The sequence below is a fragment of the Giraffa tippelskirchi genome, chromosome 8 (assembly GCF_054371585.1).
Source record: "Giraffa tippelskirchi isolate mGirTip1 chromosome 8, T2T-mGirTip1v1.2.pri, whole genome shotgun sequence".
Classification (NCBI taxonomy): domain Eukaryota; kingdom Metazoa; phylum Chordata; class Mammalia; order Artiodactyla; family Giraffidae; genus Giraffa; species Giraffa tippelskirchi.
This window is the reverse complement of record NC_137282.1, coordinates 128,103,657-128,219,791: the sequence shown is the minus strand read 5'-3', so window position 1 is coordinate 128,219,791 and position 116,135 is coordinate 128,103,657. Positions and strand designations below refer to the sequence as shown.

The 116,135-nt window shown below is 50.7% G+C and overlaps 1 protein-coding gene and 1 non-coding gene across 4 annotated transcripts; both read left to right on the top strand.

Moving 5' to 3' along the window:
- Positions 1-50,520: 50,520 nt before the first annotated feature.
- MDGA1 (MAM domain containing glycosylphosphatidylinositol anchor 1) lies at positions 50,521-115,840 on the top strand. 3 transcript variants are annotated; one of them, XM_081517716.1, is made up of 18 exons: positions 50,521-51,816; positions 87,384-87,523; positions 91,419-91,593; positions 92,006-92,144; positions 92,669-92,865; positions 93,618-93,750; positions 93,979-94,248; positions 96,240-96,569; positions 99,551-99,847; positions 100,881-101,165; positions 102,769-102,920; positions 103,938-104,115; positions 104,363-104,386; positions 105,387-105,539; positions 109,093-109,227; positions 114,212-114,342; positions 114,498-114,606; positions 115,487-115,840. In XM_081517716.1, exons 3-18 carry the CDS (start codon positions 91,480-91,482, stop codon positions 115,576-115,578), a joined length of 2,739 nt encoding a protein of 912 aa, XP_081373842.1. In that variant the 5' UTR covers positions 50,521-51,816; positions 87,384-87,523; positions 91,419-91,479; the 3' UTR covers positions 115,579-115,840. The 3 variants fall into 3 exon arrangements, with proteins under 3 accessions (XP_081373842.1, XP_081373840.1, XP_081373841.1); XM_081517714.1 differs by lacking the exon at positions 92,006-92,144 and having other exon boundaries at positions 50,614-51,816; XM_081517715.1 differs by lacking the exons at positions 92,006-92,144; positions 104,363-104,386 and having other exon boundaries at positions 50,614-51,816.
- On the top strand, positions 81,904-81,976 carry TRNAG-CCC (transfer RNA glycine (anticodon CCC)). Its single transcript has one exon. It is a non-coding gene; the product is annotated as a tRNA-Gly (tRNA).
- Positions 115,841-116,135: the final 295 nt, after the last annotated feature.

The following is a 116,135-nucleotide window of genomic DNA, read 5'->3' as shown; positions in this document are numbered from 1 at the left end:
GGTTCCCTGATTTCTTCTCCTTCCTTTGCTCCAGAATGCAACCATACCTGGACGCTCCACCATGAAATGGGAAGCAGGAAGTCCTGGGCTAGGGACAAAGCAGAACCCAAACACCTTTGAAATTTCAGTCTGAGTGAAAAGAGCGGCTCCACCAGGGAAGGGGGCAGGAGAAGACACAAGAGAGCGGCTGTCTGGATTCGGTGTGGGAGCAGCAAGCCGACCTCCCAACACCCGGGGCACCATGTGCTCACATTCTAGACTATCATGTTCCTATCTGAGTCTGGAATCTTCCCTCCCAAAGCTGCTTCTCCTGATGTCTTCCCATCTCAGCAAATCCTTCCACTTGTTCAGGCCCAAAACCTTGGAATGATCCACAGTTCCCTTCTTCCAGCATCCAATCCATCAGCAAACCCTGTTGGCTGTACTTTAACATATACCTAGAGTGTGGCTGTTTCTCACCACTCCCACTGCTCCCACCCTGCTCTAAGCCACCACGGCCTCTTGCCTCAATAGTTATTCTTATGGGCTCTTGACCATTACAATCCCCTGAGTGGTCGATCTCCCATTCCACTATGGTCTATTCTCAGGACAGCCAGTGGAGTGACCCTTTGAAACCGTCTGTCTGATCAATTCACTTCACAGCTCTGAATGCTGGAAAGGTCCCTGTTTTGTTCAGAGTAAAAGCTGAAATCCTTAAAATGTTGACCAAACTGTAGCTGACCTGGACCCCTGCCTCCCCTCTGACTTGTCTCTACTGCTCTCCCTCTTGCTCACTCTGCTCCAGCCACGGAGATGCCAAGCACAGTCCTGTTTCTGGTTTTTGCGCTTGCTGTTCTTGTGCCTGGAAAACTCTCCTCCCAGATACCCACAAGGCGTGTTCCCTTGTTTCCTTTGGACCTCTGCTCAAATGTCACCTTGTTACTGAAACCACCTTTGTCCATCAGGTCCCAGCAGAAAACAGATGGCACATTCAAATTCAGATCTTTTAAAGAGAGTTTACAAAGAGGTGGGCAGGGTATTTGGAAGTCATAAAGGATAGTGCAGAATCCCTAGGCTCTTAACAGTGAGGGGCTGTGACATCCCGAGGACAGACAACAGGTGGGGAGGTCTGGTTGGAGGGAGACAGCTGTTACATTAATAAATTCTAGGATGCAAAAAGGATTGAGTGGAAGGGCCACCTGCTAGGGGCTGAGACCCTTGGTGGAGGAATGCAGCCAGCCTGGGTACTCTCCCCTTCCCTCTGATCTGTGGGGCTCCCCATCAGCCAGACTTAACAGAAGCTAGAGAGCAAGGGGGTCCAGGTGATGCAGAACCAGGTAGAGAAGGGTGGTGACTGAGTCTGGAGAGGCAAAGGGAAGGTGGTCAGGTCATCACTCATGACTACACTATTTAAATATCACTCCAAGGGACTTCATGGATGGTCTAGTGGCCAAGACTCCATGCTCCCAATACAAGGGGCCCGGGTTCCATCCCTGGTCAGAGAACTAGATCCCACATGCCGCAGCTAAGAGCTCGCATGGCAAATGAAGAATGAAGATACTGTGCGCTGCAAGTAGACCTGGTACAGCCAAAAAAAATTTTTAAAATATAAACATATATAGGCTTCCCATAAATATATATGGTTCAGATGGTAAAGAATCTGCCAGCAATGAAGGAGACCTGGGTTCGATCCCTGGGTTAAGAGAAGGAAATGGCCACCAACTCCAGTATTCTTGCCTGGAGAATCCCATGGACAGAGGAGCCTGGCGGGCTACAGTCCATAGGGTCTCAAAGAGATGGACATGACTTAGCGACTAATGCTTTCATATATAATAAATATCCCTCCCAGCACTCCATACCTCGTCCCTGCTTATTTTTCTATATGCCATTTGTCACCTTCTAAAATACAGATTGTAAGCTCCGTGAGGACAGGAATTTTGTCTGTTTTTGTCCCCTGATGCATCCCTGCCATGTCATAAATGCTCAATAAATATGTAATGAACTGTGGTGCTGGAGAAGACTCTCGAGAGTCCCTTGGAGTGCAAGGAGATCCAACCAGTCAATCCTAAAGGAAATCAACTCTGAATATTTATTGGAAGGACTGATGCTGAAGCTGAAGCTCCAATACTTCGGCCACCTGATGTGAAGAGCTGACTCACTGGAAAAGACCTTGATGCTGAGAAAGATTGAAGGCGGAAAAAGAAGGGGGCAACAGAGGATGAGATGGTTGGATGGCATCACCGACTCAATGAACATGAGTTTGAGCAAGCTGCAGGAGTTGGTGATGGACAGGAAAGCCTGGCGTAGTGCAGTTCGTGGGGTCTCAAAGAGTCTGACATGACTGAGTGATTGAACTGAACTGAAATACGTAATGAAGGAGCAAATGAAAGAATAAAAGAGGGAAGCAGTGTGGGAAGGGCCAGGTGAGATCTAAAGGGGCCTGAGCTCCCTAAATCTCATCCTGGGAATTGCCATCCATAATGGAGAAAGAATGCATTCGTTGTTCGAGTAATTGGTAGTAACTGATGGTAATTTCAAGTAATTAAACACTAATTAATTCAATGAGTCAGTAATGTATTTATTTATGGTATCGGTGTTTGTTCCCTTATAAATATTGGTATTACTTTTGTCAGGCAATTAAAACCCACTGAGGAAGTCACTGGGGTCCTCGGAGGTTACAGAATGAATGGTGGGCCCCAAGCTGGACGAGGGCTGAGGTTGAAGGGCATGGACGTGGGCATGGCTGGAACAGGCACTGTGAGATGAGGGGTTCTGTATATGTTTGGCTGATGTTGGCTTGAGGTTGGGAATTAAGAAACGCACTCACAAAACCCTTTCCAACTTCCTGACTTCCTCTTTTACTCTGTTCTCCCCCATATAACTATTCTTTCTAGATTGGGATACACGAGGTCCCTGGGGGGTCACTACGTAAGAGAACAGCAGTGTCCTGAGCTCCTGGACTTTGACCTGAACCCTGATCTCCTAGGCGTGAGCACAGCTAATTCTGGGCTGGATAGAAGATGGAGGAGAGGAAAGGGGGATACCCCAGCCTATAGAACCCAAAGGACCCAGAGCAGGACCTGAAGGGCTGAGAGGAGTTGTGTGGGGGTGGAGACTGCTGGGGGAGAGTCCGAGGCTCTGGGCGTGAGGAGGGTGGGTGTCTCAGTGACTGTGGGTCAGGCAGGTGCAATCCTCATCTCATGGATGGACTTGCCTGGAAGGACAGAGTGACGGCACCCAGAGAAAACATCCTTCTAGACTCCCAACCTGCCTACCCCCAGCACCCTCAATCGAGGGGTCTCCAGCCTTTCCTCCCCTACCATACTTTGATTTTTAGATCTTCCATGGCCAGCTGGCAAATTAAAGTTATTATAGGTTAGGAAAAAAAAGTACCAAATGGACACAGAGAAAGCAGAGAAAGAAGTCAATGCAGGACTGGGTGTATCAGAGGTTACAGTATGTAAGAGATCTACTCTCTCTTCATGAGCCTCCATAATGCCTGTCCCCTTTCCCTGTGCTTCCAAAGTGGCAGCAGGCCCTGGAGTCAGATGACACTTTTTTGACCTGTGATGTGTTGGGCAAGTTACTTAACACTGCTGAGCCTCAGTTTCCTCATCTTGTGAGGGATATTAAGAGTACCTATCTTGTGTGTGTTAATCGCTCTGTCATGTCGAACTCTTTGTGACTCCATGGACTGTAGCCCACCAGTCTCCTCTGTTTATGAAATTCTCCAGGCAAGAATACTGGAGTGGGTTGTCATGCCCTCCTCCAGGGAATCTTCCCAACCCAGGGATCCAACCCAGGTCTCCAGCAATGCAGGCATATTCTTTACTGTCTGAGCCACTAGGGAAGCCAAACTATCTAAGAGTTGTTATAATGTTTAAATGCACTTAGGTACATAAAGCCCATAGCCCGTGAAGCCTGGTAGGCAGGAAGTGCTTCTTCTGCCTGAGTTATTACAATAACTAACACAGGTGACCAGCCACCTGTGACTCAGTTTCTGCATTCCAGTTGGGCCTCATCCCTAATCACAAAGAATCTCAGATCCCCGGTGGTTCTGACCAGTCTGAAGGATTCTCCCTCCAAGTCTCAAATGAAAGAGATCTGTCCTTCTAGATCTACAACATCTTTGTTCAGTTCAGTTCAGTCTCTCAGTCGTGTCTGACTCTTTGCAACCCCATGGCCTGAAGCACGCCAGGCTTCCCTGTTCATCACCAACTCAGGAAGCTGGCTCAGACTCATGTCCATTGAGTCGGTTATGCCATCCAACCATCTCATCCTCTGTCGTCCACCTCTCCTCCTGCCTTCAATCTTTCCCAGCTTCAGAGTCTTTTCTAATGAGTCAGTTCTTTGCATCAGGTGGCCAAAGTATTGGAGCTTCAACTTCAGCATCAGTCCTTCCAATGAATATTCAGGACTGATTTCTTTTAGGATTGACTGGTTGGATCTCCTTGCAGTCCAAGGGACTCTCAAGAGTCTTCTCCGACACCACAGTTCAAAAGCATCAGTTCTTTGGTGCTCAGCTTTCTTTCTCAAGAAAGCTGAACATCATCTTCGTAGCAGCCCCCAACATCAGTCAATGGGGACTTCCCTGGTGGCCAGTGGTTAAGATGCAGTGCTTCCACAGCAGGAAGCACAGGTTCAATCCTTGGTTTGGGAACCAAGATCCCCATGTCACAACTTAAAAGATTCCACATGCTGCAACTAAGACCTGGCACAGCCAAATAAATAAATAAATTTTTTTATAAAAAAGAATTGTCTGGAGAAGGAAATGGCAACCCACTCCAGTATTCTTGCCTGGAAAAGTCCATGGACAGAGAAGCCTGGTGGGCTGCAGTCCATGGGGTTACATGACTGAGCACGCGTGCATGAGGGTGGAGGGAGATGGGTTGGTAGCAATAAACTGGTAGAACTAAAAAAAAAAAAAAAAGAATTATCTTTGCTCTGCTTCTGCATCGCCCCTGCAGCCCGGCTCTGGAGTGGCCCCAGCTGCTGAGTGACCTCCAGCTTCAGATTCCTCTCTGTCTCTGTGATTCACCACCACTGCAGTTTGGCTCTGTCTCCCTGCCTCTGTCTCTCTGTCTCTGTCCTGCTGTCTCTGACCCTGTCCCTGTCTCTCATTTCTCCTCCTCCCTCCTCCTTTGTTCTCTGTTTGTCTCCCTTAATTAGCCATATTTTGGAACCGAAGTGTTTTCATTATGTATTATTTATCGAATGGTGGAACATTTCCTGTTCTTAATTTAAAAGGCAGATCGATAAAATGCTTTATGTTCCTTGCTTAAAACAAAACAGAGCTAAGTTAAGTTGTTCTCGGTTCATGTGGCTCTTTCTTGCTTCTTTTTTCATTGGAAGAGAAAGTTCCTTATCCTCATTTGCTTAATTGACAAGAACACTTAATTCACTCACTGCCTCATTCATTCAATTAATTATTCAGAAAACAGCTATTGAGTCCCACTAGTGTCCCAGTTGTGAGTCTCAGGTGACATAAAGATAATACAAAGCAGTGTTCCTGTCCTCGAGAGGTTCCTATTTATCTGGGGAAACTTGTCTGGGGGGGTGATATGTGGCAGAAAATGTTAGAGGTACTTTGTCAGTGGCTAAAAGTGTTGGATGAGGCACAGGGAGGAAGTGGGAAAGGCTTCCTGGGTGGAGAGCAAGTTGGGCTGAGAATCCAAGGATAAGTAGATGTCTTGATTTGAGCTCACCCAGAAGCAGACCCTAAGGCAAGGAAAAGAGGATGCAAGCATGCTTGCATGCTAAGTCACTTCAGTCATGTCTGATTCTGTGTGACCCTATGGACCCACCAGGCCCACCAGGGTCCTCTGTCCACAGGATTCTCTAGACAAGAATACTGGAGTGGGTTGCCATTAGGAAAAGAGTGCAAGGAGTTAATTTGGAAGGATCCCAGGGTGCACTGGGCTTCCCTGGTGGCTCAGTGGTAAAGAATCTGCCTGCCAATTCAGGAGCCACAGGTTTGATCCCCGGCCCGGGAAGATCCTCTAGAGAAGGAAATGGAAACCCACTCTGGTATTCTTGCCTGGAAAATTCCATGGACAAAGGAGCCTGGCGGACTACAGTCCATGGGTTGCAAAGAGTCGGACATGACTTAGTGACTGAACAACAGTAACCGGATACACTAGTAGGGGAGTGGGCAAGAGAGACCTGGAAGGAAGAGTCAATATAGGGGATATCAGTGAGCAATTTTATGCTGCGGGCAAATGGGCTCAATTCCCATCAGCCATTGGTGAGAGCCACCCTGGGAGGATTAATTCCTCAGCACTTCTGGCCTCCTGCCCAGTTGGCAAAGTGGGCTCTGGTGACCAGAGACAGCCTTCAAGCAAAAAAATGCAGGTTCTAGGGACTTCCCTGGTGGTCCCATGGCTAAGACTGCAGAGGGCCCAGGTTCAATCCCTGGTCTGGGAACCAGATCCTACATGCCACACTAAAAGATTTGTCATGCTACAATGAAGATCGAAGATCCCGAGTGCTGTAATTAAGACCCAGTACAGCAAAAAAAAAAAAAAAAAGAATGCAGGTTTTGGCCTTTGGGAGTCAAGTTGGTTATTTTATTTCCACAGGTGGAAATATGACCAGTGGCAAAGGGTGGAGTGACCCCAGGAGCCCACACACAGTTTGGGATGGTTTCAAGATTCAAGCTGGGGAAGCTCAGCTTTGCATCCCCTGGGCCTCAGCTACAAAAAGGGGATGGAAATCCGTTCCCTACCCATCTGTGGTGATTTGCACAGAATGCCCTCCCCCAACTTGGACCCCGAGGAGCAGAGCTAAGTTCAGCCCTTCCGTTGAATTTCCCCACCATGCCTCCTGCCAGCCTCCAAGGCCCTGGATATGCGAAGCTCTTTATGATGCCCTGTCGATATCTGTCTTGGTGGAGGAGCATGGCTGGGGATGGATGGAGCCGGGGGTCCTATCCATCAGTCACTTGGCTGCAATCTCTAAAGAGATTTTAATTGTGAGTTAAGATTTACTCTGGTCATCAATAGCACCTGCCCGCCTCTTTAACTGGCCGAGAGCGGGGCCTGGAGGCCTGCTGGGCTTTGCCAAATGGACGTCTTGAAGCAATGCTGAGGAAATATTTGCTGCGGTGAAACAATGAGCCTGGTAGAAAGCAATCGTCCTAAATCGTGTCCTGACAGCTCTGCCCGGGGAAAGGGTAGGGGGCTCCCCCCTATTAAATGCACAATTTTATTTCGAGAGCTGCACCCCTGCTACCTGTCCAGGGAACAAAGATGATGGCCTCAAACCTGAACTGGTGGGAAACTGAGGCAGGGAGCACCACCCTCTCTCTTCCGGGCCATGTGGAAGAGAAGACAGTGCAAGAATAAGGTGGTGGCTGTGAAGGTGGCAGGGGTCAGGGAGCCCTGAGTTAGGAAGACGTGTGCCAGGCCCACCCTGAGCAAAATGTACAGTAAATTTTAGCCCCATTTTCAGCTGAAGACCCATGCAGAGGCTAAGGGAAGTGGGAGGTTAGCCCAAGATCACTCAGCAAGTTATTTTTTTTTTAATTAATTAGGCTGCCCAGGGTCTTAGTTGTGGTGTGTGGTATCTAGTTCCCTGCATTGGGACCATGGAGTCTTAGCCACTGGACCACCAGGGCAGTCCCCCACACAGCAAGTTATGATGGAAGGGACTGGAAACCTTGGGCTTTGGTATTCTGGCTTTCTGCATAAGGTTTTATCTTTGGACTCCTCAGTATCCCTTTCTGAACTCCCTTTCCTGTGCCTCAAGCCTTCTTCATTTCCTCTTTAGGGGACCAGGGCCCCTTCACTCTCAGGGTTTTCTCTGAGGAAATGACCTTGTTTCCAAGGGCTGGTGTCTCTGCTGCTGCTGCTGCTAAGTCACTTCAGTCGTGTCCAACTCTGTGCGACCCCATAGACGGCAGCCCACCAGGCTCCTCCGTCCCTGGGATTCTCCAGGCAAGAACACTGGAGTGGGTTGCCATTTCCTCCTCCAGTGCATGAAAGTGAAAGTGAAAAGTGCAAGTGAAGTCGCTCAGTCGTGTCTGACTCTTCGCGACCCCATGGGCTGCAGCCTACCAGGCTCCTCCGTCCATGGGGTTTCCCAGGCAAGAGTACTGGAGTGGGGTGCCATTGCCTTCTCTGCTGGTGCCTCTAAGTGAGTTTAAATGGTTCCTCTCTGAGGTTCCTCTCTACCTGTGGTATAAAACTACTTATATCCTGATAAAAGGAGAACCTTGGGGAGAGGAGGAGGAGGTGAGGGGGGAGGAAAAGAAGAGATCCTTCCTACATTGGGAAGCCACCCAGATAAGGCCTCTCATTCTGCCTTCAAGGCTCAGGACTCAGGAGCAGGTCTGGCCTCAGTACACTTCCTCATTGGCCCAAGCCTATTTTTTAAATTTTTGCAGAATTTATCCAACAGAAACAAAACAAAATCATAGCCCACAAGAATTTTATTCTTGATATCTACTGCCACATTGCTGATGACAGCAAAAAAAAAAAAAACACGGGAAAGCTGAATGTCTATTAATAGGAGAATCATTGGATACATTATGGTCCAGTTTTGGAATATCACACAGCTGACAGCTGTTAAAAAAGAGGCTGACCTAATTGTTGACTTAGAAAGTTGCACATGAGGGACTTCCCTGGTGGTCCAGAGGTTAAGAATCTGCCTTGCAATACAGGGGATGCAAAGTTGATCCCTGGTTGGGGAACTAAGGTCCTACATGCCAAGGGGTAACCAAGCCTGGGTGCCGCAACTAGAGGGCTCACGTGCCACAGCTACTGAAGCCTGAACACTCTGGAGCCTGTCTGTGCCGCAACAACTAAGCCTAGGAATCATAACTGCAGAGTGTGTATGCAGCAATGAAAGATCCTCACGACTCAGTGAAGATCCTGTGTGCTGAAAGTAACACCCAATGCAGCCAAATACAAAAATTAAAAAAAAATTTTTAAGTTGCTCATGAGAAAAATCAAGTTGCAGAGTGATATGTGCATTTGGGTACCATTTTTTTAAAAATCTTTGTGTGTTTATACTTTGGGGGGGAGAAAAGGAAAAGCGCATTGAGGGGTCAGATTAGGATCAGCTTCAATGATGAGTGACAGAAAAAGAGACCACAAATCAACAGTGTGTTAAACAGGATAGCTTCCTTCTCTCTCACTTAAAGTCTGGAGGCAAATGGTTCAGGGCTTGTGTGGTGATTCTACTCCATGAGGTCATCTAGGTTCCTTCTATCCACCATGACTGATTTCCATTCCCAAGGTTACCTCATGTCCCAAGATGGCTGCTTTAGCTTCAGCCATTACTTCAACGTCCTAACCAACAGGAAGGAGGAAGGCATCCAGAGTAGCATGCCCTCTTCCCTTAAAAGGTCATTTCCTCAAAGTCTCATATAAATTTTGGTTACACCCCATTTGCCAGAGCCTAGTTCCATAGCCATACCTAGCTGCAAGGGAGGCTGGGAAATGTATTCTCATTCCAGGTAGCCATGTTTCCAGCTAGAATCTTTTAGGAAGAAGAATATGGGTATGGGGGACAACTAATTGACTCAGACGAGGGGAAGGAGACAAACTTTAAATTGATTACTTTAGGAAGGGAGTTTGGGAAGAGGCATAGGGAGTAGTCAAATATTAATTTTTTTACATCCTATGCTTACTACTTTACCTTTTTGAATTATTTTAAAATGAGTTAGGGAATTTCCTGCAGTCCAGTGGTTAGGGTGCCATACTTCCACTGCAGGGGGTGTGGGTTCAATCTCTGATAGGGAAATTAGACTTGTGAACTAAGATCCCACAAGCCATGCAGTACAGACACACTTTTTTGTGTAAAAGTGACTTTGTTACTTTTGTGATAAAAAATCCCAATAATGTATTTCTTAAAAACCTCTCTGATGGCTCTTGTAATTCTAGCATAAACTCTAAATCTCTCAGCATGGCATTCAGAGCCCTCTCACATCACCTGGGCCACACAGAGCAGCCTCCTTTCTCCTCCCTGCACATTGCTACAGCCACACTGACTGTCCACTGCCCCCAAGAACTCCCCACATCTGTGACTTTGTGCATTCTGGTTCCTCTTCCTAAATGCCCTTCCTGCTCCTCATTTCATCTTTACAGCTGCTACTCAAAAGTCATTTCCTAGAAACTTTCCCTCCTTGCCCTGGGTGGTAACCCCTCTCCCTGCACCCTTGCTCCCTCCAGGCCTCTTTTAGAGAAGGCCCTGTGCCTCCGGTGGTTTATCTCATCTGTATTCACTTTTCCCTTTAGACCAGGCGCTCCCAAGGGCAGGGACTGTCGCTCGTTGGTTCATGTCCTCTGCACTCATGCTAGCACTTGCTACATAGTAGGTATGTACATAGTAGGAATGTGCCAGATGCTCTCTATAAGTATCTTATTTAATGTCTTATTTAATTCACATCAGCCTATCAACAACCTCAGATATGCAGATGATACCACTCTAATGGCAGAAAGTGAAGAGGAACTAAAGAATCTCTTGATGAGGGTGAAGGAGGAGAGTGAAAAAGCTGACTTAAAACTCAACATTCAAAAAACTCAAATCATGACATCTGGTCCCCATCATGGTGAACAGATGGGGGGAAAGTGGAAACAGTGACAGATCTTATTTTCTTGGGCTCCAAAATCACTATAGATGGTGACTGCAGCCACAAAATTGAAAGACGCTTGCTCCTTAGAAGAAAAGCTATGGCAAACCTAGACAGCGTATTAAAAAGCAGAGACATCACTTTGCTGACAAAGGTCTGATAGTCAAAGCTATGGTTTTTCCAGCAGTCATGTATGGATGTGAGAACTGAACCATAAAGGAGGCTGAGCAATGAAGAATTGATGCTTTCAAACCGTGGTGTTGGAGAAGACTCTTGAGAGTCCCTTGGACAGCAAAGAGATCAAACCAGTCAATGCTAAGGAAATCAGTCCTGAATATTCATTGGAAAGATTGATGCTGAAGCTGAAGCTTCAATACTCTGGCCCCATGATGCGAAGAGCGGACTCATTGGAAAAGACCCTGATGCTGGGAAAGATTGAAAGAAGGAGGAGAAGGGGATGACTGAAGATGATGTTACCACTGACTCAATGGATATGAGTTTGAGCAAACTCTAGGAGATAGCGGAGGACTGGGAAGCCTGGTGTGCTGCAGTCCATGGGGTCAGAAAAAGTCAGATACAACTCAGTGACTGAACAACCCTGTCAGATCAGTACCATCAGTCCCCATTTTACAGGAGTGGGTGGAATGCTGTGTTGTGGTCATAGACCAGGAGACTGCCTGGATGCAAATAATAACAATGAAGCAAATTTCTTTTTTTTTTTTTATTTTTAAAATGTATTTATTTGACTGCGCTGGGTCTCAGTTGCAGCATGTGAGATTTTTGATCTTTGTTTCAGCGCACAGGATCTTTAGTTGCGGCATGTGGAATCTAGTTCCCTGACCAGGGATTAAACCTGGAATCTCTGCCTTAGGAGTGCCATGTCTTAATCACTGAACCATCAGGAAACTCCTGCAAATTTCTTTCTAAAGCCTGAGTTCCACATCTTTAAATTGGAGTTCATGATACATGGTGGCACTCAACAAATGGTGGTGATTATTGACTGTCAGATGTCTGAGGCCACAATCTTTGTCTCCTCCTCCCTTCCTCTCTTTAGCCCTTGTCTAGTCGGGAGGAGTCATGCTGCTCACACCCTTTGCCCAGCTCTGCGACCAGGTCCAGGACAGGTCAGGTCAGCCCCAGTCTAATCTCCCACCAGCCCCGATGTGGAAGCTGGAGGAACCAGGGGAGAAGGAGGAGGACCGAAGTGTGATGTCCCTTGAGTGATCTCAATCTCTTACAGCTCTTCTCAGAGCACAACTCTCTGGGCAGAGCATCTTTGCTGCTGCCTTTGGCTCCCTTCTACCTCTGGGACCTTGAGTCACCCTCCTGGGGGTGGGGTGAGGCACTGGGGCACTGCAGTTCTCCAGGACCCCGAAGAGAACAGATATCCGAGACTCTTACCCTGTGACCCCCAGTGCCAGCCAATGCCCACCTTGGCAGCTAACCCCTACAGCCTCTGACCTGGCTGCCCTCACCCCCATCCTTGGGCACCCATTTCCTGCTCTGCCACCCCAGGAGGAGAAATCATCTGAACTCTAGGGAAGAACTTCCCCAGTGGCTCAGACGGTAAAGTGTCTGCCTACAATACGGGAGACCCGGGTTTGACTCCTGGGTCGGAAAGATCCTCTGGAGAAGGCAATGGCAACCCACTCTGGTATTCTTGCCTGGAAAATCCCATGGATGGAGGAGCCTGGTAGGCTACAGTCCGTGGGATTGCAAAGAGTTGGACACGACTGAGTGACTTCACTTTCACTTTCTAGGGACGGGACACACAGAGGCTTCCCATTTGTTGTTCAGTTGCCAAGTCGTGTCTGTCTCTTTGCGACCCCATGGACTGCAGCACGCCAGGCCTCCCTGTCCCTCACCATCTCCTGGAGTTTGCCCAAGTTCATGTCCATTGAATCAGTGATGCCATCCAACCATCTCAGCCTCTATCACTTTCCATGCAGAGGAACAAGGTTCTAGTCTACTCTTGGGAACCCTAGGAATCCAGCCTGTAGATGACCCTAACTGAGCTTCACACACACACACACACACACACACACACACACACACACATCAGCAGTGACCTCCCTGGGGACCCTACAGCTCCTCCACAGTGTTCCGTGATCAGAGGGCATCAAGCCTCTCACCCCCTCCCCATAATTAGAAGCCTTGAGGAGAAAATGTCTGCCCCTCCTTGTCCTCTGGCTTCTGCTGTGTCTAGAATCAGCGTCTCATTCAGTGAGACCTTCTGGACTGAGTCAGGTGGCAGTCGGGAATCTGTTGAACCAGACCCCAACTTTAGTCACCACCCCCCACGCCCACACCCACACCCCAAACCTGAGCGGAAGTATTTGGGAGGCAGGAGGTCAGGGAGCGAGTGCAGGGGGCTCTGGAAAGATTCTCCATGCATCTCCTTGGGCGCCTACTGGGCTCTGAGGCTGAGTCCTGGGAGGGCAGGAAGGGGTTCCTTCTCCTCTCAGGGTTTTGGGAGCGGAGTCACTGGGCAGGTGACCCTTTTCCAGGCTGACCAGAACACTTCAGAATTCCGTGTTCCAAAGCTCTTGCTGCCATGCATCACCCTGTTTTGCCGTTCATTTACCTGCTTCTGAGACTGCCTATTTTTTTTCTTTTTGGCCACACTGGGAATCTTGTCGGAGAAGGCAAAGGCACCCCACTCCAGTACTCTTGCCTGGAAAATCCTATGGACGGAGGAGCCTGGTGGGCTGCCGTCTATGAGGTCGCACAGAGTCGGACACAACTGAAGTGACTTAGCAGCAGCAGCAGCAGCAGCAGGGAGTTTTGTGGGATCTCAGTTCCCTGACCAGGAATTGAACCTGTGGCCCTTGCAGTGGAAGCACAAAGTCCTAACCAATGGACCTCCAGGGAAGTCCCCCTGAGACTGTGTCTAAAGGGCCAGCTCCTGATTGTCCTTTAGTCTCCTCCCTCAGAAGGGCGGGGTGAAGTAGACATAGAAACCTCAGCCTCTTTTACCAGAAAGGGGCCTCCTGAAGGCCAGAACTGTGTCCTCCAGCAGATGGGGAACTGGCAAAGGCTGGGAGAGGACACGCCTCCTGCCACAGCGGCTCAGTCCCGGAGGTTGAACTCCGGCCTCAGGACCACTCAGCTGGGGAGGTGGCTGGGTGAGAGGAGGCAGGCGGAGCCCACGGGTCTCTGCCCTCTGCCTCCCTCCCCACACTGCCTCCTTCACCTTTCCCAGGTTGTGTTTACCTTGGCCTCCTCCTCTGCCCTGTTCTCCCAGCCGATCTGATTGCTGTAATTAGTTAATCAGTAACTGGCATAATTTCCCCCTGATTAATGCAGGAATAATCACCCTCCAGGGCTGCCAGCAATTTGCTTATCAGAGTCACTTTGAAACAGCTTTGAAAATGAACGATTGGCACCTTCCTCGGGGTTAAAATTAGAGCCAGAGGAGGCCGCCCTCAGCCTTGGGCGTCTGGGATGTTGGGAGGGGCCAGCAGGGGAGCCCCCACCCCGCTCCCTGTGTCCAGGCCTCAGATGGCCTGTAGAGCAGACTTGGGGTCCCCCGGGTCTCCTGGCCTCCCCGGACCCTGAGCAGTCACGGCCGCTTCCCAGGCTCAGGTTGGCATTGGGCTCCGCCGCGCCCCAGGCAGCCCGCGGCCTCCGGAGCCGGCTGCCGGTTCCCACGGCGTCTGGCTCCACAAATGTTTGCTGAATGAATGGAGGAGAGATGCGGTTCCTGTCTCCCGTGTGCCAGCTACATGGGGCTCCCGGGGACACCCGGAGACAGGACACATGTACTCACACCATTTACAGCCAGGCGGTCGTTTCAAGGGCGACGGCAGTGCTGTGGAACTCTCTGGGATGGAGCTGGTGTGTGGAGGCCAGGACTGGAATGCTGTCCAGAAGTAGGAGGCTGTGGATCAGGGCGGCAGGAGGGGCCTGCTCTAGGTAATAGTAATAATAGTAGCAGTAGCAAACCACAGTCATCCCACCCTCTTCTAGAGTACAGGAATTGTATTAGGTTCTTTACATCCATTATCTCATTTAATCCTATGCGATAATAATAAACACGTAAAGCCCTTAATGAACATGTACTATGTGCCCTGTCTGCTTCTTTATAATTTTACTTTTAATTATGGCAATTTCCAAACAAATATAAAGAGAGAGTTGCAATGATAAACTTTTTTGTACACAGTATCCAGGTTCTACAACTTACTGTTTTTCTAAATTTGCTCTATTTATTCTACCCTCCCTTCTTGCACTTGTTTGAGTATCTTAGAAGCAATCCCAGACGTTTATCATTTCACCTGCAAAATGAGATGCAGATTGTAAGAGAATAATCCTCACAGGGTTGTTGAAGGATTTAAGGACACCATGGTCTTAGGACACATATCACTCGAGAGATATTGGTAATTATTATTACAGAAGTGGGAGATTTATTATTACAAACCTTGTCTAAATCTGCAGGGTCTAGAGGAGAAACAAAAGGCGGAGCTAGGTGTGTGAGAGCCTTCAGATGCTGGGAAGGGGTCTCTCGACAGGTGTTGGGGGTGTGGGGCAGGAGAGGCTGGAGTAATTGTTAATAACATTTCCCATGAGGGACTTCCCTGGTGGTCCACGCTCCCAATGCATAGGGCCCAGGTCCCATCCTTGGTCAGGGAACTCGGTCTCACATGCCACAACTAAAGATCCCACATGCTGCATGTAAGACCCGGCATAGCCAAATAAATAAATTATATAAATAAATATTAAAAACATTTCCCATGAGTATGAGTTTCCTATGGAGCTGTGACTGGGAACTGAGATCGTAGGGGATGCTGTGGCCTTGTAGCTGAGCCAGGGTCCCTGCACGTTCCACTTGGCTCATCCAATACACACTTCTCTCTCCAGCTCTCCTTTAGTGGCTGAAAGAGCTGAGGGAAAGAGACAGGCAGGTAACCAGGGGCTCTGGAGGACCGGCTCTAACTGTCTCAGAGGTGAGCATTGTAGCATCCAGTCAGGGGAACTCTGAGGGGTCCCTTGAGGACCTCTGTGTGCTGGGGGCTGTGGATGCTCTGTAGTTGGATTTGCTCCTAGGTGCACCACTGGGTAATGAGGGGCATGGGAAAGAGGTGGTGGACACCGCTGCCCCTGGTCACTAGGAGCCTGCAGGCTGGCTGGAGCACAGCGAGTTAAGCCACGATCTCTAACAAGACACACATATCACATGGTGAGGCATGATTGTCCAAATCAGTTCCCAGGCCTGGCCTCCTGGGGCCCTGACCCCACGCAGGGGGATGTCCATGTATGCACAGACTGGACTCAAACTCCTGACGCATAAATGCCCTGTCCTGCACGCACATAGTCAAGGCACACCTGTCCCAGAAACTTTTGTCAGGGTGAGAAATAACATGTTCATTTAGAAACATTTCTCTGCCAAATAGGTGAGACTGTATGATAAGTTGCATTAGGAAAACAATTTAAACTCCACAAAATAATTCAAAAACAGGCTTTATTTTTAAAGAACCAAGCTATTTTCCATGCTAGGGCAGCTGCCTTCGGCCAGTCTGCAGAGAGTGCAGGAAATAAGCTTGATGGATTACGCATGGCAGGGGGTGTTTGTATTTCTCAAGGTGAGACTGCTCCCCTCCCTTCCCCCTCATCCCACAATGTTACCATGGGTAGGTCCCACTTTCTGCCAGCAGGGCTTCCTACTCCCTTTGCACAACATTGATGCTTGGTATCCATCTACTTCCTTCTTTGAACTCTCACTCTCTCCATTTTGCTGACACTGAACTCATTCATTCACTTCCCCTCCTACTTCTTCGGCAGCTCCTCCTTCTCCTCCACTCATCCTCCCTCTGTCTTCCCCTTAAGCACAAGCAGCTGCTCTGAGAGGTCATCCCCAGTGGAGATCACTTCTAGCACCACGACCCCCTGACCCTGCCCTGATCTCGTCAATCCTCTTGTCTTCGACTCTTATCGCCACCAACAAGACTCCCCAGTATATCCCTACCCCTCGTCCTGATATTTCTCCAAGGACGCCTGGCCGGCAGTTCCTCCTGTGTCCTGGACACTTCCACTAGACGCTCATTCTGGAACCTCAAATTCAATTTGTCTGTATCAATTTGTCAGAATCTTCGTCTGCAAATTAAATTATCCCCTGCAAACCCCAAACCTTCAACCGGCACTGCAGCCCCTTCAGTCCCTTTATCTAGAAACTTGGGAGCCACACCTAGACCATAACTATGTGGATCCAGGTGGTTCCACCCTGAAAATCTCTTCCTTTTACCTTCTCCTCATCATCCCCACTGCCCGCCCCTTGGGCTGAGCCTCCTCCCTCTCACAAGGGTCTTTTATCTTGCTCTATCTCCCACCCACCCTCTAAACGATAACCAGAGTATAAAGACGACTCAGGAAGGCATACGTGAGCTCTCCATGGTTGCTCCCAACCAACTCCTTCCCCTTCTCCTCCCTGTGCTCACTTCCCTTCCCTGAACCCTTTGTGCAAACATCACCCTGGGTGTGACAGCTTTCTCAGAAGATACCAGGCACTTGCATACATTTGTCCCTCACCCAGGAAGGCCCTTCCCTGCCCATTTCCGATTTTTACTCATTCTCTTCTTACTCACTTTTCCTGTAGGATCTTAATTCCGTCTCCAGGGATTGAACCCATGCCCTTGGCAGTGAAAACATTGAGTCCTAATCACTGGACCACCAGGGAATTCCCCTTATTTTATTGGTTAGCATTAGGCTTAGCTTCAAATCACAGGTGTGTGCTCAGTCACTCCTGAACTAATAATAGTGACTTAAACAAGATAGATGTTATTTCTCTTTCCTGTAGAAGTTCAGGCGGAGCTCTGCTCCACAAAGTTCTCAGGGACCCAGACTCATTCCAGTTTACTGATTTGTCAGAATCTTTGCAAGTTAGATTTTTGCTGTTCAGTCACTCAATCATGCCCAACTCTTTGTGACTCCATGTGCTGCAGCATGCCAGGCTTTCCTGTCCTCCACTATCTCCTGAAGTTTACTCAAACTCATGTCCATTGAGTTGATGAAGCCATCCGACCATCTCATCCTTTGTCGCCCCCTTCTCAGCCTGCCCTCAATCTTTCCCAGCATCAGGGTCTTTTCCAATGAGTCGGCTCTTCACATCAGGTGGCCAAAATTCTGGAGCTTCAGCTATAGCATCAGTCCTTCCAATGAATATTCAGGCTTTATTTCCTTTAGGATTGACTGGTTTGACCTCCTTGCTGTCCAAGGGACTCGTAAGAGTATTCTCCAACACCACAGTTCGAAAGCATCAGTCTTTTGATGTTCAGCCTTCTTTATGGTTGAACTCTCACATCTGAACATGACTACTGGAAAAACCATAGCTTTGACTATACGAATCTTTGTCAGCAAAGGGATGTCTCTGCTTTTTAATACACTGTCTAGGTTTGTCATATCTTTTCTTCCAAAGAGCAAGCATCTTTTAATTTCATGGCTGCAATCACTGTATGCAGTGATTTTGAAGCCCAAGAAAATCTGCAGATCCTAAACCTTCAACCTGTGCCACAGCCCCTTCAGTCACTTTATCCAGAAACTTGGGAGCCACACCCAGCCCAAGACTATGATCCCCATCCTCATGATCTGAGATGACAGCTAGAGCTCCAGCCATCACCTCTGTGTTCTAGGCAGCAAAGAGGGCAAAAGATATGTGTGACTGCTTCTAAGGAAGACTTCTAGAGTACATCTCCACTCATCTCCCATTGGCCAGCTGCAAGGGAGGATAGGAAATTTAGTCTTGATTTTGAATCGTGTGCCTGGCTAAAAATCTAGTCCCAAAGAAAGAGAGAGGATGTTGGAGAACAGCTAGAAGTCTCTGATGCCATCGGACAGAGACCCATTTAAATGCCTCTCCCTTCAAGTGCCCTCTCAGAGCCCCGGATGGAATTAACCACTCTGTTCCTGGCCCCCTGCCTATAGTACTTACCAGAAATTCCCGCTGCCATCTCTTACAGTTAGCTCTGGAGTTACCTTCCCTCCCAGGCTGTGAGCCCCTGGGGGCAGGGGCAGAGTGTTCTAACAACCTTGAGCCTGCTATGGCCAGAGTCAAGTAGGACAGAGAAGGTGCTTGCTGAGTATGTTTCGAACAAATTAAGCCCTTGAGCATCGCGGGTCCTTTCTCCCTGGGGACTCGGGCCTTTGGAGGTGTCTAGTCGCTGTTGGGATCACTGTCTATAGCTGGTGCACTTGTGGAACTACCTTGTAGCTGTGATGGGTTTGCTTTAATGTAACAGGGCTTTATTGAGGTCTGTACACCATATAGAGGTCTATATACCATAAGTGCCCTAATCTTAAGTCTCAGTCAATAACTTCGAGTCATGATGTATCACCACTCAGAGCAAGGGAGAGAATGCTAATACATCTCACTTTACCTCCTGTAAAGGGGCCTTGTCTTATCCTCTAGTGTGGCTATCCTTGTCTGCTAATAATAGAGTTTCCCAAATTTTCTTTGTTTAAAATGTATTCATTTTTTAATTGATGGATAATTGCTTTATAGAATTGTGTTGGTTTCTGTCAAACATCGACATGAATCAGAAACTTTCTTGACTCATGGTATCCTTAATGTCTTAATATTTTTCATGATTCCCCTAAATCAAAAGAAACATTAACACTTCCATTTATTAAGTAGTTATATCCAAACAACTTAATAAGTATCAATGTCCTAACAACTTAGCAGCCGTTAGAAGAAATAACACACATACATTAGAAAAAAGAAAAATTTCACTTTACTCTTAGCCACAATTTCTTACTTGTGGAATGTGTATACCTGTTGGGCCCTGCACAACTTCTCAGACCTTGAAATCAGATTGGACAACACCACCCTCTTCCTTGGTTCCTGTTCCACTCTGATTTTCACATGGAGGAAAACCTAGCTTCACAAAGATATGACATTGTCGAAAGAATTGTAGCACAATCTAGTGTTTAGTTGAATGAGAACTATTCGAACTAGTAGCTTGTATGTTATACAACGGATGTTGTTGTGTTTTCTTTGAAAATTGTAAATACCCCACAGCGCCTCTGTGAGTTCACCGAGGTATCCCAGGGCACCTTGGCTCACAGTGTAGGAACCACGAGCCTGATACGTGGAAGGGACTCAGCAAATAGTCATTAACTGAGTAACTGGCTGCCTGGGTGAATGAATGAACCGTGACGGGAAGACCCCAGGGAGCTCTGAGTGGAAAGGCCCCTTTCTTCTCCCCCAGCTCAGTGGCTCCAGAAGGCTAACAGAGTCCAAACAGGAAAGCAGAAGCCACTTTCAAACAGGAGGAACTCAATACAGGGGATTGGTTTTACAACTGGTGGAAGAATAGAGAAGCTGAACAAAAGATGGTGAGGTGACTCAGAGGTTAGTGAGAGCAAGACCTGCTATTACCCCTGGTTTATAAAGATGAAGGGAGGAAGCTATTCTCAGGCTTCAGGGGAAACACAGTTGCCCTGTTGAGCAGGACTTGCTGCCTGGAAAGAGATGTGAAAGCTGCTAAAGATGTCAACAGAGGCACAGAAGGAAGGGGCAAAAATTCCCTGGCGTTTCCCTTCTTCTTGCCTTCCAGTCTCTCACCAATGCTTTCTATCAGTCCCAAAGAGCAGGAAACTGGTTGGCCTAGAGCCTGATAAATATACCCTGCAGGGTCAGTCCCTGTCATAGAAAAGAGTTGGGGGAAGGATGGGTTGAAAAACAGACCCAGGATATGCTCAAGACGGGTCAAAAGAATTGCTTACCTATGAAACAGAGACTGGGCTGGGAGGAGAGTCACTTCACCCAGGCCCTTACCCTGACTTGGGAGCAAAACAGCATGTCTAGGACTGGGAAAAGTGGACATCCTGTGTTCCCCCAGACACTGGGGGGACTCTTCCTCATCAAACTGGAACTGAGACCAAGCCCATAGAGCTTTGGAGACAGAGTGACAGTGATTTCCATCAGATCACTCAACCACTCTGAATTCTGTCTCCTCACTGTAAAACAAGGGCTTGGGCAAGATGATCTATTGTTTTCCTCCTATCGTCAGCATCTTTCAATGAGTGAGTAAGCCAGACTTTGAAGGGGGAAGATGTCCCAAAGGGCAGCCTGAAGATGGAAGGGTGGGTGGGCAAGAAGGTGGAGACAGATTCTATCCATTTATCCATTTAAAGCAGGGGCTGGAGACAAGTCACCAGCAGACTGCATGCATCTGAGCCTACTGGCAGGATCTGGGGAGTTGTCTTCTCCCTGGAGGCACTGCCCAGGCCCAGGAGTTTTCTTTAGAGGGATAAGAGTCTCAGAACAGTCTACACCTGACCTCACCTCTTAAAGGGTAGAGAGAGCTTGGCATCTGGGAGAAGGGATCATCTAACTCTGGAGGCACCTGCAGTGATCCCAGGGAGGGAAATAGAGTTTGCAAGAAAGATTCAAGGGACCCTGAAAAGCTGGAAAAGGGATGGGGAGGAGAGAACTGGACCTGAAGTTTTCAAATGGCTCATAGACCTGGAGAAGTTCAGAAATAGAATATACCCGACGTATTACCTACTGCAGTCCTCTCATTTTACCCGTGAGGAAACTGAGGCCTGGAGAGAGAAAGTAACTTGCCCAAGACTCCTCGTGTGTTCCAGCCAGTCTCCCAAATCTCAGCCTGGTTCTTTTCTGAACCACAGCTGTCTCCCTCATCACCAAGAACAAAACCGACTGGATCCGTGTCCTATTAACTAAGGGCTCCGCTCTGGGCTTCCTGTTGCTCCAGAAAGTGAACTGAGTGGTGAATTCTTATTAAAACATGAGTTTGATATGTGGTCCTACTAGAATATCAGCCCCAAAGACAGAGATGTTTGCTTTGTTTCCCACCGTATCCCCAGCACTTAGAACAGTGTCTAACAGTGAACACACTTATAAAATAGATAACTAATAAGAACCTACTGTCTAGCACAGGGAACTCTACTCAACACTTTGTAATGGCCTATATGGGAAAAGAATCTAAAAGAGTGGGTACATACACACATATATATGATTCACTTTGTTGTACACTTGAAACTAACACAATATTGTAAATCAACTATACTCCCTGAAAATTTGTAAAAAGAACAGTGTCTGGCGTGTTATAGGAACTATTTTAAAAATCCTACTCTGAAATTACAGTCTGTTGGGGATGATATTCTAGGTACAAAGAGCCCCAGACGGTGGACTTTTCAGGCTTTGGTTGGGGGGAGCCATATGAGATTTTTTTTCCTCCCTGAACACCCACCCCATTGGCCCCTAGGGGGACAGTTCTGTCCTTCCTCAGTCTCCCCCACCCCCTCAATATTCCCATCTTAGAATTTCTTTCATTGGATCTATCACAAAGTCTCTCCCCTCTCTTTCACTTTCCTCTTCAAAACCTCTTGTGGAACTTCATGTAGGAGGTTAGGAGGACAGCACATAAGACCCTCCCTCCCTCTTGGCCCCAGCCGGGAAGATGTCAGTTCCAAGCTCCAAGCCCCCATTCTCAAACTCTCACTAGGTCTCTCCTCCTGGACGGTTGTTGTAGGTGGAATTGTGTTCCCTAAAAAGATATACTGAGGATACCCATGAATATGATCTTATACAGAAATAAGGTCTCTGCAGATATGATCAATGCTAGGCCCTAAATCCAATGACTGGTATCCTTATAGAGGGAAATTTGGATGCAAACACAGAGAGGATGCCATATGGGGAACCTAGTAGCTATGCCTGGCCACCTGCTTTGATGGCAGATGAGTCCACGTTTGTGGGGGCAAAGGATGCAGAGAATTTCCCATGGAGCATCTGGGAGCCAACTGGGATTGGTCTGTAGTCTTTCCAAAGGAATGGGCCAGCAGATGCCCAGAGATTGATGGCAGATGAAATGGCAGCTGGAGACTGCCACACCCACATCAGGCAACGATGTCAGGTGAGAAAGCCCAGCAGTGAGCTAGCAGGGGGGTGTCTTTAAAGAACCTATGAAGGTCTCCTTGCAAGGAGGAGGCAGCTGAGCCCTAGGAGACCTCCACTAGAGTGTAAGACAGTACCAGGCAAGTAACACCTTTCCTGCTCCCCTTATCCCCAGACTTTGGAGGGGCAAGTGGACTGGTGATTGGGGGAAGGAAGTGGGGCTCTCATGGGGAAAGAGACTAGAAGCAAGTGAAACACGTCCATCCCCTTCTTACAGTAGGGGGCTGGCCACTTGGGGTGGGCACTTAGGAAGAACCTTCCAGTTTGTATGAATGTGCCTCTCTGGAAAGACGTAAACTGGACTTTAAAAAGACTTTATCATGGAAAAATTTAAACATATCCTCAAGTGGAGAGAATTCTGAAATGGACTCCTATGGTCCATTGCTCAAGTTCAGCTATTCTCAGCCCATGGCCAGTCTTGTTTCATCTGCACTCCCACCCCCTTTTTTCCCCCTTAATGGACTGGACATTTTAATTACCAAATGAGACACTTTTTGTTACACAGCAAAATGAGAACTTTTCACTGCCTAAGAGTTGTTTCTGCAAGGAGATCAAACCAGTCAATCCACAGGAAATCAGTCCTGAATATTCATTGGAAGGACTGAGGCTGAAGCTGAAGCTCCAATACTTTGGCCACCTGATGCAAAGAGGTGACTCATTTGAAAAGACCCTGATGCTGGGAAAGATTGAGGGCAGGAGGAGAAGGGGACGACTGAGGATCAGATGGTTGGATGGCATCACCGATTCAATGGACATGGGTTTGGGTGGACTCCGGGAATTGGTGATGGACAGGGAGGCCTGGCGTGCTGCGGTTCGTGGGGTCGCAAAGAGTTGGACACTACTGAGCGACTGAACTGGAACTGGAACTGGGCTTGGGATTAACGTCTCCCCTGTCTGTGCTGTAATTATTGCAAGGTCATGATCCCTGTCTTCTGACCTCATGTAAGATGCTGGACAATGGAGGACCTCTGGGAATGATCACTGGGTAGATGGGAGATGGTGATGATGGCGATGAGGATTAGCAGGATCAGAAAGTAAGTGGATGGTAGGACTTTCCTGGTGGTCCATGGCCAAGACTCCCAATGCAGGGGCCCTGGGTTCCATCCCTGATCAGGGAACTAGATCCCATGTGCCCTAACTAAAAAATTCCACACGCTGCAACTAAAAGAACATGAGTGCTGCAACTAAGACCCAGTACAGCCAAGTAAATAAAATAAATATTAAAGAAAAAAAAGAAAGTAGAGGGCATGCATGTGGCTGGAGTATGGGTGACGTGCAATTGGCACTTAGTGGCATGTGGTGGTATGTGGGTGGAATGTATGACATGCGTGAACGGTGTGGTTGGCCTGTGCGTGGTACCTAGGTGGGATAGTGGGTGATGTATGGTTGGCATGCAGCCAGGGAGTGAGGTGTGGGTGTTGGCTGGTTCACTCCGGGCTCAGAGCGTGTAATGATTTATCTGATTCGCCCTCCCTTGTGCCTCCCCTCCCGGCGGCTGACGGCATCTCATACATACCAAGGTTCTTATCACATCAAGAATTCATAATCATCCCAAAATATTCAATGGGGATATGAAATATTTACACACAAGGCGCCAGACGATGAAATGAATTGAGCCCATCCCCAGACTCCAGCAGAAACCTCTCTCCTGCAGCGGCAGCAAAGGGGCTGAGAAGTGGGTGTGTCTCCATGGGTCCCATCCCACCTCCCAGAGCTCTGGGGCCCCCAGGGCACATGCTATGAGTCCTTGTTTGATGGAGGAGGAGCAGATCTCCAGACTCTTCCTTGCTGTCTGTGTAGGCACCCCTCCCCAACTCTCCCTAGGAAGGCAAGGGCCTTGTCCTATATCCTAGGAGCCCAAATCTTGAAAATGGAAGCAATCACAGAATTCATTCATTCTTCTCTCCATCAGATGCAGCAGGAAACCTTACTTATCTGTTTGCTTGACTCCACCATCAGGGAGCTCATTACCCTTATTTAATAGCCGATAACTTGTGGTTAGAAAGCTCTTGCGGAGAAGGCAATGGCAACCCACTCCAGTACTCTTGCCTGGAAAACCCCATGGACGGAGGAGCCTCGTAGGCTGCAGTCCATGGGGTCGCTAACTGAGTGACTTCATTATCACTTTTCACTTTCATGCATTGGAGAAGGAAATGGCAACCCACTCCAATGTTCTTGCCTGGAGAATCCCAGGGACGGGGGAGCCCTGAGGGCTGCCGTCTATGGGGTCTCACAGAGTCGGACACTACTGAAGCGACTTAGCAGCAGCAGAAAGCTCTTGTATTGAAACGCCTGCCAGTTCCACTCACTAGCTCTCTTCAGCCTAATGACCTTTCAGCTCCCTCTGAAGGTCACTTCGTTCATCCCCCTGCAGTATGGATCCTCAGTGTCTTGAGGCCCCTAGCCTTGCCAGCCGCCAGGGGATACCCCCGAGCACAGATGGGCCCCTGAGCAGCCATAATGGCCTTGTCTGTTTAATTAGCATGCGATTAGCCTAATGCATATTTTAACATCACATCAGAACTGCTCATCAATCACCCGCATCTGGGGACAGACAGACAGAGAGTCAACCTGTAAACCAGAAGGAAGAAGGTCTTCTCAGCGACTTTTCAGGGACACAGCATCCGCAGGGGGTTACAGGGCAGCCCGGAGGGCTGTGTCATGTTAAAAGGCTCAAAGTCCTTCTCTCCAGCTTCCAGGGCAGGAAGATGATGCCCAGGCCTCAGTTTCCCCAGTTGCAGCTCTACCCCTACCTGGGCCAGCAGAATCTACTGCAGCTTCCTGCTCGTATTGTTGATTCCTCAAGGACACTGTCTCCCCCATCAGGCTGGAAATCCTCTGAGGACAAGAGCCCTGTCTTCTCTCTTCTTGCCTGTCTTCTCACTCCATCTGGAATTCCCAGACAAGAACTAGGATCTGGAACAGAAAGAGCCCAGGACTGGGACTCACTGAATGCACGTGTTATGTTGCCCTAGCTGTGTCTTCTGTCACAATCTGTCTTCTGGCAGAGTCTGTTTTCATCATGGTGGAGACGAGAGAACAGAGGCTTGCAAGGCAGATCAGTGTTACATTTCAGCTCTGCCAGAGGCTAGCTGGGTGAACTCAGGAAAATGTGTTAACCTCTCTGAGGCTCCATTTCCTCAAATGCAAATGAACTGTAATAATACCTACCTTATAGGGTTGGAGGGAGAATTAAATGAGTAAACACAGAACCGACACTTATAGATACTTAATACATAATGCCTTCTTCCCTTCCCCACTCCCCACCCCTTCCCTCTTCTCTTCCATCTCAGACTGAATTCACTGCTCCCTCTGTGGACTGATGACTTTGCTGGTGGTGAGGTGATACAGCAGATCCCTGGGGGACAAAAGAAGCTTTAATGTCAGTGCTGGGTGGAGCCCTGAGTGCGGAGAGCTGTGGTTTGTGCTGAGCCGGGTGTAGCCCTGGGTGTATGAGACAGGGCATTCCTGATACATCTTCCATGAGGATAAACCAGAAAGTGACACTGTTACTGTCAGACCCTGAGCAGCAGAACACGGAGGAGCCTAAATATTTCATGGTCAAATTCATCAATAATGGAGACAGAGACTAAATTACATAACTGTCACCTTTCTGTTAAATAATATTTTCTGCGGGGGGCTGGGAGGGGCAGTGGAGGCCTTTATTACAAGTCATGAATGATTTAGGCCAGGAAATAAAATGGATCAGGAAGAGAGGAAGGGAGTGGGATTTTCTAGGATCACCCAACTCATCATCAGGGATGGCTGGAGGGAATTGAAAAGCATGAGGGTTTGGGGGGAGAGGGTGCTGGGTGTACCTACGGGAAGGCTTTGGGGGCTGAGGCATGACTTCCACAGCAGGACAGGGTGATTAGCATGCTAACCTCAGTCTCACTGTCAAATTGTTCCTTGTGTATGGAGTTGGACAGACAGAAGTTCAGACAACAAGAAACCAGAAATTTGGAGCTATGTGTCCCCATCAAATAGAGATGTACCCAGAGTGCAGGGACTTGTCTCTCCCATCAGACCAAGGGCTTCCTGAGAGCAGCAACTGTGTCTTCCCATGAAACTGGGGGCTCCCAAGGCCAGGGCCGACGCCTTTCTCTTCAGAGAGGTCCGCAGATAAGAACACTCCCTGTCCAACGGGCAGCGCTGTGCTGCTCCAACAGGCTCTCCGGTGGTATGGGTGTGATGTGACGTCTGCCCTGATGTCAGAGCAGCAGTTCCTGGGGGGCAAGCCTCTGTGCCCCCCAATTGGAGTGGGGCCCTGTAGGCAGGAACTATATCTCTTCCATCAGACTGGAGTCTTCCTGAGGTCTTGGTCTCTGCCTTTTCCACTGGACTTGGGAGCCCCTGAGGACAGAGGCTGTGTCTCTCCTCTCAGACTGGATGCTTCCTGAGGGGGGCGTCTGACTCCTTTTCCCACACCTTTCTTTGCTCTGTGGAGGAGGGAAGGGCTGAGTCCCAGCCGCCTCAGGGTGTCCTGGGGCCCCGGTAGCAGCAGAAGGGCCCTCCCCTGCTGGGAGAGAGGGGAGGGAGCCCCAGTGGGCATGTGTGCAAACTCACCCTGCACCGTCAGCCCTGCCGTGGGAAGGGCGAGGGCTGGGAGCACGGTGCCCGCTAAGTGTATAATTACACACTACTTGGGGTAATTTTCCTCTTCCTCAAGAAGCGCACGTTGGCCCTGATTTTCCTATCTGCAGATTGTAAGCTCATAATTAGCAGCAAATTACCCGCACAAGTGACAAATTTTTGTGCTTTCAAGTAAACAGACAAAATACCCACGGTTCATAAATTGCCTCTCGGTGCAACAGGCACCTGGCTCCCGGGATGCCCGGCCTGCCCACACGTGGTGGGGAAAGGGGGCCGAGAGTGGCGTGGGGCCGAGGCTGCAGTCATGGGATTAAGGAAGGACTGGCTCGCCTTCAGAGTCAATCCTCCCTGCTCCCTGGCTGGCACCACTAGGGCGGAATCCTTGGTCTGGGTCAGGTTCGTGGTGCCTGACCCAGATGTGGACCACTAGGGCGGCATTACTGGATAAGAACTAGGTCCTCAAACCCTTATCTGTCACCCAGGAGCTCATTATAACCAGTCTTGTGTCTTTTCTCAGCCAGTATCCCCTCTTTGGGTACCACATGCCAGCAGGGTGCTGCTTCTTAGTTGCCTTTTTTCATTTTTCGGTTGCACCCCGTGGCATGTGGAATCCTTGTTCACCGACCAGGAATTGAACGGTACAGGTTCAGTTGTACCCCCTGCACTGGAAGCATGGAGTCCTAACCATTGGACCGCCAGAGAAGTCCCTCTTACTTATTTGCCTTTAAACAGGAGTTCTTAAGCTTTTCTGGGCCATGGATCCCTTGGAAACAGGGCATTTAAGGAGGTAATTAAGGCTGAATGAGGTCTGGGACTTCCCTGGTGGTCCAGTGGCTAAGACTCTGAACTCCCAATACAGGGGGCCTGGGTTTGATCCCTGGTCAGGGAACTAGATCCCACTATGCCTCAACTAAATATCCTGCATCGAAGCAGCTAAAAGATCCCACATGCTGCAATTAAGACCCAGCCAAATAAATAAATAAATAGATACATTTTTTTTAAAGGTTACGTGAGGTCATAAGGGTGGGGCCCTAATCTGATAGAACTGGTGCCCTAATAAGCAGGGGAAGAGACACTAGGTCTCGCTCTCTCTTTTTCCCTCCCTCCCCAAGTGCACAGAGGGAAGGCCACGGGAGGCTACACTGAGAAGGCTGCTGTCTGCAAGCCAGGAAGAGAGGCCTCCTAACCAGAAACCAGCCCAGCTGATACCTTGATCCTAGACTTCAGCCTCCAGAATTGTGAGAAAATAAATTTCTGGTGTTTAAACCACCCAGTCTATGGAATTCTCCTACGGCAACCTGAGCTAATTAACACACCAGGTAACTCCTCTGAGCCTATTTCCTCATAGGTAAAATGGGGGTAACCACTGAGCCTCCCACACAGGATCATAGGGGTTACATGAGATCAGGTATGAAATTCTTATCAGTGTCCCTTGCACATTGTAAGTGCTGGATGGCTGTGCTATTACTAATATTTTAGGATTTCAGTGAATTACTCTCTTTTTCCTTCCTTTTCATGTTCATTCATGTCCTTTCCCATCACATTCCCAGATTTGATGAATGCTCATTTAATAAGATTTGATTCCCTGTGCTCTCCAGGACTTTTTTTTTTTTTTTTTAATTTGGCTGTGCGAGGTCTTAGCTGCAGCATACAGGATCTTCATTGTGGCATTCAGGATTTAGTTCCCTGACCAGGGATCAAACCTGGGCCCTCAGTAGTGAGAACGTGGAGACCAGGGAAGTCCCTCCTCAATACTCTTGAACTCCCCACTACCATCCCCAAACTGCAATGCCCCTGCCCTCCTGCAAAAGAGATGCTTCACTGTGGAGGCAAATAGGATCTGAAGTTACATGTTTTTATCACCCTCTCTGATCTCAGGGTCTTCACCTTTAAAATGGGGTTAATAACACCTCATCAAGCTGAAAAAAGGCAGTATGTGTAAGATGCTTGGCCTGAGCGTCTGTTACCCATGGCCACAAGGTAACAATAGCTGTCATCAGTGTTATTGTCCCTTGTAATCTGTTACTGTGGTGGTTCCCAGTGAAACACACCTCCAGGAATCTTGGCCTGTGTACTCCCCTCCCGCATTGATTCTGGGCTGGCCAGAGATGTGCTTTAATCAATAGAATACGATAGAACTGATTGGGTCAATTCCTGGCCTATACCTTAAGAAGGCCTGACGGCCCTGATGTGCTGAAGCTAGCTCGTACCTGCTTGCAAGGGCTCACTGTTAAATTTTAAGGAATTTTTTGAACTGATTGACATCAAGTTGGTAGCCTGAAATTAATCTTGATGGAAGTATTTGCCCTATAGAAATTGGCAAATCCTATATACAAATTAGGGGCCTTCCTTCTTTTCTTCTTTCCCCTCCCCCTCTTCCTCCCTTCTTCCCCCTCTTCCTTCCTGCCCTCTCTCCATCCTTCCTGCCCACTCCCCCCACTTCCTTGTCTCCTTTTTCTTTTTCCTCCTGCAGGGCCAGTTGCCAGCACCCAACTACTTGGCAGCTTCCACTTTTGAACTTTCGTGAACCTAAACCACCACATAAGACGTTCAGCCAGTAAAGAATTCACCTGCAATGCAGGAGACACAGGAGATGCAGGTTCAATCTCTGGTTGGGAAGGTCCCCCGGAGGATGAAACGGCCACCCATTCCAGTATTCTTGCCTGAAAAATCCCTTGGACAGAGGAGCCTGGTGGGCTACAGTCCATAAGGGTCGAAAAAGAGTTGAACTCTACTGAGTGACTAAGCACGCACACCTTTCAGGAAGGACCATCACTTGGAAAAGTCCCACAGTGAGAGAGAGCCCCTGGGACTACATTGAGGAAAACCAAGGAACCCGGATAAATGACCTGGTCGAGCCACTCCAACCACCCCGCAGCTACCCGTGAGTGAAGAGGCCATGGACAGTCCAGCCCCAGGAGACATCATCACATGGATCGGAGATGAGCTGTCCTGATGTAACCTGTCTGAATTCCTGACCCACAGAGCTGTGAACATTTGAAAGATGTGCTGTGTTAAACCATTAAATCTCAGGACTTCAGGATGCATCAATAGATAGAAGCACTGTCCACCCTGAGGCAAAGGGCGAGACACTCTCTTCATTGTGTGCCTTTCATCCCCTTCTGCATTTTCTGGCTCCCAGGAAGCTCAAAGGAGAGGTGCCCAGCTTTCCACACCGGAATGGGGGAAGCCTTACTGGCCCCTGAGCCACCCTGATCTTCCAGGGATCCTGGGGGGGACGCATCCTGACTCACACCCCTCCCCCATCCCATATAAAGAGGAGGTGTTGGGGGAGGGACTCTACTGGGCTGTCTGATGTGGAGCTGAAATAGGAATGGGCCCCTTCCCTCCCCTGTTGACATTTGAAAAGGACAAAATCAGGAGGAAGGTAAATGTTACTTTTCTCCTGGGGACCAGGGAAGAGAGAGGCTGACCCAGGGTTCGCATTGTTTCAAGCTTGGTGAGGGTGCTGAAGTGTTGGATGTGAGGTCACTGCAGGCTGAGGGCGTGGTCACTGCTGGTGGACTTGACATCCTTCCCTGGAGGTTACTCGGGACTGGTGTGAGGTTAAACTGCCCTCTCAATCTCACTCCAGCATCCCTGCGTCTGGGTAAATCCAGTGATCCCATCCAGGCGTGAGTCCACTGGTCTGCAGTGTTCCCAAATTCCTGACAGCTACTAATTTGGTGGATTTGGAATTGGAATCCTGAGAATCCTTGGAAATTCCTGAAATCATTCTGTATTTTCTACTTTCTATAATACTGTATTTGTGTGTTTTTTAAAACTGAACGACCATAAATAATAAATGATGAATCATTTTTCTGTAATGGGGTTGTGTTAAAGTTTCAGAGGTCTTTTATTAAAAACAGAAAAACAAAAAACAATGTTGGACTTCCCTGGTGGTCCAGTGGTTAAGACTCTACACTCCCCGTACAGAGTGAAGTAAGTCAGACAGAGAAGGAGAAATATCATATGGTCCCTTATATGTGGAATCGAAAAAGAAATGACACAGGTGAACTTACTTACAAAACAGAAAGAGACTCACAGACTTAGAAAGCGAAGTTATGGTTGCCAGGGGAAAGGGATAGTTAGGGAGTCTGGAATGGTCATGTACACACTGCTATATTTAAAATGGATAACCAACAAGGATCTACTGTATAGCACACGGAACTCTGTTCAATGTTATGTGGCCGCCTGGATGGGAAGGGAGTCTGGGGGAGAATGGATACATGTATATGTATGGTTGAGTCCCCTCGCTGTTCACCTGAAACTATCACAACATTGTTAATCGGCTATATCCCAATACAAAATAAAAAGTTAAAAAAAAAAAGACTCCGCACTCCCACTGCAGGGGGCTCAGTTTTGATGCCTGGTCACAGAAGACCCTGCATGCCATGTGGCACAGCCAAAAATATAAAATAAACATATGGTTCATTGTTACTGTAACACTGTTACTGCACACCTTGTTTTATTGTGCTTTGCTTTGTTGGTTTGTCCTGCTTCACAAATACTGATTTTTTTTTTTTTTTTTTTTACAAATTGAAGGAAGATCTGTGGCAAGCTTGTGGCAAGCAAACCTATCAGTGATGTTTTTACAACAGCATTTGTTCACTTCGTTTCTCTTTGTCACATTTTGGCAATTCTTGTGGTATTTCAAGCTTTTTCATCATTATTATACTTGTTATGGGGATCTGTGATCAGTGATCTTTTGATGTTACTACTATGACTCAATGAGGGGTCAGAAGATGTTGGCATTTTTACCAATAAAGTATTTTAAATTAAGGTATATACATTGTTTTTAGACATTTAATATTTATTGCACATTTAATAGACTAGGCATAGTGTGAACATTACTTTCATATGCATTGGGGAAACCAAATAATTTGTGACTTGCTTTATTGCAATATTTGCTTAATTGAGGTGATTTGGAACCAAACCTGCAATATCTCCAAGGTATGCCTATACTCTGAATCAACATATTTTGACAAGACTATGTATTTCAATAACATGTAAATTTGCTGCCTCCTAATGTAGATATTTGAAAGAGAAAATATTAAAATAAAGGAGCATTAACAAAATTGATGACTAAAGTCACTAAAAATGGAAAGATACAGGTATTTAATATTTAAAAAATTTTATTCTTAAAATTTTTTCGGGACTTCCCTGGCAGTCCAGTGGTTGAAACTTCACCCTCCGATGCAGGGGGGAGGGTTCAGTTCCTGATGGCAGAGCCAAGATCCCACATGCCTTGTGGCCAAGAAAACAAAATATAAAACAGAAACAATACTGTAACAAATTTAATACTCTTTACAAATGAATAAATAAAAGTAAAAAATTTTAAACCCACAAAGCATCACTTGACCTGATCTTTATTTTGTAACAAAAATTCCAGACATAGGAAAAAATAGAAACTTTGGTGTTGACATTGTTGGAATTGTCAAGCAAATGTCCAAAATTGCCTTCAATTTGAGGGTTAGGACTCACATTGCTTCATCTAAGCTCATTTTTTGTTTAACAACAAAAATGTTTTGTCTGCTCTCCCTGATTTTCTTTTTGCCGCTAAAATTGATACTGCCTTTGCTCATACAGATTTTAGATCAGCTTCTGATTTTAAAAGTCTGGGAATTCTGCAACATTCTTATTTTCTTCTCTTTGCATTTCTCCCACAGTGACTATTCAAGCACTGGAAAATGTCAGTGATCGTGACTGGGTAGTACTTGAAGAATGTAACATTCAGATGCCAGCAAAGTTAACAGGACTACACGTACCAAATTACCAATTTAAGGGCTTATTTTGCTTCCAAAGCTTATTTCTTGGAATATCACCCAGAGGATTTGTATAAGATATACTATGCATATAAACTTATTAATATTTATTTTATTTGTAAGAATGACTCACCATTGGCAGCAGACAGGGCTCCCAACATACATTGATATAATAGCCATAGCTACAAGCAAGACTGACAGTTTAGACAGTAAAATTCCTACCTATGAGCTCTTGACCCAGTTCCCAGAGACACTGACCTTAACCTTCAACTCCATGTATCAGGGTTTTCAGCTTTTGCTTTCAACTTGACATCATCAGTTGATCCCTTCAAAGCAGCCACATCTCTATGTTGATTATGAAACTTTAACTCACAACAGAATTACAATACTTTCTCCCATTTTTCAGTTTTCTTGACTGACTTTTCTTGAGACTTGGAATTTGAGAAAGAGAATTTCTAGAAATGCAGGGAAGACTCTGTTGCACTGTAACACAAGGTCTACAGCATGGCTTGAGGGACGTGGGCTTTATCCAAGGAGCACGAACTCTTGACATGCCTGCCTTTGGATGGGATCTTGTTGCCCAAAAGTTCATTAAAGAGAGAGCTGGACTCTCAGTAGAAAGAACTCCCCACTTCGCTGGCTCCCCAGTTCTCTGCCTCCCCTGCTGAGCTCTTCTTACAAGGCAAGTTCCCCCCAGAGACCCGCTTTTAGCTCTTGTCTTCATCTTCGTGCTCATTTGGGGCACCCCATCTATGACATTGGTTTCAATGCACTGATGAAACCCAGATTCATGTCTCCAACTCAGATCTCTCACTCTTTTACCTTCAGATCTATTTGTAAGATTTTTGCTTTCTAGCCTCATGTCTTCAGACTTTGCTACTTCATTTATTTATTTTTGGCTGTTCTGGGTCTTCATTGTTTTGCCCCGGCTTTTTCTAGATATGGCGAGTGGGGACTACTCTTCTTGTGGTGCATGGGCTTCTCATTGAGGTAGCTTCTCTTGTTGCGGAGCACGGTCTCTAGAATGTGCAGGTTTCAGTAGCTGTGGCTCTGGGGCCCTAGAGTGCATGAGCTGTGTAGTTGTGGCACATGGGCTTAGCTGACCTGTGGCATGCAGAATCTTCCCAGACCAGGGATCCAACCCATGTTCCCTGCATTGACAGGCGGATTCCTATCCACTGGACCATGAGGGAAGTCCCAGACTTTGCTACTTTAGAAGCAATAGGAGTATTTCTAGCAGGGGACAAAATGGTTTCATTGAACTGGAAGGTGGTTTTTTCATCAGGCCCTTTTGGTTTCTCATGCTAAAGGGGGGATTATAGTGTTGACTGGGGTACTTGACCTTAATAACCACTGGGAAAAAATGGGGCAAGGAGATATATGGGGTATCTCCTAGTAATTCTAGGTCAAGTGGTAAAAGTTAATGGAAGACCATAGCGACCCCAACAGGCAACACCATCAAAAGCTCAGCCTTCTTCAGGTGAAAAATTAAGACTGTTCCACTACATAAAAGACCCTGACCAACTGAGGTGTTTGTGAAGGGCAAAAGGGACATGGGATGAAATGGTAAATATCAACTATGGTCTTGTGATTAGATGCAGAAACAAGAACTATAGTTTTATCCATATTGCACCCCTTTGTGATGAATATATCTATTTATTTTAATAAAATTTCTTTTTTTAACTTCCATACCCATTCCCTATTATTTGTACATAAGGATTTTTTGATAGTTATATTTGCAATTTGTTCAATGGGTTATAGAATATCAACATGGGATCATGATGGAATTAGAATGGACATCCCAGATATCCACATATAATTACTGATATGAATTTGGACTGAACCCTGTTGGACAAAAGGGTAAGTTTTCATTAATGAGGAATAATGACATTGTTACCTAGAAGCAGGTTTTGATGGCAGTCCTGGTTGTGGATGATTTTAAGAATGGAAGAAGGGTATATGTTGACTTTATGCAGCCAAGAGGTGGATTGTTGTAGACATTTGTTATTCTCCTGAGCTGCCTTTAAACTTTCTTCCTTTATTTGGGACTTCATATCTTATATGTCTGCCTTTTTCCTTAGTAGGAGCCAGAGCTCATTTTCCCAGGATGCCTTGCATCCTGTATGTAGACTAGCTAACCATTTATTGAGAACTTGGGTTGCACCAGACACTGTGCTAAACACTTTTCCTTCTATATCTCAGTTCTTACAACTACTTTACATGGTAGGTACTATCATTAACCTCATATTGGAGACAAGAAAACTGAGAGTCAGAGAAGTTAAATATCTTATCTAAGATCACACAGCTAATAAATGGTGGAGCTGAAATTAATCAGTAAGTGGTGGGCCTGGGGCCATCTGACCACAGTGACAATGCTAATTTTAACCATCTACTCAAGGTGATATCTATGTTTGGTGAAAACACATATATGGTCATTAAGATTTCAAGTATTAAAGATATTACTTGAGGAGCATGGAGGAGAACTTAGTGGAGATCCATGAAGACTACAGGGAAGAGATGTTGCCTGAGTCACTAGGGATGTGGGGAACTGGTTAGACAAAGGAGGATGGGCAGGACCCTCCAGACTGTGGTAACTGCAGGTGCAAAGGGCCAGAAGAATGAATTGGCATGACCAGATGGGCCATGCTGCAGTATGTAGGGGGAGCAGAGGGTGGGAAGTCAGACCCTGGTCCCTCAGAGAGCTGTGAGCTAAGCTGAAGGAGTCTGCACTTGATCCTGGAGTCTGTGGTGAGTCACAGAGGGATTTTAAGTGGATTTGCAATTCAGAAATCTCTGGCAGAGCAGGATGATGGTTTGCAGGGTGCGTAGGCTGGAAGCAGGGAAGCCTTGGCATAATCCAGGTGAGAAGCAAGCAGGCTCAAACTGCAAAAGCGGTGGTGATGGTGATGGGAGAAGGAAGTGGATGCAGGGGATGGATAGAGAGATGTGGAGGAGGCAGAAGCTGAAGGACTTGAATGTGGATTTAAAGAGGGAAGGAGGCGCGAGCGTTTGGTCCCAGGTGTCTGCCTGCCTGGGTGATGTGGAAATGGAGAGCTATTGGCTGAGAGAAGAAATACAGGAGGAAGAATGAGGTTGTCAGAGTTAAACAGAGAGGTGGGCAGTCTCAGGGAGTCTGAGGCTGAAGATGCAGCTAATGATAATAGCTAATGATTACTAATCTCATGCCAGCTCGCTGGGCGGGTGCTAACAGCCAACGTCACAGGGACATTTGGAGATTATGTGAGATAACACATGGAAGGGGTTCAGAACAGCACCTCTCGCAAAGTAAGCATTCTGGAAGAAACTGCTGTTATTATTACTGTTACCAGACTTGTTTTACAGACAGGGGAGTTGGGACTGGTAAGGACAATCTTGCTTGTCCAAGGTCACACAGGCAAGAAGCTGCAGCCTGACTCCAGGGCAGTGCCCCTGACGTCGTATCACCCTGCCTGTGGTCACAGAGTACGGGTGGTGATCCGAGGAAGGGCCTAGATGAGGTCACACAGCGGTCACACAAAAGTGATAAAAGGAGGGGGCAAGAGCCCAGGGAATACTGACAAATGTGTCCCCGAAGGTCCTTGGCCAATTGCGTCCGCCGGGGGCCCCTCTGGTGCCCATGCCCAGACTGCTCGCCCTAGGAACGTTTTTCAACAATACATTCCCAACATATCTCTGCGTCTTACCCAAGAATCTCTGCTTCAGTGATGGTGGAGGAGTCAAGGTCCTGGGCTGACCTTGAGAGGACCTAGAGCTAGAGCTAGAGCTCACTGTGAATGCCTTCAGCACAGGAACGAGGCCGAGGGTCCTCCACTGAAAGATGTGGGTAAATGTGGAACCTCCTCAAGGACTGTGGTAAAAGATGAGATAATGCAGTACATGTGTTCCAGTAAGTTTAGTTATTATTATTATTGACTACCACTGTTATTGTTATTGGTGCTCACTTTAAAAAATAATTTTATTTATTTATTTATTTTTGGCTGTGCTGGGTCTTCATGCTGTGAGGGCTTTTCTCTAGTTGCGGCAAATGGGGGCTACTCTCTAGTTGTGGTGCACAGGCTTCTCACCGTGGTGGCTTCTCTTGTTGTGGAGCACGGGCTCTAGGCACGTGGGCTGAGTAATTGTGGCACATGGGCTTAGTTGCTCCTCAGCTTGTGGGATCTTCCCTGATCAGGGATTGAACCTGTGTCTCCTGCATTGACAGGCAGATTCTTTACCACTAAACCATGAGGGAAGCCCCTGGTACTCATTTTTCAGTCTCTAGGGGTTAGCACAGTATCTAGGACTCAGTGAGCGCCTGTGGAATGAATGTCTGAATCAGAGCACCTTGGTTCTCTTTCTACCTTCTCTTTGGACAAATCACTTGGAGCCTCAGTTTCCTCACCTGCAGACTGGAGACACTCATCCCCACCTCCCAGGGTTCCCAGGATGAAACGAGAGAACATGAACCTGTGTTTTAAGGACTGTGGAGTGTTCTACAAACGCGGTGCACAGTCAAGCTCTGCCTCCCCTCCCAGAATGCAGTTGGCAGCAGACCAGGGATGATGAGCGAGAGGCTGCCTCGGACTGGTGGGAAGTTCAGTTCCTGGTCAGACAAGTAGGGCGAGGTCAGCAGGGTGGCCAGGAGGACGTGGGCCAGGTGTGGGCCGCCAATGGCTCTCCGGGTCCAGGAGGGATTGTTAAGGCTAATGGACTGCAGCCTCCCCCATGCCAGTCTAATGGTTTGGCATCAACAAAGGAAGTATACACAGCACACAGTATATTCAGTGTCCCGGACGTATACTTACTTCTGCACGTATGTGTGTGTATATACCTGGGGGAGGCTCAGCTATCTCCCAGAGGAAGGAGGTGGCAAATGTTAAATCTTTGAGAAGCTTCCTCTTATGTGCGATGCAGATAGTTGGAGTACTGGGAGCACTTGGCTTTGTTTGTGTATCCAGCCTCATGTCTATAAGCCAATCTTGTGCCTGTGTGTCTGTCTGATGGGGCCAGTGGCAATAGCGAGGCCAGCCCAGGGGTCGTAGACCACGGCAAACCCTGGTGGTAACACGGCAGTGGTGTTGAGGGTGGGTTGATGGGGCCTCTTGGCTACTCCTCTCCCACACTGTACACATTTTTCCTGTAGATCAGGCCCTTCATTAAGAAGGAATGGAGGCGGAAGGAGGAGAGCTGTCTTCATCCCCTGGTACCCAGTGTTCAACCAGCAGCCTCTCTCTGACAATTCAGTGCTTTCAATATCAATTTTCCCTTCCAGAAAGCAGTTCACTTTTGCATTGTGATTGGGAAGGTAATAGGTGGGAGCAACTCCCTGTCACGGCATTTTTATTTAAGTGGAGTGAACACATTCTGCCTGGCCCTTCCTCTGAACCTTTGCTCAGACTGCTCCCACCATTCTGAACACCTTCATTCAAGCTGACATCTCACCTATCCCCAAAGGCTCAGCTCAAAGGCACCTCCTTTATTGTACCTTCTTACCTCTCCTCTCGTGTGATAGAATTGAATTCTCTGTTCTAGGTACTACAGGTTGCAAAAACAACTGTGTAGGCGTCCTGTATGGCTCCGAGGCCAACAAATCTGAGTGGGCCCGTTACAATGGACATTGGGTCAATGTCCTTCCCTGGTTTAGGCTGTAAGGTCTTGGGGTTCAGTTCTATGTGGCCCAAGATATTGAGGCCTGGTGCAGTGGTGGGTTAGTAAATGTTTAACAACCAGCTCTCTAGGAGAAAGATCCTGACCCACACGCCAGTTTCCATGATATAAATACTCCCACCATGGCTGACAAAGTTACAGAAATGACACTAGTGAAGGAGCAGTTGAGAAGAGATGTGTACATTCAGCTGTGAGCTCATGTGAGCTGGTTCTAGGACGTGATTGCTGATTCATGACTATGTTCCAGAGATGTTGACATCAGCGAGTGCCTGGCACATAGTAGGCCCTCGATGGATGTTTGAAAGAATGAATGAATCGATGAATACATAAATAAATAAATGGGTGAAGAGTTGGATGAGTGAGTGGATGGGAATCAAGTTGTTTGGGCAGCAGTGACTCATGGCGGCTTTGGCCGGGGGAGGTGAGAAGAGAGAAAAGGTTGTTCTGTGCTGGGCAGGGGTGTTGGCGTCCAGCCTCAGGCAAATCCAAAGTACCCCAATCCCCCATCTGAAAGGACCTTCTGCCTCCCCCCCGCCAGGCCTCCCCCGGTGCTGACGCGGCTTTGCTTTCTCTCATAAATAACCCATAATGCCATTGAACATGGTTTTCTTGTTGGGGCTTTTGTTTCTTCAATCATGACAAAAGCCGCATTAATGAGTTATTGGAAAAACCAAGCCCTGCCAGAAAGGCTGGGGGAGCACAGAGGGGGAGGTGCGGATCTGGCCAGCCCAGGAGGCTGAGCAGTTCCCTGAAGAGAGCTTGCCAGCTCCTGAGAGGGGCCTTAAAAAGCCCTGATGGTTCATATCTGTCCAGGGCTTTACACAGACCAACCATCTCAAGGAACCCTTCCCTGTGAGCCACTGGGCAGTTGTCATTAACATCCCCATGCTCCTGGGTTTTTCCACCCAAGGGCTTTGATACCTGCTGGTCCCTCTGCCTGGAACACCCTTGCGGCCAGATATCCTCCCTCTGTTCACTCAGGTCCTTGATCTGAATGGTACCTCCACAGAGGGGCCGTCCCTGACTACCCTGTCCAAAGAGACACCTCTCCTGGTTCTCCATTCCCTTGTCCCACTTGAATTTTGTTTTGCTAGCATCGGTCATAATCTGATGTCTCGGGTTGGATGGCAGAAGGCAGATCCCAAGATAAGGATCCGAGGGCAAGTAGTATTCAGTGACTCCAGGAAACACCCATGGGAGGATAGGGAAGTGATACAGGGGAGGGAGGGCAGCCAATAAAAGCTGCAGTAATTATTATTCAGTTACTGCTGTGGGGAACTGTGGCCCAGCCCCGATGGGGAACTCTGGGAGCCAATGTAGGACACACACCTTGGAGACATTCTGCCAGAGGGGTGAGGGAGCCGGGGTGTTTATGCACCAGCCCTGTGAGTCACTGGCTGAGGGCTGCTCCCAGGGAGCTGAGAGTTTCTGGCTCTTCTGGCTGCTATGGGGGCAGGCAAGAAGGCCCTGGGCAAAGGCAATTAGAAGTCAGCCTGAGGGCAGTGAAGTTAGTACAGTAGCATATGGACTGAACACCCACAGGCTCTTCTAGACCTGATATGATATAACATTGTTAAGTTGTCTTCCCCACTAAATGGAAGGGAGAGACTTTGTTGTGTTCACAGGTACAACCTCTGTGCCTGGAACACTGTCTGGTAATCATGACATAGCTGTCAAATGAATGGATGTCCATTTTACTGATAAAGATGGTGAGGCATGAAGGACTGTGCCCAGATTAGATTTGTCCACAACAAGAAGTATTTACTGACCACCCACTTTGGGTCCAGCACTTTAAGTCTCTCTGACTCCAGTTTCTGGGCTTGCCCCTAGTCATGTCCTCTCCCAGCCCGGGTCCCAGTGAGGGGGAAGTGGGACTTACTAGACTCCATTCCACATCCCTGGCACATGAGTGCTCCTCTGTTCTCGGTCTGACCTGGTGGGGAGAGGTCTGAGAAGCCTTCAGTTGAGGTTCAGGTACAGCCAGGATCTACACTGAAATGTTATTTTGTTTTCCCATTTCGCTTGGAATAACAACTGACATTTCCACCTCCTTCATCCCAAGAAAGGCACCAAGGCAGAGTCTGAGTCCAGGCTTTCTTGCCTCAAGGAGCTTTGGGTTTTGCTTTCAATGCAGCAGGGACACCCCCACCCAGTTAGGGTAGGAGGTGGAAGTCTCTTGAGGGGGAGGGAAGAGAGAGTGGACTAGATAAGGGATGAGGAAAAAGTGAGTGACTTGGAGGGAGAAGGGCCTCTCCAGCCCAGGAAGGAACAAAAATCTGGGGACTTTTGTGTGGGGCCTTGTGTCCCTCTGGCCTGCAGTGCCAGATGGGGATATTTGTGCAGGCTGGATGATAAGTGTGGAGGCCCCGAGGGTCTCCAGGGCCCACTATGGTCATTGAGAGGGCTGCTATGGAGACCTCTCAGAGCATGTCTAGGGCAGCCAGCCGACAGAAGCCTGGCCTAGGGTTCAGGAGCCAAGGCAACAAGAGTCAATTACCATGGCAACCACAAGGCCCGAGGCCTCTTCCCTGGGTCCCGGATTCTTCTATGACCCTGGAGACTCCCCTCAAACATAACTACGGCAGATTTTTCAACACTCTGGCAATTGGAGGCTTGGGAGCAGAATTTATTTGACTTGAAAAAATAAAACGATATGACATTTATTGCGTGTGGATGTTGCTGAGTAAATTCAAACCCACTCCAGTGCAGAGGGACCCGTGGGCCTGTGGATGAAGGCGACTGAGCTGAGAGGCACACCACCAGCCTCCTGTCTGCTAGTGGATGTGGCCAGGCAAAGCCAACTCCTGGGTCAGGCCTCCTGACTGCTTGGAGGGCAGTGGAGACCACGGGGGAAACACTGGAGGAACTTAATTTTTAAAAAAGTATATGAAAATCACATTTGCTTATTTCTAATTATAAAATAAACATACTGGTTGCAGAGATATAGGGATAATGGAAGCATACAAAGACAGAAATGAAAATCACTCATAATCCCATCACCTACAATAATCATTAAAATGGAACTATCTGTTCTTCTCATCTTCAGTCTATATAACAGCTTTTACATAATTGAGACCATATTAATATTATTTACATAATTTATATTCTATCTATAGGGGGCAAAGTTCCCTGAGCTCTGAACGGTAAACAAATGAAAAACACAAACACAGACTCACAGGTCAACCTGCACAGAGACTGGAAAATAGAGCAGGGGGCAGAATGCTGAAATGTAGTAAGTCTCCAGTCTGCTACTAAACAGCATCATGACCCTGAAGAAGCCACCTTACCCTCTCGTGCCTTGGTTTCTTAATCTGTAAAATGGGGTTGATGAAACCTCGTTTAACTACCTCCCAGTATTTTGGAGAGCATCAAATGTGAAAATCCTCTATCAACTGTAGTGGTGTCATTAGGCCATGATAAAAGAACAAGGAGCTCTAGCTTTTGGCATTAAATTTTCTGTGTGACTTTGAATCAATTCCTTCATTTCTCTGGTTCTTAGTTACCTACTTAGTTAAATGAAGGATGGGACTAGGATTCCTAACAATAAAACTAATAATTTTTAGAATGCTTACTATGTGTTAGGCACAGTATGGAGCACTTCATATGCATTTTCTCATTTAATCCCCCTAATTTAGCAGTCCTATGAACTTGGCACTATTCTTCTCACCATTTTTTGGACACAGAGAGGTTAAGCAACTTGCCCACAGTTACTCAGACAGTAAGCAGTAGATATGGGGTGAAATTGGATTCCTGAGCATTGCTGTCAACAAAACTCCTACCATGATACAAGAGTTCTCTATCTGCATTGGGCAGAACGGTAGCCACTGGCTCTGTGTGACTGTTGAGCACTTGAAACGTGGCTAGTGTGACTGAGAAACTGAATCTTAAATTTGACTTTATTTAAACTTAAATACTAGTATACATTGGCTATGTATTTGGCCAGCATAGCCAAATTATGCTATGTCAGCTTTTTATGCTATGTCAGCTCTATTATGTTAGCTTTTGGTCCCTCTTCTCTGTAAGAGGGAGCACCAAGTAGTGGAGAAGAGTATAGATTCTACAGTCTCTGGAGCCAGATTCTCTGATTGGAAAACTAGCTTTGCCACTTTTTAGCTGTGTGACCTTGGGGGAATTACTGAACCTCTCTGTTCCTTAAATCCCCCTTAAACTACCTCCTGGGCGGATGTGAGGGCAAACGGCGTTTAGGCTGAGCATTTCATGGCCATGCCACCGTCTACACACTCCTTCAGAGCAGTCCTGGGTTAAAGGATGAAAATAGTGTGAGGTGGGGCTAGATTGGCTTCAAAGGGCTGAGTGGGAGGCCCTCTCTGGGTCTTCCTTCTCAGATGTGGCTCCTGAAGGCCCCCGGGACGGTGGGCGTGGGGGTTCCCCGAGGAGAGCCAGAGACGAGTTAATCGAAGAGGCAGCGAGTCCCCAGGGCTTGTCTAGTGTTTGAAACAAGGAGGGTGTGGGACCAGTCCTGGGACTCCTCCCATCCCCTAGCGCATCGGAGTGGGCGGATGTTGTGGCTAAGCCAGGCATGCTGGGGGTCAGAGGGGCTGGGGGCTGGGGGCTGGGGTGGGATGGGAAGAGAAGGACGGGGAGCGGGCGACGGGGTGATGAAGTACAGAGTAGATGACATCACCTTGTCCTGGGGTCGGGTCAGGGCAGACGGAGCTGCAAAGGGGCCACCAAGTCGCACGCTGGGGGTGGGGGAGGGGGTGGGCGCCGGGCCTGCCGTATTCTATGTGAATGGCGCCCCCTGGAGTTTATGCCACACAGCGGTCCTGTCCGTGTGTGTGCCTGTAATTGTTCCACACCAGATTTCCTGCCCCCGCCCCCCCTCCCCATCTCCCCCACCACTTTGCAGGGCTCAAAAAGAGGTGATGGTTAAAGGAGAAAGAATTTGCTGGAGAACATAAACTGCAAGGAACCTGGGAGAATCACGGATCCAGTCCCTAGGCCCAGCCTTGGCCCCCTCTCCTCCCATGAGTTCTGCTCACCCCTCCCCTCCCTTTCCTCCTTTCCCCTCACATCCCAGCCTGTCTTTTCAGCTTGAGAACATTTGATCCTGCTTCCGAGAAAGAGCTGTCCTGGAGAAGGTGAGAAAGAACCAGCTCAGTGAAATTTGACACGCCTTTCACTGGCACCCTGGGGACAAAGGACAGAGAGCCACCTCCAGCCTGGCAGACCTCCCCACCACCCTTTCAGGAAAATCACCTGACCCACACCTCCTCTCCTAGAGGGCATCCCAGAGTGAGGCAGCAGTGGAGGGTCACGTCACCCGCCACTTGTGTACACAAAGATTTCCCCAGAATGCTCTGTCCCTCACTTGCCTACTCCCTTCCCCAAGAATTTGCTTCCCCTCAGCCTCTACATAACTCAAACATTTCTTCTTATATATTTGCTGTTTGCCTGGATCATTTGGGTCTCCCTTATCCTGGAGATTCAGGTCTTGTCCAGGGCTTACTTTTGTTCCGGGCGGTCAGGGTAACCAGAACTAGTTCATTTTGTTTATCTAGTTTTGGCTGCACTGAGTCTTCGTTGCCGCGTGTGGGCTTTTCTCTAGTTGCGGCGAGCGGTGGCTACTCTCCCAGTTGCGGCACATGGACTTCTCATTGTGGAGCACAGGCTCTAGAGTGAGCCAGCTTCAATAGCTGTGGCACGTGGGCTTCGTTGCCCCGCAGCACGTGGAATCTTCCACAACCAGGAATCGAACCCATGTCTCCTGCATTGGCAGGTGGATTCTTAACCACTGGACCACCGGCGAAGTCCTCAGTTCATTTAATGAGCAGATGAATGGCTGCCATCTGCTCAGTCCTGCACTGGGTGCTGTGAGTGATTCACACAGTATCAGGATACCCACCCTGCCCTGGAGCTCACAGCACATGTGCAAACAGAGCACACTGCACACAAGCCACTCTAAGCCTGGGGTGGGAGGTGACATCCATGAGACCAGAGTACCAGCCAGGTGTGTCTCCCTAGAGAGGCCAGTGGAGTCAGGTGGGGATGGGACCTGGTCCCCAGAGAGACTGGGTTTTCCTCCCAGGGGGTATTGACTTCTGCATGCCAGCTTCACAGTCTCGTCTTCAAACAGGCCTGGTTCCCAGGAGCCCAGAGAGACATTTCTGTTGGGAGAGACACCCAAATAAAACACCAAGCTGCTTCCCTTGCTCTGGGTTGAAACTTGGAAGGCTGCAGGCAACCAGGCTTAGATGTATGCAACAATCTTGCAGTAGAGCCAAGAAGTCAGAGAAACCACGCCCAAGCTGTCTTTGTTTCCCATCCCGTTAACACTTACCCTGTGTGGATTCTTTATTGCTGTTAACAGTTATCTGTTGCTGTTTCTGTCCTGGCTTCTTTTTTATACCAGAAGCTATGAACCTGTAGTAGCAGTCTCCGCACTACCTTTGAGGGGTCTGAGGGCAGGACTGTGTCTCCTCTCAGACCGGGGCTCCCTGAGGGCGGGGCTGTGTCTTCCCTCAGACTGGGGCTCCCTGAGGGCGGGGCTGTGTCTCCCCTCAGATCGGGGCTCCCTGAGGGCGGGGCTGTGTCTCCCCTCAGACCGGGGCTCCCTGAGGGCAGGGCTGTGTCTCCCCTCAGACTGCGGATCCCTGAGGCAGGGCTGTGTCTCCTCTCAGACTGGGGCTCCCTGAGGGTCTTTTCTTGTTGGACATCTCCACCAGGATGCTCAGTATGATGTAGGCACAATGCCTGACTTAATAAATATTTATTGAGTTAATGAATATTCAAGAGAACCTGGCTTTTCCACCCCATTCACCTGCTTCCCAGACCCACCAGCAGGGGAAGCAAAGCTGGGTAAATCAGTGCTCCTTACATCTCCTCAGAGTGGAAGACCATGTGTTTTCAAACCAAATTACTTCTGATCCACTGAACTGTCAGCTCAACAAAGTTAAACAAAAATCTCCCATTCTAACATTAGTGTAGATATAAGGAGGTTGGGACGACCCAGGTGACCCTCACTTGGGAAATGGTAGCATCCAGGTCTCCGACACAGCTCACAAGGCTCTAGAGTAGAGGCACATCAGCTCTTGTGGAAATGAGAGAGGGACGATCTCACAGTGAGGCAGGGTGCAGTCATGACACAGTGGCCAACACACTGTTAAGTCAGTCATTGAATGTCTCTTTGCCTCAGTTTTCACATCTGTAAAATGGAGGGGGCCACATGTCTTAACTTTTAAGGACCAAGAAGGAGAGTGGATGTAGAATTTCTTGAACAATTAAAATACCAGGGCACCCTTCGAGAAGGTTTTCAAGTAATTCACAAGAGAATCTGAATAAATTAGCTTTTCAAAAGTGATCATGGTTCCCAGTCTCACAGTCTGGCCTCATCAATTTTCATTGACCGGTTCATATGATAAGCATTTATTGAGCACACACTAGGTGCCAGGCACAGTGCCAGGTGCTAGGGATGCTGTGGAACCCCTCCTTCAATCAATTCCTCACACAGAGCCAGAGCAGGCATGATACACTAGAGTCAGATCCTCCCCCTCCTTTGTTCATAACCCTGCCATAGTTCCCATCTTGCTCAGACTAAAATCCAACATCCTGCAATGAATGCAAAACCAAAATGATCTGTCCCCTTAAACCTCTCTGGTCTCACTCCTGCTACTCTTCCCTCACATACTCAGCTACAACCAAATCCTCCCTGCCACCAACAAGGCCTTTGCACTTGCTCCCCCCACTCCCTGCAATGCCCTTCTGTCAGACACTGGCACGGCTCCATCCCTCTCCTCTTTAAGGTCCTCAGATGTCAGTGGGGTCTTCTCCAGACATTTCAGCTCTCACATTTCAGCTCTCACATTTCCTACGCCTCTTCCTAGCTTGAGTATCTCCCTTACTATCTAAATATTATCGGACTTCCCTGGCAGTCCAGTGGTTAAGACTTCGCCTTCCATTGGTGTGTGGGCTTGATCCCTGGTTGCGGAGAAACCAAAACATAAAACAGAAGCAATGCTGTAACAAATTCGATGAAGACTTAAAAAATGGCCCACATCAAAAAAATCTTAAAAAATTAGAATAAATACTATTGATAGACTATATCGTCTGTCTCTTTACCAGAATGTTACTTCCAGGAGAGCAGGGGTTCTTGTCTGTTTTGTTCACGTTGAATCTGCAGTGCCTAGGGCAGTGCCTGCTACATAGCAAGAACCCATTAAATATATCTTAAATGAATGGATGGTGAACATGTGGACAGGGTCCCTGCTCTGAATCCTGCCTTCCACGAGCAGAGAGCCTGCTGGGGGAATGGGGGAGGGGAGTAGAGGGGGCTACAGGACCTGGTGGGCGACTGAAGTCTCTACGGTCCCTCCTTTCCAAGGGTGTCATTGCAGGATTGCAATGGTACTAGTCTCGAGCAGCACGATTTATAACAGGAGTTAACTGCTTACTAATTAGCAGCTGGAACCATTAATTGGCTATTTGTTAGAGCCGGAATTAATAAACTGGTCTTTCAGCAGGGTCATAACTCTCCTCATTCCTCACCCCTCCCAGCCAGCCCTCTCCTACCTGACCAGAAAGTGGCTTGCCCCTAAGATTAAATCGATACCTCCCACTGCATGATTTTCCAAGACGGTTTCCCTTGCAAGGTGATGACGCTCTCTCCCCGCAAAGACTCACGCCGTCTCTCCCGCTTTTCTCTTCCAGGCTTTGACTTGGTAGAAGCAAGTGATCGAGAGGCAGGAGGAGATGGGGGGACTTTCTAGTAACCCACTCTCACAACAAAAGCCCGAAGTTGCGCTGCTTGACAGAGGTCTGGGGCTCCTGGCTGTCCCGGCCTCTCATGCATGCCCTCAGTCAGCAGCTACTTAGTCCTCCTGGAGCCCACAGGCTGGGCTTTCTCTAGGGCAAGATGATGGAGTTTTTCTTAGAATGTCATGAGTGGAACCCAAGAGTTGGCAGTGGGTGTTGACCACCAGGCCTCCAGGTGGCTTCAGTCTGAACTTGTGCTCAGTGGCCTCCTTCACTGTTGCCTTGAGTCCAGTGGTCTAGCTTTCGTGCCCCCACCCCCAAGCACCCAATCTGGGGCTCAGAAGAATTGTTCTCTATTCCAGAAGAGAATAGGAACACTTCTTGTGAAAATATTTACTAAATACCTAGGAAAGAGTAAGCCTGCAGAGTCCACTTCAGCCACTTAGCAGCTGCATGAATCACTAAATCTCTCTATGCTATTCTACGAGAATAACAGTCCTGTCTCACATAGTTGTTGTGAAGATTAAACAGTTAATGCACATGAAGGGCTTAGAACTGTGCTTGGCATGTGGTGTCAGCTATTACTATTATTACTCATTTCTCTCAACCCCTCTGTGAAATATGGATCCTACTCACTTTACAGCTGGGGAAACTAAGGTTAGGACTGGTGCTCAGGACCCATGGCTCGCAAGCCAACTGTTCCTTTCCTTCTCCTGTTTGCTTCCCATTGTCAGGCCCAGGGCTCTGTCAGAGGCAGCAAAGACCGGCACACCTATGGGAAGAGATGACTGAATTTATAGGTACAGACAAGCAGGCTGTCAAGGTATTTACACGGCATACAATTAGCTGCCGAGTATTCACAAAGGGATTAGCTACAGTAAATGTTCATTCCCAGCCGAGGTAGAATTTGGTCCTCTGCTCTCCCCTCCTTTCTGTCCCTCCCCCATCATGAGTCTTCTCTCTCCTTCAGGCCAGGGTAGGTGTTCAGAGACAGTAAACTCAAGAGATGGTCAGCTGAGTCAGTGGGGTTCCTTGTCCACCAATAATGCATCCCAAAGCCAAAAAGGAACAAATTAACTGCTGTTTGGGGTTGGACTAGCTAACTGAAAAATAGGAAGGCAGTTTCCCATGACATGGACAAGTGCCCATTCAATTTAAAACAAGCAAAGCCGAGGAGGGCAGGGATCACTGTGATCACTCCTCGAGAGCTTCCTGGAGGAGGTGACAATTTTCAAATAATGGGAAGAGGATAATAATAAAAGAAGGGACTTATTATTGCACCCTCAGTTGGTACCACTTCATTTCAGACTGCGTGGGGAAGGTGGAAGGTGGGTGGGAAGATACAGAACCTGATAACTGTATGTCTGTGGGGGCAGAAAATGGATTTTTCTCTTTGGTTGGGGGTAGTGGGGAGTAGAAAAGATGGCGGCATTGAGGGTATCCTAGGTCGGCGGTCTGTGGTCTATGATGGGAATCATTCACTCGTTCATTTAACAGATCTTCAGCTGGCATCTGCTGGGTGCCCAGCACTAGGTGGGTCTCGTTTCCCTTATTCAGCCGTAGACCCACAGGAAAGCAAGGAGAGGAAAAAAAGGACAGGATGAAGGAGGATCAGTCAAGTGGAGGTGGGCTGCAGAATAAGATTCTTCCAATGAAAGATTATGAAAAAGAATACATGTATAACTGAATCAGTTTGCTGTCCAGTAGAAATTAACACCACACTGTAAATCAACCGTATTTCAATGAAATAGGAAAAAAAAAAAAGATTCTTCCGATGGTCTCAGACTTCCTGAGATGGACAGAAGGAAACCGAGGAGGTGGACACACCGGGCACCCAACTCCCACCTCCCTAGGCTGCCTGGAATTTCTCCAGAGGCCTCAGAGTCCTGCCGTCCCACCCCTAAGTCAGGGGCAGGTACTCCAGTGAGAGGCAGGAGAGGAGGCACCCAGCAGGAAATGGATCTGGCAAAGGGGGTGACTCGTCCTTTAATTATTTTAAAATTTTGTTTTAATTTACATGCTGAAAAACTAAGTCTTTTATATGTTCTTTCAGTTTTGACAAATGCGTCGAATCGTGGACCCCCATCACAGCCAAGATATTAAACAGGTCCGGAGAGTGGGGGGGGGGCGGGGAGGAAGGTTTGTAATCTCGCCTCTTGCTAGTTGCGGTTTTCCGCGCTCCCACGGGTCGCCCTAACACAATCCTTGCGCACACGCCGAGATAAATAACGGCGACAGGTGGAGCAGGTGAGATTAGCCAGACCCGGGGAGGGGAAAGCGATCGGAGTGCGGGGGAGGCCGCCTGCCTCGCTTGCTCGCCTTTTGGGAGGCGCGCTCTCCCCACCCCTGCTCCCGGAGGGCGGGTTTGAGGTAGTGGAGTTGGGGAGTGCGGGGACCACGTAGCGGGAGCCGGCCCCTGGCTAGGCTGCCGGAAGAGAGGGCGCGCCTGGGGCGCTTGGGGGCGCCTGAGGTCCTGAGCGGAGGCAGGATGGGGAGAAGGACGAGCTGCGGAGAACGAGGGTAGCCTGGGGAAATTTCAGCTGCGGGGTCCTGCGGACAGACCTGTTGGCAACCTGTGGGCCGCGCGCGGCGAGGGCTGGAGCTCTGATCGCGCCCTCTTAGCCCCCGGGCTCAGCCTGAGGCTCCCGCTGCGGCCCCGGCGCCGGACGCAGGGAGAGGCAGCGGCTGCCAGGAAAGGGGCGGGGCTCGGCCGGGGGCGGAGGGACTCCAGGGCCAAGCAGACAGCCCTGCAGACCCACACAGCGGGCGACCGGCTCGCGCGCCTGCAGGACCCCGAGAGCCGCGGGCGTCCCGGCTTTTCCCCTTCGACCCCCGCTTCGGTCCCGCCCCCCAAAAGTGCAAAACATTTTACAAAGTGTGCCGTACCCCGCGGGCTAGGTTAGAATCCCTGGGGCGAACGGCCGTGCTTGTCCGGCGAGAGGACTGGGATCCGTGCACCCGGCTCGAGCAGCGGGTCTGGGTGTGCGAGGGCAGGCGGAGAGCGAATGCGAGAGCGCTGCGGAGCCCGCGCCGAAACCCACGTCCCTTCGCCACTGTCCTCGGGATAGATGGATCCATTTCTGCTTTCTGACATTTTCCTGCTGGGGGGATGGGGGGGGCGGAGAGAGGGAGAGAAGGGGGGAAGGGCTGGAAGGGGTGGGGGGGAGAGAGAGAGAGGGAGAGAGGCAGAAAGGCAGTCAGCTTCCCCCAGCCCTGTTTTGTTTTCTCTAATTGGTCCTGGGGGAGGCGAGGAAATTGGACAGAGGCTGGGCCCGGCGAGCTGGGCTGCCTTTAATTGGCTCCTTTTTTTAACTGGAGGGGAATCAAACAGGAGAGCGAGCGACAAAGGGTGGGAGAGCGAGAGACCGAACGAGGAGCCGCGAGGAGGAGGGAGGAGGAGGGAGGAGGAGGAGGGAGAAGGTGGGGGCAGGCCGGGGGAGGCGGGGGGGAGCTCGGAATGAAAAGCTCGGGGTGGGGGGTGGAAAGCAGCACAGCGAAGCCCAAGTTGCCGAACGAGCCGAGGGCTCCCACGGCCCGGAACCCCGCGGCCGCCGCGCCCGGGAGCCCGGCCCGGCCCGGCCCGGCCCCGCCTGCTTTGGGCCCCCGCCGGCAAAGGCCGCCGGGCGGGGGCGGGGACGACCAACTTGGGGCGCGGCGCAGCCCCGCTCTCCCGAGAGCTCCGAGCCCGGGAGCGCCACCGCCGCGACCAGACGGCGGGAGCGGAGCGCGGCGAGCGGAGGCGGCGAGCGGCTCCAGCGCTGCAGCCCCGGCCTCGGCGAGAGCGCGAATATTTTTCAAACGACTCAAACTTTCCTTCTTTCCCCGCGTTCTGGGGCCTCTCTTGGATGGAATTGTTCTCCTGATTCCCGCGGGGCGCTGGGGCGCGATTCCTCCCCGGGGTTCCTCCGCGGCTCCGCTAACTTCGCGGACCCAGGGACCCGTGGCTCTCGCCCCTCGGCGGAGCCCAGCCCGCGCTTCTCCCCGGCTCTGGAGGCCCAGAGTCGGGGCTTTTCGCCTCCGAGAGGACGCGCAGCCCGGCCCCCTTGGATCGGGCTATTGAGCCCCCAGCACCGGCCGCAGAACTGGAGATAGCGGATTAGCCCGAGCCGAGCCCCGGCCTCCCCGCCCCTGCTCCACCGAGGGGCGTCCCCTGGGCGGAGAAACGACAAGTTTATCAGTCGTCGGTGGCCTGTTGGATCCAAGCGCCTCTGCCTCCGCCGAGGGGTCCCTGAAACCCAGAACCCCGAGCGGACAGCCCTGGGGACCCGGAGCGTCTCGGCGGCCGGGCTCCTCGGGCCGGGGCGCTGGCTGCTCCGCCGGGCGCGCCGAGGCACCCGGGGCCAGGCCAGCGCCCCCTGCGTCCCCACGCGGGCAGCGGCCCCGCCGGAGGAGAAACCTGGATCGCTGCCGCCGCCGCCTCCTCGGTCTCCTGGTCGCCGCCGCCGCCGCCCCCTCCGTCGCCTCTCGGGGAAGGGGAAGACGCAAGGGGCACCGAGGGACCCCGGCGGATGCGCCCCCCACTGCCTCTCGGGCTGCGCCGCCTCGCGGGGATGAAGCACGGGCCGTGAAGATGGAGGTGACCTGCCTTCTACTTCTGGCTCTGATCCCCTTCCACTGCCGGGGACAAGGAGTCTACGGTAAGAGCCCGCGTCCCGCTGTAAGCCCGTTCAGCCCCGCGCGGAAACTTTGCAAGAGGCGCAAAGTGCGCGCTGCCCGGGTTTGGTGGCTACCCCGGCTCGGACTCTGGAGTGGATGCCCGCGTCCCCGCCCTTTTCTAGAGCGCGAGGAAATCGAGCTAGCTGCTTCAGCGCACGGAGGCAGGTCGTAGGGTCTGGCGTTAAGCCGGGGATGCCAGGGGGAGGTAGTACCCACTTTCCCAAACCCTGCCTGGGGCGGGAATGAATCGGAAGCCTTGAGAGTATCCAGTTGGCTCGGGAGACCCTGACAGACCGCACACTGGGGACTGAGAAAGCGACTTGCACCGAAATCTTGTCCCACCCTAACTCGGCCTCCGGAGTGGAAGCCAAGCTCTGCACAATCTGGAGTTGCGCGCGGCTTGCGGGCGAGCTGGCTGCCAGCTCCGCGGCCCGGCGGCGAGCTCGCCTTCTCAGCTCTCTCGCTGGGCTTAGCTTCCTGACAGCCCAAGCGGATGCAGGCATCCCCTAGATCCGGCTCCCAAGACGCCAGGATCCCTTCTCGGACCTCTGCTGAGCCGGTTAGTTCTTCCTGTCCCCGGTTGCCAGCTACAAAACCCCAGCTCCACCTTCCTTCTCCCTGCGCGCACACAGACATTCAGCCACGGTCCCCGGGAAAGCAAACACGGCACGCGCCCGTCAGGTGACGTGTCCAAACTCTGCCTCCTGCCCACGCAGCTTTGCTCCCGCGTCCGCACGCGCGGCTCTCAGGCGCCAAGGGAACTCTGGTTACCCCCTTCTCTCATGTGTTTTCCTGGGGAAAGATCCTGGGAGCCGGCATCATCCGTTCAGGGTCACAAGGGCTCATCCCTCTCAGGAAACCTACGTCTGAGTTCTAGCAGCCGGTAATGCCCTGACCCACAGCACAAAAAGTCTTCGGGGCCCGGTGGCCCTTACCGTACCTTCTCCTGAGTGCAGGGTGGTCTGTGTGGGTCACTTTTTTTAATGCAGTGTTGCTGGAGTGGGGACGATTCTCTTTCTTTAGGGTGGACGACCTGATTATTCACCTCTAAATCAGGAGAGGGTTTGAGCTGTTCTGTTGAGGGGGTGGGAGCTGAGGCATCGTCCCCTCAGTTGCCATCCTCAAGTGCAGATGCTAAATGCCTCTTTCTGGGGATGCCTGGCAAGAGGGAGGGGTGTTCTGGGAGGGGTATCTGTGAGGTGACATCCTCCTGGCCCTACACAGCTAGCTAGCTTGGGTTTAATTCCCCGGGGAGGCTGGCTCAGGCATCTGGCCAAACTCTGCTTCTTAATTAGTTTGTGTGTCTCTTATTGCCTGGCCCTTTACATAGGCCAGAAAGGGAAAGAAGGGGGGAAAATGCAGCAGGGACTGAGAGAGGCTGGGCTGTGGAGAGAAGGCCACTGAGCGGGTTCCAGAGGACTCGGCCTCCCCAGGGCAGGGGAAGATATCCGGGTGTACTGAGGAGGTCCTCTTTCTTTTTTTTCTCCTCAAGATTTCCCTACATCTTCACTGCCTCCTTAGGAGGTGGCCTCGGGAGGGACCAGCTGAGGCCTCTGCCTTCTCACCACACCCCAGGGGCTCTGGAGAGTGATGGGGAGCCCTCCGCCTCTGCTGCTGTCCTCCACGCTGCTCTTCCCTCTCAGTGCCCTTGGGCAGATCTGGCAGGCTCATCTCCTGGCCATCCGTCTCCTCCATCCCCTCTAGCTTCTTCACCCTTCTCCAGGGCTGCGTGGGGCCCATCTCGAAGAGGCTCTCATGAGCCTAGCCTGGAAACCCCAGCCATGAGGGCGAGGGGTGGGGCAGTGGTCTCTGTGGACCCTCATTCATAGGACTCTGGGGCCAGGATTTAGCCATTGCCGTATAAGTCCCCCTTTCACTGTATTTTCTCCACTCCCTCATGTGCCTGGGTTCTAGCTGCTCTCAGAGTAAATCAAGGTGGACTTGGTACACTGGGGCCAACCTGGAGCTCTTGGGTGACATTCTTTCCACTTGCCCTTTGAGAGTTTGCCTCCAAGGAAGTCTGGAGCCTCTGGGGAATTGCAGGGTAGAAAGCCTTAATCGGGGTGGATGGAGAGAATGGAAGATCTAGTGTGAGGAGAAGGATGGCAAGAGGCTGTGATGCTATAAATTTGGCCAGCTTTAGCAGAAGGGACGGAGAAGGCAATGGCACCCCACTCCAGTACTCTTGCCTGGAAAATCCCATGGATGGAGGAGCCTGGTAGGCTACAGTCCATGGGGTCGCTAAGAGTCGTACAAGACTGAGCAACTTCACTTTTACTTTTCCCCTTTGTGCACTGGAGAAGGAAATGGCAACCCACTCCAGTATTCTTGCCTGGAGAATCCCAGGGATGGCGGAGCCTGGTGGGCTGCCGTCTATGGGGTCACACAGAGTCGGACACGACTGAAGAGACTTAGCAGCAGCAGCAGCAGAAGGGAGAACTACTCTTATCACTGGGTCTGGGTTAAGAAATGGTATGGAGAGCTAGTTCTTCTGCCCCAACCCCCACCCCAAAGCAGGTGAGAAAAGAGTAAGAGTGTAGGGGTGAGAGATGGTCACTCATGCCCATCCATCATTGTATGTCGACACCCAGCATGGTGCCTGGCATGGGCAAATATCTGTTGCATGAATGAAGGGCCATTGTTGGGAGGAAGGATCATTGTTGGGAATGAAGGGAGCATTGTTGAGGAAATGCTTCTTGAAATTCTTTCTCCCCTAGAAGTCTGTCGAGAATGGTTTCAGCAGGGTAGTGGGGGCTCTTTGAGAGTCTCTGCTTAGGGCAAGTCATGGAGCCCTAAGCTGGCAGCCGGAGGGCACCTTAGCTGCCGTGGCAGTGAGTGGGGAGGCAGAAGCTTTTACTCAAGGCACAAAAGATAAAACTGTGCCTGGGCAAGGGAGTCCCTGCATCTTCCCAGCCTGGGTGGCTAAGGGAGTGGCAGATTAACGTGGAAGCCGAACTGAGAAGAGGGAGGAGGAACAGAACATGGAGGGGAAAGCCATCAGGATCTTGCCTGGGCCGTGGCTGTCTGCTGAGGCTGGTAGGAAGAAGGTGCCTGGAGCTCTATGCCCGGCTACCCTTGCATGTCCACTTGTTGGCTCTGAGGCCCACTGTCCGAAATAGGGTTGGGGAGGTGCTCTCAGTCTGCTCAGGTGGCTTTGCTCTTGGGAGCACAGATGCTACGGCAGTTGAGTACTGGAGCAGATGGTCCATTTGGAGCTGGTCTCCTCTTCCCTCCCGCCTCCCAATCTCCTGGGCCAGTTTGTTGTGCTCCAGGGTGGATCTTGTAATCTGCTTTCTGGCATGCCAGGGGGAGGTGGGCTGGCCACAGAGACCTTGTTTTGGGGCAAAGACAATAGCCAGGTGATGAAGGAGACGTGTCCTGTGTGTGGGTAGCATCAGAGAACACCCTCTCCTCCACCCTGGCTTCCTCTCTTCCTCCCATAGCCGCTGGACTTCCAGCCAGCAGCAGGTCAGTGGGACTCCTCTCCCTTTCAAAAACACAACAAACCCCTGGATTATTTAATATGCAGGAGTGGGAATTGACATTATCCTTAAGACAGGTTGTTTGCAACTTACTGGTGGAAGTCAAAATATTTCACTAAAGGTGTCATCAGAAACTACTATCCTATGCTAATTTTTGTGGGAACATGAAGACAGATGTTGAATAATTTGACAAGAGCAACATAGCTTACAGAATTATCACCAAGTCAGGTTTTTTTCCCCTCCTCTGAGGGGTGCGGAAAGGGAATTTGAGGAAGTGTGTCTCCCAGTGCCATCTTCTGGGTGTTGATCTGGGTGTGGGCACGCTTGGGAGTTTTCACTGACATTTCTACCCCATGCCTTGAAACTGGCTGCCCCCTGGTGAAGGGAGTCATAGCATCTGAAAACTCTGGCCTCTCAGGGCAAGCAGAAGGCTTGGGGTTTCCTAAGTATCCTCGAGACAGTCCCTGACTCTTGTCCCTTCTTCCTTCTCAGTTATGGAAACTACACGAGGGTGAAAGAGGACCTTGTGTTCGCAAATCCAGGCTGTTTTGTTTGCTTTGTCAGCATTATCTGCACCCCCACTTAAACCTCAAGTTTAAGTTGGCCTCTGAGCTAGTTTGAGGGCCCCCAGGCCTCATTTCAGGCAGGAGAGTCCCCCTTCAGGTCAAGATCCACATGATGTCCCACCCTACACTGCAGGCTGCAGATCTGTGCTTCCTGCCTGGAAAGGGGCTCTGGGAAACGGGGTGGTTAGAGAGGAGGAGTTTATTTATTAGCTCTTCGAGGGGCTGGCTGCGGATGTGCCGGGAGCCCCCTTGTAATTGGCCAGACCTGACTGTGAGCTGCTGGGGCCAGGGTGGCAAAGCCTCGTTTAGAGCCTGGTATTAGCTCTGCTTTGCTGGAACATGGAGGGACAGGCAGGGGGCTCCATAGGGAGAATGAAGGGAGCTAATCACAGCTGCCAAGGCCAACAAATGAATGATGCAGGAAATCAATACCTGGGGGCGGGAGTGGAAATCTGGGCAGTGGTAGCGGCCACGGCTTCTCCCCAGCTGCCCAGGAGGCACAGGCAGGCCTGGGAGGAGTGAGACAGCCAGGAGTGTGAGGCCCTTCTCTCCCCCATATCGTCCCCGACCCCCACCCCGCTCCCTTCCATCTTCCTCTCCCCTACTTCTACCTGTTATCTCCTGGTGGCTGGGTTCACGGAGGTTGGGCCAGGAGATACCCCATCGAGCGAAAACACGGAACCTGGGAGATGGGACCTTGGGTCGCTCAGTCCTGGATGAGTCCTCCCTGACTCTGACGTGCCTCTGGACTCCGGGGCCTGACAAGGGCCCAGGTGCCTGGGGACCCTGCCCTGTGCCACTGGCACTGCCACTCCAGATGTGGCCAGCAGGGGGAGGGCTTGGCCATCACATTGCTTCTTGCCTTTCCTGGGCTCCCGTGACCTCAAGCCTCCCAGTAGGATGAGAGTTATCCTAATTACTTAGCCTCGGGCCCATGGGGGCTCAGTAGGGCCTTCTGAAGCTCCAGACTCCCCCCACTAGCTCCCGTGTTCCTACCCTAGCATCCCAGGGCATTTGCCTGTGGTCAGAGCCACACTTTCGACACCCTAGGTTGGAGGAGAGCTTCCTGGTGGGGCTTGGCTGGGTTGGTTCCTGATCCACGGGGGCTGTGTGAAGAGCAGGGGCTCATGCTCGGGCAGAGCTGAGAACCTGGCTATGGCCCCTCTTCTGCATCTTCCTCCCCACAGTCAGAAGACCCTGCTGTGCACTGGTACTATGTGTTAAAGGGCCCCTGTTGCATTTAGATGCTGATGTGGAAGGCAAGAGCAATGCCTAACTCAAAGGAATGAAACTTTTTTTTCCTTAATGCAATCTCCCTTTTCCCACGCCTATGAGTAACATGTGTTTTCTGCAGAAACAATCAGAGAAAACATAAAAGTATAAGGAAGAAAGTAAAACTCACTTGACATCCTGCGCTGCATTCGATGATGGTTCTTTCAGGTATCTTCTTGTGCAAAGAGGACTGAACTTTTTTCTCATTTAGCCTCATCAGGTCTTAGTTGTGACACGTGGGATCTTTTGTGGTGGTGCACGGACTCTCTAGTTGTATGTGTGCTCAGTAGTTGCAGCGTTTGAGCTTAGTTGCTCCACAGCATGTGGGATCTTAGTTTCCCAACCAGGGATGGAACCTGTGTCCCCTGCATTGCCAGGCAGATTCCTAACCACTAGACTACCAGGGAAGTCCTAGGAATGAATATTTTAGGGAGAATTGTTGGTTATAACAACAACATCTTATAGGTGTGTAAGTGCCCACGTGCATTAACAAGCATTTTCACACCTCTGCCTGCCTTGATTCCATAACATTCTGAGAGGTCAGAACAGTGGGTCCTATTGTCCCCATTTAATAGATGAGGAAACCAAGGTTCTAAGAGTGTAAGGATTTGCTCAAGGTCATACAGCTGGTAGGAAGTGGCTTGGAGACTCGATCCCAGTGGGCCTTCTGATTTGGAAGTAGGAAAATAACATGGTGTCCATCTCATGTGTGCTAAGTCACTTCAGCTGTGCGCAACTCTTTGTGACCCTATGGACTGTAGCCTGCCAGCGTTCCCTGTCCATGGGATTCCCAAGTAAGAATACTCGAGTGGGTTGCCATTCCTCCTCCAGGGGATCTTCCCCACCCAGGGATCAAACCTGCATCTCTTATGTCTCTCTTATGCATTGGCAGGTGGGTTCTTTACCACTAGCATCACCTGGGATGCCCAGTGTCCTTCTCACTATTCACTAAATTCCTGAGTACCTCCCTGATTAAGGCCCTGTTCTGAGCATTGACAGGGCTACTGAGATAAATAAGATGCAGGCTCTGCCCTCAAAGAGAAGGGGAGAGGAATCACATACAAGACAGTGGTTCCTGGAAGATCTTGATAAATGTCATGTGGCAAGGGCAGATAAAGGGCTGTGGGAATTCCAAGGGGGAGGAAATTACTTGCAAAGCCTTTTAGAGGAGGGGGCATTTGAACTGGTCTTGACAAATAGAAGTAAGGAGTGAGAAGGGCATCCCAGGTGGATGGCTCATTATGGCAAAGGCAAGGAGGATGAAGAACCTGTGGGGGGGGGGAAGTAGTGAGTCATTCATTTGGGCTGGAACTTAGGTTGAAAGGGAGTCAGGGCAGTGAGAGTTGGAGCAGTAAAGGAATAATAATAAAAATTGCTTACACTAACTTCCCAGGATGAGATCAGGAATATGTATTGTCTTTAATCCTTATCACAATCCCTTTAGAGAGAGTCATTCATCAGCCCATTTTATCAAAGAGTAAACTGAGGGCTCAGACGGGTAAATTTACTTGTCCAAGTGGCAGAGTTGGGCTTGAACCCAGATTTGCGGATTATAAGGCCTGTGCCTAGAGGCAGTAGGCTGGACTCTTGGGTTTGGGAGATAGTATCGGGAGGGTCTTGAGTAGGTGAATGGGTTGATGTGACCCATGGAGTTCATATTAGGCTGGGTAGTCCTGCAGCTGTGTGTTTTGAGGAGGCTGTGGTTAAGAGGAGGTAGACTGGTCAGGAGATCTGGCAGTTGTCTGGCGAGGTTGTAGTGAGAGCTTGATCCAGGGTGGTGGCTGAGAGAATGGACAGGAAGGAATCAGTGTAAGAACTGCCACCAATTGACAAACATTTGAGTTAGGCTCTGTATGGAGCACTTGTGAATTTGACGAAAGAAACACGCTCGTGTTCTCTTAGAATTTAAGTTCAAGTTGAGGGGAGACAGGCAGTAAAAAAGTCAGTGAATAAGTATATAATGCATTCTCTGGTGATGAGTTCTATACAAAAGAGCAAAGCAGCCAAGTTCAAGTTCATATACATTAGTTAGGAGTAGGGGTGCTCCCAGAGTGGGTCCCCCCCAACCCTGAGCAGAGACCTGAAAATGCCCGAGGGGGGAAGTCCCATGGACATCTGCAGAAAGTGTGATCCAGGCAGGAGAACAGCCAGTGCAAAGGCCCTGGGGTAGAAACATGCCTAGACTGTTTAGTAACAATGGGAAGTCCAATATGGCTGCAGTGGAGTGAGCCATGGGGAGTAGGAGGTGGGATTAGAGAGTTAATGGGGCCAGACTGTTTGCAGCCATGAAGGCTATGGAGGGTCTTTGGGTTTTATTATGAAAGAAGTGGGAGCCCTGGGAGGATTTTGAACAGAGGAGGGACATGAATTGACACCTTTTTAATAGAATCTCTCTGGCCGCCGTGTAGAGACTAGACTGTAGGAGGTTGGGCATGGGGGGTGGGGGATGGATCCAGTAGAGACTGTTACAAAAGGTGAGAAGTGAGACTGCACAGTCACTAGGTCCTGACAGTGTTTCAGAGCTCGGAAAAGGGATAGGAGCTGTTTGGAGTTGGGAAGCTTGGCACACAATGGCAATGAGATAGAACGAAGACCACAGAAAGTCAGACAGGTTTGGCGCAGTGGCGTAAAGTAGTTCAGCGTCTGGACTTCTGGAGTCCAAGAAATTATATCTGCTTTCAAAGCTGTGGCTTTACTGCTTGTCAAATGGGTTTGTGATAAGCATGCAATGAACCATACCTGGGAAGCCCTGAGCACTGTGCCAGGCATTTAGCAAGTCCTCTGTGAATAGTTTTTTTTTTTTAAGTCTTTATTGAATTTGTTACAATATTGCTTCTGTTTTGGTGTTTTGGCCCGGAAGCATGTGGGAGGCATGTGGGATCTTAGCTTCCTTACCAGGGATTGAACCCACACCCCCGGCACTGGAAGGTGAAGTCTTAACCACCGGGCTTCCAGGGAAGTGCCCTCAGTGAGTAGCTTTGTTTGAATGACAGTGTCTGGCACTGGGATGACTGGGCGAGATGTTGATGGAGCAGGCGGACGTGAGTGAGGGTGCTCAGGAGGGAGACATCTGTTCTGAGAGGTGGACTTGCATATCTGGATTTATGTCCATACAGCGATGTGGGCTGAGACCACGAGGTGGGATGAAATTGCCAAGAAAGTGTCCAGCAGAAACTAACACAACGCTGTAAGGCAACTACACTCCAGTAAACATTTTCTAAAAAATGACCAACGAAGAGAGGATAGAGTGAGAGAAAAGACTGGGCTAAGACCAGTACCCTGGAGAGCAGGGGAGGAGAAGGTGGAGACAGACCAGGTGGCACCAGGGAGGTAGGAGGAGACTCAAGAGAGGATGAGGACCAGAAAGCCAGGGAAGGGATGGAGTCTAGGGGCAGAAAGGTCATCTGAGATGGGAGAGGAGATGGAGTACAGCCATCTGGGGACTGGGAGGTTGGTGGGGAGGCAGCTGCAGCAAAGAGTGCGGTCTTTGAGGGCCAGTGGGAGCCCCCCGGGGATTTCTGATTTGTGAGTCCAAGGCTGAGCAGAGATAATGCATTTCCAACAAACTCCTGGGGGATGCCGGTGCGGCTGGCCCACGTGCTGCTCTTTGAGCAGCAAGAGTAGGCAGGAAAGAGGATTGGACTCAGATGGGACGACTTGGGTTGGCGGGCCAGGGGGGCAGCTCGCTGAGGGCCCTTGACCCAGGAGTCTTGCCTCTCTGAGCTCGGCTTCCTTATCTGGAAGGCTGGTCCAGGCATGCCCACCTTTTGGGATTGCAGAGGAGCCAAGAGGGATAGCACTTTGTCAACTCTTGAGGCACACTATGAGGACTCTGTTTCACGAGAGCAAAGGCCTGGCCAGCAGATGGTAAGGAGCCCCGGGTGTGGGCGGTGTGTGGAAGCAGGAGGTGCAGGCTGCAGGCCAGGGAGGGCTGGAACCCCAGTTTCCCTCGACCGGCTGGGCCTTCTGCCCGTGAGAAACTGGAGCTGCAGTGGAGGGGTGGGAATGATCTCTGTTGGGGGAAGGGTGATGTGTGTGGGCCCAGAGTTGCTGCTGGGTTGGCCTCGGAGATTCCACCCCAGGCTCTTCTTGGTTCCTTTCCAGTCCCAGAAACTCAGCCGAGATTGACTTTGATGATCTGGCCGGTTGGAAGCTGTGCAGAGAAATGGTTCTCAGCCCCAGCAGCCTGTCAGAACCACCTGGAGAGTTTTTTCAACAACAGATGCCTGGCTCCGCCCCCAGACCTCCTGAATCAGAAACTCCGCAGGTGGCATCAAGGCAGCTGTGGTCGGAAGAGCCCTCCAGTTGATTCCTGGGCACAGCTGGTGCAGACAGCGTATCTGAATGAGTCAGGCCCAAGCAGATGCCTTCTTCCCTTGGGTTTTCTGAGGGCATCTCTGCGTTTTCCAGGTCACCGTCCAAGCTTTGTTTTTACCACGATCATCTGGACACTTGGATCTTCAAAAAAAAAAAAACCTCACTATTTTTTGAATGATGAACCAGGGGACTTTCTAGTTTCATGGTTCTAACTGGAGTATCTAGGTCAGGAGCCTAGGAGACTGGACTCTCTTGCCCTTCTTCTAGCCAGGGATTTTCCAGTCTCGAACCTAGAGAGACCCTGAGAAACTGCTCCAGGAATGTCATTTTCAGTGATTTTCAATAGGCAAATTATGTTACCTTTTGGAAATGTGGCCTTTTTGTTTATTCTCTTCTCAGTTTAGAGAAAATGAAAATTTCAGAGCTAGACCACATTGCAGCAGTTCAATGTAAAGCAAGCAGATATTGAATGAGTATCTGCTGAGTATCTGGAGGGGCAGTTGGCGCTGTGGCTGCAGAGGTGAAGGACACCTGCCCCCAGGAGCTCGCAGTGCAGCAGGAGAATGGGGTCTTTCCCAGGGTCCTCACCTTACAGTTGGAAAAGCTGAGGCTCAGCTCAAGGGACTTGCCCAAGGCCCAGCAGTTAGCAGGTAGTAGAGTCAGGATTTGAATGCAAGGCTGCCCAATGCCAAGTCTCATGCTTGCCCGAGAGTGACCTTCCTGAGGGCAAGAACTGACCATTGTTTTGTTCCCCAGACTGCTGTGGGTGATGGGGTGCTGATGAGGACCCTCAGTCCTGTTGTTGTTGAGTCACTCAGTCGTGTTTGACTCTTTGCAGCCCCGTGGACTGCAGCACACCAGCTCCTGGAGCTTGCTCAAACTATGTCCATTGAGTCGGTGATGCCATCCAACCATCTTGTCCTCTGTCGTCCCCGTCTCCTCCTGCCCTCAATCTTTCCCATCATCAGAGTCTTTTCCAGTGAGTCAGCTCTTCCCATTCGGTGGCCAAAGTATTGGAGCTTCAGTTTCAGCAGCAGTCCTTCCAATGAATATTCAGGATTGATTTCCTTTAAGGGACTCTCAAGAGTCTTCTCTTGTCCTATACCACTTAGGAATCACATTCTGAAGACTTCCTTGGTGGTCCAGTGGTTAAGACTCTGCCCTTCCAGTACAGGGGGTGCGGGTTTGATACCTGGTTGGAGAAATAAGATCCCACATGCCGTGCTGGGAGGCCCCCCCCCAAAAAAAGGAGTCACATTTTGTTGCCAGAACCAAAGAACTGACTACAGAGTCTCAAACAAATTAAAGTGACTTTCTTAAGTCTAGAAGTAGGCTATGCACGGCTGCTCTGGTGGCTCCTTGCTCACTAGAGATCCAGGTTCCTTTCATCTTGCTGTTCTGATCTCCTTACAGTGGTGCTTCTCAAACCTCCTGCATATTAGAATTATCTGGGAGTGTTAAAAGAAAAAAAAGGCGTTTAGGTCATATATCAAATAAATCACAATGTCTGGGAGTGAGAACCAGGGATCAGCATTTTAAAAAAAAAATCCCCAGGTGATTCTGATGTGCAGCAAAGTTCAGGAACCCTTGCCTTAGAGCATTTTGCCTCAAAGTCACCAAAGGGCTGCTGGGGCTCAGCCATCATGACACATTCCAGACAGGAAGAAGGAAGGAACACTTACAAGGGTGAGTCATTTACCCGTCAGAAAAGTTGAGTCAGCTTTTCCAGGAGCCGCCCCCCCCAATGATGTCTGCTTACATCTTACTGGCCCTCCTTAGGTGAGGGAGGCTGAGAAATACAGCCTTTTAGATGGATTCTCACCTAAGAGAACATCAGGGTTTATTTAGATAGAAGGGGAGAATGAAAGCTGGGTAGGTAATGAGCAGTCTTTACCACAAATCCCCACCTCGGGATCATCTGGTGTTTCTTGAAATGAGCAGATTTAGATGGATGTGAACAGCTGTTCCTCTCCCCACCTCCCTGGACCCTGCCAGCCTAGTTCAGGTAGGTGGGTGGGTGGGTGGGGGGCTCTGGCTGCTCCAAGGATGCCCAGAAGGAACCTTAGCGAAGACTGGAAGCCAGGGCAAGGAAGAGGCTTGCTAGCTCCCCACCCCCAACATCCAGTGAGGTCCAGCTGCCCATCTGCTAGTGTGTATTTCCTCCTCCTCCCCCCAACACACTGTTCATTTATCCTTCTGTGAGGTTGTTCATTTCCCCTGGTTGGTACCTATCTCCTCTAGCAGGTGGCTCCTCTCAGTCCCAGCTGCAGGAGAGCTCTGTGGACCCTTCTTATTCAAGGGAGCAAGAAACTGAGGGACTCTTCTAGAAGCCATGATCTACCCCATCTTTCTGCCTCTCAGTAGGCCCCACACCCACATGAGCCCAGGCCACCCCACTGCTGTATGCTCAATGTCTGGTCCTTTGTAGGAAAGTTCTTCTGATTGTCTGACCTTATTTCAACTTGCTGTAGTATAACATCTTATCAGAAAGTTTCAGGTGACTTCCTTGGTGGTCCAGTCCCTTGGGATTCCATGCTCCTAAGGCAGGGGGCCTGGGTTCAATCTCTGATTAGGGAACTAGATCCCACATGCCACAATTAAAGATCCAGCACAGTCAAATAAATAAATATGAAAGATTCAGGAGCTGAGGTCTTTGAGCTGAACTTGAATATCTCCTTGGCTCTGAGACTTTCCCTCTGTAATTCTTAAGAAACTCTAAATGAAGGCACTTCTCCCACCTCTGAGAGGGACATCAGGAGGGTAGAGGTGGGGAGGGAGTTCGATTCTGGTGGCTTCCTCTACCTGGGTTTGGTTCTGGTGTTCCAGTAAAATGCAGGGGGCCCTTGATCCCCTGGAGAAGGGAACAGCAACCCACTCCAGTATTCTGGCCTGGAGAATTCCATGGACTGTATAGCCCATGGGGTCGCAAAGAGTTGGACATGACTGAGCGACTTTCACTTGGGGAGGCCAGTTTATCTCCAGCAAATTACACAAGCTCACAAGGCAAGCTAAAGGTCTGTGCTGTCACAAGACCTGGCTTTACCTGCCTTCCTGGAATAAGGCCACACAGGAGACACAGAGAAGGCCAGGAGTTGGAGCTTGATGGTGTGGCAAGAGCTCAGCTGCCAGCCAGTGGTCTTAAGTGACCCAGAGGCCCTGGAATGTCAAAGATTCAGTGCAGGAAGAGACTGAGACCGGAGGAGGTGAGGTCAAGGTCACACAGCAATTAGGTGCCAAGACTGAAGTTAAAAGTCATGTCCAGGGACTTTCCAGCTGGGTCTTTCTTGTTCTCTATTATTCTGTAGGCTCAGGAAAAGCCAGGACATGACTGCATGGCATTTATAAGCCCAGTTCATACCCACATCTCTAATAAAGCTCCCCTCATCCCTGTAAACTCCATTTCTTATTCCTGAGCCTCACTGCCTTGGGACTACAGGATCTGGGTATGAGTTCAGGCCTCCTGGTTAGATGTTAGAATCCTTTAATGAGGTGTCAGGGAGGCCCTAGGAAGCCCTGCTCCTTGTGGGTGGAGGAGGCAGTCAGCTTGGTAGATGAGCTGGAGGTTACTACCAATCTCTACCAGGCCCCACATCTCTGTCACATGGCCTGAGTTCCATCTTAAAGTCATTATTCATGTTAGCTGATGGAAACCCAGTCACTGTTTCCAGAAGGTTGTCCTGGGAATACCAAGCGTCTTTCAAAACTTTTTCCAGTGATCCGGGTTGGTTGATCACATGAGTTGGATCTTGAAGCGACGGGATTCAGGAAAGGAGGTTTCTAAGGAAGAGATGGGTGGAGGTAAGGGAACGTGGTAGGGTATTTGGTGTGTGTTTGTGTGTGTGTGTGTCTTAAGCAACATGACAGCCCAGGGTATGGCCATGTGAGAGGTTTAATAGTGGACACCATGATGGTCATAATTGGTTTGGACTCATAGTCTTAGTTTGAGTTCCCCAGAAGTGATCCTGAGATAAGGACCCAAGTGCGGGTGGTTTATTTGGAAGATGAGCCCAGGAAGCTCTGATAGAGGAATGGGGATGAGAGACAAGGACATAAAGGAACCAATGGAAGGAAGCCAGTCAACACCATGTCCCTTTGGGGACCTCTGGGGCACTGTGTAAAACATACTTAAGAGTCATCCTACCGTGGGGATGTGGGAGCTGGGGCCTGAATACACTAATTCCCATCTGTCGTTGGGAGGGCTGCCCCAGAGGGTGTTAATTTCCTGGTACTCGGCCCACTGCACGTGCACATGCTGGCAGTGTGAGCTCTAGTGACCAGAGGCGGCCTCAGGCAGAGCGAAGCAGGTGCTGGGCGTTGTGCGTTGCAACGGTTAGGGGAGGGAATATGGGAGAAGAGGGGATGGGGTGGCAGAAGATGAGATGGTTGGATGGCATTACCGACTCAATGGACACGAGTTTGAGCAAACTCTGGGAGATGGTGAAGGACAGGGAAGCCTGGTGTGCTGCAGTGCATGGGGTAGCAAAGAGTTGGACACGACTGAGCGACTAGACAACAACAATTGGCAAGGGGCACTTACAGCCTGTACTACCTCCTGGCTGAGCCATCAGTCTTGCTTTTTCAGATCCAGCCTGCTTCGCTGAACTCTTTGTTCTTAGAACTTGTCTTCTGTATGAATCATCCTCGATTCCAGGCTGAAAACTCTCTCCTGTGGCCATGAGCTCCGTGAGCTGCTCATTTGCTTCCTAGGATCCTGGGAACAGAACTTCCAGCACGTCGATTTCCCCGAGACCTTTCTGATAGAATCCAGACTCTCCCTGAAGGATTGAGGGGACCTTATAGCGGGGGAGGGCAGGGCAGAGGGTCACTGGGCACAAACTCAAGAGTCTATAGGTCCTTTGGGCATGCTACCAGAGGCACGACCATTAACTTCCCATCTGCTGAATTCAAGACTAAGAAAGAGATAGGGACAATCTCTGAGACTAGAAGACTGCCTCTTCTTTCTGTAGGCAGGATTCTGTGTGGATAAGAAGGCTGATTGTATTGTCTACTCCCCTCTCCAGGCATCACACCTTCTCCCATGGGCCAGGCTCACCTGCTTCCCTGGATGTCCTGGGGCCTGTGGGGCAGGATCAGAACAACACCTCTGTCCTGTTGTGAATTTGCCTCTGTCTTTTCACTACCAGCGGGGACCTGCGATTAGCTAATTAATTAATCAGATGTTTACTGAGCACCTCCGGTGTGCCAGACACTGTTCTAGGTGCTAAGAACACAACACAAAGAGATGATGATGGAATCATAGCCTTGTAGAATCAGAGCCAGGAGGAAACTTAGAACAAATGTTATCATTTGTCAGAAAAGAAACAGGCTGAGAGAGGGCAAGAGAAGTTCTCAAATCACACAGCAAACAGGCAGCCCAGCTTGAGAAATCGTGGAAAGTCAGAGGTAACGGATGTAGAGATCACCTAGCTGAACTGGTCAGTTTTTAGAGATTGAAACCAGTGGTCAGAGGTGAAAGGTCACTCCAAGTTCTGCCTGCCTGTGAATGCAGCCTTCTCTCCCCGTTCTATCTCCCAAGTCAGGTCTGGGCTCTAGGTTACTGAGAGGAGCGTGTGTGTGTGTCATAGCTTCACATGCCAAGGGCAGCAGGCAGGAGACACGAGAGACTTTCCCCAGATCAAGCCTCTCCACCTCCTTCTGGGGCATTTAGAGGCTACAGCAAGTCCTCCCCTCCCCTCCTGCCTTTCCCCAGGTCCCTGTACAGCCGTGGCCCCTGGCGTTGCCCACTGGCACAGTGGCCTTGGGCGATGCTGGGAGAGCTCTGCACTGAGGGTTGCCCTAAAGTGCCTGAAGCACCGACACCCTGTCTGGCTCATTCCCTCCCTCACTTTCTTGGGAGCTGAGGGAGCAGGGGCTGTGGGGCTGTCTAGGCGAGAGTGGGCTGTACCCCCAGTCTCCTCCCAGTCATTCGCTGGAGCTGGGACCAGTGAAGTCAGTGGCTCCTTTGGGCCCCCCTGCAGAATTATAGAGCCAGGCTGAGGGGTGAAAGGAGTGATTGATGGGGAGCTGTGGTTGCTGGTAAAGATCAGTGTGTGTGTGTGTCTGTCTGTCTTTCTTTCTGTCTGTCTGTCTGTGTATGGGAAACCATTGGCAGGAGATAAACTGCTCTTACTGGAAACTTCAGCAGGAGCTGGAATGCATTCCTCAAGTCCTCTCACCCCTGGGCATGTACACTTCATCAGTGTTTTTCATGCATATATAAATATACATGGATATGCATGTGCTGAAGGTGTGCGTATGTGTGGTGATACACACAACAACACGGGTTTATGTGCAGGGAGTCCTGTATGTATGTATGTGTGTGGAGGGGTCTGCAGACCTCTTTGGGGGATTCTCTGGATCCGCCTTTATCCCACTGTCCCCCCGGTAGCCTCTGGTCGTCCTTGCCTTGACTCCTAGAGCTGTCAGCCCAGCACTCTGTCTGGCCTGCGTTATAACTGCCTGCCACCCCTTCTAGGAGGCCTGGAGTGGGGGCAGGGACAGACCGAGGCTGGCCAGAAGCTCCTGGCTAATTTTCCCAGCCTCCATCGATCCAGCAGCTTCTCCTGAGTCTATTAGCAGTCGGCGAGTGAAAATATCCCCCATCTCAAGCCCTGACCTGAGACAGGGAGGAATCCATAGCAATTTGTTCAAACAGAGGGAAGCATTTCCCTCTGATTTGTATTTCAATTTATTCCAGGCAGGAAGGGGGTCAGGGTGGGGGTGGGGCGAGCCCTGGCATGGTGGCCAGAGTTGGGCCCCAGGCCGTCCCCCTTGGCATCCCTGTGCCAGCCGGGGTGGCAGCTGGTACTCCCCATGGTTCCTGGGGGTAGGGGCTGCAGAGGGGAGGATGGGCCCCAGCAAGGGGGACGGGAAGAGAGACCCGCCAGCCTTCCCAGCAGGCCCTGTTTGGCTGGAGAGCTCAGTTGTGGATTTGATTTTCACAAAATACAAAGCCGCCAGCTTGGAGCCTCTCTCCCAGGCACTGGGGCCTGTGCCAGGCGTGCGCTCACCCGCTGTGCCTGTGCCAGGGTGGGGGCTGGGCTGGGCGCTTTGACCCAGTGGCCCCAGCTGGGTTGAGCGGTGGAGGGTGGGGTGGGGTGGGGACCCTTATTCTCCTGAAGCCCTCCCCAGCCGTCCTCCTAGGAACAGAACTGCTCAGGCTTGGAGGGGAGCTGGCACCTTGGAGAGTTCCCTGGCAGGGCGGAGAGCCCCTCACTGCGGGAGCCCTGAGCACTGTCTGCCTGGCGCAGTGCTCACGTTTCATTCCTGGACTCAGTAGACCGGAGCTACTGGTGTCCCAACCTAGGAAGTCTCTTTTGAGCACCTATGATAACAATAGCTCTGGCTGACATTTATTAAGTACCAACTACTTGCTGGGCACTGGCAATCGCCCAGTTTTTGCAGGGTCCCAGCTTCCTCCTGCCCCTCACTCTCCTCAATCTTCCGCACTCCTCTGTTACCTCCCTCACCCATCCCTGCTCAGCATTTGCAGTTTCTCCTTTCCTCCTGAGGGTGGCCTTAATGACTGAGGGCCTCAGGACTGATGTCTCTGCAGCCCCCCTCCCCCACCCCTTTTCCACAGGAGTCCATAAACAGGCTAGCTCCCTTTCTTCTGGATCACTTTCTTTGGCTGCACCTTGCCTTCTCATCCCCACCAGGGTCCGGTCTTCTGCAGAGGTGGCTCCATGGCAACCAGAGAGGAGGATTCTGGGAAGGGTCAGCCAAGTGGTCCTGCAGTTTCCCGCCTCCCCCCCAAGCCCTCCCCTCCACCATCTCTTTCCCTCATTCCTCAGTGCCCCAGGGAGGAGAGTAAGTGGAGAAGTTCTTCACACCGAGGTGTCAGTGACTCGCAGCTCTGAGGTCAGCTGTCGCACATGACTCGCCAGGCTTCCTGACACCACCAAGGTCTAATTTCAGAAGCATGCAACTAAATATATCAAAGTCGATGAATAATCATCTCTCTCGCTCAGGTGGGAATGTAGGGACGCAGTGTGGCCTGAAGGCTTATAGCAGAGGCTTCTGCAGTAGAACTAGGTTCAAGTCCAGCCAGACTCACTGGCTGTGTGGTCTTGGGCACAGCAGTTATACACGGCACCTCAGTGTCCCCCATGTACAGGCCAGTGAGGATAATAGCGTGCTCCTCGGGGCTGCGGTGAAGAGGAAATAGGGAAGGTGTGGAAAGCCATTCTGAGCCCAGTGCCTGGGCTGTTCAGAGGAGGCCCTGCTAAGTGAGTGACTGCAGTGTCCCAGCCTGCTCAGGCCTGCTTGGTGAGTCACGGATCTGCCACCAGGAAGGGGACATGTGAGGCTCTACATACAGGCACATGACACAACACTGGGGGAAGGTGGGAGTGAGACCCTGGCCCTGGAGAAAGAGGGGCAGACTTCCAGCCCTCCTCCCGTCTTCCTCTTGGGGATGTTTACAGCAAGGATGTTCTCTCTGAGCTACTTTATGCCTTGGGAGACAGCTGTGTTTTGCACCTTTACCATCACCCACATGGCTGCCCATTCCAGATCTCGCTTTCCTCCTAAGAGGCAGCTTCCCCCTCCTCCTGTCCTTGGCCCCTAGGAGGCTCCTTAATGGCAGTGACTTTTCTAGTCCTGGCTGTGATTGAACTTTAAGCCAATTGGCCTCCCCCATCCACAGGGCCTTCACTTTTTTCCCCCAACCGACTGGGTTTTAAGTCATTTACAAGTTGTTCAGAGGCTCAGCATTATAATCAGATCCTACAGTGCATGCCACTTATGTGATTTCTAAAATTTTAGCCAAAAAAGGAGAGAAACCCTTCTGTGATGGAAGAAAAAAAAAAATCAGAATACTTAAGCGTGTGGGGGGGCAGGTATTACATTTCTTGATTTATAAGTATACCTGATATAAAGAAAATATGTTCCCAAACTTTATGCTTCTGGAATTGACTCCTGAAAAAAAAAAGATTATTCATCCCGTTGTTAAAGCAGGAATTTAACCTGCTTTCCCTCCCAGGGGTGTTGTCCTTTGAAAGGGGCACAGAGAATGAACAGTGACTAATCTGCCAGTGTTGACAGGTCATATGAAGAACCCACAAAGCAGGGAAGGGGACCGAGAGTGATGGCGGTGGGGGCAGGAATGCTGTCTTATAAAGGGTGGTCAGGGTAGACCTCACTCGTAAAAGAGCTGAAGGAAGTGATGGGGTAGCTCTGGAAATCTAGGGACGAGCAGTCCAGTAACAGAGCTGTTGGTGCAAAGTTTGTGAGGCAGAAGTGGGCTTGGTCTGCTTGAAGAACATCAAAGAGCAGTGTGACTGCAGTAGCGAGGAGCAAGATACAAGGGTGGGTGGGAGCAGACGTGGGGCATAGCAGGCTATTGAAAAAGCTGTGCCTTTGACATGAAGTGAGACGGGAGTTGGTTGGGTTTGAGCAGAGGAGAGATGGGATCAGACTTGGTATAAAGAGATCTCTCTGGCTGCTTGTGGGGAACAGACTGTACCAGGCAAGGGAGGAAGCAGAGCCGACCTCTCTGCTATAAAAATCCAGGCAGGGGATGGTGGTGGTGGCTCAGTCCGGGTTGGTATTTCAGGGGTTGGGTTCAGGATCAGTTCTGAAGATTGAGCTGGTGGCTTGGACCTAGGGTGTGGGAGCAGAGAAGTCAGGGATGACTCCCAGGTTTCTTTCTTTTTTAAACTTTTTTTATTTTTAGTTTACTTATTTGGCTGTGCTGGGTCTTATTTGCAGGAGGCAGGATCTTCAATCTTCATTGTGGCATGTGGGATCTTTAGTTATGGCACGTGGGATCTAATCCCGACCAGGGATCAAACTGAGGCCCCCTGCATTGGGAGCATAGAGTTTTAGCCACTGAACAGTAGCCCTGAGTCTCAGGTTTCTGGCTGATGGTGTGTTTTCAGGATGGGGGTGAGGATTGGCTCCCAGGCCTTGGGGTGCTGAGGGGCACTAAGTGGTGTCCCCCTGATGTCACTGGATATGGAGAGAGGCATACATCTTACATCTCTGACATCTCTGTTCCCTTGGTTTTTAAACCTTCAAAGCTAATCCTCCTCCCTCCTCCTGAGCTGGGGTGAAGATCAAACCCAGAGGAACTTTGCAAGGGCTGCATGAAGAGATTTCAAGCTGTCAGTTTGTGACACCCATAGTTCAGTTCAGTTCAGTCACTCAGTTGTGTCCGGCTCTTTGCGACCCCATGAACCGCAGCACACCAGGCTTCCCTGTCCATCACCAGCTCCTGGAGTCCACCCAAACCCATGGCCATCAAGTCGATGATGCCATCCCACCATCTCATCCTCTGTTGTCCCCTTCTCCTCCTGCCCTCAATCTTTCTCAGCATCAGGGTCTTTTCAAATGAGTCACCTCTTCGCATCAGGTGGCCAAAGTATTGGAGTTTCAGCTTCAACATCAGTCCTTCCAATGAACACTCAGGACTGATCTCCTTTAGGATGGACTGGTTGGATCTCCTTGCAGTCCAAGGGACTCTCAAGAGTCTTCTCTAACAACACAGTTCAAAAGCATCAATTCTTCGGCGCTCAGCTTTCTTCACCGTCCCAACTCTCACATCCATACATGACCACTGGCAAAACCATAGTCTTGACTAGACGGACATTTGTTGGCAAAGTAATGTCTCTGCTTTTTAATATGCTGTCTAGGTTGGTCATAACTTTCCTTCCAAGGAGTAAGTGTCTTTTAATTTCATGGCTGCAATCACCATCTGCAGTGATTTTGGAGCCCAGAAAAATAAAGTCAGCCACTGTTTCCACTGTTTGCCCGTCTATTTGCCATGAAGTGATGGGACCGGGTGCCATGATCTTAGTTTTCTGAATGTTGAGCTTTAAGCCAACTTTTTCACTTTCTTCTTTCACTTTCATCAAGAGGCTCTTTAGTTCTTCTTCACTTTCTGCCATAAAGGTGGTGTCATCTGCATATCTGAGGTTATTGATATTTCTCCCGGCAATCTTGATTCCAGCTTGTGTTTCCTCCAGCCCAGCATTTCTCATGATGTACTCTGCATATAAGTTAAATAAGCAGGGTGACAATATACAGCCTTGACGTACTCCTTTTCCTATTTGGAACCAGTCTGTTGTTCCATGTCCGGTTCTAACTGTTGCTTCCTAACCTGCATACGGGTTTCTCAAGAGGCAGGTCAGGTGGTCTGGTATTCCTGTCTCTTTCAGAATTTTCCACAGTTTATTGTGATCCACATAGTCAAAGGCTTTGGCATAGTCAATAAAGCAGAGGTAGATGTAGATGTTTTTCTGGAACTCTCTTGCTTTTTCAATGATCCAAGGGATGTTGGCAATTTGATCTCTGGTTCCTCTGCCTTTACTAAAACTAGCTTGAACATCTGGAAGTTCATGGTCCACGTATTGCTGAAGCCTGGCTTGGAGAGTCTTAAGCATTACTTTACTAGCATGTGAGATGAGTGCAATTGTGCGGTAGTTCGAGCATTCTTTGGCATTGCCTTTCTTTGGGATTGGGATGAAAACTGACCTTTTCCAGTCCTGTGGCTACTGCTGAGTTTTCCATATTTGTGGCATATTCAATATCACGGCAATTCAAGTCTATGCCCTGACCAGTAACGCCAAAGAAGCTGAAGCTGAACAGTTCTATGAAGACCTACAAGACCATCTAGAACTAACACCCAAAAAAGATTTCCTTTTCATTATAGGGGACTGGAATGCAAAAGTAGGAAGTCAAGAAACACCTGGAATAACAGGCAAATTTGACCTTGGAGTACAGAATGAAGCAGGGCAAAGGCTAATAGAGTTCTGCCAAGAGAATGCACTGGTCATAGCAAACACCCTCTTCCAACAACACAAGAGAAGACTCTACACATGGACATCACCAGATGGTCGATACTGAAATCATATTGATTATATTCTTTGCAGCCAAAGATAGAGAAGCTCTATACAGTCAGCAAAAACAAGACCAGGAGCTGACTGTGGCTCAGATCATGAACTCCTTATTGCCAAATTCAGACTGAAATTGAAGAAAGCGGAGAAAACCGCTAGGCCATTCAGGTATGACCTAAATCAAATCCCTTATGATTATACAGTGGAAGTGAGAAATAGATTTAAGGGACTAGATCTGATAGACAGAGTGCCTGATGAACTATGGATGGAGGTTTGTGACATTGTACAGAAGACAGGAATCAAGACCATCCCCAAGAAAAAGAAATGCAAAAAAGCAAAATGGCTGTCTGAGGAGGCCTTACAAATAGCTGTGAAAACACAGGAAGTGAAAAGCAAAGGAAAAAAGGAAAGATATACCCATTTGAATGCAGAGTTCCAAAGAATAGCAAGGAGAGATAAGAAAGCCTTCCTCAGCGATCAATGCAAAGAAATAGAGGAAAACAATAGAATGGGAAAGACTAGAGATCTCTTCAACAAAATTAGAGATACCAAGGGAACATTTCATGCAAAGATGGGCTCAATAAAGGACAGAAATGGTATGGACCTAACAGAAGCAGAAGATATTAAGAAGAGGTGGCAAGAATACACAAAAGAACTGTACAAAAAAATGACCCAGATAATCACGATGGTGTGATCAGTCACCTAGAGCCAGACATCCTGGAATGTGAAGTCAAGTGGGCCTTAGGAAGCATCACTACGAACAAAGCTAGTGGAGGTGATGGAATTCCAGTTGAGCTATTTCAGATCCTGAAAGGTGACACCCATAATTTCACCCCAAAGCCGGGTGGGGATGATGCCTAGGACCCCACAGTGGCCTGGGGTGGGGGTAGGGGATCAGAGTGCTACCCACACCAGAGTAGAGGTAGTAAGCTCTCCAGAAACACTGTCTTTCCCTCCCCTGCCCTCCTGTCCTGGGGTCTAAGGCCCCACCTGCTCTCAAGCTGCAAGATTGATTTTGCTTTCAGGGTTGTTACTGTTATTATTATCCACTTAAACAACTTCATAGGAAAAGAAAAGGAATCCAATGACCATCAAACATGAGCCATTCATTCTAAATTCCCTGCCCATATCTGTCAATATATTTTTACATAGCAGTAAACAGTGGTCCACTCTGCACTCTCAGACGACTTTATCTCCTGCACATGTCTCCTGGTATTGACTGAACCCTCAGACCTGTCAGCTTAATGGCCACAGGGCACCCCCTGCATCAATGTGTTGGAGTTTGGGTCACCGTTTTTGCAGTGCTTGGCGTTTGGGCAGATGCCAATTTCTTCTTCTAAAGAGCTCTGCCGTGAATATCCTTATGTGAATTACTTTTTCCTTTTAAATTATTTCCTTGGGGCCTACTCCCCAAAGTGAGATTGTCTAATAGGTCATAAGATAGGAACAGTTTTATGGTTCTCATCTTGCACTGCCAGGCTGTGTTACAAAAAGTTTGAGCCGGGCTTGTGCAGAGGCCAGCCACAGTGGATTTTATCATTTTAATTTATTTTCACCAGTGTCATAGGTGCATTATAGCCTGCTTCTTTGGGTCTTTTCAACACCTAATAAGACCTGATCTGTGCAGAACTTTACAGTTTACATGGCACTTTCTGATATGATATCTCACTTAATAAGACACGGTGCGTCTAATATCGGCTTCTCTTTTATATGGTGAACTGGGGAGTTTAGTCATGTCAAGTGCTGGAGTGGAGCTTCCAGCCCGTCCTTGCAGGTTGGGTTGGAAAGAACTCGCGCCCACTCACCACCATCCCGTCCTTTCTGAGCGACCAGGGCCCCAGATGCTGACTTCAGCCCCCGTCCTCTGCCTCAAGCCCCCTTGTCTCCCTCGGCTCCCACAGCCAGGCCTATGTCAGGCTGCAAGCCGTGCCCTGTGCTTCAGACTTGGGTCTCAGCTCGCGGGGTGGGAGGAAGCCATTGGGCTTTTTGGGTCAGAGGGGGCTTTGGGGGTTCTTTGCTTTAGCAGAGCTGCCGCTCCCTCCATACCCTGACCCAGGGGCGGCCCGGGCTCTACATTCTGGGTTGGGAGCCTGGACCTGACAGTGTGTCTCCGGTCCCACCCAGGATGTGCCCGTCCTTAGTGCTGGTCACAGGTATGCTGGAGCCCTGGTGACTGAGCCTCGGGCTCCAATGAACAGGGTCACTCAGGGGCCTGTCAGGCTCCACGACTGAAGCTGCAGCTCTCAGACTAGGGGGACCTTCTCATGGTGGACCCACTCCGAGGTGTGAGTGTGGTTTTATTCTGCTCCCTTCTCACCACACACGTCTACAGCATGTGCTGGCAACGTGGTGTGCTTGGTGGAGTCCATTCTTTTGTATTTAATACTTTCAATAGGGAGCATTCTTATGCCCATTTTACAGGCAGGAAGCTGGCGCTGGGGACTACAGAGTTAAATGATTTGCCCCAGGTCACACAGCCATTATTGCAACAGCCTGAATGAGAACCCCTGTGTCTACTCCAGCCCTGCCCTTCCCATGGACTCAGTTCAAGAGCTATGTTTTGTCAGGTGGGAGTGTGGTCATTTCCAGAATTTGGCCCACTTCCAGGACCCAAGGTCAAGTGAACTGCAGGGATGGGGTCTCCAGGACTGCAGACCTTGGTGGGGTTGAATAGCAAGACCCCTGGAGAAACACCATGTCCATCGCTCCCATGTCCCTGGGCTAGTCAAGCTCAGGTCCTGGGGCCTAAAACCATTCTCTACCCTGTTAGGTGGTAGCCTCTCTTTCTCACATCCTCCTGGGTATTTTCCTGGGGAGAGCCTTCCTCCCAGTGATCACCTCTTTCAGTCCACATTTTTAAAATATAATTTGATTTATTTTTGGCTGCACTTGATCTTCGTTGCTTTGCGCGGGTTTTCTCTAGTTGTGACGATCGTGGGCTGCTCTTGTTTGTGGTACGTGGGCTTCTCATGCAGTGGCTTCTCTTGCTGTGGAGCACAGGCTCTAGGCACACGGGCTCAGTAGCTGTGGTATGCCGGCTTAGTTTCTCCCTGGCACATAGAATCTTCCCAGACCAGGGATCGAACCCATGTTCTCTGCATTGGCAGGCAGATTCTTATCCCCTGCGCCACCAGGGAAGTCCTCAGTCCACATAGATATTCTGGTCTGTCAGGATTATGGCTCTTGGCATCCCCCCAAAGGAGACCTCTTCATTCAGTTTTACATTTTCCTCTTGCAGGCCCTTGGAACAGGGTCCCAAAGGGTCCCAGGCCATATGATCAAATGGAAAGGGAGCTGAAATTTATTGAGCAGTTACTGGATACCGGTGGTTATGCTCTGTATCCACATTGTCTTGTTTAATCCTTACAACCTACAAGTTACTTCTGCCAGAGCTGAGATATAGTATTATCCCCACTTTGCAGATGAAAAGACTGAAGCTTCGAGAAGGTAAATAACTTGCCCAAGGTTGTGGGCAGCCCCTCAGACTTGCATTTTGGCTCAAGCAGCAGCTGACTTGTAGCATGTGCCTTTCTGCCCTCTCTTCCCTGAATGTGCTGCCTACACTGGTTAGAATTGCCCTGTGTGCTGTGCTGTGTTAAGTCTCTTCAGTTGTGTCCAGCTCTGTGCGACCCCATGGACTGTAGCCTGCCAGGCTCTTCTGTCCATGGGATTTCCCAGGCAAGAATACTGGAGTGGGTTGCCATACCCTCCTCCAGGGGATCTTCCTGACCCAGGAATCAAACCCACATCTCTTACATCTCTTGGATTGGCAGGCAGGTTCTTTACCACTAGCACCACCTGGGAAGCCCAGAACTGTCCTAGGGCACCTCGTTGTTAAGAGTTGATCTCCCTGCCCACAGAGAGAACGTCTTTTTATAGTTCCCCCAGGGGACCTCAGAGCCCTTACTTAGAGGGCTTTCCCAGTGACCTGTCCTGACATTCCAAAGTTCATTAGTCTTTGCAGACTAGACTTCCACTGATATTCAGTGAAGGTTCTGAGCAGAGCCTGGCACTCTCAGAACCTGTGTGCCTTCTGATGGAGCCAAGATGTAGGTGCAGTGGTGCCAAACCTTCCCAAGGACAGGGGTGTGGCTGGACTGCCCACCACTTTCAGCAGAGGAGGGTTGTCAGGAGTGCCAGGCTCTGCCAGAAGCAGCAAGCTCTGCAGACAGCATCAGGTCTTGAAAATAGAACCAGGCCTTACGCATCGTAGCGGACTCGAAGCCATACCAGGCCCTGCCTCTGATTGTGAGAGTAGCGCTTGTCTTCACGCTCCGTCATGGGGATAGGCTGGCAGCCTGTGCCCTGATCTTTCAGCTGTGGCTGCTTTCCATACTCAGTGACGGTGCTCTTGGACCCAGAAATCGGAGATACGTACAGTCAGGTTGGGGAGGGATTTTTGCAGCCAAAGGGGAGGTTGGCTGAACGTGGATTTGGTTTTGATAAGCAAAAAAACCTAATTACTGAGAGCAGACTTTAATAGAGTCTGTAGCAAGGGGAGGGCAGAGGTTCTTCGGGGAGAGGGCCGCGCCTAATTGGCTCTGCATCCCAGAGCCGAGGGCAGGACAATAGGTACTCAAGAAATGTTACAGAAGGGACCAGGAATCAATGCAGATGAACAGGCGATCGTGTGTGCCTTTGAAGGGTTGGGAGGCCAGGAAGCAAGAAGGAAGATGGAGAGGAAAGCATCCTGGACCGATGTCTAATGCCCTGAGGGAGTGATCAGCAGTGGACAGGGCCGGGGAGATGATGCTTCCCTTCAAGATGACAGGCACTAAGGTGAGGCCAGGGAGATGGTACTGTTTCAAACTGGTTTCCCCAGCATGGAATTAGAGCCTCCCCTAGACCCCAGCACTCCTGAGAAACCAGCTGGCCTGCCCCCCGGCCAGTGTGGCCCAGAGGCCAGGCTTTGGCCAGCTCTGCATACAGGTCTGTGCAGAGGGCAGGATGAACCCTCACTGTGGAGAGGTCCTTGTTCGATGGCCCGTGGTCCACGGGAGAGGTGCATAGCATCACATAGCATCACAAGGCCCAGGCGGAGCCAGCCAAGAGCCTGCCCTGAGAGCCTCATTTCAGACCCCGGCCGCCATTCTCTGAGCAGCTAATTAAAAGGGAAAAGCCTGTTAATATTTCAGCACTGTTAACTCTGCTAAATTATTAAGTGTCCATTTGCATTACATACAAAAAGGGATTGATAAACAGGTGGGTACCAGGAGCTGGGAAGGTGAGGGAGGAAGAGTTTCTAAGCATGTACCCTGGGATAAGCTGAACCAGTGACACGGAGCCTCTGTCCTACGCCTGAAGCCCCGTGTCCTCAGCTCTGTGTCAGGCACTTGGAAACTTAGCACAAATGTCAGAGAGTCAGATGGACTCCAAACCAGCAGGGTGCCCTTGGGCAAGTTACTTACCCTTGCTGTGCCTCAGCGTCCTCATCTGATTAATGGGAACAATAATAGGCTTGTTATGAGCAGTGAACAATAGATAAAAAACACTCAGTACAGTGCTGGCACAGAGTAACTTACTATGTATCTGTTATGATGTAATTGTTATATGATGGTGATGGGGGGACACCTGAGGCATAACTCCAGCCCACAGCAGTCCCTCCCTCCTTGCTTCCTTCCTGTCTGCCTCTCAGCAGGCCTTTATCCCAGCTCTTCTAGACTGTCCACTTCCCCAGTTCACGATCTGGGTGTGGTAGCTCTCGCCAGCACCCAGCTCAGCACCTCACACTTATGAGGGTTTGTTGAATGACAATCTGATAGAAGCCAGGACCAGAGCACAGATTCTATTTCCATATCACCTGGCTTGGAACACTCAGTGATGCTTCTGAGAGGTGGTTAGGGTGGTGGTACTTGCCGTGCCAGCCAGTAATTGGGACAATGGAACCAGCTTCAGGTGGGGAAGTCTGCAGCCTCCCCTTCTTTTCTCTCCTTGTCCTCCCCTCACTCTGCTCTGTTTGGAAGTTTCCTTCAGCCTACAGACACACTTTCCATGAAAATCAGGAGCGGGGAGCAGGACACCAGCTCTCACTCGGTCATGGTTAACCTTTTAAAATTTAGGATGGGTAAGTTCATTCGTATCTTTTTTTTTTTTTTTTTAAGACTCCACGTATAAGGGATGTCATACGATATTTCTCCTTCTCTGACTTACTCCACTCAGTAGAAAATGAACTTATGGTTGCCTGGGGGGAAGGGATAGTTAGGGACTTTGGGAAAGTCATGTACACACTGCTATATTTAAAATGGATAGCCATCATGCCTGCCTGCATGCATGCATGCTAAGTTGCTTCAGTTGTGTCCAACTCTGTGCAACCCCAAAGACGGCAGCCCACCAGGCTCCTCCGTCCCTGGGATTCTCCAGGCAAGAATACTGGAGTGGGTTGCCATTTCCTATTATATAGCACATGGAACTCTGCTCAGTGTTATGTGCCAGCCTGAATGGGAGGGGGTTTTGGGGGAGAATGGATACATGTATATGTATGGCTGAATCCCTTCACTGTTCACCTAAAACTGCCACAACATTGTTAATCGGCTATATCCCAATACAAAATAAAAAGTTTAAAGTTTGGGAAGAAAAATAAATAAAATGTAGGATGGAGAGGAAAGCTGAAGGAAAGCGATGGATGGGGCTTTTAATCAAGAGGTTTCATTCCCACTGCTGTCTGTCAGCCTGTTTGGCCCTACATCCTACTGTTGACTCTTCCTGCACTTGGGCAGCATCTGCACCCCCCCACACCTTGACCCCCTTGGCTAACATCCGGGGAGAAAATTGTCCCATGGGGAATGGGGATCTTTGATGAAATTCCCCTTCCAGGTTGCAGTGAGAATTCTCTTCAGGAGCCCAGGGGGCAAGTTGGAATTTGCCTTAAAATGAGTCCTTGGGGATTGGTGGCTTCCTCACTGGCCCTCCTGGTGCTGGCAGTCCCTATCCACACCTGTGACTTGGGGTGTATACTTTTGGAAGAAGGAAGGACTGAGCTGGAAGCACCTGCCAGGGACTTGCCATTTCTGCTCGGCGGTCCTCCTTACCACACTGCCCCATCGGTAACAGCCCTCATGCTACTTGGCTCTTCTCAGCCAAGGGCCTGGGGAGGGGCATGTCCCTTGACTCCATAGCCATTATACTCTGTGAAGAAAGGGCTTTATGGTCAAACGGAAAGCACTGGAATAAACCAAGTTATGTGGATGTGTTTGCTTGCGTGCCTGCGTGCTCAGTCGCTTCAGTCGGGTCTGATTCAGCGACCCTGTGGACTGTAGCCCGCCAGCCTCCTCTTTCCATGGGATTCTCCAGGCAAGAATACTGGAGTGGGTTGTCATGCCCTCCTCCGGGGGGTCTTCCAGACCCAGGAATCGAACCCGCGTCTCCTGCAGCTCCTGCGTTGCAGGCAGGTTCTTTACTGCTGAGCTGCCGCGTTTACTGAAGGCCTTTTCAGAGCCTTTAAGAGTATACTCTTTTGTGCTGCAACTCTGAGAGGGAGAGAGAAGTTTCAGCATCCTTATCTGGCGATGGGCTCTGGGAGCATTGTGTGGCACCCAGGTTAGGAGACACTGATTTTTCTTTTCCTGGGGGGATTTGTTGATAAAGCTTGGAAGAGTGAAATATTGTAGCAAGAGTCTCCTAGACCAGAAGCAGGGAAATGGTTCCAAAATCCTGTCCTAGTTTCTATCCACCAACGTGGCGTCGAGCAGAGATAAACAAATCCAGCAGTACCTCTGAAATTCCCAGGGAGTTTGTTACAAATATGGACTCTGAAGAGTCAGGCTGGTGGTTCTGCATGGGGCCTGGGGATCTGCATTGCAAAGGGCTCCCCACCAGTCCCCCACAGGGTGACACCAGGGAGGGGGCAGGGGAGTCCGTGGAGGGCAGTGAACTGAGCTCCAAGCTAGCATGCGGAAAGCCTGGGTTCGAGCCCCAGCTCGGCTACTGCCTTGTGTCCATGAGTGGAAAGAGCGCTCCCTTCTCCAGGCCTTAGTCTCCTCTACCAAAGGAGGCTAAATAGGACTTTAGAGATAATGCCCTCTGGCTCTTGGAAATAAGGGCAGGAGCCTGCAAATATACAATGGACCCCAGGACTGTATCAGGCCTCACCATCTGTGGTAGATAAGGCAGCACGTCCTTTCATGCAAAGCCCTTGCAGGCCCTGGGGAGGTGGTGTTTTGAGAGGAGTGCCGATCACATACAGAATAATAACACTGGCTAGTGTGCTTGGGGGCTTCCTGTGAACCAGACATTTTCAAACACTTCACCTGCATTTACTTACTTATTCCTTTACACAAAAACTCCATTTTACAAAGGAGAAAACTAAGGCTTGGATAACTTGCTGAAAGTCTTAACTTTCTGAAAGTTGAGTGTGTAAAAGGGCTCCATCCCTCCCTTCTGGTTTTCTGACTCCTTTAAAGTCCTGCACAACCCTCAACATGAATTTTGAACAAATTCGTGAAACATCCCTAATGGTTTAGTGTCTGCTTTGAGTTCCTCCACCCCTGGGATATAGTGTGGGCCACAGAGAGGGTGGTCTGCTGTCCCCATCTTTGGTCCTGTTTAATCATCTCAAGAGCTATCACTTCTTGACAGAACATATACTGTTTGGGATCTCCTTGGTGGTCCAGTGGCTAAGGCTCTGCACTCCCAATGCAGGGGCCCCAGGTTTGATCCCTGGTCAGGGAACTGGAAGCCACATGCCGCCACCAAGAGTTCACATGCTCCAACTAAAGATCCCAGATGCCACAGTGAGGATCAAAGATCCTGAGTGCTGCAACTAAGACCAGTTGCACTCAAAAAAAAAACACACAAAAAACGAAAAACGTACTGTTTGGCCAGGTATTTTACATATATAGTATTTTACATATATTGTATTCAACCCTCACACCAACCCTGAGAGAAGGCATTATTGTTCCCATCTCTTGCTCCTGAGACTGAGGCTCAGAGAGGTGAAGTAACTTGCCCACTGTCACCCAGCTAGAGGGTAGCGGAGCCAGAAATGAGCCCCAGATTGTCTGCTCTTTCCATGTCTCTCCAGCAGATCCCTCCTCCATCCAGTTTCTTTTGTCACGACCCCCACCGCCAGCCCCGCTTCAGGGTTGTCCTAGCAATAACCATACTCTGAAACCATCCTGTTCATTTCTGTTTCCTTCTTTGCCATCCGTCTCCCCAAGAGTGCTCTTTCAGAGCTGGTCCTTGTTTGCTTTTCATGACAGTCTCTTGAGCATCCAGCACAGCGGCTGGCTGGAAGCAGTTGTCGTTCGATAGACTGAATGAAGGGATTATGTCATGGTGCCTCTTGACTCAGGCCCTGGCCTGGTTGCCTTTGGAATGAGAAGATGCTGTTTGCTGGCAGTGCCTTCCTGAGGTATGTGGAGTGAGAGGCTGAGACTCAGTGGGACACAACCCGTTTTGGGGGGGACTATAACTTGGTGGGATCTCTGTTGGTTTAGGGTCAGAAACATAGTTCTAGCCATTCTGGGGGCAAGCAGAGTCAGGGAGGCTGACTCATGTTAATGAAACAGTAGAGGTGATGGGCAAATTGGAATGCCTAGGCCATGGGGGCCTATGTGTGTGTGCATGTGTTAAGTCGCTTCAGCTGTGTCCTATGCTTTGTGACCCCATGGACTGTAGCCCGCCAGGTTCCTCTGCCCATGGGATTCTCCAGGCAAGAATACTGGAGTGGGTTGTCATTTCCTCCTCCAGAGGATCTTCCCGACCCAGGGATAGAACCCGTGTCTCTGATGTCTCCTGCATTGGCATTTGGGTTCTTTACCACTAGCACCACCTGGGAAGCCCAAGGGATCCTGGGTGCCTTGCAACTAGCCAGCACTTGCTCCAGAAGGAACATCTACACTGGGAAGAAGTTGGTCATGAGAAGCGGCTCATCAAGAAGGACTTGGAATAAAGGGAGTGGATGATTGAGGAAACTGGATAACCTCAGTGGACAATGTCATCAAAGGGAGGTGGGTGGATGCTCTTTCTTTATCTAATAAAAGTGATACAGTAAAATCTTAAGCAAATACCTTGGTGCCTTTTTACATGTGCATCCACCCTTGTAACAACCACTTCAGATTAGGGCTATGAATATTTCCTTCTCGTTAGATGAGATCCCATCTCCTCCCCAGAAGCTTCTTTTTGTGCCTTCTCAGTAAATAATCCCTCACCTCCACCCAAGGGCAACCACGGCTTAGACCTCTGTTACGATAAGATTGGTTTTTTTCAGTTCTGAATTTCAAATGTATGAAACCATACACTGTTTCCTCTTTTATGTCTTGAATTCTTTCACTCAAATTGTGCTGTGAAATTCAACAGTGTTGTTGTGTCTACCCATAGTTCTTTTTTCACTTCTGTGTAATATTCCGTTGTGTGACTATATGAGAATTAATTTACCCTTGTTGCTCTTGATGGATATGGGGATTGCTTCTTGTTTTTAGTTGTAATGAATAAAGCTGTTGTGAATATTCTTGGATCTATTGTTTGGTTGTCATAGGCACTAATTTCTATTGGGTACATACCCAGAAGTGGAATTCCTGTGTCATGGAGTATATACTTGTTTAACCTTAGTTTTGTTTGTTCATTTACTCAATTGTATCATTGCAACGCCATGAATGGCAGCACACCAGGCTTCCCTGTCCTTCACTATCTCCCAGAGTTTGCTCAAACTCATGTCCACTGAATTGGTGATGCCATCCAACCATCTCATCCTCTGTCACCCCCTTCTCCTCTTACCCTCAGTCTTTTCCAGCATCAGGGTCTTTTCCAATGAGTGGGCTCTTTGTATCAGGTGGCCAAAGTATTGGAGTTTCAGCTTCAGCAGCAGTCTTTAGCCTGTGTAGGTGCTGCCAAAATCTCTTCCAAAGAGGTTCTACCATTTTAGAGTTGGATAGTCTTAGTGGTTAATGTCATTAAAAGAAGTTGGGTAATCTTAATGACATCATCATCCATGATGCCAACTCATAGCCCCATGGCCAGTGAGGAAGCAAACCTGTCAGGTAGTCAGAAGCCTTGTGTCTGCGGGTCAGGACCCATCTTTTCTGGCTTTTGCTGTCCAGGCCCTGAGAAAGTTCAGCTCTCTAACTCACTTTCAGAATTCCTTATCAGTCACCAAAGCATCTGTCATTACAACACTGCCTGGCTACGTGCAAGCCCTGCTGTCCAAGATTACAGCTTATCTTCCACTGGAGCCTGTTAAATCGATGTCTTCCTTGTTGAGAGGCACCTCAGGCCTCTTGCAGACATCCAGGCAGCCTCTGGTCTTACCAGCAACTGGCACACACATCATACATTGGTGGGTTGTTTACTGATGAGATTTCCTGAGGCCTTTGGCCACAGATGGCTATCTCTTCCAGTGCATTTCCATTTCAGGGGGTGACAGTTTCAGACTTGTTCCCCAGATTCCAGGGTGCACCTTACACAGGGACTACATCCTATTGATAAAATTCACAGAAAGTATGAATTGAGAAAAGATGTCAGAAGTTATCTAGTACATGCACCTCCTACAGGTGGGGAAACTGAGGTCCTTGAGGTATGACTTGCCCCAGGTCACACAGCTTGTCTCCTGACCACTAGCTTAGGTTCATTCCTCCAGGACAGCTGGACTGGACACTCAGACTCTGGGTTGGTGGTAACTGCCACTGTTTGCAGAACCTGCTGCTGTTTGCAGAGACTCTCATGGTTAAACCCAACCTATGTCACCCCCAATGGTTGTGCCCGCATCCACCCTCTGCAGGCTTCTTGACCTGTGGCCGGGCTGCCTCTGTGGACCTCTCTCTGTCATTAGCTCATGACTGTCCTGTCAGTGTTGGTTGGAGAGACTCTGTTAATTAAGGTACTACTCGTGACAACAGTAAGAACACATCAGAGTTCTACTAAGCACTTCTCATTTATCCTGTTGTTATTATCACTCCTGGGAGCTTCCTAGGAGGTGCTAGTGGTAAAGAACCTGCCTGCCAATGCAGGAGATGTAAGAGATGCAGATTTGATCCCTGGGTCAGGAAGATCCCCTGGAGGAGGGCATGGCAACCCACTCCAGTATTCTTGCTTAGAGAATCCCATGGGCAGAGGAGCCTGGCTGCAGTCCATGGGGTTGCAAAGAGTTGGACACAACTGAGGCAACTTAGCATGCATGTATCATCACTTCCACCCTTGTGAGTTGTCAGGGGTGGTAACATTCTCTCATCTTAGAGACGAGAAAATGAAGGTCCAGAGATCACTAGTGTTTTACCCTGGGTAATATGAAATATTAGACTGCTCTGTCAACCTGCAGGAAGTCCCCCTATTCCTTGAGGACTGGTTCAAAAGCTACCTCTTCCATAGAGCCTTCTGTGATTCTTGCTCCAGCAGTGATGTCTTTCTCCCCTGACCTCCTAAGGCTTTCTTTACCTCTTTTACAATGCTTAGCACCTTCACCATCGAATATATTCCTATACATTCATTCATTCAGTGTTCACTGGGTACCTGCTATATTCAAGGCTGGGGATACCAATATAAGCTCATGGTTGGGTAGGCAGAAAGATGAGAATCCTGAGTTTGGTAGTCACACAGATTGATGCTTTGTTGTTGTGCTGGAAAAGTGATGGATGCAGAAGCGGGGAGGGTGTAGGTCAATCATGGAATGCTTCCTGGAGGACGTTACACATCGTATGGACAGGTTTTACCTCTTTAGGGCAAGGACTCAAGTTTTCACCCTTTTGTGTCCCTCATGCCCTGGATTAGCTCTCCTACCTCCACTTCGTCCACCCTCATCTGTGAGCAGACATGTTTGAACTTGAGGTCTTGCCCTCTTTCCCAGAGCCCAAGTGCTGGTGGGCTGGAGGCTGGTTTGCTTTCAGGACAGCGGAGCTAAGACACCAAAGGAGGACTGTGAACTTCTCCGGTTCCATCATTTCCCCTTTGGTCCCCCAGCCATATCCCAGCTCTGGTCCTCCAGCCCTGGCCAGCCCCCAGCCCCCAGGCACTGTGAGAGGGTCAAGGAGGACATGTAGTCTTAGGAGAACTTCCAGGTCCCCCAGTGAAGACTTCTATCCCTTGGAGAGGAGGCTGGCATAGGTTCTGCGAGCAATGAGGGAAGAGTAACAGGCCTTTGGGTGAGGGGAGTGATGTGCGGTCTGTGGGGCTGGGGGAGATCTTGGTCAGGTTCACTAAAAGTTGACCCTGGAGTGGTTGGTGGGAGTGAGTTCAGGCAAGTGATATGCTGAGAAAGTGCTCCCAGGACGAACTGAAAGGGGAGGAGGGAAACGCCTGGGTGACAATGCGGTTTAGTTGACTTAGTCTCAGCCAGTTCCCAGGGGTGGGGGCAGAAGGGCTCTGGAGTGTGAACGGAACCATAGTCACCCCATTTGAGGCAAGATGGCTGGGCTTTTGCATCATGTCCATCAGTCACTGGTGTGTGCATGTGTGTGTATGTGTGTGTGGGGGGTGTTGGGCAAGGGGTGACCTCCTAGGCGTGTTTGGTCCAGGCAGCGCTCACTGTCTGATGGCAATTCCTTGGGGCAGGTGAGCTCTGCATGCCTCGCAGCTGACACCGAAACTGGGAATGGAGGCGCCTGCCAGATGTGGAGAGCAGCCTCCACGACTGGGGTCTAAGACATGATGCTCATTGAGTGATAACCAATTTGCACAGATTACCAAGCCTCCTCACAATCCTTGGCTCATTGAAAAGCACCCCTCTCTCTCTTTTTAAAATATTTTAATTTATGTTTTGACTGCACTGGGTCTTAGTTGCAGCACACGGGATCTTCTATCTTCATTGCAGCATGTGGACTCTTAGTTGCGGCATGGGGAATCTAGTTCCCCGACCAGGGATCAAACCCCAGTCCCCTGCATTGGGAGCGTGGTGTCTTAGCCACTGGACCACCAGGGAAGCCCCAAAGAGCACAGATCTCTTGCAAGAGCAGTGGGATGGGGAGGAATTGCCCCTTTCCTGAGTCCTTGACCCTTCTGGTTCTGGCCTAGGGGCCCCAGGAGGAGCTCAATGGGATGAGGCCTCTGAGGGATGTTCTGGGGAGTTCTAGGTGACACACTCAGGAGGGAGCCTTAGACCTCCTCTGGCCTCTGTGCCTCCTGTCTAAACCTCCCCATCTCCCGCCAGCTCCAGCCCAGGCTCAGATCGTGCACGCGGGCCAGGCGTGTGTGGTGAAAGAAGACAACATCAGTGAGCGCGTCTACACCATCCGGGAGGGGGACACCCTCGTGCTGCAGTGCCTCGTCACTGGGCACCCTCGACCCCAGGTAAGCCCCCGCCCTGGCTGGCGGGTGTCCCCCTGCCTCACCGCCTCACTCCCCGCTCCACTCCAGGATCAGAAGAGGCAGTGGCACCTGAGACTGGAGGCAGATGGTAGCAGGTCAGCAGAAGACAGGAGCCTGGGGCGGGGGAAATGGCTGGAAAATAGACTCTGTGGGGAAGGGCTAGACTGTGGGCTTATTCACCTGGAAACACTGACGACTGAATGTCATTTGTTCAATTCCACTCCATTCCCTGTGTCTGCTGAGCAAACGCTCCCGCAGATAAACCTGCAGCCACCGTGTGAAGGCAGACCATGTGCCAAGCGCTGTGCTAGGTACTTTCTCCAGTGTTTTCTCCTTGAAGTCTCACAGCCAGGCTGTGAGGAAGGCATTAGGGCCTCCATTTTAAGCTGAGGAAATCGAGTATCAGAGAGGTTGGGTAAACTCCCAAGGTCACCCAGCACTTGTGAGGGCGGAAGCAGAATTCGAATCCAGAACCAGCATCCTTTATGGCTTAGCACACTTCCTCCCTCTTTGGGTTGGGGGACCCAGAAGTTACCAATAACATATAACACAATTGCAAACAAACAGCAACAAGCAAACAAAAAACACATAATCACTACTTCAGGAGGTTTCCAATATGCAAACCCCACAAAAGATGGGTATCTGGAAAAGCCAGGTGTGAATTTTGTCCCAGACCAACTGTATATTTCAGGCAGGAAGTGTTGGCTGGTTATCACTGAGAGCTGACAGGAAGAGGTAGGAGGATGTGCTGAAGGGACGGGTGGAATTTGCTGGTGAGCCGCTGTGACCTTTAAAAGCAGCAGAAAAGGTTTTGGTTGGCTCCTAGGAAGCACAGTGATTGCAAAGTTCTTTTTTAGTGGGGGAAATATTGGGAACAGGGACAGCTTTAGTAGGTTTGACCTTAAGACAAGCAGACGGACAAGAAACCCCTAAAGGTTTTAGTCTGAAACTATCATCACCGCTTGCTCCTTCTTAAGGATTGTTTGGAAGTGGAAACAATGCCACCAGTCTTCAGGATGCTGCTTGTCTAGGTGACTTTAGGGATGGTCCTCTCTAAAGCCTAACCCTAAGCTCTCCCTAAGGCTGCACTGACCACCTGTGGGTGTCCCCCTTGTGCATCACATGTAAGAGTCATTCATGGGTGTGATTGTGTGTCCATGTACCCGTTTTCTATTCCCGTTTATAGTTTCATTGTTCTTCCTGCTACCTTCCCTTGGGCTCATATTTGACTCAGCCCCATATCATTCTCCACCTGCAGCCAGGCTCTCAGGCCGATCTTTTTATGTCTCTTGCGTGGATCTCCTTCTATTCCTCATTACCCCTTGAGGTCAGACCTTCAGTCCTGTCCCTTGGACTATGGCAGTAGACTCTAACTGGCCTCCCATTCTCCCCTCCCCTCCCCCAATCCATTCCTGCACCCTGTTCCCAGAGTCACCACCCTCAGACCTGTTACCTCACATCACTCTCCTGCCCACACGGATCTGCATTACCTACCAGACCCAGCTCAGGCTCCTAGGGGTGGAATGGAAGGCCTCCCACAGTCCAGCCCCCACCTACCTGTCCTGTCTGATCTCCCACCGCCATCCTCCTCACACACTGTCTTCGGTGAGCCTGTCCAGAAATACCCTGTTCATTCTTGCTGTAGCCACTGCTCACCTTCTCTCTCTCTCTTCCTTTGACTACACTGTGTGGCATATGGGATCTTAGTTCCCTGACCAGAAATCCAACCTGTGCCCCTGTATTGGAAGCATGGAGTCTTAACCACTAGGCTGCCAGGGAAGTCCCTAGCCACTGCTCTTTACCTCTTCTGAAATGCCTTCCAATGCCTTTTTTGCTCATTTCCTTGCAATAAATGTTGAGCACCTGCTATGTGCCAAGTCCTATGATGGGTCCTGAGGATACAGCTGCTGTTCCCATTGTCATGGGGCATCCACAGTCTGGAGGGGGGAGCAAGCACCATCTCATGACCTGCTTTGTGGTCACATAGGGGAATGAGTGCACCTGGAATTCCCTACTCCCAACTAATAGCAAGAGAGAGGGAATGTCTATGGCCAAAAGGGAGAAGAACCCTACAGCAATGGCAGTGAGCAAAAGCTGAAGAACCTGGTCCTTGGAGGGACTTAACCACATACTCACTTCAGAGACAGTATTAATATACATGTGGGTGGTATGAGCTGAGGCCACGGGCTCGTCTATGACTGGAGCTGGAGCTGGATCCTCTACCTAAAACTGGAAGCTTAATACGAGTGATACCACCTATGAATGGGGACCATATCTCTGCCCCACAGCCCAGAGTCACAGCAGGGAGCAGATGTTTGCTTCAGGGTGTGGGTGCAGAGTCACCTTTGAGGAAATAACTCTAATCCAGTCTGTATCTTGCACTATCCAAGTGGTAAGGAAATCTGAAGCTGCGAGACTAATATGAAAACTGGTTTGAACCTGTGAATCCATATATCTTGGGTGTAGGCAGCCATATAGTTGCACCACAGACAGGCCTGTCAGGGTCCAAGTGGGACTTCTGAGGTAATTCCTACTGAATACAAGCCCATGGGGTGAAAATTTAAAACATCTAAAAATGCAGTGCTGGGAGAGCCAGTCCATAGACCCAGATAATTGAACAACTCACATCTGAGAAAACAGAGATCATAGAGCAATCTGGAGGGAGTCTTTAAAATAAATATGTTTAAAATGTTTAAAGAGATAATGGAAGGAATAGAATCCACAAGACAGGAGATTATAAAACCTGATCAGTTAAGGATATGGAAAAAAGCAAATAGAAATCCTAGAAGTAAAACACGATACAGTCTCTAGAAAAATTTGGCCTCAAAACCATAGAAGTAGCTGAAGAAGAAACTGGTGAATTGGACAATAGATCCAAATCAGCTACAATGCAGTCTGGAGAAGACAGGGATGCAAAGTGTGAAAAGGAAGTTGGGAGAATGAGAAGCTAAACATAAATCAAGGCATTCTAGAAGGACTAAAGAAAACTTAGAGGAGGCAATCTTTAAAGAGATAAAGGCTGAGAATTTTGTAGAACTGAAGAATGCTATGAATTCTTTGACGGATAAACCAGGCCCTAAGCAGTTTGTAAACAAACCCCATCTAGATAAATCATGGTAAAACTGCAAAATGTCAAATACAAAAAGAAAAAAAATCTTTTTCGTGGTCTTGTTCTTTCTCCAGAACACCCTCTGATCAATGTCTGAATGATCTGAAGCTGCTGTAGTCTTCCCCAAGTTTTGCAACCCCTGGGTCTACCAGGGTAGAGTGAGGCTGGCGAGATGAGAGTAGCGGTGACGCACCATTACCCCGTCCAAGTTCTATTGGTCACGTGGACCATTTCTGGGACAAAATGGGAGGGAACTACAGAGAGGTGTGCATATCAGGAGGTGGAGACCATGGGGGGCCATCCATGGCAGAGGCGGGCTACCACATAGACCTCTTTCATATACAAGAAATCTGAAACTAGGAGATGAGTAAACTACCCATGCCACTAAGCTAAAAAGTGGGATAACAAAAATTTAATCAAAGTCTTACTCTTCCAGGCACTAACTATATACTCGTTTAGTTTTCCCAGTAAGCCCAAGAAGGGAGTAATATTTCCATTTTAGAGATGCAGAAAGGAAGGCAGGGGAGGTTGGGTAGCTTGCCCACAAATCCATTCTCTTAACAACTGCCTTTATAAAAACCTCCTCCATCTGCCCCTAGATTGCCCAGGCTCTTCACTGAGAGGTCCCACCTCCAGTGTGCATTTCTTCAAGGCTGTTTGGGTTAGCTTCCCAGGCCTGTGTATAGCTCGCGCGCACTTGTGGAAAAGTATGGGGGTGGGCGGGGAGCCCCCGCGCCGGTCCGATTGTGCCCTGCCTGGCTGGCCCAGGTGCGTTGGACTAAGACAGCTGGGAGCGCTTCGGACAAGTTCCAGGAGACGTCGGTGTTCAATGAGACGCTTCGCATCGAGCGCATTGCGCGCACGCAGGGTGGCCGCTACTACTGCAAGGCTGAGAACGGCGTGGGCGTGCCCGCCATCAAGTCCATCCGGGTGGACGTGCAGTGTGAGTCGGTCCCCTCTCAGTTCCCAGGGCCAGGGGTCTGCTCCTGGGGGCTCAGGCTGGGAAGGAGGAGTGGGGAGGGTGGAGACGTGGCACCTCCTTGGAAAACAAGGGTCGAGACTCTCTCTGCCGGGTTAGAGAAGGGCATCTTTGATGTTCCTTCCATGTGCACTACCCTGACCCATTCCCATCATAATCAAATATGAACTTTCCAGCATCCCTGTAAAATGGTCAGGGAGGACAGGACAGGTTGGATTATATCCATTCCACAGATGAAGAAACTGAGACCAAAGTCTTGTGACTTGCGCACTGCCTAGGTCTTTTGACTGTGGGCCAGTGCCCTTCCCACTGCACCTCATATCTCTTGTTTTTGTCTCAGGGCAGCTCTGAAACTTCCCTACCCCAACATTTGCAGGACCAGCCACCCCTCAGTCCTCGCTGCTGGCTGAATGAGAAGCCCCCAATCCCTGCCTGCCCTCCATGGATTCCCCTTGACCCCAGGAGGCTATCTGCCTGCTTACCACCCACCTCTGTGCCCGTTCAGGCTGACCTAGGTACCCGGAAGCTGTGGGGCCGGCCCAAGGGTCTGTCTGCCACCATCTTAGTACCTACAATGAACCTACCTATTAAATACACCCCCTGCCCCCAAGGTGGGACCTCATAGAGTGGTGAGCAATGGAATCCCAGGCCCTCATCAGCCACCTAGGAGTCTGCCAAGCACTGGGGCCAAGGGTCATTTCTCAGGTTATTGCAGGTGGAAGGAGCTGGCAGGCATGGCCTGATTTCCAGTCTCAGCTGATTCCTCTATCCCATGATAAGAGGGTGAAGACAGACAGCCCCCCCCCCCGCCACCTCCCAGTGCAGGTCCCTGGGGAGGGAAAGCTGAGAAGCCCACAAGTCCAGTCCCCTGTCTCCGACAGGTTGGTCAAACTTGCAGGGCTGGCAGAGCATGTGGTTCTCTGGAAACATCCCATGAGGGTGGCTTAACTTTCCCCGAGGGCTGCCAGGGGTCAAGGCACCCCTCCCCCCAACCTCGGGGTCACACAGCTCTGACTCCACTGGGGCTGTGCCCTTGCAGACCTGGACGAGCCAGTGCTGACGGTGCACCAGACAGTGAGCGATGTCCGAGGCAACTTCTACCAGGAGAAGACGGTGTTCCTGCGCTGTACGGTCAACTCCAACCCACCTGCCCGCTTCATCTGGAAGCGGGGCTCCGACACCCTGTCTCACAGCCAGGACAATGGTGTTGACATCTATGAGCCCCTCTACACCCAGGTCAGGATGGGCAGCAGCTGGCATGGCCTCCTCATGGCTTACCCCACACTCTTCCTTCTGTACCCTGCAAAGGAGGGGTGCAGGGGGGCTGAGGCCTCACCACCTGGAGTTCCAGGGACTGTCCTGACTCCAACAATTTTCTTCTGACATCAGAAGCAAGCATTCTGGTTGGGCTTCAGACAACCTGGGGTAGACAGAACCAAGACAGAAAGGTCAGGGAACAGTGATGACAGGAGAGCCCTTTAAGAACATCGCCAATTAGGAAAGCATCCCCAGGGGACAGACAAGTCATCCCCACCTGTCGCTGGCTGGCAGGGTCTTGGAAGCCCATGACAGGCACAGGAGGGGTTGGAATCAAGATGACTCACTCCCTAAGGGTCTTCTGCCATCCCAGGAGATGGTGATGAAGCCATCCTTCAGGGGAAAGCTTTCAGAGGCAGCTTTCCTAGCTGTCAAGACTCCACATGTGGCCATGGCCTGCAGGGCCAGCCCTGTATTTGTATGGATTGTGAGACAGAGTGGGGTTCCCTCCTTACCCTTCCATTTCCTCGAGTGGGGAAACTGAGGCTGGGTCCTGGCCATTGTGTACCAGGACACCCTCAGACCCTTGCAGGCCCAGGGTATGGGGGGTGTGGCATCCACTCCAGGCTCAGTCCTGAACAGGAATTTGCTTTAGCCTCTGATGCTTGGTGAATGTGTGTGAGACCCCTGGAGACCCAAGCAGGCCCCTCACCCTAGTGGTCGCTGCCCAGGGGGAGACCAAGGTCCTGAAGCTGAAGAATCTGCGGCCCCAGGACTATGCCAGCTACACCTGCCAGGTGTCTGTACGCAACGTGTGCGGCATCCCGGACAAGGCTGTCACCTTCCGGCTCACCAACACCACAGGTACAGACACCTCCCTGCCCATCCCCTTGCCCTGGGCTGAGTCCTCAACCAGGAGATGGTGCCCACCCTACACAGGACTCCAGGCACATCACCACAAGTCCGTGCCCTCCTCCCTCCTGCCTGCTCCCTCCTCCCTCCCCACCCCCTCAGAGACCCTCCCTCCTTGCTTCTCCTCCCCCACATCTAGCTCAGCCTCAGTCCCCTGAGACCCAATTCTTGTCCTCCTAGCACCACCAGCCCTGAAGCTGTCTGTGAACGAAACTCTGGTGGTGAACCCTGGGGAGAATGTGACGGTACAGTGTCTGCTGACCGGTGGTGATCCCCTACCCCAACTGCAGTGGTCCCATGGGCCAGGCCCGCTGCCCCTGGGTGCCCTGGCCCAGGGTGGCACCCTCAGCATCCCTTCAGTGCAGGCCCGAGACTCTGGCTACTACAACTGCACAGCTACCAACAATGTGGGCAACCCTGCCAAGAAGACTGTCAACCTCCTGGTGCGATGTACGTGGCTTTGGGGGTGGGGGGGCATGGGGTAGGGATCTTGGGAAGCAGACAGTGTTCCTGTTGCTCAGGAACTGGAAGGGGAAAGGGGCCTGTCTTCTTTTCCTTGGTAGGAGAGAGAGGCTGAGGAAGAAGGTTCCAGGCACTTTAGTTTCCCTGCAATTCAGGTGTCTGCCAGCAGATGGCAGGACTAAAATTTGTATAAAGTGTTTTTTTTTTAACTTTTAATTTTGTAATTGGGGTATAGCCAATTACCAATATGATGGATAGAGTTTTATTTACAGCTAACAATCTACATTTTCAAATATAACTTCAGCAAGCCAAGATGTGGGAAGGGCTGGTGTTGATCACTTTGAATTTTTTTAGATTGGGAAACTGAGGCTGCCTGCGGCTAAATTTGGACATTCTAGTCTCTAACAGAAATCTCCTGACTTCCTCCCTGTACAACGGTTTCTACAAGATTAATAGAATCAAAGTGAAAATAAAACACATTTGCACATGCTTCCTATGTAAATCTTTATTAGCAAAGCATTTCAGTAAGTATGAAGATAATTACTAAATGTAAAAATGATTAAAACTTGGAGCACAATCTAAAGAAGTACAGATACTTTCCTAACTAAATTTCAGCCTCAGTAATGATCATTAGTTGCTTGATAAGATCTTGATTTTACTGCTTTGCTATAAGGAGAAACCTTTAAATTCTTCTGCTTGTACAGCTTTAGGTTACTGTTTTAAAATTTATTTTTTAAGATTTTTTTTTTAAAAGATACAGGCTTGTTTCCAGCTTTTTAGCATTTGAAAGTAAAATACAGCTTTTGTCAAATTCAATTGAGAATCTTCTGATAAAATGAACACTCTTCTTTGTTCATCTCTCACTGACCAGTCTCTCCCTGATTCTCCTCACAAAAAAGAAGCTGGCGCTCTATAACTTTTTACTTAATTCTGATTAAGTAGTGAGAAAGATATAGTCAAACTGCAGTTATCTAATTACTACTTTTCCCTTTGATTGTACTTTTCTCATCAGAAGATTGTTTTTCTCCACCTGATTCCATTTGACCTTTAAAACCTGGCTTGATAAGATTGCAATTTACATCAAATACTTGTGGTCACCTCTTGGGGTGACATACAGCCTGTTTTACTCAGCCCAGTCCTGATTTATGGCTGTTGTATCAGAGTCCTTTCTAATGAGCACCTAATATTAAGCATTCTATCTCTTGGCATACATAAAACAATATTCAGATTTCTAAAAGAGGCCAGACCATTTTCTTTCTAAACTCTGTAAGAATTTAGAGTTGAGTTGAGTTCAGAGTTGAGTTATCCCTCAACTTGCATCTAAGATGATTGTATTAGTCTTTTTTTTTTTTTTTAAATGACACAAACTGTTGCAAAGAACCAAACAGCATACAAGGGCAAGTTAAAATTCTCCCCTTAGTTCCCTTTAGCCCCACTCTCTACACACAACCAGCAATACATTCTAGTGCTTCCTTCCAAAATTTGAATTTTGTATATTCTGGGTTTAAAACAACAATAAATATAAAGCAGCATAATAGCTAAGAACATAGGCTCAGAGTGTGAATTCAAGATGGGCTATTTAATTCTTTGAGCAAGTGGATTAAACTGTCTGAGCCTCCTTTGTGAAACAGGGACAATAAAATGCCTCCCTCACAGATTGTGGGGTGGGCTAAATGAAGACATGCATTTTAGGTGCTTAGAACAGGGCCTCTCATAGTGTATGGTCAACCGTGGCTGTGTTGATTACTAAACTGACTTTTCTGCAGCCAGCTTTTTTGAACTTTTGGAAACACATCTGACCAAGCAGGACAATTTCCAAGCAGAAAACGTGATGGTTTCTCCTGGGAATGGGGTTGTAGATCCCAACCTCCAGGAAGGCCAGCTGGAGGCAAGAAGCTGTATCTGGATGGCAGTGGTGAGACAGGGAGTCCTGGCTTTGGGCCAGCCCCAGCCACCCTTCCCTCCGCTTCCACCCATAGCCATGAAGAACGCCACATTCCAGATCACCCCAGATGTGATCAAAGAGAGTGAGAACATACAGCTGGGCCAGGATCTGAAGCTGTCCTGCCACGTGGATGCAGTGCCCCAGGAGAAGGTGACCTACCAGTGGTTCAAGAATGGCAAGCCAGCGCGCATGTCCAAGAGGCTGCTGGTGACTCGCAATGACCCCGAGTTGCCTGCCGTCACCAGCAGCCTAGAGCTCATTGACCTGCACTTCAGTGACTACGGCACCTACCTGTGTGTGGCTTCCTTCCCGGGGGCACCTGTGCCCGACCTGAGTGTCGAGGTCAACATCTCCTCTGAGACAGGTGGGCAGCTGGAGGTGGAGCAACAGAGAGGATGGAAGGGGCTGGAGAGCCCCACAGAGGGGAGGGGCAGCAGCTTGAGAAAGGGAGGCCACAGTGAGGAGGATATCATTTGTTCATGCTGCATGCATTTATTAAACACGTATTATATGCCAGGCACTGTGCTAGGCACTGCAGTAAAGTGGTGGGCAAAACAGGTTCTGCCCTTATTGGACTTACTAGCAGATGTGTTTCAGATCATCCCACAAATAAAGATATCACTGCAAACTGTGATGCATAAGAGTCAGGCAAGAGTTTCCTAAGATAGTTTTGATCTAGATCTGAGGGAGGGGCAGGATTTTAGTAGGCACAAGAGAGCAAGAGAGGTGGAAGAAAAAGGCAGGCCAAGGAATCGGCATGTGCAAAGGCATTGAGGCAGGAAAGTCCATGAACCATTTGAAGCCCTGAAAGAAGGAGAGTGGCTGGGAGAATGGAGTCAGATGAGAGTGGAGAGGTTGACAGGGGCCAGATTTTGCAGAGAATTTGGGTCTTTATACCAATAATAAAAAAAATAATGAAATAATAGCCAACATTTATTGAGTGTTCACTGTATGTTCTGATGATTTTGTATTTATCTCATTCACATTCACGATTTACTGTGTGGGGTAGATGGTTCATCTTCAGGTTTTAGAGATGAAGAAACTTAGGCTCAGAGAGTTTAACACATCAACAGATGGTAGAGCTGGGATTCAAACCCAGGCAGCCTGACTTCAGATCTTGCTCTCAGCCACCCCTGAAAGGTTTACACTTGGAAAAAGAGTTTGGAGGGAGTGACTCTGGACAAAGTCTCTGGAATCTCATTTCCAGCCTCCACTACCTTGCACTGAGTTGCTGGCTGACTTAGGCTAAACCTCTTTGACTCTCTGGGCCTCAGTCTCCTCTATGAGACACTGGATCAGATGGCCTTGGAGGCCCTTCCCATCCTGATACCGGAACAGGGAGGAGCCAGGTGAAGCTGGAGGCGTCAGGAAAGGCTTCCAGAAGGAGACAGACCTGAGCTGAGCTTTGGGGTGAACTAGGCTCCACAGATTCCACAAATCCATTTCTTATATCCTGAGCCATGTCCTGGGTGAGGAGCTGGGGAACCCAGCCATGAATACCACAGCCCCATTCTCAGAGCTCACTGCCTAGCCAGGGAGATAGACCTGCTGTGGAGGGGTCCGGCAAGGTGCAAGAAAAGGAACAACAGGAGACTACAGGACAGGAAAAGGAAAAGGAAGACTCAGGAGCTAAACGTGGGGTCTGCAGAGCATCCTGGGGACATGAGGAGGACCAGGCTGCCTGGGGCCGTCAGGGGAGACTTCTTAGAGGAGCCAGGTTCCATGTGACCATTTGCTAGGTGTAGGGGACAAGCCCAGGAGAGGAGGGACAGGGAGTCCCCAAGGTATATGAGACTTGCTGTATCCAGGAAGTATGTTCCTTACAAGTGGATCCCACAGCTGGGACTCAGGATGGGAAAGGGAAGATGAGGCTGAGAGTTGACAGAGGTAAGAGCATGAGGGCCTTGTTTCAGAGCCAAGAAGTTTGAGTTTTAACCTGAGGGCAGTATGGCCTCAAAAAGGGGGGACAGCCCTTTAGCTTGTGGGGCAAAGCAGGGTTGGGAGCTGGGATGTTTTAGAAACAGGGAAATCAATGTGGGTACAGGGCCATTTCCTTCATTTGGCTTATAAGCTTGATGCCTTGGGTATGGAAGCTTTTTAAGAACCTATGGAAATGGAGTAGAATTGGAAAAATAAATTAATTGGCTCCAAAATACAAAATGAAAACTACTGAATTAAAGTCAATAAATGTATTAATGTTTACAGAGTATACATTATGCCAACTAGATAACTGGACCTCAACTTGCCTTGTAGAGTTATTTACAATTTATATTTAATGTAGACATTTTAATTTGTTTGATGTGATATAAGATGGGACCCATGGAAGTCTTTTTTTTTTTAGTTGGACTCTAATTGCTTTACAATGTTGTGTTAGTTTTTGCTACACAGCAAAGTGAATCAGCTATATGTATACAAATATCCTCTCTCTGGAAGTCTTTAAAAGACTCTTCATTTGGGCAACGTGTTGAGTTGGATTAGGCTTGGCTGTGAATGACAGAAAAACCCTAAATAATAGTGGCTTTAAATGAGCTATATGTGTATTTCTTCTTCTTGTAAAAGTGAGCAGTCCAGGCTGGAATAGTAGCTCTGCTCCATCAAGTCCTCAGAGCCCCAGGCTCCATCTCATCTTGCTATTCTGTTCTCCTTAGCATGTGCCACCTTGTCCACAATGGCAGTGCCAGCTGCAGCCATCAGTCTGCATTCCAGCCTGCAGGAAGGAGGAAGAGAGGCACAGCCTCTCCCTTTAAAGACCCCACCCCCTTGGCCAGAATTTAGTCACATGACCACAGCCAGCCATAAGGCAGGCTGGGAAGTAGTCTTCATTCTGGCTGTGTGCCCTGCAAAAGCCCAGATAGTCTATCACTTTGGAAGGAAGGGTGAGGATGGCGGGGGACCGACTACGAATCTGTGATAATACTCCAGAAAGAGACGATGGAAGCTTTCCCTACAGCAGGGCGGGTGGGCTGGAGAGAGAGGATTAAGGGATAAATTTTCAGCAGAACTATTTAAAAAGTGGAACCCCCTGTCCCCCAAATAAGTGAATAAAAGATGGAATCCCCCAACCTTAGTAATGTTGGGGTTAGGGGATAAAAGGAATCGGCCTGGACAACTTCAGTACTCTTTCTGAATTGGGAGACCTTGAGAGGTAGAGGCCCAGGAAGTGGAGAGGGTTTGGGGGAGGGGAGTTCTACTTTGGAGAATCTGCAGGATCTGTGGGGCCTCTGGGATGGGAAAGGGAGGTTCGAACGTGGGGGCAGGGAAGCAGACGCCCCAGAGCAGAGGTCTGGGTTGGGGTGGGGTCGGGGGAAGCTCTAACCTGGCTCCTACCTCTCCCCCGCCCCGCAGTGCCGCCCACCATCAGCGTGCCCAAGGGCAGGGTCGTGGTGACCGTGCGCGAGGGCTCGCCAGCTGAGCTGCAGTGCGAAGTGCGGGGCAAGCCGCGGCCGCCTGTGCTGTGGTCCCGCGTGGACAAGGAGGCCGCGTTGCTGCCGTCGGGGCTGCCTCTGGAGGAGACCTCGGACGGGAAGCTGCGGCTGGAGCGTGTGAGCCGCGACATGAGTGGGACCTACCGCTGCCAGACAGCTCGCTATAATGGCTTCAACGTGCGCCCACGCGAGGCCCAGGTGCAGCTGAACGTCCAGTGTGAGTCCCACCGCCCCACCCAGACTACCGTCCGAGCTGTCCCTCCGGGTCCCCAGGCAGGCCTGGCGCATCTTCACCCCCACCCTCCACGTCCGACCAAACCCCTCCTCCTACTGCTGGTACCCCAACACCTCCTTGACCCCCGTGCTGTAGGACATGGAGGCCCATGACCCTTGCGGCACTTGTACCCCATCTTCATTCCCGGGGACACAGTGAGCAAAGAACTGATTTTGACAAGTGGAAATGAGAGTTTGAAGGAGGACGGACCTTCAAGGGAACACACTGCCTCCGTGTGATGAGGAGAGTTAACCTGTGCTGTGTGCTTAGTCACTCAGTCGTGTCCGACTCTTTGCGACCCCATGGACTGTAGCCCGCCAGGCTTCTCTGTCCATAGGGATCCTCCAGGAAGGAATACTGGAGTGGGTTGCCACACCCTCCTCCAGGGGATCTTCCCAACCCAGGGATCAAACCCAGGTCTCCTATATTGCAGGCGGATTCTTTATTCTTCGAGCCACCAAGGAAGCCCGAGAGTTAACCTGCCATGTGGCAAGCACTGTTCTGAGTATTTTAACGCACTAACTCATCTAGACCTTCACAACTCTGTGTATAGATTCTATTATTCACCCATTTTTACAAATAGGGAAACTGGGTCACACAGACATTAAGAAACTTTCCTAAGATCTTACAGCTATTTAGAGGCAGAGCTGGGCTTTGAACCTAAGCCCTCTTGCTCCGAGGAACATGCTCTAAACCCTGACGTTGTGTTGCTTTTCATCACACGGGGAGAGGGGACCATTTGAGGCACAAATAGAGGCCCCATCTGGGAAGCTCGGCTGGAAGTTACGGCGGGGAGGAGTAGGCATCTGCAGGTCGGGAGGTGTGGCTGTTGGGTACCCTGTGTGTGTCCGCCCTGAGACATTTCCAGGCTGGGGGGGTACGGGCGTAGGGGCGAATGCGTCGCTTCCCCGTGGGGCAGCTCCTCAGACCCTACCCCGTGGGGAGAGGCCCCGCTGACCGCTGCCTCCGCCCCCAGTCCCGCCGGAGGTGGAGCCCGGCTCCCAGGACGTGCGCCAGGCGCTGGGCCGGCCGGTGCTCCTGCGCTGCTCGCTGCTTCGAGGCAGCCCCCAGCGCATCGCCTCGGCTGTGTGGCGCTTCAAAGGGCAGCTGCTGCCTCCGCCGCCCGCCGTCCCCGTCGCCGCCGAGGCCCCCGACCACTCCGAGCTACGCCTCGACGCCGTCACCCGCGAGAGCAGTGGCAGCTACGAGTGCAGCGTCTCCAACGACGTGGGTTCGGGCGCCTGCCTCTTCCAGGTCTCGGGTGAGCGTCCCGGCGGCCCCGCCCCCCTGGGCCCAGACTCCGCCCAACTCCAACCCCGCCCACTCCCGGCCTGGAGCCCGCCCCTTCCGCCCACGTGCACCCGGTTTAGGCCCCTTGCCTTGCCAGGACCCGCCCATGCCAGGTGTAGGCTTCGCGCAGCCCTCTCGGATCTAACCAGGACCCCCTCTCGCAGCCCTTCCCACTCCGCACGCCCACTCGAGGTCTAGGCCTTCCCGTTTCAAGGCCCATTCAGACCTGGCCTCTGAGAGCCCCAACCCTGCTCAAGTCTTCACCAGGCCTAGGCTTCGCGCCTCCAGAGCCCTTGGGTACTAGCCCTTGATGGTTCTCACCCCGCTCACGCCCAGCCTGTATGAGGCATAGGCTTTGCCCCTTCCAGCATAGGCTTCGCGCCTTCCAGCTCTCTGCTTATACTTGTTCAGGTAGCAAGCAGTTCGGTCTTTCCAGCTGGGTCCCCAATTAGGTTTAGACTCACCCGCTCAAGCCCTGGGTACTGCCCCATCTCAGCTATCACTCTTCAAGCCCGTCTTCCTTTGTCCTTGGCCCCCGAAGCTGCAAATAGGGAATCTTTTCCTGACTGCAGGCCTGGGGTGAGGGGCCTGAGCCATAGCTTGGGGGGAAGGGAGAAGATGCCCCCCCTCGACAGCTTCTCTGGAACATGGAGGGTGGCGCTGGGCCAGCCAGCACACAGTTCCTGAACTATCACTCTAGAGGTTCCGGCCTCTTGGCGCCCAGAAATCCCTTTCAGTCCCACGTCTTCAAGTCATTCGAGAGGGCACTTTAGGGCTGCAGCTGGGCAGAAAGGGGTGGAGGTCGTGGTGAGAGCAGAGGGTAAAGACAAAGAGCTGATGGGATTGCCGATCCACCCCATCTCCACCTCCTGTGGGGAAAGCCAGCTCCCTGTCAGAAGCAGCGCCCCGAGGAGAGCCCGGATGTTCCTGTTCCCCATTTTACCGCACCCTGGCTCTCCCCACAGCCCCTGACTGGCCTGCTATCCCTTTAGCTCTTTTCTGGATCTCCTCACTCAACAGTGGGGGCTAGGACCACAGGTCACCGGCCGCCTCCCCAGTCCCTCCTCACCCCGCCCAGCCCTGCCAGCCAGAGGCCCCTGTGACATTTCCCACCTCCTCCCCCTCTCCCCTCTTCTCCCACACTTTCCCTGTCTCCCCACCTTTTGGTCTTTATCTCTCTTCCCTTCCTTCTGCCTCAAAATCCTTGACCCTTCTTGGTGTCTCCCCAATGCTCTTCCCCTGTGTCTTCTCCAACATCCCTTCTCTGTGTCTCCCCATGTTTCTCTTTTCTGGCCTTTCCGTGGCCTTTCCGCTCCATTCTCACCAACACCACCTCTTGGATTCCCAATCTCCCTTTCCTCCATCTGCCACCTTCCCTTCCCACCCTCATCCTCCCCAATCTCCTCTTCTCCCACCACCTCCTCTCCTCACAATATTCCTTGTTTTTGTCTCCCCCTATCCCTCTCTCTCTTCCGCCCATCCTCTTCTGTCTCCCTCTCCCATGCCTCCTCTCTCTGTGTCTCTCCCCACCCCCTACTCTTCATGGCCCCGTGCCCCGCTCCCCACCCTCTCAGCCAAAGCCTACAGCCCGGAGTTTTACTTCGACACCCCCAACCCCACCCGCAGCCACAAGCTGTCCAAGAACTACTCCTACGTGCTGCAGTGGACCCAGAGGGAGCCTGATGCTGTCGACCCCGTGCTCAACTACAGACTCAGTGTCCGCCAGGTGGGCTGAGGGGGACAGGGGCCCAGGTGCAGGCTGGCCCTGGGAGTGCTTGTCAAGCCTGGGGAAGGGGTTGAAGACACACTGACTCTCTTATAGAAGGCTCTTCTGAGCCAGAGCCACAGTGTTCTGGACACAGCAGCAGGAGCTGGGAGTCTCTGGGGACCTATCCCTGCTGAACCCATGCTCTGCACACAGCCCTGGGAATTAGGCAGGAGTCTGCAGGGTTCATGTGGGGGAAGGGAGCAGAGCCGTTTCTGCTCACAAAACACAGAATCTGCTCTTACATCAGAAGCTTAAAGCAGGAGCGTAAGTCTCACCCACAGTGTCTCTAGGATGCAGGGTCAGAGCCACTCTACTGGTCTTGTGTCCAGTCTCATTCCATGTGGTTCCACCCAGCTAAGGGGTAGTTGGGTGGAGGGTAAGAGGTGACCCTGGGGCAGACTGCCTAAGCTAAATATCAGTTCTGTATTAATTTGGGCAGGCTACATCTGTTTGGCCTCAGTTTCTTTATTTGTAAAATGGAGGTAGTTATAATATTGCACCTGATAAGGCCATTGTATTGAGGATTAAACAAGTTAATAATCACATTGCATTTGGAGCAGTGCCTAGCACATATTAATTGTTCAATACTTGTTCATATGTGTGCTCAGTTGTGTCTGACTCTCTTGCGACCCCATGTACTGTAGTCCACCAGGCTCCTCTGTCCATGGGATTCTCCAGGCAAGAAGACTAGAGTGGGTTGCCATTTCTTCCTCCTGACCCAGGGATCGAAAATCTCTTACATCTCCTGCATTGGCAGGTGGATTCTTTACCATGGCCCCAAGACAGCCCTGGGAGGGGGGCATGGAAGGGGTGATTGCTCTGTCTTACAGATGAGGAAACTGAGGGCCTGGCTTCCTAGTCCTTTGCTCTTTCTGCTCCTCAATGCTGCCCCCGCAGTGTCACACCAGGGTCTGGGCAGGTGCTCAGGTGGAGGGCATGGCCTATTGGGCATCTGGGGACTCCCTGTATCTACAGTTGAATCAGCACAACGCCCTGGTGAAGGCGATCCCGGTGCGGCGTGTGGAGAAGGGGCAGCTGCTGGAGTACATCCTGACCGACCTCCGAGTGCCCCACAGCTACGAGGTCCGCCTCACGCCCTACACCACTTTTGGGGCTGGAGATATGGCCTCCCGCATCATCCACTACACGGAGCGTAGGTGGTGGTGGCGGCGGTGGGATAGGTGGGCCCATCTCACACTCAAGGGAACCCTCCATATTTCCCGCGTGGTTCCTGAGCTTGGGGTTCCCCAATCTGCAGTGTCCTACTCTGTTACTGCAGGCCAGGTGCTTCTGGCCCCCAGTCCTGCTCTGGGGACTCTGTTTCCTGGTCTTAAGCCCAGGCACCCTCTGCACAGCCCCACACCTTGGTTCTGACTTGGTTTTCCTGCTTGCTTTCTCAGCCATCAGCTCTCCCAATTTGTCAGGTGAGATACCCCTGCCTACTTCTCTTTACCTTTAGGGTCACAAAAGTTCCCCTGGGAGGGAGGAAGGGACCCCCAGGAGACACCCAGAGAGAAAATAATGTGGAGGCCCGCCATTGGCAGGAGAAGCAGGAGGGAGCAGGGTTGGGCTTGGAGATATTTGCATCTGGGATTTATTCTGGGGCTTAAAGGCTTGAAGGGAGGGTGGAGTCAAGAGGACATCTCTAACTCAGGGTCTTTTGTCCTCGCTCAGCACCGTTCACTGTCCCCAGAAGAAAAATGGAAAGATAGGTTAATCCACCTTCTCTGTTCCCTGGGGCAGGGGTCCTTAATCTGAGATCCATGGACTGACTGCCCCCCAAATGATCAGAATTGGCCCATGAAACTGGAACCTGGAAGGGCCTACAAGTACTTCGTTATTTTCCCTAACTTCTCACAGAAATTTAACCTCCCCTTAAATGATGCATGTAGGAATATGGTGTAATCATTACCTGATTGACTTTGTCACCAGTGGAAATCCAGTGTTTTTATATCGCCTAAAAGTTGTTGCAGATATCTGTAAACATCATTTCCATTCATTAGTGTTTCAAAACTACAGTACTTAGACCTAACACTAGATCTTGTGATTTAGTTAGATAATAGAGAAACCCACTTATTATTATATCACACATTTGTTTTTCGATGACTATATTTCAGTATAATATGATTTCCTTTGTAACCCTATGCTATTCATTTTATGCACCTAAATAATCTGCGATGGGGTCCTTAACTTCATTAGACGTCAGAAGGGTTTCTGGCACCAAAAAGTTTAAGAAGTCCTGTTCCGGGAACAGATGTGTCAAGGGCCCTGTTGCCTGCTTTCTGGAGCCTTGGGATCCTGGGTCCACTACTTGGATGTTTGGGAGCTGCCTCGGGGGTGACCAGGAAGTTAAAACTGGATGAGGGGATCCGAGTAGGCTGACCCTCTTTGTCTCACTCCCTCCCCACCCTGCCCTGACTGCAGACAACACCTGTCACTTTGAGGATGAGAAGATCTGTGGCTACACCCAGGACCTGACAGACAATTTTGACTGGACCCGGCAGAATGCCCTCACCCAGAACCCGAAGCGCTCTCCCAACACTGGTCCCCCTACTGACATAAGTGGCACCCCTGAGGGTGAGGACATGGACTGCTGCTCGGAATGGAGAACTGCTTCAGGGAGGGGTCTAGCGCTGGGGAGCCCAAATCTGAGGGGGAGACACAGCCCTGTCTTTGGGGAGCCCCAGTCTGAGGGGAGACACAGCCCTGCCTCAGGGAGCCCCAGGCTGAGGAGAGACACAGCCCTGCCTCAGGGAGCCCCGGTCTGAGGGGAGACACAGCCCTGCCTCAGGGAGCCCCGGTCTGAGGGGAGACAGTCCTGCCTCAGGGAGCCCCGGTCTGAGGGGAGACAGCCCTGCCTCAGGGAGCCCCAGTCTGAGGGGAGACACAGCCCTGCCTCAGGGAGCCGCAGTCTGAGGGGAGACACAGCCCTGCCTCAGGGAAACCCAGTCTGAGGGGAGACACAGCCCTGCCTCAGGGAAACCCAGTCTGAGGGGAGACACAGCCCTACCTCAGGGATTCCTAGTCTGAGGGAGATACAGCCCTGCCTCAGGGAGCCCCAGTCTGAGGGGAGACACAGCCCTGCCTCAGGGAGCCCCAGTCTGAGGGGAGACACAGCCCTGCCTCAGGGAGCCCCAGGCTGAGGGGAGACACAGCCCTGCCCTCAGGGAGCCCCAGGCTGAGGGGAGACACAGCCCTGCCCTCAGGGAGCCCCAGTCTGAGGGGAGACACAGCCCTGCCTCAGGGATTCCCAGTCTGAGGGGACATACAGCCCTGCCTCAGGGGCCCCCCAGTCTGAGGGGAGACACAGCCCTGCCTCAGGGAGCCCCAGGCTGAGGGGAGACAAATCTCTGTCTTTGGGGAGCCCCAGTCTGAGGGGAGGCACAGCCCTGCCTCAGGGAGCCCCAGTCTGAGGGGAGACACAGCCCTGCCTCAGGGAGCCCCAGGCTAAGGGGAGACAAATCTCTGTCTTTGGGGAACCCCAGTCTGAGGGGAGACACAGCCCTGCCTCAGGGAGCCCCAGTCTGAGGGGAGACACAGCCCTGCCTCAGGGAGCCCCAGGCTGAGGGGAGACACAGCCCTGCCTCAGGGAGCTGCAGTCTGAGGGGAGACACAGCCCTGCCTCAGGGAGCCCAGGTCTGAGGGGAGACACAGCCCTGCCTCAGGGAGCCCCGGTCTGAGGGGAGACACAGCCCTCCCTCAGGGAACCCCGGTCTGAGGGGAGACACAGCCCTCCCTCAGGGATTCCTAGTCTGAGGGAGATACAGCCCTGCCCTCAGGGAGCCCCAGTCTGAGGGGAGACACAGCCCTGCCTCAGGGAGCCCCAGTCTGAGGGGAGATACAGCCCTGCCCTCAGGGAGCCCCAGTCTGAGGGGAGACACAGCCCTGCCTCAGGGATTCCCAGTCTGAGGGGACATACAGCCCTGCCTCAGGGACCCCCCAGTCTGAGGGGAGACACAGCCCTGCCTCAGGGAGCCCCAGGCTGAGGGGAGACAAATCTCTGTCTTTGGGGAGCCCCAGTCTGAGGGGAGGCACAGCCCTGCCCCAGGGAGCCCCAGTCTGAGGGGAGACACAGCCCTGCCTCAGGGAGCCCCAGGCTAAGGGGAGACACAGTCCTGTCTCAGGGAGCTGCAGTCTGAGGGGAGACACAGCCCTGCCTCAGGGAGCCCCAGGCTGAGGGGAGACACAGCCCTGCCTCAGGGAACCCCGGTCTGAGGGGAGACACAGCCCTGCCTCAGGGATTCCTAGTCTGAGGGAGATACAGCCCTGCCTCAGGGAGCCCCAGTCTGAGGGGAGACACAGCCCTGCCTCAGGGAGCCCCAGGCTGAGGGGAGACACAGCCCTGCCTCAGGGAGCCCCGGTCTGAGGGGAGACACAGCCCTCCCTCAGGGAACCCCGGTCTGAGGGGAGACACAGCCCTGCCTCAGGGAGCCCAGGTCTGAGGGGAGACACAGCCCTGCCTCAGGGAGCCCCTGTCTGAGGGGAGACACAGCCCTCCCTCAGGGAACCCCGGTCTGAGGGGAGACACAGCCCTGCCTCAGGGATTCCTAGTCTGAGGGAGATACAGCCCTGCCTCAGGGAGCCCCAGTCTGAGGGGAGACACAGCCCTGCCTCAGGGAGCCCCAGTCTGAGGGGAGACACAGCCCTGCCTCAGGGAGCCCCAGGCTGAGGGGAGACAAATCTCTGTCTTTGGGGAGCCCCAGTCTGAGGGGAGGCACAGCCCTGCCCCAGGGAGCCCCAGTCTGAGGGGAGACACAGCCCTGCCTCAGGGAGCCCCAGGCTAAGGGGAGACAAATCTCTGTCTTTGGGGAACCCCAGTCTGAGGGGAGACACAGCCCTGCCTCAGGGAGCCCCAGTCTGAGGGGAGACACAGCCCTGCCTCAGGGAGCCCCAGGCTGAGGGGAGACACAGCCCTGCCTCAGGGAGCCCCAGGCTGAGGGGAGACACAGTCCTGCCTCAGGGAGCTGCAGTCTGAGGGGAGACACAGCCCTGCCTCAGGGAGCCCAGGTCTGAGGGGAGACACAGCCCTGCCTCAGGGAGCCCCGGTCTGAGGGGAGACACAGCCCTCCCTCAGGGAACCCCGGTCTGAGGGGAGACACAGCCCTGCCTCAGGGATTCCTAGTCTGAGGGAGATACAGCCCTGCCTCAGGGAGCCCCAGTCTGAGGGGAGACACAGCCCTGCCTCAGGGAGCCCCAGTCTGAGGGGAGACCCAGCCCTGCCCTCAGGGAGCCCCAGTCTGAGGGGAGACACAGCCCTGCCTCAGGGATTCCTAGTCTGAGGGAGATACAGCCCTGCCTCAGGGAGCCCCAGTCTGAGGGGAGACACAGCCCTGCCCTCAGGGAGCCCCAGTCTGAGGGGAGACACAGCCCTGCCTCTGGGGAGCCCCAGGCTGAGGGGAGACAAATCTCTGTCTTTGGGGAGCCCCAGTCTGAGGGGAGGCACAGCCCTGCCCCAGGGAGCCCCAGTCTGAGGGGAGACACAGCCCTGCCTCAGGGAGCCCCAGGCTAAGGGGAGACAAATCTCTGTCTTTGGGGAACCCCAGTCTGCGGGGAGACACAGCCCTGCCTCAGGGAGCCCCAGTCTGAGGGGAGACACAGCCCTGCTTCAAGGAATCCCCAGTCTGAGGGGAGACACAGCCCTGCCCTCAGGGAGCCCCAGTCTGAGGGGAGACCCAGCCCTGCTCTCAGGGAGCCCCAGTCTGAGGGGAGACACAGCCCTGCTTCAAGGGATCCCCCGTCTGAGGGGAGACACAGCCCTGCCTCAGGGAGCCCCAGTCTGGAGGGAGACACAGCCCTGCCCTCAAGGAGCCCCAGTCTGAGGGGAGACAAATCTCTGTCTTTGGGGAGCCCCAGTCTGAGAGGAGACACAGCCCTGCCTCGGGGAGCCCCAGTCTGAGGGGAGACACAGCCCTCACCTGCTAAAGATTGAGAACAAGAGAAGCTGCGACAGAGCTAAGAGCTCACAAGTGCTGGCCCAGACTGCTGTGCTCTGAGGCAGGGAGGACAGATTGGGGTGGTGTGAGGCACCTAGGATTCATATAGCTGATACGTGAGCAGAAAAGGAGTCAGATGGAAAGAGGGCTGGGAAGGCTGAGGAGGAGAGTGTTGGTACATCTCCACTTCTCTGCAGGCTACTACATGTTCATTGAGACATCAAGGCCCCGGGAGCTGGGGGACCGTGCGAGGTTGGTGAGTCCCCTGTACAACGCCAGCGCCAAGTTCTACTGTGTCTCCTTCTTCTATCACATGTACGGAAAGCACATTGGTGAGTCGAAGGACCAGGGAACCTGCCTGAGTGAGTGCTGCTTCTCGGAGGGGGCAGGGGTCCACAGGAAGCTGGGGACTGGTCTCCCTAGGCCTGGGCTTTCCAACTCGGCCAGATCACAGGGAGTGTGATTGTAGAGAGTGTGAGCAGAATCTGGGCAAGAGGGAGGTCCAGAGAGCCAGCTTGTCTGAGGGCTTGAGGTGATCAAGCCTTCCCGAATCTGCAAAGAAAATGGCTTCAGCAGGATGAGGTGGAAGTCTTAGAGGGGATGGAGAAGTCAGCTAAGACGCTACATGTATTCATTGCCTGCCAGGTGACTTTCTGGATGCTCTGCATCTGTAGTCTCACCAACACTCACAGCCACAGAATGAGTGAGGTGTTACCATATAAACCAGAGAGGTTAAGCTTATGCCCAAGATCACACAGCAGCCCAATACTGCTGACTCTCCCAAGCCCTAAACACAGTGTTGGAAGGGAGCTGCTTTGTGAGCAGCGAGAGGAAGTCCTACTTCCTACACACAACTGTGAACCCAAGGAGTGTGCCCTTTGGGAAGAGAGGGTTCTGGTAGGAGCGTCACATTAGTCAGTGAACTCGTCAGTTGAGCCATCACTTCCAGACGTCCTGCTCTGTGCCTGGCTTCAGGTGCTGCAGAGAACAGGATGGACAGATTCCTCATCCTCTTGGCACCTCCAGTCAAGTGGGAGAGACGGACATTAGTAATTAGTAAATAGTAATAACTATTAGTAATTAGTATTAGTAAATACTAATTAGTAATTAGTAAATACTAATTAGTAATTTAGTTATTAGTAAATAACTAATTACACCAGGTAGAATTTAGCAACCACTGTGATGTGTGTCTGCAACAGCAGGACGGGGGTCAAGACAGCTGATAACAGGGAGACTTGACTGACTCTGGGGACCTGATTATGGAAGACTGCTGAGGAAGTGACAATTTTAATTTTGTTTGTTTGTTTACATATTTACGGGAAAGGTAATGTCTTTTGCACAAGTCAGAAGGTACAAAAGGTACATAATGAGAGTCCCCCTCCCATCCCAGTCTTCCTGCCGCCTAGAGTACCTCTCCAGAGGTAATCAAGGTACTAGATTTGAGGGGCGGGGGGGGCAAACTTCCAGAAATGCTTTGTGTGTATAGAAGCCAGTACACATGTATCCTTTTTCCCTACATTTTATGTACAGTGTTCTGTGCCTTGCTTTTCCCTCAAAACTGTATCTCTTGACAGTCATGCCTTAAGAGGTCACAGAAATGTTCATTGTTCTCCTTGGCTACACAGCAGAGGAAGTGACTTTAACCAAGTGTAGACCTAAAGGCTCACTGTGAAGTGTCCACAGCTGGAGCAATGGGTCAGGCTAAATTAATGAACTAGAATGAGGTGTGGATGGGACCTTCTGCATCCTCTGGAGTCCTCCAGGCTATCTGCACAATCCAGTTCATTCATGACTGGGTCTGGACTTCGTGAGAAGCTTCCTGTGAGATAGGTGGGGATGAGGATGAACAGGACCACGCTGCCCAGCTAGAGTAACCAGTTCAAACCAATCCTGGTTTGCCCCAGCCTTTCCCACCTTTAGCACTAGAAGTCCCACATCCCAGGCAAACCAGGACAGGTGGTCATTTTGTCCTCAGCTCAGGAGGAGCATGGAGGACCCAGCTGGCAAGAAGAGCATGTTGGATACAGTAAGGCCCTGGGAGATTAAGCCTTAAGAGCTGGGATGCCTGGGTGCCTGGGAGCAGAGAAATCCCTGAGGGAGCTGTCTGTGTTCCAGAGCTTGCTAGGTGTCCCCCAGTAGGTGGGACAAACACCAATCATTGAAAACTTCTGGGAGGCAGTCCTGAATTCCACCTGAGGAAGATGCTGTAAGCATCAGATCTGCCCAGCAAAGGAGTCGGCTATTCTTTCCCTGGGTAGGAGGACCGTCTAGCAGGGGAGCTGTGGAGGGGACCCCTGTGCAGGGTAATGTTACTCCCCTGCTCATCCCTCTTCCTTCACTGTCTTCTCCAGGCCTCCCAGACCTGGTCCACCCCTTCCTGCTTCTCTGATCTCATTTTCTGCTGCTCTCCCGTGACTCCACTCAGCTCAAGCACACTAATTTTGCTTTTCTTTATATATTTGAGGCAGGTTCCTTTATGCCTTCCAGGCCCCTGACCTGGAATGTTCTCCCCCTCTCCATTCAGGTCTCCTTGGAGAGGTCCCTGACAGCCCCATGTAAAACATTTCTCCATCCCCTTCCTGTGTTATATTCTTTATTGTGCTTTCCACCCAAGGAGCATAAGCTCCAGGAGGCATGGTGCTTTGTCTTATTCATGGATGTGTCTCTGGTGTCTAGAACAGAACCTGCTCAATTAGGCGAATGAGTGAATGAAAGGGAGGTAGTGGAGGCTGGACTTGATGACCCCTGAGGTAACTTCTAACTCTGAGATGCTATGAAAGTCCCTTTTCAGTCCTGATGACATAGAAAGTTCTTCACTGAGCATTCAAATATTGAAAGCAGATAGCAGTTTGATGGGGGCTTTCCCTCTGGAGTCAAATGAGAGAAGATGAGAATCCCAGTTAACTACCACTCCACAGAGTGGGGAGTGCTCTGGGCAAGAGGAGCTACAGTTTAAGGTCTCAGAGTTCGCAGGAAGCACAGAACCACCTCCAGCCTGGGAAGACTTCCTGGAAGAGGTGGTGTTTCAGAGAGACCTTGAAGCACAAAAAAGATTTGGTCAGGGGAACATAGCAGGGGAGGGCATCTCAAGCAGTGGGAACAGCTCAGGCAAAACCCAGGGCCTGCAAAGCTGGACTATGTCCAGGCTGCAGCTTGTAGCTCAGTTCAGCTCCGGAGGTGACAAAGAACATAGTGAGCAGGCATCCTTAGGGCTCTGGCTGACCCTGTGAAAGGCTGTCAGGAAGAGGGGAGATCTTGGAGCTGGTGGGATGACCAGGGAAGGGGGCAGAACTTCAGTTTTGGTTTAGCAGTGAAAAGGTGGGCTTCTCCCATTTGAGTCCTTGGGACAGGGTGGTGGAGGAGAAAGGAAAGGTTTGAAGATTGAGGCTAGACCCTGGGGATTCGGGGATTGGGATAGGAGAAAAATCTCCAAGAAGGGGGAAGAGAGGGAGGTCCCCTTTGGGGCTGGTGAGAAGCCCAAAAGACATCGGGGCTTGGGCCCTGCCTATGCCAGTGTGGCACCTCCCGGCCCTCTGGGTGCTGGCTGCAGCCCTCTGAGGGCCCCATCTGCTGCAGGGGTCCCCACAGGCCTCGGATCTTTGGTGTGTTCCTCCCCCAGGCCTAGATCTGCTGCTGGGGAGGGGTGGGCATTTCCTGCTGTCCTGGTCCCTCCTCTCCCCACCCCTCCCACCCCACCTGGCAGCCCCAGGCACCAGCTGTCCCCAGACCTTGTGTCTCGCTGGCTCTCCTTGGTCCAAGCCAACTCCTTTGCTCTCAGGCAGGTAACATTTGGTGGCCCTCCCCCACCAGGGGTCTGTCTATCTGGTGTCACAGATGGTGTGGCTTTGTCTGTGGACAGTGCCATGAAAATGCCAGGCACCAGGTGCCACCTAAGATTGATTCCCCTTCCCTCTGAGCCAGGTCTTCATGTCACAGGGGGCTTGAGATAGGCTGGCAGCGCCGGTGAAGGGGCACGCCCTTGCCTGGGTGCTCCTCCTCAAGGCTGGATCCACTCCTCCTTTTCCATCGCCTGTCAGCACCTCCACAATTCCAGGCCCCTGGGTCTGTGGGCAGAGGGGCTCAGCACCCCTAGGTTAATAACTTCAAAATTTCACACTTTACCACAGCTATGTAGCACATACACTAATATTTTTCTTTAAATCACCTCCTTTTTTCTTAGCTTTGTCCTAAGCATCAATATTAGAGAAGTTGTGAGTTTGAAGTGCTCACTTTATTCACCTCTTAAAACATTAAGTATTACATTTTTATTGAGGTATAATTGACATTATATTAATTCCAGATGTACAACATAATGATTTGACATTTGTGTATATTGCAAAATAATTGCTACAATAAGTCTAGTTAATATCTATCACGAGAATTTTTTTTCCTTATGATGAGAACTTTTAAGATCTACTCTCTTAGCAACTTTCAAATATGCAATACAGTATTAGTAACTGTAGTCACCATGCTGTACATTACATCCCCAGGACTTATTTTATCATTGGAAGTTCAATCCTTTTTAGTTTCTTCATCCATTTCACCTACTTGCCACCCTCCAAGTATTAAATTTTTGAATTTGGTTCCTGTACCTTCAGGGGGCTTCCCTGGTGGTGCTAGTGGTAAAGAACCCACCTGCCAGTCCAGGAGACATAAGAGACGTGGGTTCGATCCCTGGGTTGGGAAGATCCCCTGGAGAAGGTAATGGCAACCCACTCCAGTATTCTTGCCTGGAGAATCCCCAAAGACAGAGGAGCCTGGCGGGCCACAGTCCATGGGGTTGCAAAGAGTCAGAGATGACTGAAGCGACTCAGCACAGCATAATGACTGGTATCTACCATTATATGGACAGAGGAGTCCTTGGGGTTGCCAAGAGTCAGACACAGCTGAAGCAGCTTAGCACACACTTAACCTGCAGAAATCATCGCAGTAGCATCGCGTACCACCAAGTGTGTGCACTATGTACTTTGGGAATCTTGCTTTGTGTTCAGACTTGGGCCCCAGTGTCCTAGGACAACTCTCCTGCCTAGAGGAGGAAGGGTGGGGGTGTGTGTGGGTGGGGGGATTACTGATTCGGAAGGAAGGGAAGACATGAAAGAAACTTTGAAAATTGTCCTGGTGAACGGAAGCCCTGGTGTCCTCTCTTTCCCACACTGAGGGCCCCTCTGGGATAAGAGGATGCTGACCAGTCTGCAGTGGGGAGGAGGTCCCGTCCAGTGGGGGCAGGGCTGCGGGCCCTGGTAGGGATTTGAGGGTGGTGAATGGGGAAAGGTGAGAGTGGCCCCTCACCGCCGCCTCTCCTCACACCCCACACAGGCTCCCTCAACCTCCTGGTGCGGTCCCGGAACAAAGGGGCCCTGGACACGCACGCTTGGTCCCTCAGCGGCAATAAGGGCAATGTGTGGCAGCAGGCACATGTGCCCATCAACCCGAACGGGCCTTTCCAGGTGAGTCACCCAGGCCCGCCTCTCCTTACAGCACTCCCAGCAGGAGCTGAGGAGAAAAGCATGCAGAGATGGGGGGACCTTCCTGGGAGACAGAGGGTAAAGGCTGGGAGCAGAACCTCCCTCACCATGCTCCCTGCTCTCTGATCCCACCCCAGATTATTTTTGAGGGTGTCCGAGGCTCAGGCTACCTGGGGGATATCGCCATAGATGACGTCACCCTGAAGAAGGGGGAGTGTCCCAGGAAGCAGATGGATCCCAATAAAGGTGCAGGGCAGAAAGTGGGTGGGTGGGGGTGCCTGTGTCAGGGGAGGTGTTGTTGGTGTCTGAATTGGGGTTCCGGGTAGCGGGGTGATGGGGTGCATGTGTTAGTAGCTGTGGGAACAGGTACTGGTATGATTGGTACCCACCTCGGGCCCCACCCTGGTTCAGGCTGTGGGCTGTGTGGAGGACAATGAGACGACCAGACCCTCCTGTGAGCTAAGTTTACAGTAGCAGTGTCTGTGTGTGTGTGTCTGTGTGTCTGTGTGTCTGTGTGTGTGTGTCCACATGTGAAACCATACCCCTTCCCACATTGGGGGCCAGGTGTTTGCCATAATATCAGCTCGAGATTACCAAGTAATTACCACATACCAGGCAAGGTACAGACACCTGTATATGTATGGTCTCATTCATTCCTCACCACAGTCCTCCGGAGTGGCTCTTCCACTCATGTTATTTTTATTTTATTTTTACTTTATTTGTTTTTGTCATTCCCCGTTTTCTTTTTACCTTTGGCCACACCACAAGGCATGTGGGATCCCTAGTTTGCCAACCAGGGATCAAACCCCTGCCTCCTGCAGTGGAAGCGTGGAGTCTGATCCGCTGAGTGACCAGAAAAGTTCCCTATTAGACTCATCATATAGATGAAGAAGCTGAGGTCCCTGAGGTCAAATGAATTGCTCTGTGTCTTCCTTAGTGAGCCACAGGACAGGATTTGGACCCAGCAGGCAGAATTAACGCCCACCTCACATCTTGTGCGTGTCCTTGTGCACAGAGTGGGGGCAGAGGAATGACCCTCCCATGGCCTGCCTGTCCTCCCGCTCCTCCCTGGCCCTGCCGAGCTGACCAGAGCCCCGGCCTGTGTCCCTTCTCTCTCCCATCACAGTGGTGGTGATGCCGGGCAGTGGAGCCCCCCACCAGCCCCTCCCACAGCTCTGGGGGCCTGTGGCCATCTTCCTCTTGGCGTTGCAGAGATGATGAGAACTGCGTGGCGCCCCCACCCCGCCCCCCGGCACACCAAAGTGTCCGCATCGTACCAAAGACTGACCCCACACCAGCCGGGGTGCCCAGGGGCAGGGCCGCCTGCCGGGGAAGGTGCCGTCATCGGCTGCGAGGAGGAGCAGAGGACAAGGACAAAGGCCCGGCACTGAGGCCCTGGAGATGGTTGTTCGACACACGCACACACTCACACCCACACTCACACACACACAGAGATATTAAAGCACAAGTTTCTATCCAACCTGCCAGCACCTTCTTTACTACAGAGACAGGGGACTCGCCTGAAACGCCTCCGCCACCCCAGGGACCTCGGCGCCTTGTGGTCCTTGGCGTGGCTGCAGCCGCAGCGTGTTTCTGCCCTTCCCCTGTCCCCGCCTCAAGGCTCAGCTCAGCCCTGTGGCTTCCCCAGCAGGAGCCGCAAGGGGAGCGGGCATAGGAGCTCTGCCCTTGGCTGGACTCTGGGACTCCCTGGGATGGAGGAGGCCGGGGTCAGAGGGGCCAAGAGGAACTCTGTGAGCTGTGTGGACGACACGCGA

Coding starts and splice junctions, on each gene's coding strand:
- MDGA1 (XM_081517714.1), top strand. CDS start 51,750: ATGGAGGTGACCTGCCTTCTACTTCTGGCTCTGATCCCCTTCCACTGC. Junction 87,524..91,418: donor CTGGGCACCCTCGACCCCAG/GTAAGCCCCCGC, acceptor TGGCTGGCCCAG/GTGCGTTGGACTAAGACAGC. Junction 92,866..93,617: donor ATGAGCCCCTCTACACCCAG/GTCAGGATGGGC, acceptor GTCGCTGCCCAG/GGGGAGACCAAGGTCCTGAA.